Below are 144,179 nucleotides of genomic sequence, written 5' to 3'. Positions count from 1 at the left end.
TAATTCCTGCAGGTTTTCAAGTTAAAGCTCTACTTTGCTCAGTCACAGCCTAAATTATGATCATCAGGTTGACAAAGAAAACCTACATATGTCACCCATGAGATACTCTTGGGATTAAACCGGTAGTAGTAAGATGATCACATAAGGCCACAAAGCTGATGCTGATAGTGGAGCCACCTGACCCTTATTTGTGCTCCTTCTGTCAATGGATACTCCAGGAAAAATGGGCCACCTTTTAGGCTGTTTTTGTTTGGTTGGTTGGTTGGTTGGTTTGGTTTGGTTTGATTTGGTGTTTTTTTTTGGTTGTTTGTTTGTTTGTTTGTTTTTCCCCAACAAATGTTCCACCCTGATTTAAACTTGGAAACGGTGCAACACAAATCATGCACAACACCCTGAAACATTTTGTCACTATAGTTTTAAATTGATAATTAATGGAAAATCTTACATCTAAAATGTGAGTATCTATGCTGTACATTGCTTCCAGGGGAGGTTGGAGGAGGTGCAGGGCTAATATCCTTCAATCATATTAATTACTAGATTAAAAGCTTGAAACCAAAGAAACGAGGATTTAAGATAACTAAAAGAGGGATTTCCTGACCTTGCACTGAGTGGTATGTAGAACAATCTTCAAAGCAAAAGTGGCAGAAACTTCACTGATGGCAATGCTAAAATGAGACCATACACAGGCATGTACGAGCCGTAATAACTTAGCAGGAAGACATGTAGACCAAGTTCACTATATCTTTCTCATTTCAAAGGTCAAGATCTGAACATAGATTTACTGAGAGCCTACTAATGATGTTCACAAAAAAGAAAGACCATCTCAGGGTCATAGGGGCACCTTGCACAATGCTTACAATTCTCTGCAAATAACACAGCTAGCAGCTAGTGATAACTTCTCAGGGTCTTTCCGCATGATACATCTGCGTATATTATTACATTCTTTGCTATTCCACTTCAAGCATATGGCTGTTAACTCCTCACTGAATTCCTTAAATTCTTCTTGTATACATTAGCAAATCAAAGGATAAAAGCTTGTTTAACTTGCTATTTATAGAAATAGAGGAGGTAAGTGTTTGCACAGCCAGATTTGACGATAGGGATTCTCCAGGTTATAGTTAATTTGGTTTTCCAGCCAACAGATTCCACAAAAAGCTTGGTCTTCGTCTCTGGCCACACAGACACACAAGTTATTTATACATCAGGAATTCTCATGTCTCAGAGACCTTCTCATGTGTTTTAGCAAGGAAAAGAATATCACTGTGATTATCATGCCTTTGGACTGCTCTCCCACCCAGGGCCTCAAATAACCTCATTGACCTTTGAACAAAGCTACCAGCTCCATCTGTTCTGGCAAACATTAAGGAAGGTCCGACACAGAAGATGTGTTTTTTTTTTTTTTTTTTTTTTTTTTTTTGCTTAGGAGAACAGGCTGTGAAGGGGGAATTTTCATCCTTATTAGGGCAACCTAGCAGTGATTAATGTGACATCATGTCACAGGAGAAGCACTGTTTCTGGGAGTGATTGTTGTTTGTAACTCTTTGAAATGTGTTGGTTTAGATTTCTGTCAAGTGTTTCAGAGAGCTTCACCACTTTCCTCTTTAAAGTTTTCAAATTGACTTGCATGGGGATGCAGTGGCAGAGAAAGGCTGGTACATGCCAGTGTGCCATCTGGCAGGGTAGTTAAAGTGAGGCTTCTTTTTCTTCCCTCATCAGGATTTCCAGGCATTTCATATTGGCACTTCAGAAATGTCATTTTGAGTATTAAACAGGGGAAATAAACAGTAGTGTAATATGTGCACATATAACTGTGCAAGCACACGCATGCAAAGACCATTTATGTTTTATTCCTGACCTTTTTTTGTGAAAAAGTAAGAGTTGTTTTAGTAGAAACATATTTCAAACTCCCTTTGAGAAAATTGTGTGTAGTAATTTGGTGCATGAAATCATGAAGAAGCTGTGGCAGTTCAACATGGGGAAATTGCCTTACTCATGGACCCATCCACCCAACAGCTAAGTGATGGTGCACACACACACACAAAAGAAGGTACAAATAGACATTCCAAGGGGTCACATATTTATTAACAAAGATATGGTAGGCTAACCAAAAGATTTCTTTCAAAGGTCTGAACTTTTTAAGGTTAACGCTCAATGCCAGTACATGCTCATGGCACCAGGGAGGTCCACTAGTGCAGATGATGGTGTACGGGAAGATGCATACAATGTGCAAGACATGTTCTTCCAGTCATGAAAAGGAATGGTGACCACACAGTTACGTGCCTAACCATTCACATCAGGCAGGGACTCACTTCCAACTTGGTTGCATGCCATGACCATGCAAACATCACAGCAATGGCGAGGATCAGCCCCAGATCTTCCAGCTCTCTAAACCAGATGTGCCCAATGTCCCCCAAGGAAGACTCTCTCTGAGCTGCCAGAAGCAGTTCAAAAGACTGTGAAAGACAAATCAGAGTCCCGATTCCCTTCCACAGCTTTTGCTTTTACTCTTGCTAAACAATTGTTTGTTGCATAGAAGGGTTTCGCACACACTGAACCAGAATATTGCTTTGTGCCTTCTGGCTGACCTTGATTCTCTGTACTAAACTGTGGACAATGAATGCTGATCCAGTTCCTAGCATGCTGCTATGGTTAATCAGCTAAATAAAAGTCTGCTGGGCAAAAGAAGCAAAAAAGTCAAGAAAAGTAGGACAAACCATCCTTCAGCACACATGGAGTATTATACAGAAAGAAATTCAGGGCAAGGTGGAGCCTGAGGATAACAGAGATTAAACTACTGTGTCAGACTTGAAGGAAGACATCATCTACAGGAGGATGGCTCCTCCAGGGATCCAGGCTAATGTGGAAATGTACCAAAGAAGTCAAGGTATGGCTGGCTTTTAAGGAAAGCGTAAGTGAATGTCAGCTGTTCACAGTTTTAAAAGCATTTATTGCTAAATGTCTTATTTTTTTGGTAATGTAAAAGTGATTTTGATTTCAGATACAACTGATTAAAAACTTCTGAAAGGGAGATCTGCAGGTGATGGATTCCAGCTGCTGTGCTGGGTAGGGAATGATAACACATGGGTACCTAATAAAGTATGGCCTATAGAGTACTATCTGATAACATGAGTAAATGTGAACATTATTAAAACACCAAGGCAAGGATACTGTTACCTAGTGAGACAGAAACACCTCTGCACTGTTGAAATCCTGAGCAGTTCAGTGATCTCTACATGCTTGCTTTAAGTTCTCTCTAATTTAGGAGGTACCTCAGTGAAGCCTCTGAAGTTAAATACATGCTTAAGTGCCCAGAGTCCAGGCAGGAGGAGTACTTAGTATGAAAAGTGACAGGGTCTCCAGAGCATAACTCTGCCTAGATGGGGCCTTTTCCTAATCCTGATTCAGACCTTCCCAGGCAGCGTGGGTGTGTGCTTTCCAGCCCCAGGGAGTTATTTAACCCTCAACTTACATAAAAACACAAGCATATTGGTTTAGACATCTCGGCACAATCTCTGCAGGAAACGAAAATGGCAGGAAGGTTCCTGTTGTCCTTTCTGCACGAATGCACTGTGCGCTTGTTTCATACTTAGGCACATTAAGAAAGAATTTTGTCTTCATTGTTATTATGACATTATGTTAATTTCCAGAGCTATGGGCTGCTCCAACCCTTCCATATACAAAGCACATTCATAACATCTTGGTAATAAAAACTATAATCTCAGTTCATAGCCTTGTAGAGTTAGAGATAAAATACTGTATAGTTCAGATGAACTTTCTTCGATTAAATTGTTAGGCTAGGTAGGAACAGTCTGTGGGATCCATCTCTGTCTGGAGAAAACTGTCTCTGGCCTTTGCTATAACATAAGGAGCAGCTATATCCATTATGATATTCCAAACTGACAGAAAGAGAAGGGATTTCATGAAAAAAAATAAAAATAAAAAAATAGAAAGGTACAGAAAAATCAGCTGCGGTGAGCTTTCAAGTAGATTGTGACCAAGGACTGTGTTCTTTCAGCAGTACTTTTAGAATTTATTTATTTTTTTTTTAATTAAAAAAGGAAGATTATGCAGCATTGAAGAAGAAGAAGAAGGAGAAGGAGAAGGAGAAGGAGAAGGAGAAGGAGAAGGAGAAGGAGAAGGAGAAGGAGAAGGAGAAGGAGAAGGAGAAGGAGAAGGAGAAGATAATTAATAACTTTGAATGAAATCCAACTAACTAAAACCAGAAATTCTTAATTCCATAATTCCATTTAATAATGTTCAAAACATTCATGTCAGAAAGAAGGACTTCACAAAGTAGTGATATTAAAAATACTTTAAATGATGCAATTTCTCTGAAATTATACAGGTTGGAGATTTTTCATGCAGAGTTCATTTATTTATTTTTTTAATTGTTCTTTTATTAAACTCTTTTTAAATGCACAGTTTTTGATTACTTTAACACTTAGCTTGTCTGAAATAATTTGACTATGATCAAAACTTACCATTAGTGTCTATCTGCCATATCTTGAAACTGATATTAATAGAGCCTTTTACCGCATTTTGCTGAATATATACCTACAGGAACCATTACTGAGTGGAAGTATTGCAAGTGCCGTCAGCTCTAGTCATCACCTGCATGATGTATGCTTTGCCTCACAGAAACCTGACAAGAAGCATCAAGAGAGGTGTTAACAACCACACCCATTCTGGCTTTACATCAGCAAAACCTCTCAGAATATGAATGTGAAGAGTTACTGTAAAGCTGTACAATGAAAATAAATTTAGGTACACGGTTTGGATTACCTGTGTGCATTTATTAACTTTGCCCTTCATGTGAGTCTCCAAAAAGCCTTCAAAATGCTATGATTGCTGGCAGTTCATAACAGAAAACAGTATCAGGCAGAAAACAGATGTCCCAATTAGCTAAAATTTATAATTAGTTCAGCCATAATCTGAAATTCTGCTTCTAATCCTAACTCCTAATTGGCACAATGTGGTTTTCCAGATGCAGTCCCTGCCTATTTTGCAAGCATTATTCACACTAACTATGCCACATTTCTAGAAGATAGGACAAATATGTGTTTTAATTTTATAAACAAAGCAGAGTTTGTTTCTGGTTCAATGACATAATGTGCACACCAAAGCTACAACTGGCACAATCATCACTGGCCCCTTATGCCAAGGATGCTTCCCTGGTTTGCACTCAGGTCTGTAGGCTCTGGCCCCCCAAATTCCCCATGAGAGAATGTATGACAGCAAGCATGGACAACAGCCCAGTACTAACTGGAATTTCCAGACATCCTTGCAATACCTGCTACCAAAACATAGCTGAAGCTACCCAATCCAGTCTTCCTCAATAGGCACCAGGAGGACAAATCCATGTATATTTACTATTATAAGCCAGTTTAGCCTGAAGTATAAAGGAAAGAGCCCTGCAATTACATAATTACATGTACTACTTGACGTCAGGGAAAGAAAAATTATTTCTCTCATCTGAGCAAAGGCCCAGTAATCACTTGAAAAACAAAATGTCAAAAAAGAAGCATCTCCAGGGTACTGAGCATTCCCAGAGGAGACACACTGCTCCTTGGGATAATTTCCCACCAGCAGAAAGCAAGGCCATCATGCAGATTACATAACAAAAAATTGAACTGATCCTGGTATAATAGATCAGTTAAACTTTTTTTGGGGGTGGTTTTGTTTTGTTTTGTTTTGTTTTGTTTTTTAATCATGAAGTGAATTATCTACAACCATTATTTTATATTATTTTCAGGGTGATGTGACTTCCTACTTGTCATTTAAAACAGAAGGGCCCAGTCTCAGGATTGAAATACAAAATTCCACTGGTATCAAAACAAGACCATGGTTCACACATGACCTTCTAACATACACTATTCTATTCTATGAAAAGAATTGAAAACATTACAAGGTTTTAATAACTGAAATCATAGGAGTTAGTTTACTGTTGAATTCTATAGAATATGTCTCAGAGAATAGGAAAGGGAGGATCTGTCCAGTCCTCTGTGCATCAGACAAAGTTGGATTTGTCTCAAAAATGGAGAAACACCTAGACACCCAAAAGAGGTGCCCTATTCTGATATAACTGTTTCTTACTCACTATACCCCTCACATGCTAAGGAGAAGGATAGTTCTTGCTTTCCCTGTATAATAAAATAAAGTTCTGGAAAATGACTGAATTCTTAAATGTATTTTTTTCTTTCCACAGCCTAGTGCTCAGTTTTGGTTACCTCAGATGCATAAGCACATCCCTTCTTTTCCTCTGACTATAGTTGGCTCTGTCCTCTCTCACTTCTTGTCCCTAAGCAGACAACTTAGGAACCACAGCCCTGTTCAGGCCACCCCTTCTCCTGGGGGCAACGTGACTGTGGTACCACATGGTGAACCTGTAGCACTGGCAATCTCCTCTGAAGATCAGCTAAAAATATTCAGAGATGTAACTGAATTCCAAGAAACAGTTAAAAAAAAAATATATTGAAAACCCAGAGACTGTGAGAAGATAGGCGAGGTAAAGTTTAAATTTCATGCCTAATCTCTTTTACTGTTCAGGTTTCCAAGGTCAGGATTTTTTGAGTTTATTTCTTTCTGGGATAGGAATGTCTAACCACACTCAGAACACATGCATTCTTAAACTTTTATGGCCTCAAATTTGACTGAAGAAGGCAGATATTTTTTATTTATTGTTTTTTAAATCTGAAGACTTAATGCAGATCACAATGTCATGGTAAGACAATACTGTGGTATTTGTCATACTTTTGTATGACATCAAGGAATAACAGAGGTTGAGACAGATATTTTAGATGTGACTTTTTCCTAATGGTGTTTTTCATTGGATTCATAACAAATCCTGCTATAAATATATTTATCATACCAACTGAAACAGTCAAATTATTGCCGACAGAATATAAAAAGATATGAAATTTTAGGAATAGGAATCTATTCTTGTTACTGATCAAGGCTGGAGGCTGCTTATCAGACTGGCTTTACAAGAAACAAAACCATATAAATCCACAGACATTCATTCCTGTCCACAAAATACAAAACTCCAGGAGAATGGAAAATTAGAATAAACATTCTTTACTCAGTGTGTATATATCTATACAAACACATGCATATATGTAGCTAAGCAACAATTTAAGCAGTGAAGATTAACAGATATGCTACATTAGTCCTGAATGTTGATCTTCTAAAAACTACAGTTTATTTCTTCTGAAAGCCTTTAAAGGTTTTTAAAAGATGTATCCTGATCTCTGCTGCACTGTTGCCTGGATGGAAGAGGATGCATAGCAGATCAAGATTCATGTCAGATATACGGCATTCTCTCTTCCCTAGGACAATATTAAGAAATAAGCCACTGAGACAGTATGTCATCCTTCAATGATAAAGAGCTATTAGATCATGCTTCATTCAGATGAGAAGGCATATTACAGCGTATTTCTTGCTGTATTCATCAGTAAGAAGGGACAATTACTCACCAAATATTTTTTGGAATCCATTCTCTGAATTTCCAGCAAATGTACTGTTCCGTAAGTTAGTAATGTCCTATACCTACAGTCATTTCTCTTACTGAAAGAGAAATGACTGTAGGTATATGTATTGGGCTGGGGCAGACAAATAAAAATGAGTCAGGGGCAAATAAAAATATTCATTAAACATGCCCATCATTCTGTTTGATGAAGAGGAAAACAATGGATAGATGAACAAACTTCCCCAGCTATTACGTGAGGCTGGGAGCACTGCATTCTTCAGTGTCACTGGTCTGTCACTTTGGGGAGTACATTTCCACATAAATCAAATGTTAACCAGACAGGGTAAAACTGTTCTCACTGTTACAAAGGAGGCAGCTGGCCAGCTCAAAAGGACTAAAACTCTGTTCCTCTGGGACATATGGAAATGGTCATTACAAGACAATATTTATTTATAAACACACTTGGCCCCATCAACTGGGCTTGAATATATAGAGGAATGGAGCTTATTAGTAAGATAAAGCTTTCCCATGACCTATAGAGGACACTGCATAGGGACCACAGATGTTCCATATTAGAAAAGCTGGAAAATTTATGTCAATGGCCATGAAAAGCTCAGTTTGAAAATAAGTAAATAAATAAATAAGGAGGTCACCAGCAAAGACAAGGTTAAGGACACTGGAAAATGAATCTTCCAGGATATTTAACCTTTATTTATTTATTTAAGTGGAGCCAATCCTGGCCTTGACTACACATGTCTCTCCTGACGAACTCTGCTGAAGTTACCAGATTGCTGAAGTCCATTTGATTTGCAGAGCACAACATCTGTGGTGGCTGTGTTTGTCATGCGGGTGAACATACACACACACACTGATTTGCCTTTGCAATGGGATTCACATAAGTAATGAAAAGAGCCAGGGAAGAACAGTACTTCAGAAGACAATCCATACCACCTTCTATATGCAAGTACAAAGAACTGTATCTATCAGTTAAGCACATAAGGACTCAGCTTCTGCTGTACATGTTAGGTAATGGAGCAAACAACATGTAACACAAAATTTGTAGCCTAATCTCAAAATTGAAGGCCAGAAAAAGCTAAATGAAAATGTCACAAGAGGTAATTAAATTCTTATTTACAAGGGACTAGTTATTCAGAAGTTGAAATCTAGACTGTCTAAGCCAAGGATTACCTCCTTACACCAGCTCTAAATCTGGCCCTGACTAAATGTGAACTGTATCACGTCCTGTGTGGGTCTGAAGCCTTGAATAAAAGGTTTTGTGTATCTATGACTTAAGTCTGATATCGTTTGCACAGCTGCAGATTCACTGTACACCTTTGGTCTGGCTCACAGCCTCCTTCTGCCACCCAGCTGCTTCTTCCTTCACCATGACATGGAGCAAACAGTCCAGCATTTCCTCACCTACCCATGTGGCATGAGACCTTTCTGTCACACACTAGCTCCTTGGTCAGTCTTGGGCCTCCTGTTGTCTAGAGGGTGCTGGTTAGCTGCCTTCTAGTAGAGCCCTCTGAGAGACAATCAACGTGGACTACTGACTTTTCCAACTATCTAAAGGGCCTTCCTGCATCCAGGTGTGCCAGGCCAGGCACTGATGTGGCAGAACCAGGAAAAAAAAAAAGAAAGTTTTGTTGTTGTTGTTGTTTTGTTTTGTTTTGTTTTGTTTGTTTTGTTTTGTTTTGCTTTTCTATCTAGGACTGAAAAAAAGTCACATTAACTGAGAGGAACAGGAGTGAGGCCACAAAATGCCTGAGGTCCTAAGAAATGCTCCCTACCACAGTTTTGCAATAAAAATGCTACAGCAGTCCTATGCCTGAGAGCACCACAGGTGTGGCACCAGGTGATCCCAATCAGGTAACAGAAGGCTAATTTTTTCTAAACCACTATGATGCTACAGGAGGTTTCCAGCTTTTCATGACTTCAGAAGGCCAGATAAGCATTCCTACAACTACAGAAGTACAGCTGCACCTGTTTGTCTCAGTTTGTTTCACTTCATATGTTTCCACAGGCATCTGGTCTCACTGATACCCTCACCTTTTAGTTCACTATTGTCTGGAGCTACCCAGCTTTCTGCCAGGCACAGAAAAGGGAACACTTCTTCAGCCAGCCACCTACAGAGGCATGGGCCCAGAACAACATGCTCCCCTTTTGCTTTTTTTTAAGAGTAGTTAACAAACAAAACAGTTGAAGTATGTACAACTCTCTAGCTTATAAGAATGGAGACACTTTCCACTACTTTTCAGCATCAAGGAGAAAGATTTCATCTGGAATATATTCGTATCTGTAATATGGTCTTTGTTGGATATCACGTTTGGTTCACTCTTTGATTCTTTGAATCTGCATAGGGATTTTTACGAGTGAAAGTAAATCAGGATCCATGATCTTTTATTACTTCCAATAAGAATATAAGAAAGAAAGAAAATGATCAGCAGTCTTATAGCACTTTACACCTGAGGATTACCATGTGTGTCTGAAACAGGAACTGAATGTTTCTGTAAACAAATGATACTTTCATCAGTCCTTTGACTCTCCTTTGCTATCCTTCCTCCCCTCAAATTTATTTGGCATTTTTTCACTGGTTAACAGAAACAGAACACTTGAAGTGTATCATGGCCCTCTCAAAATCCTTCAGTATAAGGCTACAGAATCACAGAAGGCACCTCTGGTCCAAACCAACCCCCTTTTTAAAGCAAGGTTAACTACAACAGGTCTTTCAAAGCCAATTCCAACTGTATTTTCACTTACACTTGTTAGAGCCTGTTTGAGCCTGAGCTGTATTTCATCAGCTTGTCTATGAGGATATTATGGGAGACTGTCAAATCTTTTGCTGAAGTCAAGATAAATAAGATCCACCGATCTTCCCTCAACTATCAAGATGATCATTTCATCACAAAAGGTTATCTAGTTCATCAGACGTGATTTCCCCATCATAAATCCATGTTGACTAGTACTAATCACCTCCTTTTTCTTATTATGTTTGGAACTGTTTTCCAGGATTAGTTGCTTCATCACCTCCCCAGGGATCAAGGTGAGATGGGCTGGCCTGTAGTTTCTTTGTTGTCTTTCCTGAAGATAGTGGTGACATTTGTTGTCTTCCGGACCTCAAGAACCTCCCCCATACACAAATCTTGACATTACATTTCAAAGACGGGCAAGAGTGGTCTTGAAATAACATTGGCTAGCTTCCCCAGCTCTCGTGGGAGAAACCCATCAGGTCCTGTGAACTTCTGTACATCCAGTTTGTTTAAATGCATTTCTCCTTAGGGAAGGAACATAATGACAATTACCCATTTGCTTTCATTGTTTTTGTTATTGTTATTATCCTCACTATTTTGCTTCTAGCAACACTGGTGCTGAATTTGTCATCCCACAGTTTGCAAGTTTTTAATTCCACCCATCGTCCCATCAATGGAGAGAGAAGTTAAAGACTTCAGTTCTTCCTCACTGCAGTCTTCACTCACTGTTTCATACCTTAAGGTACTCTAGTTTCTAGAACAAGAAGAGCAAGAAATTGAAAAGTTTTTTGGCTTTTATTTGTAACAAGAGCCCTGAGACTGTCTGTATGTGTGCAATATTTACTCTCACTCTCCTTGAAATGACCAGCTATGTTTCTACCACAAGCACTTGCTCTTTTGATCTGAACCTCTCCAGTTCTCACAGAGGCTATTCTGTGTAGAATTAGAGACTGATTCATTCCAAGTAGTCTATGCTCAGAACTGTTCCTCATCTTCCCATGCAAGATTCTGAGTAACCCACAAAGGGAAAAATACCACCACAATACAACTTTTCTTTCCAAATCCTCTTCTGTCCCTGGATACCACAAGAATACATTTCAGCTGCAGTAGGGACAAAGATATTTATTTTGATTTATGGTTTTCTATCTGCTTCCCCTTAGCCACAATGCTGATCTCCAAGCAGACACATCATCTCTGCATATCTCTGCTCCCCAGCCAGACAGTGACCTATTTCAGAAGTCAAACTGAGATCAAATGTTACTTTCTGGTTCATGGGTTTAAAAAAAAATGAATCACAAGAGGTCTAGAGGAAAGACATGTTCATCCTGCACACTGCTGTGTCCACAGTGAGTACGGTTGGTTCCTTTCCCACACATCTTTATTGTTTATTTGTTTTGTTGTGTTTGTTTTTTTGTTGTTGTTGTTGTTGTTGTTTTCTTTTTTGGTTTTTTCTGATTAAGCTAGCATGCATTTCATCAGATGGATCCTTGAGAGTTTTAAAACATACTGAGGAGCAGGCTAACCCATTAATGAGAAAATAGTACTGAGAGAAAGAAGAATTGTAACCTGGCAGATACTGAGCTTGTTTTTCTCCTAGTGGCTCCATGTATTCAAGGAAGTGCTGAGATAATAGTGTGTGGGAAGATTTTTCAAAGCACACAAATGACAACATCAGTGTGAAGGGTCGGGTTAAAAAAAAAATACCATTAGGTTGAAAAAGAAAAAGGAAACGGAAAAGAAAATGAAAAGGAAAAAGAAAGGGAAAAGGGAAAAAGAAAAGGAAAAGGGGAAAGGAAAAAGAAAAAAGGAAAATAAAAGAAGAAAAAAGAGACAAAAATCCGCAGCCAATAGTCCTTATATCAGGAAATTAAAGCTGGATCTATTGACCATGCACAAGCCAGTTATACTGTTGGATCTGAGTCCCAGAGTTTATTTCTTAAAGGTGTCTCATGGTCAGACTGAGGCTCTTAAACCAAGGTAATGAAATAACACAGCATTAGAGCTTCCCTGTATTTAAAGGTATTTAGACTTGAACTCTATAAATTCAGCTTCTTGCCACATCTCCCTTTCTCTTTCTGGTTGCCCAATAAAGCTTCAAGTCTTTTATGGGTTTTGCTGTGTACAACATGTATGAAGAAAAATGATTCACTGCACTCTAAAGCTACTGGCTGAAGTGATCAAGCTGTAAATTTGGCTTAGTTCAATATGTCATCAAAGCACGAAATTAAATAAATTTTCTGTTTCTTTTTAAGATTCTTATAGAAATAATGCAGAACTTTGCCTTAACAAGGACAGTTTAAATGCATCATGCCTGTAGTTTGCTGTTTGGATCACTTGTCATTCTAAACCAGGTCCTCCAGTTACTTTGTTTTAGATGAAAAGCAGAGAAATTTTAAAAAATGGGTAAAAAGAAGGAAGAATCAGGATGAGAATAAAGCAACTTCTTAGTATCTGCCCTAAGCTTGATCAGTGCAAATCTGGGTTATTTTATATGACTATCCACATTCCTGGTACTGGAGGTATGAAGTCACTTGGTAATAGGGGCTCAATCTGATTCCAACAGAAATAAAATGAGAGGAATGATTTCTCACATGTATTGCCCTAGAAATAGCCAACACCATGTGAAAGGTTCTACTTTGTTATGAAACACTGCACTAGCACAATCATTTGGCCACAGTTTGTTTAAAGAGCAGTGGAGACAGAGAACTTAAAAGAAAACATGGCTTTACATCTATTTGGGATGGAGGGACAGTTTTTTCCAAACAACAAAAAAGATAACGTTGCTAAGTACAGTTTCAAAAATTGACTTGCTTTTTAAATACATCCAGGTTAAGAAAGAAAGAGAGAGAGAAAGAGAGAGCAAAAGAAAGAGAGAAAGAGAAAAAAAAAAAGAGAGAGAGAGAGAAAGAGAGATGGAAGGAAGGAAGGAAGGAAGGAAGGAAGGAAGGAAGGAAGGAAGGAAGGAAGGAAGGAAGGAAGGAAGGAAGGAAGGAAGAAAGAAAGAAAGAAAGAAAGAAAGAAAGAAAGAAAGAAAGAAAGAAAGAAAGAAAGAAAGAAAGAAAGAAAGAAAGAAAGAAAGAAAGAAAGAGAAAGAGAGAAAGAGTAAGGAAGGAAGGTTTAATAATTTAGAAAGCAACAGTAGTCACAAGCTAATATTTCAAAAGCAATTCATGTGCCAACTTCATTTTATATACACACACAAATATAGTATTATTACAGGATGTACCGAGTTAGAGGAGTGTCTCTGAAAATGGGATCTGCTGAGTACGTGGTGGATGGGGCCAAGGGAGGAGGCACTCTGAGCTGTCCTGAGGGACCAGCTCTTGTATGTTCTATAATCCCAGGAAAACAGAGGTTGGAGGGGGAAAAAACACTCAGTCAAAACCGATGGCATTGGTGGGACAGATATTGGTGGACAGTCTGCAGTGGAGCAGCCCAGGGTAGGAGAGAAACTTGCTTAAAGAAATAATCATTCAGCCTGATAATGAGAGGTTGTTGTGGCATGTTTCAACTGCCTCATTCAGATCCTATAAAAAGGACTAAGACTGCATAGCCAAGTCCATTTCTTCTGCCTTGTAAATGCAGATTTCCTTATGAAGAAAAAAACACTCAGTTTATCCTAAACTGTGCAAGGGCACAGTATCTGCACTTCTCATAGACACAGGGTGCTGAGCTGGTTCAACTGGCAAGCCATACACAATGTAAGAGTCTGTTATCCATGCCTCCTGCACCAAATAAAACCCAGCACAGCTTGATGTGGGGCTTTGAGAATATTTTCACATTGCTCAAGTCCTGTTCCACAATGAAAAAGGACTGGAAAGTCTATTCTTCTGGTTGAGTAGCAGAAAACATAATAGAGGATCTGTTAAACAACTCCTTATAAAAGCTTAGAGTTTAGAATAAAGTATGCAAAATTTCACTCAATCAGAAAGCCATTATCTCTACCATTTCACAAAACAGCTATTTTGTTACATACATCAAACAAAAATAAGGACATAAAAAGAGACTTCTTGACATGATCAGAGTTTGTAATAATAATCTAGATTATTGGTATCTTTGAGAGACAAGATTCCAAAGAGAAACATGCTCTGAGCTGCTGAACTAGTGACACCTCCTTTTATACAGATTTTCTATTTTCAGTTGTCTAGCTTTGGTTCCCAATGATGTAAAAATTCCAAGTGATATTGCACATAACTGAGCATTTATTTATAAAGACACTCTCTTACACAGATTCTCTAATGACTAATAAGATGTGGTCTTTTCTCTCTCTTCTACGTCCACATTTATTGTGGTTGATGGTAGCCAAAGTATTTAAAGATTACTAACGAGAGAGGAGGAACACATAAACACATTGGGTGCATACATTTTGTTTCCAAGTGTAACATAATTTCAGGGCATGAAGAACAATAAAATTTGGACTATATTAGGGTCTTAGAAGAATGGCAATGTAAAGGATAACAATCGGTCTTATCTTTGCGAAGATCCAGTTGTCTTGGTCTAAGGTAACACAAAAAAAAAAAAGTACAAGCTACAAGTAATAGATACAATATACCTAGGAAGAGGTGAATGTGTCAGACCATAGTAAGGCAGAGGGTTTCTTTAGCCTGTTTCCCCAAGCCTAGAAAGAAAGAATACAGATAGTGACAAGGTGGACGAATATTTGAACCTAATCCCCCTGCCTGTGTCTCCAGTATACAAGCGTGAATACCATGACTATTGAGGCAGTTTTCTTCTGCAGGTAATCACATTCAAGCATCCATCCCAGTTTTATTTCTCAATTGAATGTGTGTTTCTTTAATGGTAACTGTTGTCCTGACTCTCTCTGTCAGATTAAGGATCACTTTAATGTAATGTTTGGCTATTTTTCTCTAGGAAGTTACTTGTACATGTTGCAAAGTCACACACCAATAAAATGAACAGATTAAGTTTTCTTTAGGGTTCCCATTTTTTTTAGCACTGCATCAGCTTCGGTGTCATTTGTTTAATTTACCCCAATTTTTCAGCTTTCTTTTTAAAGGGCAAACAGTACAAATCTCTTATTCCCATGTTGGGCTCCCAACTGTCACATATCAATACAATCATCTCACTGCTACTTACTGTACCCATACTCACACATCTGTGGGTAATGATTGTCCTTTTACCATGGTATCAAATGGCATTCAGGCTTGGTCCCAACTCACCTCAGGGTTTGGTAAGGGCTTGCAGTGTCTCTTCAATCTGCTTTTCTGTTTATTCTTTTATGACATAAATTTTGGTGTAGCTTTAGCATTCACGAGTTTTGAGTAAGACACAAGGATGCCATGTAAGAATATAAGGGCAGACACAGTTGGAAAGACCAAATGTTCCCCTTACATGGCATAGTCTCTTGAGGTTAGTTATTAAATGTGATAGCTCCTCTTAATGGCTTAATATGGCAGTTGCTCACTATGATGACTCGCAATTTAATGGCTTTGTTCAGCTAGAAGATGGATCCGTACTCTTTGCATATTTATTACCCAGTAGTACACTGGCCATTTTCCACAGAAAAATTCCCCCAAGTGGCCAATAAAGCATTACAAGAGCAGATGGTGGCACCTTCTCCCAGGAACCTCTCCCAGCATCTGCATTATGCTGCCCAACAGCATTCTGAGGCAGAGCTGTGGTCTCACAACAAACAACCCTTGTGGATTTTTGTTCCCTGAAGATGTAAGGTCATTTTTTGAAGATGTGCATACATTGATAACACCCAGCAGCTGCTGCACCAAAGAATGACAGATTAAATGTATTTGGGGTTAAGGATCACATCTTTATATATGTTCTGTACCTTTTCTGGCAATTTGAAGTGATTCCCATTAGCTTGCATTACAGAGACAGTGAGGAACAGTTTCTTATATATCTTCCCCAGGCAGCACGTATCTTCTAAATGTCTGTCACAAGCTACTTCTTGTGTCATCAGGGGTCCTACCTAATTTAGTCCTTCCACTTTATTCATCATCCTTGCTGTGTTCCTGACACTTTCTGTTCTACCATGCTTTTTCTGAAGGGAGAGAAATGTATACAGCACTCAGGATACGCCACGGACCCATTATCAGTTATTTGAGTGGCAGCTGTCTGTGTTGATTAACACTAATTTCAAGCTCTCTTTTATCTTTAAAAACTCAAGTTCAGTTTCAGATTCCCTGTAAATCAATGACACATTTGGGGTTTTCAAACCCTTTCTACTTGCCTACCAACTTTGTTACACACTCCAAGAGTTAAAGCCTGGATCTGCAAATTTGGAATAAGATCTACAGAGATGAGATAATTAAGACACAATTTTTACTTCACACTTGCTAATTGGAGGCAAGGCAAAACTACACTTGATGGTTTCAGCTGAGTGATCCACTTTCTGCACGATTTGTCCAGCAGCACAATGAGCTGGGGTGAGTGGCTAATGCAGTGGCAGAAAGGGGGACTTTTCTGGCTGGTTTATCAGGCAGTAAACCATGAGAAGCCCCACAACAGCCACAGCAGAGAAGAATCAGCATGGGCAAGCTGGCACCAGCCCTGCTGCACAGTCTGACTTCACCGCTAAGGAGGCTTTGGGTCTCCAAGGGTTGTAGGGACTCTGCTGAGGGGTCGCAGGCTGCCCGGCCATAGCCAGGTGCTGTGTCCGAACAACTGCTTGTCTCTAGCAGATTTGCAGCACAGGGATGGCCCTACACTGTTGTTGAACCCACAAACACTCTGGCAGATTGTAGAGCTGCTGTTGTTGAGCAGAATTCTAATTAACATGGCAAATGCAATGACAAATGATAAAGCTTCACTGTCCTCTGGCTTATTTGCTACTAGCTGTGTTGTAAATGCTCTAGGAAACCAATGTTTAATGCTGCCATCAGCTAATAAAATGGCTTTTTCAGTGGCATTTATGGGAAGGTCTTGTTTCCTTTGAGTATCCTTGCTTTGACGTTATTGGGAGAACTTTTGTGGCAGATATTTACACTCAGCTGAATTCCTGTGGCATCCTCCAAATGCGTTTGACAAAGGGTTGGGGCCCAGTCTGCCAGAAGATGAAAGAGCACTTTGCACAGCACCTTATCAATTTGTTGTGCTGACTGAGTAGCCTGATGACTTTTCCATGGCTGGGAAGGCTGGCTAACCCTCCTGGAACCATTAATCTCAGGACAGCTTGAACTAAAGGGCTGCTTCAGAGGTTTCTGTAAAAATAGAGCACGAAGAATGCATCTGAGAGGAGAGACTGTGTTGCTTTTTTTGCAGCTTCTTGACCTCTTCTGTGTGGATTTTATACAAATGGGAAGGATTAGATGTAATGTCCTGGTGCCTCAGTGCAACACGGTGACCAACTTGCACAGCTGTTCTTAGTCATGTCTCCAAACACATTGCAACTTGGGCTGTGCTGTCGAGCACATGAAATAAGGGCCTGACTCACTGCTACTTCAACTTGTTTTTGAAGCTTGGTTCCACTGCAACCAGACTGGAGGAAAAAAAATGGAGGAAAAGAGCAGGAGGAAGTCACCTAAGAAAACTTCTATTTCCCTAGCATTAACTTTTGTTTAGTTGGTGATAAATTGTGGTGGCGGGACACCTGGGTCAAATAAACAACGCAGTAATCATTGCACATACAGTAATATGAGATTCATGTTATTAAGATGTCTGAATGCTAATACAACATGTTCTATGATTAAAAAAAAAAAGGGGGGGGGGGGGCAGGAGGAATGCCTGAGGCATGGAACAATTTGACTCAAAGCTTTTGAGTCAAAGTTTGACATAAGCAAATTTTTTGGAAAAAACAAAATCTCCTCATTTTAAAAATTGTATTCAGTGTATAAGGCTATTTCTTTTGTCAGATATTTTACCTGATACCATAATAGAATATAGCTTTTATTCTGTGGGAGAAGTACACTCACTTTACCAGCTGAATCTCAAAATGCACTATAAACGTAAGAACTAGAGTGATAGTTGTGTATTAGGATTCCAGAACATGGAAGTGGTTCTATAAGTAGGATTCGTTATGTAAAAACGATAATCAAGTAACTCTTCTTTGCAGATTACAATTAAACATATCTCAGTGTAATGCCCTTTATTTTCCTGCTACAACATCAAATTCATTAAATAAAATGATCATGTAAGTACTTACACTGCTGAAGTGCTTATGCCAGCAGATATATATGCTAATCTAGATGCAGAAGGAATTGAACTTTTACATGCTAGTGTAAGTTTTTTGTACATTATAACCTCAGTTACACTGTGTACAAAACATGTACCTATGCAAGGACTTTGCTGCAAGGGTTAAGGAAATAAATCTGCAGTGCAATGTTTGGACAGTGGTCCAATGAACACAGAATCATTTTCTTGATTGGATGAAAATTCTATTTGAGCAACTTTAACTACTGAAGAATAAAAGAACAGGGGATTGGCCAAGACACATTTGAACAATAATTAGTTTAAATTTGGTTCCACTGTAACCAAATCAATGCCTAGCAGCAGTCATATGGCCCAAAGCTGCAGACAAAGACATACACAAGCAAAGAGTAAGAGAAATTCCCACCTTATCCTTCATTTAATAAATAAATTCATTAAGAAAAAAAGAAAAAAGTTTGTTTTTTTGTTTGTTTGTTTGTTTGTTTTCAGGCTTTAAATCATACACCACGCAAAGTTGATGCACTGTGAATCTTACAGCATAGAAACCCACTATTAATGCAAATGTGGGTACTAGTTGCAGAAGTGGGAATTTAATGATGGATCCAAATATTACAGCATATAAATACAGAAGGCATTTAAAAGCAAATCTATAGAGAGTAAGGAAAATAAGCCCCTCCCTTTGCACTCAGTGACTCCATAATTAGCATTATCAACTTTATCTCTAGTTTTTACAATCATGCTGTCTTTAGCTCCAATTCTGGGGGAGCCCATGTTCTTTCCCACTGTTGCACTATGAGCCTGTGGTTTCCATTTGACATCTGACGTTTGCTGGGTATTTCATCATAATCTAACAAACTTTTCACTCAGAGTCATGAACAGGAAAAAAAAAAATCAAACTTAAATATATATATATATATCAAGAAATTGCGTTGTTACTACCACCTAGTGGTGGCTGTAACAAATTTGCAGAGAGCACTTTTATTGTACACACACAAAAAAATACTTCATAAAAAGGCTATGTGCACATGATTTATTTAATGTTATTTCACTTATCTTATTTTTTCCATTTAAGATACTCCTAACTTGTTCTTAATACTGAAAATTCCTCAGTAAATAATGGGCAAGCATCTTCTGAACAATTTGAAGTGGAAGTTAACAAATTGACAGATGCCCAAGATTCCCCAGCTCTCAGCACCTATTTTAATGCTTGTGCTTTCATGGTGGTGTAAAGCAGACAGTGCACCCTTAATGAAATGGATCAGATCTCAAAGACTGAGAGCTGGATCATTCATAAGCCCCAGCAAACAACAATCTTTTCCTCTATATGGAGGAAACTGGCCACTGTCATGACTCTTCTAGAAACTGTCCTGACCTCATTTACCATCAGCCTCCTCCCAATATTTCCAGTAACTCCTTGGAGAGCAAACACAGCTGAACATAGGCTGAACTATCTGCCAGACTGGGATGCAGTGGAACTCCAGAAAAAGAGTAAAAGACCAGTGAATAGGTTTATAGGAAATGTTTATTTGTTGGTTTTCCAACAGCCTCCTCAGATCCTTTCCAGGCAGATGGTCAGTCTATACTTTCCTCACACAGTTTCTAACACAGTGCAATGAATAACACAGGGAGGTAAAGCTGCAAACAGCTTCACTGAAGGTTAATGGGAATTTTGAGAAAAAGGTATAACAAATAACAAAGTCCATTAAATAAGCATGGTCAGTGGTCATAACATCATGGTCAGCTTTCAGCAGCACAGAAACTACCATCCTTCCTAGGCTCCAAGATCTTAAGACCTGTAGGAACAACACTGGCACATGTCTCACCAGCATAACTAAAGCCAACAGGAGCAAGCTACTAGAGGAACCATCAGAGGAACAACAATACCAATGGACAGTGGCTTTAAGAAGTGCCTGTGGACTGAAACGTCTTCCCATCATTTGCATCAAGGAACAGGTGAGGCCACTCTACTGCCTGGAAGCAGGAAAATCCCATGGCACTGACAACATCTTACAGGAAGTGTTGTGACCTTAGCAAGAAATTTGTAAGAGCTGATGTATCTGTGGACTGAATGGATAGACTATGGCTAATATATACACGCCAGACAATGATTCACCTCATTAAATGCTATTCAGGATCATTCTGGAGCTGAATTAGCCATTCTGAAGTAATCGTTTCTGCACAGACTTGCGCAGATTTGTGGCAGAGCAGGCACTGATCATCGACTGAAGCAGACCAGACCTAACAGGACTGCTGCTGCAGAAGCTCCCACACCTCTGCCCAGAAAGTGAGGGGCTATTGTGTCCAGTGCAGAAAAGTGATCTTGTGTCAAGGGCTCCAAATTGATGGCATTTGATACTACTGTCACATACTGGTAAAATCTGGTCACAGTTGTCACCTAGACCACAGCTGGGACAGACAGCCCACCTAGTCCCTGGTTTAGACAGTCTATTGACTCTGACCCCTACGTGTGGGCTCAGCCTGTCCAACACAGTTGTACTGTAATGTTGTTGATATCATAATACATTGCTACCGCCATAAGGACAAGAAAATTAAAGGTTTGGTAAAAGAATTACTAAATATAGAAACGTTCATTCCATTTTTCTCAATACTTGCTGGCCAGCTTTCCACAAAAACAAACAAACAAACAAACAAACAAAAACAAACAAACAAACAAAAGCTGGTCCATTTTTTAGCTATTATTTGGATTAAAAAAAAAAAAAATCTTCCCTCTGTTTCCTGTCCTGCCAGTTTGTGGTCACCTGTGTGTAAGAGAAAAACTTAGGTTTCTTACTTTTAGTGAAGTATATGTGGGATTACGTTGGTTGGTGTTGGTTGTTTTGTTTTGCCACCAGATGTCAGTCTACTCTTCATTAAATAGCAGCTATTCCTAGCTACTAAATTCTAAATCAAGTGGAAAGTTCTGTGTGTACCCAGACCCCAATCAGCCACCCCTCAAGGTAGCAAGCAAATCAGTCATGGTGAGCACAGACAGAGCTGAAATCCTTTCCCTGAAATCCTATTCCCTTTCCCACTGACAGAATGGCATGGAGAATGCAAACTATATTGTACAATTTAAATGAGAAACAGAGATCCGCACTTTAAGATTGGTCTGTGTCTTCTAAGAAAGCATAACAAACACCATTGATCTGGACTTCACTGGAACAGGAGGGTTTCTCATCCTTGCCTGGACACATTTTCATAGAAACAGTACTCTTGTCCCTGGAAACCATGTTCAAAATGATATCACCTGTCCTTCAATCCTTTCCACCTCTTCCACAAGAAGACCTGAAACCCAGCTTCAAGCCACTGTGCAATAACATTCATAACAAGCAGAATAAATGGATAAATGGTATCACTTAAAAAGACTGTGACTGGAAATAGTTTTGAAAATATGATGCCTAATAATGGCACAAGCCATGTCCTCATCTTTCCAGATGTTTGTGGTCTGACGATCTTATATTAACTATTAAAGGTAGTCAGTGTGATTGGAGTTGTTCTTTCATTGGGGTAGTCTGACAGTGTAGAATGGAGTGTTTGTTCTTTGACATACATGTAAACTTATCATTTGAAAATAGGTATATGAAAGTCTCTTTATTCTATATTGAGGAATATCTCCCATATCAATTCCAAGCTTAAGGCCCAAGGGCTTTTTTTATGTGCATGGCTGTTACACCGTGCTTCACCAGGGCTTCACCAGCACAAGCTGCAGAGCAGCCCCACACCTTAGTAGCAGAGAAATCCCACAGCAAACAGGACTTGGTTCTTCTGAGCTGTACACCTTGGGATGGGTCTTTATTGCTTGCAGCCTTTGTGCTTTGGAAGGTGCCTTGACTGAACCTGGCATAAACATCTCCACCCATTGATTTTGACAAGGACTGATTCCTTTTTTCTATTGTTTTTGGCTCCAGGACTCACCTTGAAGGAAATAGAAGTAATAAATGAACAGTGAGTGTTCTGAATGGAGAAGGGTCTTACAAATTTGACAAAGATTTATCAGAGGAACCCATCTATTCAAAATAATAAGTGATATACCAGAAGTGGGTTGGATGCTTTTTCTTTTTTTTTTTCTTTTTCTTTTTTTTCTTTTTTTTTTTTTTTTTCTTAAAGCACAATTAAATGAGAGTCAGTAGACTTCAAAAAGGAAAAAGGTGCTCACTCAGCAGATAGTTAAACAAGGTATTAGACATCTGTGGGAACATTCACAGAAAGGCAAAAGCTGAGATTTTTGCTTTGGAACAGATGAGAATTATTAACTGGTGGACACAGAGAGGAGCTATAGGTCCACCAGTTTGCTACAGGATTTCTTTTCTGCTGAAATATTTGGTACATTCTACAGTCAGAGAAGGGTTAATGGGCTTTGATGAACAATGTAGCGATATTATTGATGTTCACAGGTCACTAACCAGGGAAATTAGGAGAGTTTTGTTTGAACTTCCTCCACAACCTATGTATTTACCAGCACACAAGACTAGGAGAAGTGTATCTGGCTAAAACTGGATCAGCTAGTTAACCCACTGACAGCAGCTTGTGCAAGGTTTGCTCATGCAGTCTTTGCCAGTGAGACCTTGGGACTGAGTGCCCTCTCAGGTCATACTTGCTTGAGTGCAGCTCCACAAGGGTATATCACAGCTTTTCATGCAATCCTTGGCCCTGTGGGCAGGCACCCTGCAGAGACCTTTAGCCAGAGGGGTCTGGAAAATAAAGTGGTGCAGATGCAAATTAAAACATTCCTCACCAGCCATTCACAGGGACAGTCACACCTATAGCAGTGATAGGTATAGCAGTGTTACTGAGGGAACTGGCAGAGGAGCTGGCCCAGCCACTGTCCATCATTTATCAACAGTCCTGGCTATCGGGGGAGGTCCCAATCTACTGGCGGCTAGCAAACGTGACGCCCATCTACAAGAAGGGCCGGAGGGCAGACCCGGGAAACTACAGGCCTGTCAGTTTGACCTCAGTGCCAGGAAAGCTCATGGAGCAGATCCTCCTGAGAGTCATCATGCAGCACTTGCAGGGGAAGCAGGCGATCAGGCCCAGTCAGCATGGCTTTATGAAAGGCAGGTCATGCCTGACGAACCTGATCTCCTTCTATGACAGAGTGACGCGCTGGGTGGATGAGGGAAAGGCTGTGGATGTGGTCTACCTTGACTTCAGCAAGGCTTTTGACACCGTCTCCCACAGCATTCTCCTCAAGAAACTGGCTGCTCTTGGCTTGGACTGGCGCACGCTTCGTTGGGTTAGAAACTGGCTGGATAGCCGGGCCCAAAGAGTCGTGGTGAATGGAGCCAAGTCCAGTTGGAGGCCAGTCACTAGTGGCGTCCCCCAGGGCTCGGTGCTGGGGCCAGTCCTCTTTAATATCTTCATCGATGATCTGGACGAGGGCATCGAGTGCACCCTCAGTAAGTTCGCAGATGACACCAAGTTAGGTGCGTGTGTCGATCTGCTTGAGGGTAGGAAAGCTCTGCAGGAGGATCTGGATAGGCTGCACCGATGGGCTGAGGTCAACTGCATGAAGTTCAACAAGGCCAAGTGCCCGGTCCTGCACCTGGGGCACAATAACCTCAAGCAGAGCTACAGGCTGGGAGAGGAATGGTTGGAAAGCTGCCAGGCAGAGAAGGACCTGGGAGTGATGGTGGATAGTCGGCTGAATATGAGCCAGCAGTGTGCTCAGGTGGCCAAGAAGGCCAACGGCATCCTGGCTTGTATCAGGAACAGCGTGACCAGCAGGGCTAGGGAGGTGATCGTCCCCCTGTACTCAGCTCTGGTGAGGCCGCACCTCGAGTACTGTGTTGAGTTTTGGGCCCCTCGCTACAAGAAGGACATCGAGGTGCTTGAGCGGGTGCAGAGAAGGGCGACAAAGCTGGTGAGGGGCCTGGAGAACAAGTCCTACGAGGAGCGGCTGAGGGAGCTGGGCTTGTTCAGCCTGGAGAAGAGGAGGCTCAGGGGTGACCTTATCGCTCTTTTTAGGTACCTCAAGGGAGGCTGTAGCGAGGTGGGGGTTGGCCTGTTCTCCCACGTGCCTGGTGACAGGACGAGGGGGAATGGGCTTAAGTTGCGCCAGGGGAGTTTTAGGTTAGATGTTAGGAAGAACTTCTTCACTGAAAGGGTTGTGAGGCATTGGAACAGGCTGCCCAGGGAAGTGGTGGAGTCACCATCCCTGGAAGTCTTCAAAAGACGCTTAGATGTAGAGCTTAGTGATATGGTTTAGTGGAGGGCTGTTAGCGTTAGGTTGGAGGTTGGACTCGATGACCTTGAGGTCTCTTCCAACCTAGAAAATTCTGTGATTCTGTGATTCTGTGATAATTTTACTATCAACTGTTGTGTGTAGCATTCTAACATACAACTCAACGCAGTCCCCATCTGGCAAAGCTGTGTTTTTTTAACTTGGTCAGTAGATGTCAGTGACACACGACTTCTCACACAGGGACATATTGTTGAAAAAAAAAAAAAGAAAAAAGAAAAAAGAAAAAAGAAAAAATAAAAAAAAAAAAAAAAGGAAAAAAAAAAGCATTCTGTTTCCTCTTTGGTGTCAATTTGCAGTGGGTGGAAAAGGGGAGAAGTTAATGTGTTTCAGAGGAAAAATGTTCTCAAGATACTTGAGATTCCTGTGTTCCAGTGGCAAATATCATGAAACAGCAAAACTGGGCAATGCCAATTTGGGGACTGACATACCTCATTCCAGTCCAAATTCTGGAAAACTTTCATTCATTCTTTATGAAAACATGCATTATCACTATCCCTTTTCAGAATAGTGTCTCACACACTGCTATAGCAGTTAAATGTATTTAACGTTTAAGCTGTTAGGCTAATACTAACCTTTTTTCTAATGAAAACTCTTCAAGAGGACTGATTCATTACATTTCAGACCAGTTTATAGTAGAGTTTATTAACTGTGTGGTTTGTTTTGCTAGCATATAAACCAAGCAGGCAAAACTGAACATCTCTTTCAGGCATAAAAACACCATGAGTTTTTAACAGACTCTTCATAGCTTCGTAGCTTGCTGAATTGTTACACAGTACTTCAAAACTTTCCAGAAATCATCAGGCAAGCCCAGAGAGTCCTAGATGAATCATTGCACATCCTCTTTTTTTTGCAGAGCTAAGTCCCAGATACCAATGAATGTGCCAAATGCTAAAACATAACATCTTGACAAACTGCTGAGAACATTTACCTACTTCCCTTCTGACCATGGCTACAAGTCCATCAGCTCTGAATGCCTCCCTTCACCCAAATGTTCTTCTCTCTTGAACATCCAAAAATGCTAGTAGAAGCATTTTGAGCTAAAACTGTGAGATGCACGAGTCCAAGATTGGGAACTCTTGGGCAAGGGTTTCCAATAAAGATAAGAGAGAAGTATGTATTACAAAAAAAGTATAAGAGTATAGACCAAAGAGGGACTTACAGAGATATATATATATATTTTAATTAAGTCAACACAATGGAAATTTCTGAGACAATCACCATATAAATCATCTGTGGCCTAAAACTCTGTTGTAGGTTCCCAATTTTAGATGAGGACATGAATACCACACTTCTAACCACACTGTATGTGGTGCACATAACAGAGGCATAAATTAAAATCAGTTTAGACCTTGTGCCCTGAAGTGACCATACAACTCTCTTAGCAGGTCTGTGTGAATGCAGTGAGATGGGTACAGCACCTCAACAGCTGTTGCAGGGAATGACACTCTATGAATTGTTGCAGGGAAGTGAGAAGTGCTTAGTCCTGCACCATAATGCCTCCTTCCTTGGCTGCATTTCATTATGTGTTAGGCTGTCCGTATGTAGCCTGCATGTATTTTTTTTTAATGTAATACCTCAATCTGTGGCCAGGTTTGCACTCCTCCTGTTTGACATGAATGGATTAGAAGCCATTGACTTTGGATTGACATTGACATTGGATAAAGACTAGTGGAGGAATGCTGAGGTGGTTAGGGGGCCTGTAGTACACCATACAGGAGAACAAGCTGGGGGAGCTGGGTTTATTCAGCCTGGAGACATATCTTCATGGGAGAGGATGCAGGGTCCAGACTATTAGAAGTCCACAGTGAAGAGACAAAAGGCAACTACCACAACCTCTAGCAGAGAATTTTAATCAGATTTAAGAAAAAAATCTCCATTATGAGGGCCAGTCAAGCCACTGCCGTGAACAGATACCCAAAGAGGCTGTGAAATCTCTGTCCTTGGAGCTGCTCAAAATTTAGCTGAACATGGCCATAAGCAACCCACTTTAACTCCAAAAGTCACTCTGTGTTAGGCAGGAGGCTGGAGTAGAGGAACTCCAGGAGTCCCTTCCAACACAAAGTACTCTTTGAATCTATATTTCACAGAAACCTTTGGGGAATAGCTGCTGCTTCTAAAAAACACTGTCGTTCACACTCAGCTATAGCTGTATAAAGCAAAGGAACTTAGCATTGCTTGTTTATTATTTCTCACTTGCTTTTGTTATTCATAGCCTCCTTGGGCAAAGCCAGTAATTCAAAGAGGAAAAACGTTCCTCGTAACACCAGCTGCCACTCATCTCCCATGAATATCAAGCAGTGGAAATGAATATTTTACTATTAGCAATTGTAATTAATATTTACTTTTAGTAACTGCTTTACATCTTTTCTCCATGCATGTTCATATGACCACAATGTCCACCTGTGTTCCAAGTAACCACACTTGCCAATTATATAAAACACACAAACCCCAAAGGATACACATTTATACCTGCAATTGTTGAAGCCTTTGTGCTTGAAAACTATTCCTTTTTTTTTTTTTTTTTTTTTTTTTCCCAAAAAATAATTTAATAAAAGAGAGTAACACTGCAGACCTCATGTATAAAATGGTGTTCCACAGAGTAATTTTCAGTGTCGGTATTAAATTATACAAAAGGCCTCCCATTGTACTCAGGGGATTGATTCCCCTTATTGATTCATATGCATAGTTTGTGCACTGAATACTTCCAAGCTCTGAATACACTGTTCAAGAAGAATGAAAATGTTAGTGCAAAGTTTTTCTATAAGTGCAGTACTCTTTTGTTGCCCTTCCCTTCCCTTCCCTTCCCTTCCCTTCCCTTCCCTTCCCTTCCCTTCCCTTCCCTTCCCTTCCCTTCCCTTCCCTTCCCTTCCCTTCCTCCTTCCCTTCCCTTCCCTTCCCTTCCCTTCCCTTCCTTCTGTTGTTGTTGTTGTTTGTTTGTTTGTTTTATCCTTGCCTTTCACACATGCTTCTTCCTGAAGTTCCTCAACAGTCTGAGTAACCCTTGTGGGAAAAATGTGTGACTATGTACTAGCACCATGGAAGAAATTGGCATCAGATGAAAACTTGATCATGAATTGGCATCATGCCCTCCTCAGATGCCTGGCTAGGAATAAAGGGTACTTTAAAACCCTTGAGCTCAGCACTGAACATCTGACAATTGTCTGATAGGCAGAATATGAAGGCACTCTGTGGCCAGTTATCTGTATACATCTCCATTAGCTTTTCCTGCCCTGGCTGTATTCCTAGGGGACCTTTCCCACAAATGAATTGTCTTTCTGATTTTTTAAAACCCTGGTCCACCTGAAAACACTAAGGGAAGATTAGATGTCTTACAGCATTTGCAACTTCCAGAATTTTTCAATATGCAAGCCAGTAAAAGAGTCAGTGAAAATACTGACTTTTTAAAAAATGAATAAACCAACAAAACCTCCTTCCTTTGTTTGCTTATGGTTGTTGTTGACATACCCACATACATATGTGCACAGCCAGATTCTGATCCACTGATCAGTTTGAAAACTGATTTTCCTGAAAGCGTGCTCTGATAGCCATCCTTGCCAAACATCTCAAAAGTACTACAAAAAAAAAAAAAAAAGTTAATTTGAAGATAAACATGATAAACATCAATCAATTTCTTAATAATCTGAGGCAGTCAGAAAAAGACTTGTTCTTATGAATAATAGCATGTATTTCTCATAAATCTTTATCCCATGTCATGCATGTTAGATACCATCAGCCATGTATGTCAAGTGCTTTTCAACCTCCTTTTGCATCCTGACTTGTTTAAGGTTGCAGTACCAAAAAACAGCATCCCAGAGGCTGACTGTGCACAGCACAGAAGGGTATTCCTTCTTCTGTGTTTTTGTTTTCCTGCTTCTTCATTTGTGCACCTGATGTGGAAACACCTTGGAAATTGTTGTATTATTATTATTATTGTTTAGAAGAAGGAAAAATAAACCTTTTCAACAGTGAAAGGAGTTATACAGAGATAGACAATATGTGAGATCTTAGAAGAAAGATTTGGCAGTCCTTGCCACATTCATGCTGCAAGCTCTTGACAGTGGTGTTCTGAAAAATAGTGTTCACACCTCCTCTTCATGCTATTTTTAAGAGCCAGCAGCTCTAAAACCCTTTTACTTCTTTTCTCACTATAGCACAGACCAATAAGGTGAAGTGCATATGAGTCAGACATTTATACCCACCCTTGCATTTTTTCTAACAACCTTCTTTGTGGGAATGTTTTCTTTTTAAAGAAATGGCACCCATGTTTAACCAGCAGTCTTGCAGGGCTGCAGACAGCTGAGTCATCCTGGAGGATGCACAAGCTTGATATAAGAGGAGAGTAGCAGAGCTCAGGTTTTGCTTTTAAGGAAAATATGTTTGGGGAGTTTTTTTCAGTAAGGTTATGGAACAACTAGTATATGAGCTGGGAAATGCTCTAAATCAGGGTATAGCAACCCAGCAGGACACTTCGTTTTTAATCTTCTTGATAGTGTTATCATCTCCTGGTATTTGAAGTCACTAAGAAGTCTGAAAAAAGTGCAATTTTGCTAAACCTACTTGTTTTCTCGTCTCCCCTGGTTTGACTCCCAATACGATTTATCTGGGCATTTGTTAATTTTGTTTCCTTTCCTCTGCAGAGGGAGGGAGTCACTCTGAGATTAGAAACTGCCTCTTCAAAATGAGAGCTGGGCTGTCTTGTGTATTTAAATAATTCAAAAGAAAAAAAAAAAGAAAAAAAAAAAAAAGGTTCTGTAATAATCTTTACTATCTTGTGTATTGGCAATGGCTTCATTCTAAGTGGATTCCTTTTTTTCCTCCTTATCTATCATTTTATAACTACAAGACAGTAACCTGACTTTCTTGTCAGCAGTATATTTTTTCTATGCAGGTGTTGTTTTTTGGGGTTCTTCTGGCCAAAATGATTGCTTGCTGTTTTCTATTTAAAATACAGGATTGAATTACTGCTGCTCTTTCCCTTCAGTATATTACATGATAAGTTGAAGTGTTCAGAGAGCATTTTCACATTGTTGTTTCTGAGTAACTCCTATGCAACTGAGGATGCAAAAAGAATGCAAAGCAGAAAAACAAACAACAAATAGAACTAGAAACCTCTTCTGAAATTGCTTATTCCACTACTGTACATTTTCTGCCTCTTGGATGTTTTTTGCAAATTTTGCATATCAATTGTATACTGCTGAACAGAAGATCCATAAGGGATCAAGATCTTTGCTGCTTGTAAAGTATGTCCATCAATTTGAAAGGCCTGGCTTTTTTTTTTTTTTTTTTTTTTTTGATTCCTGCAGTACTTTACCTTTATGATAAATGTTGTATTTGCCTGATGCAGCTAATTGTAGCTGCAATTAATCCAAACCTTTTGTCCCTAATGCTGTTTGTAAGCTACCTAACTTTGTAAGGATTTCTGTGCTGATAGTACCATACCCATGGTATATATACTTCAGCATTTTTTTTTACAACATTTGCCCTTTGTTATTTATGCTGTGCAATCAGCCATGTGAGTAATTAATTTTGTTTTCTTTCTACACATGGGTGACTGGATTGTTATAAAGCATGTGCGCTCCTCAGGCTTGAGCAGCTAAATTTGCTGAGAATGCCCCAGTCCATTTGTGATTATGGCATTCAGACGAAGCAGAGCTGTTCCCCATGTTCACAAGAACAGTTTGTTACCCGATTTTGCAAAGGGCTGACACAAGGGGGACTGAACATAGGCCAACCCAAAGCAGTTTAGAAACACTATGTTATCTGCTGTGTTTTTTCCCAAAATGCAGGATGAGTAAGCAGAGACAAAAATCTGCATTTATCTATCTTTTCAGTAGGTAAAGATCTTGCCACCTGGGAGATGGATGGATTGTGACAGTGAGAACAGTGCTTTGCCAAACCATCATCTGAATATTGTATAGCAAAGCTTTATGCCTTCTTCCAAAATAACTACCATTTAAGTCAACTTGTAGCAGTCTCAACTAATGATTGTTTTTTTTTTTTTTTTTTTTCTTGTGTTTGCTACAGAGGTGATAGGGCTGCAAAGTGCTTTTCTGAACCACCCCTCCACTCTCCAGCACACAGCAGGACATCCTTCAGGCACTGTTGTGAGCTAAAAGCATCTAGGGGCTGGGTGAGGCCAAACCGGTTCCAGCCTTTCTAGGGAACGGGTATTGCTCAACAGGGTTGCTGAACCCTTCTTGCAATGTGTGCATAGCTGTAGGAGGAAGGATACTACCTGATAGGGCATGGAGAGGAGGATGCTGAAGGGAGAGGAGCCTCCAGCATGACCATGGGTGAGGTTATCCTCCCTGGGGGAGTATGTTTTCCTGCTCCATCCAGGCCCACAAAACCTCCTTGAAACATGGCTCTTCCAGACACTAACCCAAATATCAAATAGTATCAAGGGATAGTGACCCTGCTGGAGCCCAGGTAGATGGAAGCATCAGGTCCTGCTGCAAATATCATGAGAAGAAGACTGTCCAAATTTGGTTTACACATAGTTCTCTGTGTAAGTACAGAAATAATCTTCTGTTCACTCACCTCATTGTTCATACAATTTTCTGAACAAATTTACAGCCCATTTTCTTTCTCACCTGAAATGACCCATTACCTTTCTGTCAACTGAAATCTTAACACCAATTTTCCTGTAAAAGGATGTAACTGAATATTTTATTCTCTTTTGACTGTCATCCTAAAAGTTTAAACAAGAGATTTATTGCCCCCTTTTGCTTGTTTGCTGGAAATTGCCCTAGCTTTGTTGCTACAGAAATAAATTGTAACAGATGTCTCAGCACCCTCATGGAGCTACGAGAACATCGCATCCAGGCACAATCCATGAGCTTGGTGGAGGCTTGGAGCTGAGAGAGGGCCTGAGAATCAGCAGCTTTGGGCTCTTTTTTTTCAGTGGATGGTCAGGTTTAGTTGAACAAGGTGAGATCCCTAGCTCTTGCTGAAAGTGCTGCTCATTTGTGGTGCCTTGGTTTGGGGACACCATGGATGTAGTGAGCAGGCCCCAGTCCAAACAAATTCAGTGCAGTAGAGAAAACAGACTTTCCCTACTCTGAGCTGGGCAGCTACAGCTAAGAGCACCAGGTAATTTTTTTTCCTGTTTGTGTCATTGCTTATCTGACCATCAGTAATATGAGGTGATTCAAGAAGTGCTGTGAGGCACAAGTAATCTCTGTTTGTAAAGCACCTGAAGGTACTCAGCTGAAAGTGTAACCCATGGCCACCAGTGTGGGCCTACACAACAGCTTGCCTCTGGAAGTGGCAATATCTGTCTAATGACACAGCAATAGTCACCTATTGTGTCTGAGAGCAACCAACTCCATAAGGAACATGCTCCAATAGTAGCAACATGACACGTATTTGAGCACTCTGGCCTTATCGGTGTTAATAGGCCATACATAGCTGCAGTTGTCTAAATGAAACAGCAACCTTCCAGCTGAACCATCAACCTTTCTGATGGCTCACCTGACCCTGAGCAGATCTTAAACATCTCTGCTGTTATTTTCAGGTGTGCCCAGAGCACCTATAGGCTCCTATAGGACCCTCTTGCATCAGGAACCAATCGATGGCACAGCAAAGAAGCCCAGGCAGCTTGTTATCTCTGACAGGAGGCAACTGACGGGTGCAGGTCAGGTGGAAAGCTGAAGGAATTAACTGTGACAGCATCAGGCAGTGTAAGGCATGTCACCCTGTGGTCTTAACCATTTTCCAAGGTTTGGCTGGCATCACTGAAAATAACTACTGCTGAGGCAAACTACAACAGGAGAATGGGGAAAGGGGAAAGATTTGTTTCCCTGGATGCTATTCAGTGAGTTCAGCATCTTGCATTGAAGCTGGGGACTGTAAAACATTACCCATCCAGGGTGAAGGAAGATACAAGCAGCTGGATGGTATTTGAACAGCAGAGGGAAAACATCAGAAATGCCACAAAAAACAGCAAAAATACTAGGCAGACACCTGTTGGATGACCCTGAGAGACTTAAAGTTCAAAACTGAGGGGGAAAATAGTATCTTTCTGCCCAGTTTCTCCTGCGCCCAAGGCAAAAAGCACTTTGCTGTACAGTCTCTGTAAATGAACTGAACTAGAGAAATGAGAAATACATATCATCTATTTTTTTTCCTCAAAAGGAGATAGCTTGCAGCTCCTGAATACTGTCTGCTGTTTGAGCCACAGCTGGGCAGAGCAGTTCTGGTGTTAAGTTTTACTTGTGCTTGACGCTTTCTGTGAGGATTTAAAAGATCTGCTTTCTTACTCTTAGTCTGAGCTCCTGTCCTCTCCTCTCCTCTCCTCTCCTCTCCTCTCCTCTCCTCTCCTCTCCTCTCCTCTCCTCTCCTCTCCTCTTTTCTTTTTTAAGCAGATGCAAAATTAAGTTTGTTTAAGTTTTGAATGAAAATGTCATTGCATCTTGTTGAGTAGTCCCTGGGAACAGCAGCATCCTTTTAAATATTACTATATATTGCATCAGAATTACTAATCAGAATGAGCTCTTCAGGCTATTCCAGCACTGAGAGACTCTCTTATTTTTCTTCAGACCCACAAATGAGCTCTTAAAGTAGGCACAAAGTCCACTCAAACCCACATCAAGGCTCTTCAAGTAAGCAAACTTGCTGCTCTTGGCCTTACTTTGAGTGCCCAGCCAACTGGCTCACCCCTGCCCTGTGTGGGCCTAATGACAGAAATCAGGACTGTGCCTCATAGGGTAGCTGGCAAACTCTGAATCAGAATTATACTTTCTTTGTGTGATAAAATTCATGAGGTCTGTGTGTCTACAGTGGAGTAAACCGCAAAATGAGTTAATATGCCACATTCCTGTATATACACCGCTCTCTGTACTCTGTAAATTGTTTTAAGTGTATAAACATTTAGTAATTTGAAAGGAAATATATATATAGTGATGTGTGGGGGAAGTAAACTCTTCAAATTTCACAAAACACTCTTTTTATGTAATTATGCAAAGCTCTTCACTGTTTAGTAGGATGGTTTCATAACAGGCCAGCTCTACTTTAGTGGGTTAGAACATGCCAAATAAGAAGACAAAGAAACATAATTCTGCTTCATAAATTGGCTAATTACCATGAATACTTTGCAATTTGGAAAGTACTGAAAGTTTCTCAACTGTTTTGCAATGGACAGTACATAAGAAAAGCAGGATTTTGATTTAAAAGTTGAAGCCTCCTACACCCCTGGCAGGAAAGTTTCTATGTTAACTGCTTTGAGGTTGTTGCAAATGCCAGCAATAAATTTACCAATGTTTTTGAAGTAGTAAGCACAAGTTTGTGTTCAGAGAGTTTGAAAGAAATTCAAATCATGCTGTGTCTCTTGAATTTTAGAGGGATAAAGAATGGAGAGAAGGACACAGACCAGTCTCCTTGAATGTTTACTTGAGCACAAACTGCATATGGAAGGAGGCAAGAGTCTGGTGTCTGCACCAACACACATGCAAGCATTGTACCTTAAAATTTCACTGGAAAAATATTTGGCATCTTTGTATTCCACAATCTACAGAGGAATTTTAACTCTCGTACTGGCTTTTGGAAGACAAAAATTTGCAGGACAGCTGAGAGCCCTGGATGAAAGCACAGGTTGCTAATGAGGGGCAGGGGGATTTGGAACATGTTTCTGAAAATGTCACACTCTTGTCTTTAACCACATTCCTCTCTATCTAGCTTGTAATATTTCTCCTGCAGCCTGCAACTCTTCTGCAATGTTACCCTCCCTCATTTCCCATCTTATCCACAAATTCAGGCAGAGCTGAATTTACTCAACATGATGAAGACACCCAAAGACCCAAGAGGCAGAGCTGGAAATCCCCTACTGTGTAAACAAGAGCTCCTTGAGGACCGAAAATATACTGCTGTAGCATTTTCTTTTCATTATGTCATGCCTGCACATGAAGAAGATGTAGTTTCCATTTTGGCAAGCAGGAGAGAACCGCTGCAAGGTACACAGCGCAAGGTGTTTCTGCCAGCCTAAGGGACACATGGGGCAAATTGGAGCTAAAGCAGCAGCTCCCTTACAGGAGTGGCAACTACTTCCACTATTTCTTCCCGAGATTAAAGTTTGGGTGGGATGCTCCATTCTCATTCTGTCATGAAAATATCTTCACAAGTCTTTGCCCCTCAATTTTAAACATTTAAACATTCACCCTTCAGCTTAGTTTCTTTAAAGAACAGTTGGATTGTTTTCTTTCCTTAAGCTAAGTTAGAAGAGGTTATTTTCTTATGCAGTCAATCCTAGGTGCCATGGACTTTAAGAAAAAATCTATGTATACATATTTTTCTTTAAATCCTGAAACTCACGGTAAAATTACAGAAGTTTACATCTTTGTCTTGCAGTACTTGGACTATTTTTTATGTAAGGAAAAAGCTGCATACACATTGTCTTTGATTTCACTCCAAAAACAATTAATCATTTGTTGCTTATGGAGGTGAATAATCATTGCTCTGCCGAGCTTAGCATGTCCTTTATTTTTATTGAATGGATCTGAGCCAGTTAATAAATGAGATCTCAGCTCCTAAAAGCATTTCACCAAAAGCTTGAGCTTATAAATGCAGTCTGTGCCATGGGGAAAAACAAAAAAAAAAAAACAAAAAACAAAAAAAAAAAAAAAAAAAAACAAACAAAAAAAAAAAAAACAAAAAAAAACAAAACAAAAAAAAACAAAACAAAACAAAAAAAAAAAAAAAAAAAAAAAACAGAAAAGATTGGAGACCTCTGCTCTGGTGATATCTAGACACCTGCTGTCAGATTTCATCAGCCTTGGGATACCAGCAAAACAGGAAGGCTAAGCATCTGTTTTCCACCACAAATACCATTAGAAGCATGAGAACAGAGCCTTTGATAAGAAACTCGATAGCAATAGCTCACAAGTCACAAACCAGCCAAAAAGAAAAAAACTACTGGAGAAAGTTATTCAGAAGAGCTAAAAGTGGCTACTGTTCCCTTAGGAGAATCAAAAGCACCTTGCTGGAAGCAGGACATTACAGAAAGCTCACGGTGCATCAAGGATTAGAAGAGAGGTGTTTGTTTGGCACAGAAAGACACAGATTTGTGTCCCCAAACTTGAGGTGCCCAATTAGGAACACAGGCAATGGAGAGAGAAACTTCTTCCAAGGAACAAACCATAACTTGGGTGGGACAAGCTGAGGCCAACATAAGGGAATCTGTGTCCTGCTAGTGTATGAACTTCATGCACGTCCCTGCTAAATTTGTTTTATTAAAGATGCCACTCAGTCTGTCCTTGTAGTCACGCCTGTAAAGTGGTGCTTGGCTGGGTATGTTTCTGTCTTCTTTACATCTTCCAAATGTAAGGCAGTTTTATATTACGTCTGCTCACCCACTTTGAGTAGTACCATTGGAATTTTATATCTATACATACATCGCCTCATTTCACTTTACTGGCATGGACACTGCTGAGCTGATATTTTGATAACAACTCTTGAAGCACATCTTTCGTGGAGTTGATATCATAGCTCACTACTAGAGCTACAGTAGTTTATGGGGAAAAAAATGCTTTGCTGAGTGCTTCTAAAACTCCTGCAAAAGCAACAATGTTCAACAACATCCAAAACAGTTCTCACTGAGTCAGAAAGACAAAGCTTGCACCTGCCCCACTCCAGCAGTTCATGGGAGGAGATGAAGGCATCCCCACACTAGCCAGCAGCTGCAGAAACACGGTCGACGTTTCCCCTGATACTGCTTGCAAAGTGATGATAAAAAAACTCACAGCACCCTGGCAGAAAGCCAAGGCTGGATTAACTTTCAGAGGCACTACAGAGTGACTTCCTTGCAAATTATACCCTCAAGACCCGGAGGAGGAAACACAAAAACAAGTTTCCAAGGACAAGGTCACAGTACTTGCCAGTAGCAAAAGCAGAAATGGGAACAACACTGAACAACACTGGTGGGCAAAAATGATGAAAAAATAAAAATAAAAATTTAAAAGACGTAAACTAGTGGAATATAAAGTGGAGAAATTATGGAACATAGTTTTCAGAAAATGACACAGATATTACAAGGTGATTTAAATGTGGGTGAAACAGAGTCCAGGACAGGAACTGATCATACTTCTGAGATCAGCATCAACATGAAAGCAAAATCTGCAAGAAAGGAAATTTTAAATGAATGACTCATTTGGTACTCATTTCAGGCAGGGGAAATTACGATCTTCAGTGAGCACTGGTCAGTCATGTCTCTGGCTTCACAGCAGCCTGAAACATGGATGCCACAACTTCAGTTCTTAAGGAGAGCTCAGGCTATTGCCCACCAGATGTGGTTGTCCTGAAGTTTTGGAGGTGTAACTCCAGCACTTGGTGGCCCCTGAATGAAGGATTTGCTGCTGCTAGGGTCCAAAACAGTCAGCGTAATCTATGGCATCTTGTCTGGGTACTGTGAAGTGAAAGACAAAGTCAAGAGTGATTAGTGTGCACAGCTGAAACGAGGCAGCCAGTGGCAGTAATTCTGCTGTAAAAAAATGCAACAGACCCAAGAGACAAGGTGAAGGGGTACCCCTCTCCTCCCCCTCCCTCAGTGAGAGGCCAAACGCCAGCCCAAGTCTGTTTGAAGTAAATATAGCAGCAGCTGTGTCACATTAGCGAGCCGCTCTGACTCCTTTATTTCTAATTTAGATCTTAATAAAATAGTACCAGGACAATTTAAGGAAGAACAGAAAGTATTTAAGGAAACCAAAGGAGGACATTTCAGGGGCTGCTTTTTTTTTTTTTTTTTAAAGTTATCTATGATGCTCCCTAGGCTGCTGATATGTATGCAGAAGGCAGACTCTCAAGGAGAATTAAAATGCTAATGACAGCAGAAAGTACCATTTTAAAGAATGCAAAGAATGTGACTGGGAAGCCCTTAAGTGTAAAATAGTTAGCAATTAGTGACAAAAGACAAATAGGCAATAAGAAAAAAAACCTTTTCTGGAGTGTTCAGCTCTCTCCATTCATCATCCTTCACATATTTAAAACTAAATTGGCCTGTTGCTGTTTCATCTGTTAGAAAACTGGGAGTAAGGGAAGAGGCGGGAAAGGGCATAACCCTTCAAGTCAGTGGAAGATAAACCCAGACAGGCACTAGACATCTGATCTTCAACCCGTGTCATGTTACAGACCCTGGGATTTGAAGTCTTACAGAATAAGCTATCAAAAAATAATGTACATGTTTTCTGTTGGAAGAATCCCCTCAATGTACCAGATCAGCTCTCTTCTGACTTACACCCAGCAGTCTCCCCACATAGGAGCAGCTCCAGGTGACAACCCACAAACCTTCCCATGGTTTCTTTCCTTGATGCTAGCCAGGGGGATGGTGGCGCGGAATGCTCACCAGATTTTCCTTGGCTGCCTGGGGAGAGCAGGAAGATTCAAGGAGGACAAGAGATTGGACCAAGGATTGCTGGTCTAGACAGTGATTACTTCCTATCTATAGCTGAGCTAATATTCAACCATTGAATAAACAAAGCCATGCGACTGGTACATATTTTTGTTTAAGGAGAGAATCATTAGCAAGTTTATGTCTTTCCAAGGCCTCCCTTACCTGCAAAGACAGTTTGAGGTAGTGTGAAGGGTGCATTTATGTATCTTGGTGAAGCTCTCATACTTCATGGGTGGTCAAGGTTATTAAACAGGCCTCTGTTTAGCAGTGCTTTAATGATCTGCTTCTGAAGGGCAAAACAATCTACTGCTGGCAGATAAGCAAGATTTTGATAAACAGACTGTTTCCCTTCCTTCTAACCTTTGCAGGAGGACAAACAGAAAGACATTGGATTCCTGTTTGGTGCAGTGATAGAAAAATACAGTCTGTTTTTGTAAGGGCTTCACTCACTGGCATGCTCCCTATTGCTCTGCTAATACCCATTTTGCTTCAAAAAGCAGGAAAGGGAGCTTCACCACCAGTATTGTACAAAAGAGCTGGGGTTAACAGGCATTAATACAGGTCACAAACAACGATTGAATTGCCTTTGTGTGGCATCAGACAGCTTATATGAGATAGAACTCTCTTTATTTTCTTTAAAATCCCCATTATGCCACATGTGCACACAGTATGATCTAAATTCTAGTTCATGAATAACACACAAAACCCATCCTAAATTACAAACAAAACATAAAACTTCCTCCCTGCAGTAATGGGAGATATTGTCCAACAGAATAAAGGACATCTGAGGCTCTTCACCTTCGCAGTTCTTATCTATCCCCTTAATTACTGCTTCTTCTCCTTTCAAATCAAGTTAGTATGTTTGTATGTGGTAGCTGAAAAATAGGTAGGCATGTGGTTTTATGTTCATTGCCATTGCCACTGCCTGCCTCTGTTGAGGTGTGTAGCTCACACCAAAGAAAGAGTTAAGGATGCTAGCCCAGAAAGCAGCACACTCACTGTTAATTGAGAATAGATAGGAGAGGGGTCACTGGGGCAAGAGATCATGCAGATTCCTGCCTGGAGATGCTGACCCCCCAGGAGCAGAGAGTGAGAGACTGCATGAGGCTGTGGGCTAAAAGCATTTCTGACCAGGGCTATCCCACCCTGGAATTGAATTTGCAATTCGATGGCCATAGGCTGGCAAAATTTCCTTTCTTGCTGTTTTCTTGTCTTAGAATATAGAAGCTAAAAACACATTCAGTCTTCACTAAGGTAAAAAAGATCCCCAATAACAGTTGGGTTATTTTGCAGCTTGCAAAGGAAGCAGGAAGTTTTCCAGGAACACTAAGTTAAACACAGGGGCATGTTTATCACTCCCTAATGGCATGTAAGCTGTTCAAGGCGACACAGCACTATATAGAAGTCAGCAAATGTTGCTAATGTCTTCTGTGGGACTTTAAGCAGGAGGTTCCCATGGATTTTCTCTCACTTCAGAGAATTCCTAGTAGTTCCACCAAAAAACACTGACTATTAAAATCACCAGAGAAATAACTTAGTCTGCATTTCACTGCCTGCACTTTGAGTAAAGGTCCTGTGTAGTCTATAACCAAAATAAGCTTCATCCTCTATTTAATACTTATGATCAGAAGCAGAATTTTCAGGAATATTTGCTAAGAAGATATCTTTAAAGGAGAGTAAAATAGATGGTCATTATACAGATAACCAATTTATAATGGCGCAATTAGAAATTTATAACAATGGGAATCAAAATACACTACAAACACAAATGCTAAGAATCTTCAACAGGAGGAGGTGTGAAAATAGTTATGCTATAAGCAAGGACTGTCTTTATAGTTTACTTTCCACTTGGGTCCTTGAACCATTACATCACAGCACATTACCCACATTCAATTTTATAAATAATCTTCCCAATTAGAAAATAGAAATAGTATGCTAATGTGTTCCTGTGATAGGAAACTAATTCTGCGCTGTATGCTCAGTGTACAAATATTCCAAGAACATAGTCCAAAACCCACTTAAATCAAAATACAGGATTTCCATGGTCATTTATCAAGGTCTTAGTGTAAGATGCTACATGGTGTGAACAACAATGACAGAGTAAGATCTTAAATTAAGGCTATAGAAATACAAGACTTTTTTGATGTGAAAGAATAAAAAGGTCTTTGTTTTTGGAACCTGAAAGTTTAAAAAGACTCCAAAAAGATTAAAAACAGATGGAAAAAACACTAGCACTATGCACCATGCTCTAACATGCAGTTTTTTCCTGAAATAACAAAGTAAATGGAGTGTTTTCAGTAAAGAGTAAAAACCACTCATGATCTCCTACAATTCCTTTTTGTACCATCTGTGGTTACAGCCTTTATAATGCATGAATAGGAAACACATTGAAGTGCTAAACTAATTCTTTACCGAGAAAAAAGAAGCATGTTATCATAAACAAGGCTCTTTCCCTATTGAATATATACATCCCAATTATCACTAAAATTGGACTTTCACTCAGTTAATTACATGTTCAATGCAATGTTCAGATTATTGACATGAAAGAGGATATAACAATCGCATACTAAACACAAGTCATGCTTTCCCTAATCTTCTCCCTAAAAAGTTACGGATTTCTAAACTTTACACACCTCTGTTGTGAGAGGTAATGTTTCCATTACAAACAGATGTCTGCATTTTTCCATTTTGCTTGCCTGGTGTGTGCACCTCAGCACAGAAACATTACATTTCTCAGACAATCTTGCAAAATGCAAGCACTGCTTCTGCCTCTCAGAACAGCCTGCTTTTGTTCCCAGATAATGGTGCTGCCCTTTCTTAGCCCAGATCCTAGCTGTCGGAGGGTGAGAGAAGAACTTCCCAGGCATCTTACAAAAGATGCTACAATGCTTTGATTCGGCATAGTACCAGAGCACGAAAACATGTAGGAGAATGAGCACCCCAAGGTTCAGCCAACTCGTGATTTGCAGATTTTTCTAGCCAGAACTCACATTCACAAAGCTCAAGTGGAAGCTGCAGAAGATAAATCTTTCCTATGGGATTTCTACCACATCTTTTTTTAGCATCGGAATGCCCTTTTTCAGAGCCTAAGGGGGACAATGAGACCATTAAGCAGTTTGTTTTTTTTTGTTGTTGGTGGTGGTGGTGGTTTTTTGTTTGTTTGTTTGTTTGCAAGCTATGCAAACTAATTCCCTCTTGGGAGAGGACCTCTGTAAGAGGAGAAGCTGCTATTTAGCATCTGTAATCCAGCAGCGCAGCTAGGGATACAAGGCTCCCCTTGAAGGCAGAGCCAGGGATACTAGGCTCCCCTTGAAGGCAGAGCCCTGTATCCTGTGCTTTACACGCTGCAGCCCCTTCAGCACACCCTGCTGGCCCTAGTAATGCTGGGGAAGCTGGAGTCCTTAAATTCAGCCTGGCTGAGCTAAATAGAGCAAAGCCCACACTACCTGCAGGCACAGAAAATATTTTACCTACTAACAGAACCAGTCACTCTTTCTGTTTTCTTTCTGTCTCTGTTTTTCCCTTCCTTCCTTCCCTCACATTGTTAAATCTAACAACAACAACAACAACAACTAAAAAGCAGACAAACAAACAAAAACACTCATTTTCAGTGAAACACAAATCAAATAGGCTAGAATATGAAAACCCTTCCCTGCCGTGAAATCAGAGGACATTTCTTGCAGAGTGTACAGCAACCGTGATGAAAAGCACTGAGTCAGATTCTGTGGCCAAATGTAAGCAGGGTGCAGGTGGTACTTCCAGTGTCTTCTACATTGTCTAATGAGGAATGCTGAACAGCATCCCAGCTGCAATAACATGATTTACAGCGCCAGATCCTTCTGCCATTTCAGAGAAGGGTCTCTGCACTGTTGCACAAGCATGGGAAAGCCCACAGGCAGATCACAGAGGCTCAGAAGTGGGTCAGTCCTGCCAACTAGCACACATGCCCACACAAGTGCTCACCACCATGAAAATAGGCCCCAAAGCTCCCACCTCACTGCAGGATTTTCCGTTCAGTACCATGTGTGATTGCATCTCTGGTGCTCATCTTGAACAGCCTTGTTTATAGTCTCCTGATCTGGAGAAAGCTGGCTCCCAACCCCATTCTCTTTCCCCTCTGCAAAATACAGGGGTCCTATGTCTGATGGTGTAACCACTCACACCATGAGGTGTTCTGGCCCTGACCCATAAACCACTCTGTGAGATCACAGGCATAGGCAGGCCCCTGTGGGAGCCCCAATGGTTTGTGAAGCTGTTCGAATGTGGCATCACCCCACAGACCAAAGCCCATATGCCTCACAGGCAGACAGATGGGCATCCTAGATCTACAGTTTCCTTAGCACTGCCCACACCCAAAGTTAAAGCTTTGTCATTCATCTCAGCTCACGCCTGCCAGAAAAATAGGTTTTCACTCATTCCCCCAGCCACAGAGTGCAACCAGTGTGTTACTCAGCTGGTGTCTACAATCAGCTCCCCTAACTTAAGACAAGTCTATAATTCCCAAGGATGCTAAGTGGGTTACTCAGAAGGTATTATCTGTTGATGCTGTGATGCAAGTTGGGTCACTATGGTGTTGATCCTCCCAATTATTCTTACACTTGTCATGGTCAACCATCTACCTGGAATTGGCACACTAACATCAAAATCAAAGGGAGAAAAGATAAAATCATTAAGGGACAAATATAAATTACTAATCCCTTAGCAATGCCAGCACATTGCAGTCAGACATATTATAAAAAGCTTAGATTTCTTCCATTTTAAACCAGTGGGGTGATTTCTTTTGGTCCGTTTTCTGTTGTTTGTTTGTTTGTTTGTTTGTTCTGGGGCTTTTCAGCTTGCTTCCTCAGGAAAGGAAGGCTAAGGAGGATCATGATGTCTATTCCCACTGTCTTAATCTTCTCCTTCCTCCTCCTCCTACAAATGCTGAACTGCATGACTACCTTCAACAAAACCTGACAATAGAGAGATGGGGTTCCCAGAAGTTTTATGAGACAGGGACTGGGTAGAGGACAGAGACCGTGCAACTCCCCAAGTGATGGAAAGGCTGGTTAGCTAACACTGTACTAGACCTCAGAGAATCTACAAATAACAGAGGTGTTAGATGTGAAACTTAATATTTCTCCCATTCCTGGAACAACTTGCTTTTTCTTGAAGCACAGTGCCCACCACTGAGACCTTGATAAATACTTTTATTAAGACATTTTATCCAGGGCTGTCAGCTGGCTACAGATAGGCTGTGCATCCCTGTGCAGTACAGCCATCTCACTATGCAATAGTCTGCCCCTAAGCCTCATTGCAGAAACCACTTTAAATTTATTTTTCTAGGCCTTTATCACTACAAAAGAGAAACATATGTTTCTGAGTGGTGGAATTAATTCTGTCTCTTGCTACTTGGATTTTATTCTACTTTCATATGTTGGCTTATCACCTCTGCACATTGTACAAATCAGGACAAGCCCCTGACAGCTGAACACTGAACTCTAGGGTAGTAACATAGGCAGGGGACACCTATTCTTACTGAGAAAGCTAGCCATGGTTTTGGGATAGTAAATAACTGTATTCAGCCATTTGCAACAAAATAGGGTTGAGGCTGATTTAAAGATAAAATACTATTTCATTTACCAGTCTTTTCAGGCCATCTGGCTTTCTGATCAGGAACAGAGCCACAGAGATGAACAACTAATTAAAAAAAAAAAAAAGAAAAAAGAAAAAAAAAAAGAGCTCACTATTAGCTCTTTCATTTCAGTTGCATTAAGATAAAGAAGAATTCATTTTGAATATCCATAATGCCAAAACTCAAGCAGTATTTCCTTGTGAGGTATAGATGTCTGAAAAATCAACTTTCTAATTAAAATACTCAAATAACAAAACATCCTTTACATTTGGTTTGTACATCTGTCATAGAGGCACACTTACTGAACATGAAGGTAATGAGTGGAAAATTGTGTCCACCAATGACTTGTATTTGCAAACTATCAGAAATTTTGCAGTCTCCATCATGACATGCAGAGCCACTGGAATTCACGTGCTCCAAGGAAAGACACAGATTTTGCAGAATGGTGTTACTACAGCCAGAAGACCAGTCTTGGCTGGCTACCTCTCTGGTTCTCCTGGTACCCAGTACCCTGTACATCCCTCACTAAGCAGCAGAAGTCCTGCCCCTTACACTGGCCAGCTGGTGGTTCCTTATACCAGACCAGATCCTTTTTTTTTCCTCCCAGCTACCAGCAGAATGCCCACTCTCAGTAGTATGCCCAAGAACAGAAGCTTTTTTTTTCAGTTTACTACTGGAAGCCAATACACCTTTGAGCTGAACAAGGAAGAGCAAATCTGTTTATCCACTGCATGCAGAAGGATGGTATATAAGTGTAAATACATGAACTATGGTTGCCGATTGGGATTTACATCCTGCTGTGTGACAACTTGCACCCACGAGTGCAACAGACTGCGTGGAGAAGATCTACTGAAAAGAGTCGGGCTGCAAGGGATGTGATCCTGGCTCCAGCTGGCAGATGTGCGCCCCAGTGCCTCCCTCAAAGAATCCCCCAAAGTATTCCACGGCCTCCTCTCCCTCCCATGTTGAGAAAGAAGATGCTTGAGAAGCCTCAGTGAAATGCAAATGTAGCTGGGTCAAAAAGAAAATGAAAGTCTGAGGGTTTGCAACAGGAAACGGCCTGGGGGCGGGGAGAGGAGCCTGAATGCCTTTCATTGAAATGCAAAGAGCAAATTTTCCTTCTCAGGGGGAGCAGAAACCTCCTCAGAGGATTATTTAAGGGAGCAAGAGAGTAGTCGGTAGCAAAACCTACACTAGTTTGGTCCTGAGAAACAGTGTGAGTTAAATCATCCCAAGCGTATTCTTGCAAAGGCACGACACTTTCTGGTTTTTGTTTGTTTGTTTGTTTTCCATGACACTCCTCCCTGCCGTTTTTGAATACATGGGGGGAAAGAAAAAGCCTTTCAAGATTTAATGAGTAGAAATGATGCAAATGGGAATCTACTCAAGCTGATACCAGCATGTCCCAAACACATCTAGTAACTGCCATCTGCCCAAATTCCCCACTTGCTTTAGTCATTCATCTATTCAGCTCCCTGTGCTGTGATGCTTCTTGGGTACTGAACCTTTTGCATACAAAAGTGACGAAGGCAGAGCCATTACCGTAAAGCACGTGGGTGGCTGTTTCACAGCCAACCATTTTGCAATCCTTAGAAGCTTTTTCGGCTTTGTCCAGGTGTGTTTGAGTCGATTCCTATCATCCAGCAGACGGGGGAGGAGGGGAGGGGGAGGAATGGGTTTGATAGGCAGAAGTTAAAGAGCTCAAGATAACTTGGCTCAGTCAGAAAGAAAGATGCAGTGGCTCAACCAGCAGAATGGAGGAAGGTGTCTCAGAGGGAGCACTGCATTCAGCAGGACCTGAGCCATACAATGGTCCATACCTGCACGTGTCAGCACCACAACCACTACTGCCAGCTCTTTCAGAGTCTTTTCTCACTGAGCACTTGTACTTCTCTTTCAAACTCACTGGGTCACCAGCCACCACTGCTGGTGCACTAATTGGTTATACATCTTCAAAAACCAGCTTTACCTCTGGTTCTTGTCCTCAAGACTGTTTTACCGTTTCCCCAGCCACCCTTCTGTGTAGTATGGACATCACACAATTGCCTGTACTGTTCCACCAGAGCCCCCCCCCACGGCTAACAAACAAAGAGAACAAGCTGTGTGGGCAATGCTTTTTTGACTAATTAACGAACTTTTTTTTTTTTTTTTTTCCCCCACAGTCTCCTTTGTATTTCCCAACCACAGTTTCTGCTTCTACTGCATGCTTTGTGTGTGCGTGCTGGCCCACACTTACTCATCCCCATCCCATCTCTGTGATGGCGCTACTGCTGTCCTGTGGTGACATGAGTGGCAAAATCTGCTGATTCTTTCATTCCAGCTTGTATTGATGACTGTGCATGTTAAACAATGCTACAAGTGGCAGAAATAATGAAGTTTGGTTTCCAAAATGTCTCTCATCATATGGATTATTTAATGTCTATGAAAAAAAATAAGTTTATTAACTCGTAAATTAGCAAGAAAGCGGGGGGGGGGGGGGGGGGGGGGGGGGGGAAGTTTCCTCTCCTGGCCTTCTTTCACTGAACTTATAAGAAGTGAGTCTTTTTGAGAAGCCAGCTTCTCTCCCATGTGTTACTGAAGTGCCTAGGACGCATTTGGTAGCTCTCTGAGGGGAGAATGGAACAGCAGTGTACAGTGGGAGGCTGTAAAAATGCACAGGGTTGGTTGGGGTTGTGTTACCTTTCAGGCATTTTAGGAGAGTAGGAAAAAAGTTCTGGAGTTTTGTGTCTCCCCAGCTCAGGTCCTGTGGGCTGGCAGCATTGTTTTTTTCTGTTACAGCCATCCTCTGAAGTTCTGGAGATAAAGCTTATCTCCAGTATAACTGGAGCCAACAAGCATGAAGAGCACTGATGTTTCTAGGCAAGAGCCCTCTTTCACAAAGCAGAGAGGAATAGCTAAGCAAACTCACTACAGACTTTGGGGATTTTATGTGGTGACATGGTTAAATTTTAACCTAATTTTCACCAACTGTTTGCTTTATATCAAGGGGAAAAAAAAAGTGTGTATCTTATGTGAAGAAGGAAATAGAAATTTCAAGAAGAAAGTTTTAAAAAATATGTAGTTATTTTACCCAACTTATACTTTCTAAAGAGGAAGAAACAAGTTCAACAGGTTTAACTAGAAGATGGTTTATCTATACAGGGAAATTAAAAGCTGATCAAGATCCATGCTTTATCTTTTTCCTTCTAATACTTTCTTTCTAATACTTTATTTTAGGCTCTCAGTCTGTCCTGAAAAAGATGCAGTTACAACAGACTGAATCTGTAAGTTTCCTGTACGTGGAACAACCTATTGAAAAGAAATCTGAATTGTAAACAGTGAATAATTAATAATAAATATGTAACATATTTCTGGATTACTAATATTCGGGGATAATCTGTTTTACTAACAAAATGCATGAATAGACAGTGCTGTCTTCTAAGCACTGTTGCTTATTTCTGTTCCTTCATGGGATGCTGCTTTGAAATCCTTTCATTGCATTCAGTGAATCCAGACTCTGAAGAGGAAGAGCACTGCTTTGAGTGCTTGAGTGCTTGAGTGCTTTTGCATTCCCTTGCTTAAATGCAAAGCAGCTTATTTCTGCGTGACTGGCAGAAGATCTAAATGAATGGCCCTTGGTAAAATGTAAATATCTGACTTTCTGCTTGGCTGGCAAGTTAACATTATCAATGAAAACAAGGAAATACCTGTCTAAACAATAATGTAATTGCTTTAAAGAAGTAAATGTGGGTGACAAGATATAAAATGTCTTCTATCTGTTAAAGAAATATGTACGAATTTTAAGGAAAAAAAACTAATAAACACTGCTAATATTAATATTTCCTCTCCACACTGTCAGCCTCCACAGGACTCTCTTGTTTTGGCTAGATTAAAATGTGTATATCAGCACTGGTTGCTTTCCAAGTAATCCCACTGAGGTAAATGGAAGTAAATACAGAGCAAAACACTACCCAAGGTAAAGAAGTTGACAAGCCCCTGGAACAGCGAGGTTGCACAAAGGGGCCCTTTGTCCCTGAAAGGACTCATGTGAGCAGAGGAAGATGGATTTACCTCCCAGAAGGGTTAGGCTAAGCAGGCTGTGGTAGTGCTTGCTTGCATTAATGGGCAGTTTAAAGTGCCTGAGATGATCACCTCCTCTCTTTCACATCACCACAGTGTGAGTTTTGGCTTTGCCTGGGAGTTATTTCCAAGTGTGCATGACTGGCAATGTCTTGTTAAGAAAAAATAAAATAAGCCTTAAAATAAGCATTATGCTTTATACAATTCTGTTTACCTGTAATAAAAAATTACTACAAAGCAGACATATCCATGAGCTGAAGATTTGAATTTGGAATACTAAGAAATGACAGATTTAGTAGCAAACCCCATCGCTAAACCACTAATTGTGGGGAGTCAGGAGCAAATACCCAAAGCAAAATCTCTCAACTCTTGTCTTGCTTCTTATATTCTTATTTTCCTGCAGTGAGGATCAGGATACTGGAATAAATGACCTATTGGCCTGACCCAATGTGGCAGTCCATAAAAGTCCACTTGGTGCAGCTGCCTGCTTTCTTCAAGTCTCAAAGTGCTTTGCAAGGAGCGCAGGCACGGAAGTGTGTCTCAGAGAAGTGAAGGGATTTGTCATCAATCTCTGGGCAGGCAGATTCCTAGCACCCAGAAACAGATCTCTTTAGTTGATTTGTGCTGTTCCTTTCTCTTTCTCTTGTTTGACTATTCCTAATTTAGCTGCTATAAATTCAATTGTTTGGGATTTTTTTTTCTTCCTTATTTTTTGGCGGGGATGGGGTGGGGCTGGAGTAGGAAGGTAGGGGGATGGATGGTGTTTGTAAACTGCTGTCTTAATCACTCTGGTAAGTTAGACAATCTCTAGCATGTTATTTTAGCTTTATCTGTGCTGATTCTATGATTACCACCCTTCATTTTACTCATGTATTTGTATGTCTTGCTATAACATGAAATACAGCAGAAATAATAACTGAGGCACTCATGGCGCTAATTTACACGTTAAGTTCTTAAGAGATCCTGATTTTCTGCTGCATAATACTACTCTTGCTTTCTTCCTCATTTGACAGCAAATCCAGTTACAAATAGATTATAAAGCCCTGAGTCTTGACATGTTTACAGCCCCTTTTAGATTGTTGATACTGCTGTCTCCCAGGTGGCTAATCCTATCTGGAGCTGTCCATTAGCTGTTGGCTTACAGGTTTGCTGTAAAATGCTGTATTCCCTCCATAAAAGATCTCAAGCTCCATCTATAAGCTTGAGTATTTGGACCACAGAGTCTATAAAACAGCTTATTTCTGCATTTATGTTCTTCTGCACCTAGCAGATGGACACAATTTGAAACAAACAAAGAAACATTTTCAAATATTACCTAATGAATGAATAATGAATAATACGCTAAGAGAAATTTTTGGAGCCCAGAGCAAAATGAAAGATCAGTCAGTTCTTGGGTAAGGTTTCCTAAAGTTCCTCAGGCTGAGTTGCAATGTCCTTGAAGGCAGGACGCTACAGGTATCATTAAAGACAGTGGAATTTACTATAGATAACTGACACCATGACTGAAAGAAAAACCTACTCCATGGTCAGAATAGTAACTAGATAATAGAAAAGACCACAACAACAACAACAACAACAAAATCAGCTGAGATGTAGCCATTACAAATACTTTGGAGTTGAATGTATTCTGCAGACAAATATTACCTAGATACAGAACTCATGATGGAGAAGATTTTACTGAGAATAACATTGAAACATAACTTTGAAGGAGGCAAATGTGCTGAAGCAAACAGGCAGTCAACGTAGCCAGGGTAGAGATGCAACATACTGTGACACCAAGACATAATGCTGCTTGTGCTATGATTGAATCTGGAAATCTGAATCAGATTGTGTGATTCCACAGCATAAAATGTCGTATCAACAAATACCTCAGACATTCCCCCTTCCAAGCCTTTAAACCTCCATAAAAGCAGTAATAATTTTTCTTCCAGTTGGAGTTTCCACTGACCTTTAGGCTGGAGCTCCAAGCAAAGCACAGAGCAGAAGACACCAATTACATGAATAACAATTACCATAGTACCTCCTAAATTGGCTAGCTTACAAACTTACCCCTCCAAAGCACAAACCAATCAAAGACAAGTGCCAAAAAAGCCATCCAAATGCAGGTCTTTGATCTTCTTTTCCCAGCTGAAGAAAACTGTAAATTAGTGCAAACTAGGCCATCTCCACAATGATTTTCAATCTTCAGACCAGTTTGAAAGGTATCAGAATAACCTGGAGCCTCTACACACTCAGTGGGGGTAACAGCAATGAAGGATTTATACAAAACTCAGTAAGAAATCACCTTTCATTGCCTGAACCAGATACCTGAAATAGATAAGGGTTATGCTAGCATCAGCAAGGGCAGTGTAATATAAACATCAGAGATACAAAGATAATTAGCTACCTAATCAGACAACCTCAGTGGCTCCTGACACATGTACTTCACAACTGCTTATTTCAGCCATGTTGCTGTTACCTTGCTGTTTGAGGCAGACATATCCACAACCTTTTGCAATATCAAATGCTACCTTAAAATACTTTTTATCAGTGACGAAGCACAAGGGTCTAAATGGCACCAAAACTCCAAGAATCATTGCCTCTGAGACCTTTAACAGCCAGAAGCACTTATTTTTTATTGTTTTCAATTTCTGTGATGATAGCACTAGTGTCTTTTTGTATCCTAAAGTGCCATTGGTTCCCTAGGGACTCACCAACCCCAGCTTTACATGTACACAGCACTGCAGTTCACAGGCTGTGTCTCATTCATACAGTAACCCAATACGATTTCTTTTTTCAACTTCAGCTAACAACAGCATGACAGAAGTCATCCCAACTGTAAAGCAGACCTCCAGTGCATGAGCAGCAGAGGGAAGCTGAGCTGTGATAGCACACAGGGAGGAGACGGCATTCCTACAGATGGGCTCATTTTCCTTTGTTAGAATGGGCACTTCATGCTGCTTAATGGCGCTGCCCTGCTGCTATTAATACACAGGCAGTCACTTGACCTTGGCAGTTGCTTTGGCTAAAATAATTCTCCTTTGAAGCTGGCAGGGGCACAATAGGAGCACATGCCTGCTGCCCGCTGCAGCAGGGTGCTCGGCTGGAATGAATGACCTTCGCATGCCTCTGAAGGTGCAACTTCACAACCCAGCAGCTTCTGCTGAACCTTCCTTCTTCTGCCAACCCCATCTTCTCCCTCTCCCCAGCTGCATGTCCCCGCCCTTTTTTCTTGTGTCACTGGTGTTACTAAAAGTTATTTTTTTTTTCCCAGCAATGATTCAGCTTGCTTTTAGAGTGAAGGGAAAGAAAAATGCAGTTCTAGGATTCAATGCCATTGTCCCCATAACAGACATCTAGATTAGAAAAGATGAATGAAAATTACTTCCCTTTTTTCCTTTTATTTTAAGGTGACAAGACAACTAGAATTCTATGCTCTATTTATTTAAAGGCAGATAAGACAAATCCCATCATTAAAGTGTGCAATCATCTCATCTACAGTTCCCCACTGTGAAGTTTTCTAAGCCAGTAGACTATAACCCTTCACAGTTATAGCAAAAGGTGGACATCCCTAAAGGCAATTCATCCTCTTAGCCTGTATTCTAGGATTAGTCAAATTGGTCTCAAGATCAGGTGTCAGGTGCTGATATTCTGACATTAATGTCTGTAAGGGTCTGTTTGTTTTCCAATTAAATTCCTTGGGTATCAGGGGTTCACTACTGACCAAGCCCAGAATAACCTCTGTCATGTCTGAATCGCAGTGTCGGCTTCATTCTGGTCAGATCCTTAAAAAAGATGTTTTCCTCTGCCTAGAAGCCAGCCATGGAAGCAAAGATTACCCAAGTGTACTGCCCACAGCCATTTTCATGGCAAGGACAGGTGGAAGAGGGCTTGATCTGAACATTTTTATTCATTCCTTTAATAAATAACATTATAATTGATATTTAGATAATATTATAGTTCACAAATAGTATAGTATAAAGCAACTGAGAAGTTGCTCAGAAGCCACAGCTGTGGTTGTGAGTTGGTTTTTGGTTTTGTTTTTGCTTTTATCACTTACTGCAACAGAAATAAAGAAGAGCCCTGGTCTGTTCTTAGAGTACTGCTGCTGCTACAGTAACACCAGTCTGAAGCTTGTTGGAATACTACTCTGTACCACTGGAATTGTCATATTTAACAATGTAACTATGCTATAGTATAACAATCCTGTAACTACACATACCCATGCACACACTAGGTATCAAAGGTGTTTTGGTTGATAGAGCATGTTTCGTATGGAAAGGTAACATAAAATATCTCAGGAACAGGGTCTTTCTCTATAAGATGAACCTCCACCAAGAACTGACTCCTATACTTTTATAGTCTAACTACATTGTCAAATCCTTTCTAGTGCAGATGAAGTCTTAGCATTGGCAGAAACAGAAGAACAGAGTTAGTGCAAAAAGTAACATCAATAAGCAATAGACGGAGATAATCATCCATGCTCGCTCAGCTCACTCAGTTACTATTTAGAATTCATGAGAGCAAACAATTACCTTGTGCAAATGAGAACAGGTGTCAAGCTCCTTTATCGACTCCTTGATCGTGAACATGGGGCTGCAAATGTAGTATACTCTTAGTGTATATACATATGTATATATATATACTCATTATATACTTCCTATCATAGAATCACAGAATCACAGAATGGTTTGGGTTGGAAGGGACCTTAAGGATCATCTAATTCCAAGCCCCCTTTCATGGGTAGGGACACCTCCCACTAGACCACTTTGCTCAAATTAATTATGTTTTGTAAAATGAAGAAACAAAAGAAAATGGAATGAATCACCGTTGCGTATGTATTGGATTTGAAAGTCAAGCACTACATCCCCAAGTACATACAACAGCTGCAATTATATTGACCATCATTTGTGAAATAATATGAGAAGATAAAATGCAAGTTGAAATGCATTAAGCAACATCATATATCCAATAAATTAAAATTAAATTAGACTGCCAAAGTGAGCTACTACAAGGTACATCTGTAACATCAGAGGAAAAGTAAACAATAAGTTTAGGACATCACATAGTCTTAAGGGCTTTTAATCTACTAACTGCTCACACTTTTATTTCTATTATTTTAATTACTGTTCCAAGTCCTGATCAGTGCAACCAAAAGCCAGACAGGGTAAATTTCTACTTACCTTTCTTGCAGGACTAAAAAGCAAACCAACAAAATATTACAGGGTACTTGTGACTTTCCAAAACTACCAGATCTGTAGCTGCCCATATGCATGTCTCAGTGTTAGCTAATAAGTTCACAATGACACAGAGATTTCAAGAATACAAACTAATGCACATGATCAATCGCTGGCACATGCCAAGGAAAAAAAATGTTGTACTTATCCAGACAGTGTTAGCTGATGTCACTGGTCATGTTGATAATGCTATTCAAGACAACTTACTGTTTGTTAAACAACTCAGTTTATGTGCATGAGTTATTATTTATAAGAAGCGTTGGAATTACAACACCAGATACAGGAAGAGGTATTCATGTAGACTAAATTTAGCTTAGTGGAGCTAATCCCCATCCCCAGCTCCTTCTGTTCTCTGTGAAAGTGTAAGCTTCTCTAGAAGGGACTTCAGAGCATGAGCTTAATTTAGGCTGAAGTTGCAGAAGAGGTAGTGAGCTGATCTACTATTTCTCAGCCACAATAAAAGCAAGGGATTCCTTGTGCCTGCTCATTTGGAGCCTTCTTGAGCTGCCTCTGGTGTTTGTTGGGCACTTCCCTGAACCAAGTCAGTTGGATAATGAACAGAAAACTGTTTAAAGGAAAGGAAAAAAAAAATCTTCAGCTGATTTAATGAGCTGAACTGGCTCAGGAGGAGATCAGAGGAGCATCAAAACTGGTGGGTATGAGGGATGAGCAGGGGTGGAGGGCAGCACTTTGACACTTGCCCTGTCCTACAGTGCTGAGCTGACCATTTGACTCAGCTTTGCTGAGTAACTTTACCCTTAGCCACCCTGTAAATGGAGAGCTTTAGTAGTGGAATTGGTTACAGAAGTTCCTGCACCCACACTGTGATTTCCAGTCCCATTCTCAGGCTGCTGTCATTGCTGTGGGGCAGATAACAAATGATCTCCCTGAAAACAGGGATTTGCTTTAGACTGCTGTAATTGCAGCAATACAGATGAGGCAGCAGCAGCAAACAGCAATGCAGAACTGGAAACCGCCAACATGGGGCAAAAGCTCTGAAGCTGGCTTAACCTCTGAAACGTTTCTGCTGACAGTGATGGGGGGATGGAATTACCTTCCCCAGCATTTGTGAATACTGCCCCAGAAGGCTCCATTTATTCACTTGCTTTGCCAAATGGGGTTCAAGTCCCCTCTTCTGCAGGCATCTAGCTTAGGTGTAAGTCAGAAGGTTGAGGCTGGGAGTCTGTGCTGCATGCAGACAGCAACTGCAGTCTGCAGTGGGTGAGGGGTGTCTGGAGGAGGTGGTGTGAGCAACGAGAAGAGGAGCATTTCCTCCTACATCTTAAACTTGCTTTGGGGATGACTTGGAGAACCAAGGAACCATTTCTATGTCTTAGCTGTCTTCTTTGCTTAGAAGAGATAGATGTTGGTATCTATCTGAGTATAAAGAATGAGATGAAGCCAGATAGTCACACACACATAGCAGTTGTTTTGGATCTCTGCTGTTTTGACCCAGCAGAACAATGAGTTTGCATTGTAATCCTCCAGGTCACATTACCAATCCCAGCCATGAAGTATGTCACTGCCTCTTCTTTCAGTGTATTGTAATGTATTTACTGCAGGAAACAACAGTTCCTCACAATAATTCAAAGGAATCAAGGAAGTTCTAAGTGGGTGCCTGTTAAAATCAAATGAAAGGTATTTGTTACAATCATCCTAAAGCTCATGGCTCACTTTCTTTTGCCTACAGCTTTACAAACCAAAGTGGAAACTTGGGTTTGCTGAACTGCTTGTGATCTATTGTAAAGTTTAAAAGAGAAGATTCAAATTGTGTCCATGGACATCTTGGCTGACCTCTGGTATACCACTCTCAAGGATCACTACTGCAAATATAGCCCAATTCACTTAGTATGGGACATTCATCTGTCCTTTACTTTCGGCAGTGTATTTTTTTTTCTTCTGCAAAACCATCTGTCCAGAAGAACAGACTAGCTTTCAAGGACAGTCAGGACTCACAGCATAGTCTTTCTTCTCAGCATGCCACTTTGAATGATTGTAAAGGCAATGAGTGGTTTTAAAGGCAGAGTTTTATTTCAAATTTTGAAAAGTACCTAGTTTGAAATACATTACAAAAAGTGTTCCACGAAGTCACCTGGAATAGATGCTTGCTACCTCTATGCCCAACTTCACCTAGGATGCCATACTTTCTCTGAGAAGCAGCCCTGTGGGGCTGCCACTTGTCACCTCTTATTTCACTGGTCAGTTGAAATAAGCCATGTCTGAGGGTGCTCCAGGAATCTCCTCAGCACTCAGATAATACTGACTCATCACATCTGTCAGCAGTTGTCTTCCCAGTGATGCCAACAACATTAAGGGTTGGATGCTCCCCCACATTGCCTGGCTGTTTTCTACCAACTTCCATCAACAAATCTCTACCACCATGAGTCCCCAGTGGGTTCAGAGCAAAGTGTGTCCTTCCTAGCCTTCACACAGGACTTGGCTGCAGTGTGATGGAGCCAAACATTCCTCAGTACTGGGAAACTTGTTAAATAATGCTCTCTGGAAACTCAGTTGTGTTCACTGTATTTCCACCAAAACAAAACAAAACAAAACAAAACAAAACAAACACAAAAAAAAAAACAAAACAAAAAAAAAAAAAAACACTTGCTCTATGAACTATGGAGCAGTATGGGTCCAGAGTGCAATATGGCAAAGGTTAGCTAAGATATCCATTGGTACTTCCCACAAAGGAGGACAGTCGATTCAACCTCGACCCTTAACATCAACAATCTACTTCAAAGGCAGTGGCTGGAGCCTGTGACTGTACTAGTGAGTAAGAGCAGAAGCGTGTTTCTGTAAAGACAGGTAAAAATGCATTCTGTTTTCAAATTATGATCACTTGTAACAGGATAAACATGGGATCATTTAGGTGAATGTCTAGTTGGATGGGAGTGTGGGAGAAGAACCTGGTCTTTAGTAAAATACAGTGTAAACAGCATCCAGACTTGTGGGACTCATGAGGCATAGTACCTTCTCAATGTATCTGAAGCAGTTCCCCAAAACTGGTATGAATTTGCGCTGTTTGACCAGGAACTTCACCGAGTTCATTCCAAAGATCCTGTGAGGCCTTCTAAACAGTGACAAAGGCACAATGAGGAGACAATGGAATCATAGCACAAGGACATGGAAAGCCAATGAGGTCACTGGAGTAAGGGAAGATACTTCCCAAGCAACGTCCTTTGCCAGAGCTGGATGTGTGTATCATGTAATGATACTTAACATTGCTTGGATCACAATCAGTCAGTCAAAGTAATGTAAATCATGGCATTCTTTATGGTGCTGAACATCTGCTTATTGTGGCATTGTGATGAAGAATCCCAGAACTCATTTCATAATAAGCAATGTGAGTGCTTTTAGATGATAATGTAACTTAGTTTCCATTGACCAAAGCTGGTTTTCATTCTCATTTTGAATATCAAAACTAACTTAAACCTAAACTTAATTTCCACATTAGGTTAAATGCAGCTGAAAATAACATGTGGCAAAATGAGCAAAACTCTTGGGCAGAAAGAGTATTATGAAGAAATATGAAAGAAAAATTTGTCTACTGGGAGACATGAATTATGAAAAATGAAATATCTTTTCCAGGTACTCTATCAATATCCCCCATATGGTAACACAGGTTTGACAGTGTCAAATTAATGACAGCGTCATTAACAGTGCTATGATCTGTGTTAATAAAAAAAAGTTTAATTTAACGAGGGTTTAGCTCTTCCACTAGCACTAGGACCTTCAGTTGCTGGTGATCACTGTACAAACTTGTGCACACGTGCATGTGATGTATATTGTTTTTTGATTAACTACATTATAAAGGATTTAGCTATTATGAGTGTGTTATCTGTTGTACTGTATAATATTTAAACAAAAATTAAACAAAACCTAGGCCCAATGCCAAAAATAAGGAATCATTCTCTCAAATAAAACTGAGGTAAAGAAGGTTGCAGAACTGCCACTCCAAGATTATTTTTCTTTATTGTGTGATGTATTTTCCCTCCTAATGGAAAAGTCAGATGAATAAGCAGTGAATTAAACTTAGGTGCACCAGAATTTCAGTTCAGCATCTGCAAATATTGTGTGTACACTGGCACTTTGTGATTTCCGGCACATGAATCTATCTCTCTCTATTTTGCAAAAGTGGACCAATAATTCATGTTTCTCCATTCTCCTTAGGACTATGGCCATCTTCAGACCATGGCCATCAGACCACTGACATTTTGCTGTGGGAAAGAGTTCCATTAATACAGATTTTCAAGTGAGCACTCTGTTTCTAATCAGGTCTAACAGTAGTTTTGGAAAAAAAAGGAACATCAGGGAAATCATATCTACTTTCATGTGTTTTGGGAAGATGATGGCACAGATGCAGACCTACCTAATTAAAGACCTTGTATACAGCCACGAGTTAAATGTGATTAAAATGTACATACACACACACGCACACACACAAATAATGTTGTAATTGTATGAAGGTTACTAGGCAAATTTATTTAGACTGTGTCCCTTAACACTAGGGTTTGTTTTTCTGAAAAACTCTGCTTCATCAAAATGCCAACATTGCCAAACTTGAGCTGAACTTTGAAATTGTGACCTGTCACCACTAGGCCTCCTGTTTGACCCTGTCTCTTCACTTCCCAGTGCCTCAGTTCTCCATCGTCTGAGAAAATAATTAAGCAAGTAACTGGAAGCAGAAAGGGGGAATAATCTTCTTTCTTCTTTTGACCTGCACCTGCCCTATCTATTTATATTGCAAGAGCTTCAAAGAAAGGATTAAATACCCTCTGCTTTTAATACTGCCAGCAGGACAAGGCCTTATCAGAGCCTTTAAGGTCTTTCAAACAGGAAAGTGGCCTTTCCCTCTTAGCTTAATTACAAATGCTACTGTCATAACTAATTGTTGAATGCTTGTAATGCAAGAGAAAGATCCAGTCCAAAGAGCATGTGATGCAGTGGTGAGCGCTCCTCAGCAGGGATGCTGGCAGGAGGCATACGGACCCGTGCTCCAATTCAGGAATGAGTGAATCTTGCTCTCAGATGCCCCTGGCCTCTCCTCCCTCACTTACCTTTTTTTCTTCCTTCCCCCTTATTTTATTAAAGTCCAGCTGTACATGTTCCAGTTCCGATTATACAAGATAAACTGTCTTACCCTGACTTTTCACTGTATGATTTTAATTTCTGTCCAGCTCCCACTTCATCTGCAATTAGGAAGTCTTGAATGCATTTTCTCAGCCACTACCTGAAGTGCCATGCAGATGACTTAACTCATTCCTGTCTCTCCATGCACCCTTTGCAATGCCAAACAACATAATGAAGTAAAGTAGGTCACAGCTAGATAGTAAATTTAAAGCCAGCACGGATCTGTACTGCTGCCCAGAAAAGCAGGTTTCACCCTTTCGTCACCGCTCATTCTCACCAACTCTCCCAGGCTGGCACCAGCATTTGTTTGGCTGCTTGGTGAGCCAGAGGGAATTAATCCAGTGAGTGCTAACCTGGCAAAATAATTGGCAAAAAGATCAACAAAACTTTTAGCTGGGAACAACAACAAAAGGGCAACCACGGTCTTAGACAGCAAGGGCTTAGCCTCTGTGCCTAGTCACTTATTTAGGAGGACTCTGGAATCTACCCTTCTGTTTTCCTTCTCATAAGAGAGAGAAATTAATGATGTGTGATGAGGCATCTACAGCATTTTTTTTTTCCTGGTGAAATTGGAAATGTATGCAATTCAGTGTTCTACCTCTACTTTCTCTCTTGACTGCTACAGAGAAGTCATGTTACAAGCATCAGGAGAAAATACTTTTTGCTATTCTTTCCTTCTGATTCCCATGCATTGGCCCTGCAGGAATTTCAGCAAACCACTTCCTTCTTTCCTGTTCAGCAACAATGGCAAACTGTATACCCAAAATTGTATGCCCAAAATATCGCAATGGAAAGCAAGAGAATGGTCAGAGGAAAAGCATGTCATATCTTATTTACTGTTCTTTAGAGTGGTTGATGTGCTTATTACTTTAAAAAGGAACAAAACTCCATTCACACTCTGGGGACTCAGGCTCATTCATTCCATGGCCCCTACATATTAAAATTTTAAAGTGATTACTGGGATATGGCACAATAGTCCAAGATACTATGATGTGGGTTGGGCCTTCTGTTGGAGGAGGAGAAGGAGTTAGAGGAGGAGCAGAAGAAAGTAGTAGGAGGAGGAACCATTGTGGCACAGCATTGTTACATTCCTTGTTCTTGCCAAAGCCTGTGTGACTTCAGGCATGCCATTGTCCCATTAGGATTTATTCAACCACAAAAAAAAATAGCTGAAGTCAGCTGCAGGGCAAAACTCAGAGCACAAAAAATCAGATACTGTAACTTCAGTAACTTTGCCCCAGAATAAGACAACGTAAAATGCTTTATTTGTGCACGACTCTTTCTTTGCAGTTATTCCTCTTAACATTCCTCCTGGCAAAGTTAGTAGCTCTGTGAAACAGAGAACACTTTCTCTACGTGACTGTGAAGGTAAACTCAGAGATGTGAGGGCCTCCATGTACATGACAAGAACAAGCAGTGTCCTTTATGTGTACAGAAGTCAAAAGCAGGACAACAGCCAGCTCACAGCCTGGGGCGTAAAGTAGGGTCTATTTCCAACACGGTGCTGCCTGAGGCTTTGCGCTATACTGCACAGCCTGTTTCCAGCTCACATAGGGCTCTGCTGCAGGTGACCTTGGGCTGGCTTCCGACAAACTCACTCCAGCCATCTGCGTGCCCTCCCTTGATCAGCAAAAATAACCCAGAGAGGGACAGCGTTTCCCTTTTTTCTGTGAGGCCGCCATGCAGTTGTACAGGCCAAACTAAGCAGGCTCCAGCTTTCCTTGTGCTGCGGCAATGCCTGGCTGCTGTGGGCCAATGCTACAATAATCCTTTGTTGCAATACCCTTTGGTGCAGTGACACCCCATTGCAATAAATCCTTGATGCAGTGACACCCCATTGCAATAAATCTTTGGTGCAGTGGCACCCCATTGCAATAACCCTTCGTGGCAGTGAACCTTTGTTGCAGGGACCTCATTGCAGGGACCCCCTGTTAAAGAAACCCCCATCGCAGGGACCCCCGGTTGCAAGGATCCCCCCCATTGCAGGACAAGCACCCCCACAAGCCCTGTGGCGGCGGGCCGGCGGAGATCCCTCCCCGCTTCCTCCAAAGCGCCCCAAACACGAGAGAGAGAGAGACGAGGGCCAAGAGCTGCCCCCGTGCCCCCGCAGCGCCCACCCTCCGCGGGGCCCACCGCCCCTGATGGCACTGGGGCCCGCCCCGGGGGCGGCGGGGGGCGGTGCGGCCCGGCTGGTTGGGGGCCGCCCCTTCCGCTGCGGATCCCTCATTGCTGGGCCCCGAGCGGAGCGGCGGCACGGCTCTGCATCCCCCTGCTCGCAGCACAGCCGGTGCGTGCGGGCCCAACGGGGCCGCCGGGGATCGGGCGCCCCGGGTCTGGGAGGGGGTGGAGGGAGGGCGGCCGTTAACGGGTGGGGGCTTGGTACTGAGTGGGGTGGTTGTGGGGTCGTATCCCGCCGTGCTGACCCCAGCCTTCCTCCCCAGGACGCCATGGCGACCCTGAAGGAGAAGCTGATGACTCCCGTGGCCGCCGCCAGCGCGGTGCCCAGCAGCAAGATAACGGTGGTGGGCGTCGGGCAGGTGGGCATGGCCTGCGCCATCAGCATCCTCGGAAAGGTACGGTGCCCTGCCGCCTTCAGCCATAACCCTAGCCGCACCTGGCCTGTTCCGAGCCCTCCTTTCTCCTTTTTTTTTTTTTTTTTTTTTTTTTTTTTTTTTTTTTTTTTTGTTTTGCTTTTTAATATACGCACCTTTATTTCTTTTGTAACAAAGCCGGAGGCTGCCCAGTGGAGCTCCGCCACTGAATAACGAGCGTGGGCGCTCCCTCCAGAAGTCGGTGCAGAGCATGGGAGGACTGTGCGCCCTTGCAGCGTGCTCTTAATGCATCTGTGCCCTAATCAAAGGAGCTAAAACATTACTGCTGCCTTCAGTGGGCTTCTTTATTTCTCTTTAGCTGGTATTGCCTGGTTACAGAGGTGTTATCTGTAGTCTTCAAAAATTAAATCTGAACCTAGAGATTACTCTAATTTCTGTTTACCTTTTACTAGGTAAATCCCAAGTTGTGGTCTTAGACCAAAGCTTAAACACGTAACAAGGATCTTTGTCCATTGCCTTTTGTTTTTCTGTGAATACTGTGACCAAGTTAAATTTGATTCCTTATGTTCTTCTTTAAGAAGATGAGTGGGAGCCACAGACCTTATCTTTCTTCCTAAGAAGACGCTTATGCCCTACCCCCTTGAAGTGGTAGATCTTGCATCAAGTAGCTCACAACATTGGGATCGAAAGTCTTGCATGTGCTACTGAAACGGTTGTCTCTTATTTGGAGATGATCTGTTCTCTATTATCCTGAGGATGCATATTTTGAAGTAGTGATTTTAACTGTGAAAAAATGTTCAAGGACTTTGACTTGCTAATATTTAAGCCTTGGCAGGAAGAAAAGATGGCAGTAAGTAAAGGCCATTGTGAAACTAAGTACTGAATAGAATTTAAACTTTTTAAAAGTATGTAACTTGTAACTAAAGCTGAAAGGTAATGGGGGGAGAGGACTGTTGCTTAAAAACTACAGATATAGATATGAAAAGAAAATGCTTTCCTCAAACTTGTTTGTTTTTGAAGCAGTGCTGTAGCCTTTAAGGGTAACAGACCAGAAATCAGGTAAGTTACTGTGAATTTGATTACAATCCATCATCTGCGTGCACTGTTGTGCACTATGCAGGATCAAATTGTGCTCTCAGAAGTCTAGTTTTACAGTTGCTGAGATATATGGACCGAACCCAGAATAAAAGCCAGTCTGAAATCTTTCAGTCTTGATTATGGCATAATGGAGTTCATTACCTCTGAGCTTCTGCTATTCTTATTCTTTTGCAAGTGTCAGTTGTAATATAAAATGCTTTTATAAACAGAAATGTGACTCTTGTCACTGAACTAGATGTGACTAACTTCTGCAAGGTGGTTGGCTGCCCAAAATGTCTTCTGATTTGTTAAACCATAGCATTAAACTTTGTACCTAGCTTCCTGTGTGTTAATATTTGGACACAGTTGGATTTTAGATGGCTTTGGATTTTATGTAACTTAATGTGCTAATACTAAGTTAAGTTTACTCCTGTAGTATTAGTATGTACATTTCAATGACACTAAAATTCCATGTTAGTTATTTTTAGCTCTATTAGAAACAAGTCACTGTTGCTGTACCATTTTAGAAATGGAAAGACCTACAGTCTCAAGGCAACTGTTCTTAATGAGAATATTTTAAGGTGTTTCTGATGGTGATTATGTAGACTTCAGTTCTGTGTGTGCTAATGGCAAGCTGAATTCCCTAGGCAACGTTGATGCAAATTCCTGAAGTCAGTTGCTGGAGTTATTCCAGGTACTTCTCCAGTTCAGTGAGCAAACTGGCTCCTTAGCCTGCAGAGTCTGATGCAAGATCTATGCTCAGGACAATATCACTAGGCAGTGTGTGTAAAAATGTATATATAATCACACTTCTGCATGCATTCTTTTTTGAGATTCAGATTACGTATAGTTTAATGCTGGTGACTTCTGTTAAGGATACTTTTGATAACACGTAAATAACAGACTTTTACACTCCTTTCAAATAGTCTGCAGGGTAAACTAGTGAGTATACAATCACAGAATGGTTTGGGTTGGAAGGGACCTTTAAAATCATCTAATTCCACACACCCTCCCCCTGCTGTGAGCAGGGGCACCTTCCCTTAGACTTTGAGGTTTTCCTCCAGTACTTAGTCAACTTAGTTGTGAAAGCTAATTGTGCAAAAAAAAAAAAAAAAGCAATGGACTCCAGTGTGATTTTTTAAATCTGAAGTGAAAGACTTGAATAAGTGAAATATACCTGCTGTTGAACACTTTTCTAGATGAAAACAGTAAATACTGTTACATGTTCAAAGTGTGTGGTTGATGCTAATAACTAATTTTGATGTGAAATTAGTATTGCCCTTTTTATATGAAACCAAAGAGAAGCTTGTTTGATGTGACACTTTCAACAAAGAAAAATGTCCTAACAACTACCTTCAGATGGGATACTGACAGATATCTAGGAAAACAGAGCTACTAATCTGATTCTCAGTATAATTTACTGAAAAAAAAACTTCAAAGTATAGTGGAATTTACAGAGTTAGCTAACACCTACCTCAGAAGGTGGTAAAACTCTGTAATAGAAGAAAATCTTTATTCCACCCCTGTGTTTCACTGTTGTCCTGTTCTGAGACTACATAATGTTGTTGTCCAGCCCAGTTAAGTTGGGAAACAAGCATATATGACTAAATCTGTTTTGCAAAGCAACAGCATTGTAATAGATTTAATGGAAGAAAAATTAAAGTTTGTTTTCCCTGATACTGTTTCCTAATATTGAGGAAAATCAGTCTGTTTCCGTTCTATTTCTTGTTCAATAAGTTGAGAGATTTTTTTTTATAAGAAAACACATTATTTGTGAAGTAGTATGGTGTTAGGTGTCTAAACATTAAAACGGGCTTTCTTTTTTCTGCTGAATGGGTTTATAGGGCTTCTTATAACTCAAAGGTGCAGCCATTTTTTTTTTTCTTTCTAAAAAGGAAAAGTCATGAAGTGTGTACTGGTAAAGGGGTAGCAGCACACTAAAAGCAACCTGCAAGTAACACTTCAGAAAGTCTGAACAAGGATGCTAAATTTGTTCTGAAGTAGCATGTGACTTTGTTCTGGTGTATCTTGTAGTAGCACCAAGGTAGTTCTGTCCTACTGGTTTGTCTTTATAGAGTGGATGCTTCCAGATGTGTATCATATTCACTTAAACGGTTATATTGCTCAACTCGGAAGTAACTATGGCTAATAATATATTGGTTCCTTTTAAATTTTATTTCTTCAGGGTCTTTGCGATGAGCTTGCTCTGGTTGATGTTTTGGAAGACAAACTAAAAGGAGAAATGATGGATCTACAGCATGGGAGCTTGTTCCTTCAAACTCATAAGATTGTGGCAGACAAAGGTGAGCCTCAGAACCTTAAATTATTTTATTAATGCTAGTATTATGTAAATCTAATAGTGGAGCATTACTGATATTATCAGGACTCAGGATTGGGCACCAAAATGATTAAATTTATGAATCGGGGTCAGGTTCCAGACTAATGTAACAATGGGAATGGTTCTCAATTCAAGCTTTCTTAAATCTCTAATGGTCAACTTACTATTTTAGGTGGTAGTTATGTAAAATAGTTTTTTTTTTTTTTTTTACTAGTGAAACACTAGTACTTTGTAGAAGAAATAATGTTCATTTATGTGAATAGTGGAACTGAGATTCAGAGGGGTTGAATGTATTCTCCTGACCTGTGTGCTGATCTGTTGAGATGTCTCATGTTTAGGTTTGAGTATTGGCATAGTGGAGAGACTACCCAGAATACCTGTGTGAACATGATGCTGCTGAAATTAGTGATAAGTCTAAGTATTTTTCCATGCTTGATTGCAGATTATGCTGTCACAGCCAACTCCAAGATTGTGGTGGTAACTGCAGGTGTTCGTCAGCAAGAAGGGGAGAGTCGTCTCAACCTGGTTCAGAGGAATGTGAATGTATTCAAATTCATCATTCCTCAGATTGTTAAATACAGCCCCAATTGCACCATTCTTGTGGTTTCCAACCCAGGTAAAACAGCTCTCTAAAGTACTTATGAACTAATTCTGGTTTTGGAAGACTAGTGTTGTTTCCATAATCTTTTCAAATAGAAGTCTCATGTCAGAAATAACTGTGGATGTCTGCTATATAGTTGTTAACTAATATAAAGAGCACAAAGTGTAGAACACTTATTCAGAATTACTCATAGTCTGCATTTTAAGAGTGTATCTAATGGTAGATATTTCAGTTCTTTACTTGCATTGGCTTAAGAAGTAGGTAGCTTTAAGTTTCTCATTCTGAAGGTTTGAATGAGCAGGAGACATTCACTTAACTCTTAAGCTGTTTGCAAATAACTTTATCTTTGGATATACTACGGCCATTCTTCAGATTGAAGAATTTACCCTTTTAAGATATAAACCATGCTTGTTAAACAATTGCAATAATACTGAAGTAAGAAAATACAGCTACATCTGTATTTTCAGGGAAGAGTTTCTTTGTGCTGAACAAAAATCGTGGGCTAAATATAATAAGTTATGAAAGATAATAATTATGCATGCTCACTTGTAAGTAATAACTACTAATTGCACAGGGAAAGCTTGGACATCTGGATGCGTAAAGCTGCTTATAAACATCAGTATGCTCTGTAGGAAGTCTCTGTAGGACTGTCTTTGCTTGATTCAGCTTGATTCAGCTTGATTCAACTTGATTCAACATCAGAGTAAAGCCATTACTATAGAGCCCTGGCAATGAAGTGAGACTGCTTTTAAGGCTGATCTGACAGAGCAGTGCATGTAAAACTACCAACTCATGGTGTTTAAAAATTAGCTAGTGTACAAGCAGTACTAAATACTGGTGTACCAAGCAAGTAGTTACTATGCAAGTACAATAACATGGCAATTTTAAACTTACCTAAAAATCAAGTCACAAATCAAATCGTTCCTGTTCTAGCAAGGCTGAATTCAAACTAAAGACCTGTCCTATAGCGTAGCTGCAGGGGGAGAACTGCACACTGCTTTTCTGGAATTGTTTTGCTTTGCTTTCTCTCAGAATGTGTGGAATTGTCTTGTACAACTAGTGGGTGTAGTGGAAACTACTGTGAGCCCATTAGAAAGGACTTCAGGAGCACTGGAATATGACAGATCTGTCTGGGCTGTAACTCTTAACACTGTCCATATCCTGTCCCAGGTGGAAAGCCCTACTGTTGATGAACAGTAAGATGACAAAGCTGTGACCAGAACTGTAATGCATCTTGGCATCTGGAAGCCAGAGTGAATGTACTTATTTGAAAGGGAGGAGCTCCATAGTCTATACATAGATTGCTCTGGCCCTGGCAGGAACTGTGCCAGTTGTGGCTCTAGGGAAGCAATGCCTAGTGGGTATGCCACTTGTAGTCTCAGTGCAGTTTGCACCTTCCTGTTATGTGCTTTCAGTGCCTGAGTAAATGATCTATATATAAATACATTCCTCCTGAGAACTGGCTTCTCCTTGAGTTTTGGAGTCAGAATTTATTGTTGTCTGATCATTATTGCTGCTTTGAGCTACAGAGATAGGTTGCAGCAGACAAGAAAAACCTTAATTGGTTTGTTTTTCTAAAACTATTTTTAGAGCCACATGCAGCCAAAGCATAGAGCTCATTTGGCTTTCCATACTAAAGAGGTATTCAGTGCGGAAACTGTTTAATGAAGATGTGTTCAATGAATGAATCTCATAGTATATAATTTTCGAATTTTTATTGTAAATTGTTCTTGCCTGTTATTGTGAAGTGGAAGGTGGCATTACTTCAGGAAATCACTTGACTGTCTTTAGATGAAGAATTCTGTCTCAATTCCAGATGCCCTAGGGGTCTAGCTGTGACCAAAAAAAAGCTCCTGCAGTTTTGGCTGGTAGGATATTTTATATCCAAAGGCCTTCCTTAATATGTTTTGAGTGGTAGCTAGATGGGTCCTGAACTTAGGTGATATATTCATCTTAATCCTGCAAATAGGATAGGTCTAAAATGTGAACAATGAGCCTGTCTGTGTTTTGTGTCCTCTTGATTGCCCTACTGCTTATAGTAAAGTGCTTGCTGGAACATTCTTTGTGGTATATGTGAACAGTTTCATTTACTATGCATGCTCTTCTTTTTAGTTGATATATTAACCTATGTCACATGGAAGCTAAGTGGCCTGCCAAAACACCGTGTGATTGGAAGTGGCTGCAATCTAGACACAGCTAGATTCCGCTACCTGATGGCTGAGAGACTTGGTATCCACCCAACCAGCTGCCATGGCTGGATTCTAGGAGAACATGGTGATTCCAGTGGTAAGGAGCAGTTTTTGCCACTTTGGGATTAAAAAACAGTGTTACAGACTGAGGCTGAATGTGTTATAAAAATCTGAAAACAGATGTGGCTGATCTTGAGTGACTGGCACTATACTGTCACCTAATTAAGATCATAGGACAACAAAGTCCAGGAACGTTCAGGAAATCTAGCTATGCCTCTTTCTTGAAAGTGATTCAGGAGGTATAATTAAATCCTGAATTGAAAAGACCAGTGTTCACCAATCTTGTCCTGTGTCCTAAGGACTGTAGTTTACCACCTCATCCTTAGTTTTTGTAGAATATATGGTCTGCAACATGATTCTCTTCTGAAAGCAGTATTAGTTTGTACTAGGTGAGTGGCAGAGATTGTTGTAAATAATAGAAAAGGCTTACAATCCAGATTCAAGCTAACAACTATTCCTTCCCTTATTTTGTGATTCTCTTCCATGCTATTTAAAGAGGTTTTCAAAAGATAACTTTGGAAAATCATGAAATCAAAAGAAGCTTATTCATCTTGGTTTTCATGTTTATTTCAAGCCTGAAAAGATGCAGCAGAACTTCTGTCCAGAAGATGGGTGCTGCTTTAAATTGTAGTACTGTTTTTGTAAGGGAGCCATATCTTCAATGGCACATTGCATTTGATTAAAGTAGTGTCTGATCAACTACAGTACTAACTGAAGCCAGACCTGTGCTGTCACGAAAGCAGAACTTGGTTGAGTATACACAGAGCTTGTTCTGCTTCACTTTCATCTGCTTTTGCTTTGAAGTAACTAGAAAATTTCCTGGTTACTGTGCAGGAACAGGGGAGAGTCTGATGTGAAGAGAATTGCAAATTCTTCTCTTGGTATTCTAAGTTTGCATATTGCTATCCCGTTATTCAGGGAAATAGAGTACAGTTCTTGGAGAATATCTTCATATTGATTTGTGGGACAGCAATTACATACTTTTGTAATTCTTGAATAAAGCTAGTGTTAAAGGGCTGAACAACTAAGATGTGCCTGTTTGCTCAAATTTGAGGTTTCTGACTTGAAAAGTACTTGTCCAGAGGACTCAAAGTTCTGTAGTTTAATCTGTACCAGTACTAAAATCTCAAACTTGATGCCCAGAGTCTTCAGAAGTAACCATAGCTAAATTAAAATAGAAAACCTTCTTTTCAAACTATTGTGGTTCTAGCTGCTATGACTTTATTTCAAGTTTATATTAGTAAGTAATCCTCTGCTTTGCTCAGTGAAGTGCTGTGAAAACTTATGTCCTCTCTCTGTGTTGTAGTGGCTGTTTGGAGTGGAGTTAATGTGGCAGGCGTTTCTCTCCAAGGAGCTGAATCCTGCCATGGGAACTGACAAGACAGTGAGAACTGGAAGGAAGTCCACAAAGCAAGTGGTTGAAAAGGTACAGTAACTTAAGGAATTCTATGGATGCATTTGATACTACAAATAGCATTTCTGCATGCTGCATCTCCATTCTGTTGCAGCTTTAATGCCCCTCATATTAGGAGGGGTTGCATAATTGAAAGTACTAGTTTAAGCACAATGCAGGATTTCAGTTGGTAAGCTTTATTTTCCTGCAGTGCTTACAACTCTTGTGCAATGTACCTACTTGAGTAGTGCAGGGCTTACAGAACCAGTATACACTTGCATTTGTGCAAGTAGCTTCTTACATGGCTATCCTTGTACAAAGGGAGCAAGACAGTAGGAAAAGGTGATACGTTTTTGTGAGCAGAGCATTGGAGTGAGTCTTAGGAAAACTTTTGACAAATCACAAAAAAAGCTGATACTTACGTCCCTAATTTACCTGTCTCACTAAGCTTGTGTAAAGCTTTCAGACACTAGGGTAAAACAATTAAGATGGCGGGGTGGTATGCAGCTCTATGTCTACTTCATCATTCTGAATACATTTGGAAATATCTAAGCATTGTCCTACTCATTTGAATAAGGAATCTGTTTTCTTTTGTTTTTCTACCTTAACTAAATAATATTCGCACATGGAATCTAAGAATCTTTTCTTCAGCTAAGAGAACAATAGGGTTTTGTAAATATACATATGGGGTAATGTAGACTTTATCTGTTATACTGTAATGCTGAAATGACTTAAATGTTTTAATTCTAAAACTTAGCATATCAGGGAGTTCTTCAAATGGGAAACCTTTGTTTATCTTAAGGTGTCTTCAATATACTTTTTGGAATACTAAATCTTAATGTGACTATTTCAATGTTTCCTTAGTGCCTATGAGGTAATCAGGCTGAAGGGGTACACAAACTGGGCCATTGGCCTTAGTGTTGCGGAGCTCTGTGAGACCATGCTGAAGAACTTGTGCCGAGTTCATTCAGTGTCAACACTGGTAAAGGTAAGAAATGGTGGCTAATTGGATCTTCTAGTTCATGTTTTCATTGTGGGAGAAACTAGACTATGAAAAGACTAAAACCGTTGGCAAGGTGATGTGCAAAGGAAGCTTTGTTTAAAAAGTATTGAGCTTGAAATGTTATACAGGGAACTTACTGTTGTAACTTTTTTCTCTTCTTAGCTTATCCTTAGTTTGGCTCCAGACTTGTTCTAAGTGCTCTGTACTGTCTAGTATTGTATTACTCTTGTGTAAAGTTTGCTATGCATGGTATGCAGCTTCATTAAAAAAATCTCCATGCAAAAATAGTAAACTTCAAAGAGGTCCAGCTGTGATTCCTCAAAACACCCCCTAGCAAAGGTGGTAGGGAAGAGCATGTCCTGTATAGCTGATATATAGTTGCCTGCATTTAGTCTGCACTAGTTGCATAATCCCACATGGAGGAAGGAATGTAAGCAAACTGAATTTACAGCTCCCTCTATAGTCAGGAAACAGAGTTGTCACTGCAACATACCGTAATCCTGTATCTCTGAGACTTGTCAACTGCTTGTTGGATATAAACAAAATCGAGGCTTTTAGAGGTGGAATTCCTGAAGTCATCTATTTCAGTATTGCTATTTGGTTTTAAATAATAGCTTTTTGTACCTTCAAATACATTGACTGAACTTTCTGCAGGCTGTAAAATAAGCCTGCTTTCTGCAGGTTTTAAGACCTTCTGTCAGAAAGATTCTTGACATGCAAATCTGGGGTTATGGGTTTCTGTCAGTAATGTACTATTTTGTTTGTGACAGGGCATGTATGGCATTGAGAATGATGTCTTCCTGAGCCTGCCTTGTGTCCTAAGTGCCTCTGGATTGACCAGTGTCATCAACCAAAAGCTGAAGGATGATGAGGTGGCTCAGCTGAAGAAGAGTGCAGATACATTGTGGAGCATCCAGAAAGATCTCAAAGATATGTAATTCACAAGTGTTAAATTCCAGCAATAGAAAAACAGCGTGTTGTGTGCAAATGTGGGCGCTCTACTCACTATACATCTCCATGGTTAACATTTAATGCTCTTCCAGACTGAGCTTTTGTCCACAGTAGCTAAACTTATGCTTGCTGTAACGCACAGACCTTATGAACAAATAAAGTAACTTTCAGGCATGTTTTGTCCTAGTGACTTATTTCTGGTATTTCTAGTTTCTTCTAAATAAAGCATTCTACTTTCATGTAGTCTGTGGCAGACATTAAAGGATAGATGTGTGGTTATAAGGTTAAAAACAATGTAGTCACCTGTGGTGAGATTTCACTAATACAGTCTTACTGTAAGCTGTTTCTGTATGATAGTTTCAGTCCATATAATGATTTAAGTGTAGCTTATGCCCAAATTCTTATATCTTTACTGCTGAGTAGAAATTGAATAGGGGGTTTCCCTGTGGGCCACCCATCAAAAGTATGCCAACATTAAGGTTTTGTTTACCACTACCTACGGAAACCTAGAGAAAGGGTCCTATAGATCTAGAAACCTGCTGTGGGAAAAACACTGTTTACATTTCTCTTACGTTAGATTCACTTACTTGCCTGTTACTGGTGTCTGTTTTTCAGTGATGTTTTGTATCAGTAAGCTTCTCTTGATTACTGAAGTCCCAGTGTTTAGTTGGGCTGGAGTCTTATGGTCATAGATTTGGGCCTTAAACTGCTGTGTCCAATTTTGGAAGCTATACAAGTGTTATAGAAGAGAACAGATTCCTGAAATATCCTTAAGTTTTGTTTTCTAATTGTTTCTGTGCACTTACAGAATTGACAATAACCATAAAATAAATAAAAGGCTGAGATAAAAGGGTGATAAAAGCAAGTTGCTGAAAATTAAACTCCTTTATTTGTGACACTTGCTCTGAACAACATTCATGAAATATGAAAAAGATCTGGGGGTGGGGGAGCAGAGACTTGGAATAATGAAGGGTGTCAGTGGAGGACACTCACACAGCTTCATGCTGTTCCCTTGGGTCCTACTGCTGGTCACTAGAGAGAAGAGACCAGTGTCTCCTGCTTTTGACAAAGCTCTTGACCACAATGAGGCTGCCTACCAGCCTTCTGTAAACCAAGCTTGTACCACAGGGTCTGGCTGGCCCTTTCAGCTGCCAGGGCAACTTGGCTCAGATAAAAGATGAAACTTATTCTCACTGCTAAGCCAGTTGTCTGAGGTTTGGGCAGTTGTGAGTGTTCAGTGCTCATGTTTATTATGTGACTTTTTGGCCTCTGTCCTCTGGAAATTGCTGACTTCATGAATTTATCAGCAGGAAGGTCCTTTTGCTACTTAATTTTTTAAGCGGAAGTCAAAACGACACTTTCATTTTGTTTGCTTAGTGATTCTTTAATACCTAAACAGAAAATAAAAAACAGTGAATGCCTTCTAGTATGCGACAATACTATCAAAACCAGGTAAACATGGATCTGATAATACAGCCTTATGATACATTAAGGACCTAATGTCAGGTATAAAATATTTCAGTTGAATCTTTTCCCTTTTCCAAATTACTGTGGAAGACAATCCTGGTGTGGACACTAGCAATGTCAGAGCCTTTTTTAGCTCTATCATAACACTGAGTAGTGGATGGAAGCACTTCCAGAAGTATGTAGGTAGCTTTTGTAGTTTCTCTTTAAATAGAACACCCAGCAAGCTTTTCTGTAGTGTGTAATAACTGATACCCTGTGATATATCAAGTATTACACAGCCAGTGAGATACCATGTATTGGGATGCTAGTGACAGTGTTATTTACAAAGGGTATCACAAGAAGATCTTATGAGAGATTCTGTTCTCAATCACAAGCTAAATGCCAGACTATTGGTAGGATGGGGGGGAGTCAGTCTCTGCTGTCAGAACTCAGTGTGAAGATCTCACTGGAAGTCTCTCCACACCTGGATAGATTGACTAGCTCAAGTTCCTACTAAAAAAAAAGTTCATGATCAATTGGTGTGGTGTTAGCAATGACTGCATGATATATCCACCGGCAACTCTCACCTGAGCACATTTAGCTGGTTACCTCTGTGTAGTTCTTTTCCTGCTTTGATCTTCCTTGTGCTGTACTCAGTTAATGCATTAATTCAAAACTGTGTTGTGGCATGTTACTTTCATGGGATTCTTGAGACAGAGGCATCAGCTCTCTTAGAGAACAAGGAGTGGGTCCTTTTTCTTTCCAACAAGGAATTTTTTTAAAAAGTTCACTCAGCTGCAGTAAACTGTCATTTGACTCTGATTATATCAGCATGCATTCCTTACCCATTAAAGAGTAGTGTCATACCTTCCTTGCTCTGTGATCAGCAAGCTGAGACCTGAAGTTGATTGTGATATCTTGAAATTAACATGGGAATCACTGTTTAGCTGGGAAGCTAATTGTCACCTAGTGTCTGTTAACTGCTCCTTAAACCCCTCAGAGTCCACAGAGGTTTGTTTGCTAGTGATCGTAAAATCAACAGTATTGCAAGATCTTTTGTGCCTTGACATTAAGCAGGTGAAGAGCTAACAGCTGTTCCTATCACAAGAAAGCACAGCATGTGATGAAAAAAAATATCAGAGTATACAGATGAAACAGGTAATTGAAAGAATGAGGAAATCACATTGATCTGTGTGCCAAGCAGTTTTCTTAGTACATCAGCAGCCTAACTGTACCAATTTCTACTTCTAGGGAGATGATGATATGAAGGAAATAAGCTGAGAAATTTGAACAATAGAGTGGCCTTGTATGCGTTACGGGAGGGATTGGTTCAAAACTTCAGTATCAACAAGCATCTCCATGAAGGTGATTTTGAGATTTTTATTAATAAACTCTTCAGATTATTTTTGGTGTTCACTGATTTTTTTTAAGCCATCTGCATTAATTATTACTGTAATTATTTGTTATTAGGGGTCTTATCATATAATCTTGCATCTTCATTGCAGTTGCATGGCTGTCAAATAGCTTCCCTACATATGTTTAAACAACAGCAACCTCTCACCTTCTGTTACTTGGATTTCATCCGTAATATAAACTTGTATCAAACATATACATTCCTTAATGACTATATTGCTGTAGTACTTTTCATTTACTTTTGGGTTTTGAACATAATAATTATCCTGTCTGTTTTGCTGATAGGATAGCTTGCTGATACGTGAATTTTGTTCTTGTTTCATCCTGTGAAGGGTGATGCACATTTTTAACCACATTCCTATGTGTCAAGTGGTACCTTGGTCTGAAAGAAAATACTGTAGTGCTGTTGGACAGTATGACAAAGTAAGCAGGAGATGCAGTAGAACACTTCAGAAAGCACTGAGGACAACTTGCTTGACTCTTATGATCGAAGACTGGTAATTTTATTTTGATTGCTGTAAGGACCTAGATCCCTTGAACTTTCACATATATAGACACAGAGTACAGAATAGAAAGGCAGTCTGACTACTCTGCAAGTGTCAGGCAAGAGACAAGCAAATATTGAACAATAGAAAGAGGAGGGATGTTACAGTCAGGGTTGTAACAGGACCAGAATGTAGTCCTCTGTGTTACGCTTAGCCTTGAGTGTATGCTATTACCACTATATTTGTATCATGGCTTTACAAAGAAAACAAACACTAAGGAGATAGAGCTCAAATTTTCTACCATCCACACTTCGAGACAAATGAGTATGTAAGCATATCTATTATACCTAAATATTTTTTCTTATGAGTCCTATCCTATAATCTTGTACCTTAACTTCATTGCGGTTGGATAGCTGTGGAATAGCTCTCCCATGTATGTTTAAACAGAAATCTATCACCTTCAGTTACTTGGATATCCTTTGCATCCTTTGTTTTATTACTAGTCTGCATAACAAGAAACTGTAAGCTTAGTAAAACATCAGTGCTCTTTCTGGTAATCAGACTTCACCCAAGCAAGAGGTGGGCTTGTTCGGCGCTCATCTGTAGTGTTGTACCAGCTCCTCCTTTAGTAGTCAGAGGACAAAAATGGGTCAGGGAGTTGGAGGCAGGATTAAATAGTGAAATAGTGTTAAACAGAACATACAGGTGTAGAGTGATGGAGATGTTTTACATACTCATTTTGCTAGACTGGTAGCGCTTATAGGACTTTCATAGCACCTAACTTAGAACTGTGTTTTGTGATAAGTAGGTGACTTGTGAGCTAAGCTGACCACAGAATTGCTGTTGCTGTGTTTACATACTTCACACTGGCATTGTGCTGCAAATAAATGCTGTTTTCCTCAGTTTACAAATATAAATCAGACAATTAAGCTGCACATTCACAGTGGTCTGTAGATGCTGAACTCTCAACTAGTGTCAGTGTGATAAGGAGCCCCAAAACATTTAGGTCAGATCCTTATACTGTGGTCCAGGACACAATACACTAGCATAACTAGGCATCTCAGGGCAGTATTTAATTTTTGGTATTTCTTTCTTCCACGAGCAGTTCTCCTTTCATTCATGTCTCTGGATCCAACCTTTTATAATTCAAAACTTTCAAAGCTTTTCAGATATAGTAGACAGGGACTTCCTAAAATCCACACCAATCACTGTGGTGAACTACATTTGTATAAACCATTTCCTGAGATACCATTGCTTTCTGCGTCATTACACTGTGCAAGCAAAGGAGTCATGCAAGTAATTAACTTAGATGGTCTATTGGAGATTTGACTTATGAGGCCTGGATTTGCTCAGTGTCTGAAATGAGTAATTCACCTGCAAACATAAGTAACAACTCACAATCTGGCACATCAATGGATGTGCAAACTAAGGTTTCTAAGTAAATATTTTCTCTCTTACACTCTCCTCTTCCAGAGCTCTTCAAACCCTATTTAATTGTGTTTACACATTCAACATCTGAGCTAAAAAAAATCAATAAATTTGTCAAAACAGAATGAAGGTGGATCCCAATCAGCAGAAAATTCTGGAAGGTAATATTCATAATTCTTGCTCTGTAGGATGTGCTAAATGAAAATGTAAAGGGAAGAAAAAAGACTTTTATATGATACAGGTTCTCTCTGTGCTACCAAATCTTTATTTCAGACAATGAGATAGAAATGCTATCATATCAAGTCTCTGTTCATTTATCCATCTCCAGTGCTATCACTGTGAATGAGTAGGCATGAACGGCATCTGTTAGAATCACATCAAACTTACTTTCCTACCCCTATATAACAGTTGAGTAGTCCCTGATACTCTCGGCATGAAGATCAGTCTAGAATAGTATTTGTTGACATTCTGTTCATTTTACTAAGTTGTTTTTTCCCATGGTAAACTGTCATGCAGTAGAAGGAAATATTTTTATTTTTTTAAATTACTGGGCTCGTTCTGAATGCTCTCGTATTTTTTGAAAAGATACAAGAAGACGAATAAACAGAAACATGTTTTTGGACATGCATAGAGAACATTCAAAAGCAATAGAGAGGTTCTTAAAGAGACAGAAAAGATGTTAAGACCATACCCACCTTACAGGAAGTCCTTATATTCCACTGAGTAGGATTTATGTTCATGTGGATTGTTGAATGGGGTTACATTTCAGCATGTATCTTAATGCTGATCATGATCATAGATAGCTTTTTTTTTTATTATTATTCCTGATTAAGCTCTTACTATACTATAACAGAGCAAATGGAAATGTCTCTTTCAGTACTACACTTAGGAGTTTGCAGAACAGTCTTTCAAAGCACAGAAACCTGGGAAAGCCTTTGCAGCCACAGAAGTAAAGTGATGCAGTCCTGCCTGCTTGGGGAGATGAAGATAAGCTCTGTGAAACTGAACTGCCAGCGCTCCAAGGTCACACAAGATAAAAGACATGTATTAAGAACTTGCAACTAGCCTGAGCTTTTTAACATTTCTACCAAAAACACTCACTCACTAAAAGAATGTCCTTTGTTTTTTTTCCTTCATGTTTTACAAAAAGAAAGGACCATGATTATGAGAAGAGGTATGAGTAAAAAGCAAACTCCCTGTATGTTAGGCAAGTGAGGCTTCAGTCTCAAGTGTGATTAGCACTTACAATGAAGAAAAAAACCACCACAAATTACGCCAACATACTAACAAATCCCAAAGCTAGATAAATACGACACAATCTGTGCTGACCACAGAAAACAAGCGTGAAAGCTATGCACGTGTGTGTACATCTGTGAAAGTGTTTGTGTCTTTGTCCATGGGTCTGTGTTCTAGATGGGAGGACGGCACCATGTACAGTAGAGAGGACAGGCTAAACAGTGTTAGTCTTGCATTTTAGTGCTAAGTTAGAGACACATCATAAATCACATGAAAAATGTTGGTGTTTCTCAGAAATTGTGTTTACATGTGCCTATGTGCTCTTACACGTTTATCTCACAAAAGAACTTGGTGATTTTTTTTCAGTCTAATACCCAGCACCAGTCTGGAGACTCCCTCTCACAGAATGTGGGCTGAATGTCCGTCCTTCGTGAAGAGATCATTTCAGATATCTGAGGTGAACTAAAAAGGGAAACAATCCCAAATCTCTACTCACATGGGAAAATGACATATGCAATTCGTAGCACAGCTTTTATGCATTTAACAGTTCTTGGTCACTGCTGCATTTATTTCAAACTTTAAATGGGATGGCAACATTTTGATTTGCTTATCCAAGTTGCAGGATCCAGCTTACTTTCTGGCCAAGCTACCCTGGCATCTTTTTCCAAAGCCAAGTCCAAAAGGATTAAAAATAAAATTGCCTGTGGTGAACTGATGTCTGCAGGATGACTCTCATTCTCTCTCCTGGATGAAGCAGCAGAAGTCACAATGCTCTGCAGAGCTGTGAATGTCAGCCTCGCAGATCACTCAGTATGAACTCTTTTTTGGGGTGTCATGGAGTCCATGCACTACTTGCCTATTTGGGACAAAACTATACCATAGTTTTACTGAGAAAATTCCAATGTTGTCATATGACTTGCTGTAACTTAAGGTGCTTCACCACCTTGTCCCCCTGCTGGCCATTTCACAGGGTTGCTGCACTCCAAGGGTCAGCCACCCTCCAACAGGAGGGGAAAATTCCCCACTCATGAGATGTGGAACATAGGATGTGGGAGGTGTGGAACATTTTTTGGACTTGTACAAAGCAGTGGCGAATGTTGTTCCCTTGCAGCTGAAGATGCTGAGTTCAGATAGGTAATTAGGGCTGTCCCTAAGGCATTTCTGAACTCCCTGATCTTTCCTAAACTCTGTAATGACCCTAAATCTGCTAGAAAATGAGCTAATCAGAGAGATCAGCAAAGAGCTTTGTCCTCCAACATCTCTCTTCTGCTAACAAAGTCAGGGAACACTCAGCTGAGGGCTTAGTAAGCCTCACTTCTCATGATATTTGCAGAGCTCAGGAGAGCACATGTAGTACAGGTAAATGGTATCATATCGGAACAGACCAGCTGAAGGGTTCCAATTCCTCAACAGTTAAGGCCCTGATGATCTGATCTAAAATGGCAGTCATTGCAAGAAAAGCAGTTGGCAACACTGAGAAGCATTCCTATGCTGTTCTGAATAACAAGTTCCTTTTACTTTAATAGATATTCTGCTGTGGTAGGAAAACAAAATTGTTTAGCTCTTTGTTATGCCACATGACTGTTACTATCCTCTCATCAGTAATTACGATTTTTCTCTAAAACTAAATTATTCCTTTCATAGCAACCTAAATGTCATGAAGACCTGATTTTTTTTTTTTTTTTTTTTGAGTATTTTAACAGATACATAGGAAACATTTTGTAGTGCTGTTATAAAATAGTATCTATCAGTCTGTGCCTTCAAGGGGCTTATAACCATAAATATACAATTATTATTAATATGTTTGAGATTGAGGATTGAGTACAATTTGAGAGTATCAAAAACAAATGTTGGTAGTATATCACTTTTAAAGAGTGGATCTTATTTGTAGGGGCATAAAACAAAACTCAGCCACTCTCTTTCTCATTTCCTTGTTTCTTTATAAGAAACTTTCTTTATAAGAAACTTTCCTTAAGTTTCTTTATAATGGTTTGTCTAGCCTTGGCAGCCCACACTAGTGAGCTCCAAGAGCTCACTTTATTAAATATCCTGTCATTGCTCTTCATTTCCTCTCTTTCCTGCGTTTCTCAGCTTGAAGTAGGGGCTTTTCTTCCTGACAAAAATCCTCCACTTTGCTGATTGTCTTTTGATTCTCTTTCCATGCTCTTCATAAAACTAAGGTTTATAAACCAGGATTTAGTAAGAAGCACTAAACAGCCTTTTGGACAAAACATAACAAAACAACACAGCACAGATGTTGGATAATCATGTTAATACCATCAGTGCCACCTACTGCTCTATTTCTAAAGTACAGTGTGTGTACATAATTGCTACAAACCATTGTAACTTCCTCTTTATAAAACTTAACTAGATGTTTATGAATATTTTAAAAATCTATGTCTGATTTTTTCCTACATTTGACCTAGACACAGTTCTCATTACAAACTCCCACATATTGAGAGTGTTTCTTCTCCAGAGTGTACTTTCTCACTTGCAGTCAGGGGGGTTGAAGTTGATTTTCCAACAACAAACAATGTCCAAAGTGGTTCTTCACAAGGGACTGCGTGGTCTTTGGTCTGAAGCCAACATCCATAACTCACTTGCTGGGGTGATGTGCTGAGTTAGCTTTTGCAGAAAATTTTAATCTACCCAAATAGAAGGAATTAGATCAAAGCGAGTGGAGATGACAACAACACGGGAGGTAATGGTTTCAAAAAGAGCCTTATATAGGGCAGAGTGCATGTCATTGTCCCTGTCTATATCCACAAAACTGTAAAAGATTTAAAAAACAACAACAATACACATATTGTACAATTTCTCTTCAAAGACCTTTATGCAGCCTTCTTGTCTAGGATCCTTGCAAGCAATAATACTTCACTTCTGTGGGTTGAAAGAGAATTTGGTGGAATAACAAATGATGCCTATCTGAACTGAGTCATCTTACATAATGCATTACCAGAGAGCCTTTGTGTACTTAAGATAAGAGTAATAAGGGAACTGAAAGACTGGACTCAAAACCAGTTTCACTGGTTTCTAGATTTCTGGAAATATTTTCAAAATTGTTATATTTTATAAACTACTATTCTGGGTATGTTTCCATCTTTCAGCAGTTGTCCTTTCTGATACGTTAAAAAGGAAAAAAAAAAAAAAAAAAAAAAAAAAAAAAGTGTAGTCACACCCTGTCTCTATGACAAAAAATGGCACATTGCTTTATTGTTAACTGTGTCCCCTTTTTACCAATTGTACCTCAATGCACTTGGCATGGAAGGTGACTATTCTGTTCCTTTCTGCTCTTGGTGACTGTCCCTCCACTGAACATACTAAAAGTTTGCCCATTCTTACTGCCAGAATATAGCTTTTCTCCTAGAGAGCTCACTTTGCTATAGGATCACAGGCACAGGCATTACCTCATTAAGGACAGTAAATGTAAAAAATTTCAGATGCATCATAGAGACGCCAAACTTAATCATAGCAGGCCATAAATATAATGAACAGAGCCTTTTGCCCTCTAGCAATTAAGACCATTTGCAAGGATGAAAGTTTTTGAATGGGCTGTTGATCTAACCTTTCCTATGCACTTCATTTGCTTTTCCTTCACTAATAATAAAAAGCAGGTATCTGGGATGGCACTATATGATAAAAAGCTTCATTAAGACAAACAGATCAGATGTACTCAGAATATGAAGGAAAACTAACGTTCATAGTGCTATTGAGCACTTTTGGTCAGAAGAGCTGAAACGCTTAGAAGCTTGAGTATCATCTCCAACTCCAGAAAGGTAAAAACAAAGTTCAGAAGAGTTTCATGAGTTGCCCAGGCTTACACAATGACAGTGTTGCCAGTGGTTGTGAATTTTCTCATGATGTCTGATGATTCTTGCAAACCCATTCTCCAAGGCCTAAGGAGTTACATCACGTTTTTCCAACTCCAAAAAGTAAAAGTATCCCCCAACTAGAAACAAAAGCTAGAGAGGCATGATGCTTAGGAACCTGAGAATCACAGACTACATAAAGAGCTTAAAAAATGTATTACTACAACTTCAGTTCACTGTTCTAAAATTATTCACATGTTTTCTAGGCTCATCACAGCTTTTGAATGCTTGGGGACAATGGTATGTTAGTGAGCCAGTGTCACTGTTCATCTGGCATCACTGCTAAAGGTTTGCTTGCCATCTGTGGAGAGGTAACTGATGTGGGCAGGATAACTTCAACATCCTGACTGTGGCTCTATAAAGGACAACAGGACTCTGCCAGCAGTGATAATGGGGCTCATGCACCTGGAAACACAACCATTTTTCCTCTGGAAAGCTGGAGCTTGTGGTAGTTACTCATAACGAGAGCCATCAGGCACAAGTTCCTTGGGCATGGATCTCATTTTTGCTCTACAGAAGTAGGTATGTGCCACCTAGCACCATAAACTGAGCCACTGACGGTTTTGCTGGTGGATGGCTCTGCCTGGCATCCCTTCACCGGCTGGCGGTGTGGCCTAACATGGCTGCCTCAGCTGCTCGGCAGCCCACGGGCTGGATGGCAGCAACAGGGCCCAGTGAGCCAGTGACCCTGACTTGGAGTCAGGCTGTGGGCTAACCCTTTAAGATGCCCAGTTTTGCAGTGTGTCCGTTGACACTGGACTGATGAAACCCTGTGGGATTAGGATGGGCTTGTGTGATAGTTTGTTCTTGCCCTCTCAGCTAGGATGGCATTTTTGAGGCTTGCAGCCTTGCCCTCAGGGTTTCCAGATAAAAGTGTGACTCAGCAAAGTTGATGGTTCAGAAATGAGGGGACCCTTAAAATATAACGTCTTTTTCTTCAAATAACATGAGTTTTAAGCTATAGGATGATCTGCTTTCCTACTTATTCCACATAGTAAAAAACACAGCTTCTCCAAAAGTAATGATTCTCAGCTGGGCTTTTTTTCATAAAGTGATAAATAGCACAACTCCAACCACTGAGACAAAAAGACACGCAGCCCTGAATCTTGCCGTAGGCCAGCAGTAATGTCTTCCAGTTAGCCTAGAAAGAAAATCTTTTTATTCTCCCAAAGTCCAGCTGGGCCTGTGGGTGAAGTGGCACAGCATAGCTGAGCCCTTCTGGCAGCTCCTCTGACTGGAAAGGCAAGGCACGATTTGTTTTCACCTTCCTATCTCTCCTTATTCACCAGCAGTGCTGCTCTGTCTCTTTGGACGCTTACCAGGCTCTTTGCTGAGCCAGCTCTATTTCCTAACTTGTTAGAAAGGTTTTCTGTAACCTTAGGTTAGTTCTGAGAGCTGCTGTGAATGCCGTCTAAGTGCAGAGACAGCATGAGCAGTGTCAGTGGAAGAGTAAGTCTTTTGGTGATAATTAGCTGTTAAGATTGGCTCAGCTGTGTTATTGTATTACATTATATTATATTTGTATTGTATTGTATTATATTGTATTATATTATATTGATTGTATTGAGTGATTGTCTTCCAACAGACATGCATGCAGTCCCCTCTGCTCATTCTGGGCTGAAATTTGCTGCCTGGGAAACACTCCTGGGTTGTTTTCCAGCACCTTTTGCTGCTGGTAATGTCAGCTTCTCTCAAGTACTGCGACTACTGATTCACTATCATGTAAACCACCATTCTTGCAGTCTGGCAGCACAGTGAGAATATAAAGGGAAAAGTAAATGGTTATGCTGTGACAGAAACATTGGCCTAAGCCATAAGTTCACCCACAGCTCACGGAACTGTTTGTTTACAGTGTTCCCTAAATTTCTGTCCTTATTTCACAGAAAGCTGACCTCTATATGCAATTATGGGTATTGCAGTATTTATTACTGGTTCTTATATTGTAAAGAGTAGGAAGTCATGCTTTTCTTACACAGGTGAGCCACCTGTCTTCTAAACCAATCACTTTGGACTTGTTTTGTCTATCTGTGCTACTATAAAGTCCACACTTAACAGTGCAACATTATTCTCCACAATGGTAGTGATGCCCTGGATCTCACGTGGAGATTTGATCCATGCTGAATTCCAGATTTTGGTCAGGTTGTGGTCTAAGCTCAGAATCGGATTCGATCTACACAGCTGTCCCAGAAACACTGGGCTCTCAGCATAAGCACATAAGTATCTTCCCAGCAGGCAGCTGCTCTGTGGGGCTTTGAGGTTCTTAGGTTGCAAGTTGGAACTACAGCTCTGCAGGTGTGTGTACACAGCTTACAGTATCCCAGCTCTGTGCTGGAGCAAGACAGGGCTGTACTCTTTCCTGGGCAGAGAACCTGGGCCCAGAGGCCAGAGAAGAGCTGTGGCATAGAAAAAGAGAAACCAGCTGGAAAATAGGGGACCAGACCTGCAGAGAGGGCCATCAAAAATGTGTGCCAAAGTAGGGACAGAGCATTTGTGGTTCTGTAAAAGCTCTCGAGGCTGCAGGTTTGTTCTAGAGCAGAATGAAATCAACAGCTTGCACGGAGCAATAGGGACACAGCTGGAATTAACTGTGGAAAAAGGGTGTGAGGTAAAATAGTGCTTTGGGACTGATGAACTGAACAAGAATTAGGTAACAGTGCCTTACTTGGCAAGTCATCTAAGAGATATCTTGTAGAAAAAGTCTACTTACCCAGCTAGTGAGTGGCCAGCGGACAGAGAAGGTCCATGAGTGCTAACAGGCAGGGTGTATGTCAAGGGGAGGACTTGGGGGGCTGGACTCTAATCAGGTGGTGAACTCAAAGTGTCCTCCCTACTGGAGTTTGCTCAGGGCAGTGCTGAATTTACAGCTGTTGAGTTTCAGTCATTCCTGAGGTGGTAGCTAGTGAATGCTGTGGCTGGGAAGCTCAAAACTATTTTTTATGTCCCTCTAAGGAAAGAAGGAAGAGGCCTGGTCCCAAAACAGTCAAGACCTTTCTCAGGTCAGTCTTAAATTCTTACCTCTGCCCGCAGCTGCTTCTCAAGCCTTGAGGATTTCACTGAGCCAATTTAATGCTGGTGGTCAGACAGTTTAAACCCATTAGCTGCCAGCTATCTGAGTAAATTTTCTCCTCCCAGCCCAGTGCACTAGAAGACTACTCCAACCAAAACTGCAGAGAATTGCCACATTAACCGAACATTTGATAATAACTCTTGTGGCCTGTGTGGTGAGTATTTAAGGGCTGAAGAAAATGCCACTGGCTAGATCACTCTCCATGACCTCTCTTAATGGGCTTCCTCAGTGGGAGGATGAAGACCTACCAGTGGAAGATTTGTTGCTCTTTGAAGTTTCTTGGGAAGTTACCAACAAAGGTTTGTACAACACTCTGAGGAGTCAGCATGGCTCTTTTTATGGAATTTGGGGGAGGCACGAAGGACTTGGGCATTAAGGGCATTAAGGGGATATTGGGGAAGAGCTGGCTGCATGGTTGTATTGGAAGGAACAAATGTGGCATCCGTATGTGACTATGCTTGCTGTGTGTGGGCTGCATCTGTGTGTAGTTGTATGGAATGAGCGTGGTAGAGTCAGGATTTCTCTGTGTTTGTGTGTGCACATGATTCACCACCAGGGCTGCATAGTTTAAACAAACATCCAAGTGTTATGCCTGGGTGTGCATGCATATAGATATATAGACATTGATTAGTAAATATTTATCTTTTATCTTCCATGCAAATTCACTTGGGAATGTAATGTATGAGAAGTAGCTGTAAAACAGACACCAAATTCAGAGAAGTTTAGGAGTCTCTCAACCTTCTGCAGCAGTGTGGAGGAGAGGGAAGAGGACAAATTTGAAAGAAGCATAAATAAACATAGCTGCATAGAAGCCAGCGAACAAAAAGCAGATGTCAATGACCAGCAGCCTTTATGCCAACTGAAACCTTTTTGGACTGGTCTTTGCAAACACGGGTAGTGCCAGATATGGACTTCATGTTTTGTGCATGTGTACAGATTCAAAATCTGCGCAGTGCATACAGTTTTGCACACAAAGTCCACATTACTCATTATGCAAAGATCTTTCTGCCTCCATTTCTCATTCCCTCATCAAATCATCCCCCTTTCAGCTAGGTGTGGTTTACCAAGCAGGAACATGTTTCAGCTTTGTCACAAAAGTGAGTTAGTATGAGTAAATGATTGACCTGTGTGTCTTATTGTCCTGACAGATAAATAAAGAGATTAGTCAGAAGAGGGGATCTGTAATCTGTTAAGATTTTAACCCTAAAGGGGAACTGTGTGTGAGAGGAATAGACAGTTCTAGGATTTATCGCTGTAGCGAAACTGAAATTACTGTTCTGTGGTAGCTTCCGGTATTTAATCTGCACTTCAGTGCAATTTTACCTTGCTCTTATTAGTTTAGTGAGGAGTGTCAATACACAGAGGTAGTCCCAAACTTTTGCACTTTGAATCCCTGTGGGCTGATTTTTCATTAGTTTTAGTCACTCTTTTTTTGAGTTAATCTTCTACTGACAGAACTTGGGCCATGCAGCGTTTACTTTTGCATTATGCATGATGAGTAAGCCACTGGCAACCAGATGGCAGCAGAAAGCTAGCAAATTCAGGTGTTCTTGCTCGCATTTCTTAACTCCATGGTATATATATTTTCTGAGTCATCTGGACCCACTGGTTATAGAGATCATACAATATGTTTAAGAAAAAGTAAAACATAATTAGATTTATCTGCCTTTCTGTGTATATACAAAATGCTGAGAATCATTTAATCATTCATATAGCTCATACTGACTTATTAGTAGCTGTGTCATTTGACGCATTTATTATTCTAATATATTATGAGGTAATATTTACAAGTGAATAAACATTTTTTCCAATTAGTTTAAAAATAAGGTGCTGTTCATTACACCACTTATCAAACCCTTGCATTCAAATGAAGCTGACTCAGCTAATCATAGCAAACAATATCTTCATTAGAACTGGATCTCTGTTCAAATATTCCATTAGCCGACCCTGACTGGAAATATTTATGCAAAAATTCTTTAATAAGGCCATTTCAGCTTATTTTTCTGTTAAATTCTTGATACGGAAGGCTATTTCTCTATATGTTCCATGCACTTGAATGTCAAAGTCACATGGTGAAATACTGTTCCCTGGTGACCTAAGTTTTATAAACAGTTCTTGGAAAATGCTAGGGCACTGTGCTTCTTAGGAGAGAGTGTAGCCAACAAAATGCAGGGAGAGTCATCACAAAAGATATACAGGCTTAGAAAATATTAGCTTACACTGTATTTTTCCTGTCTCCTTCGGCATAAGGAATAATTGTTCATTTGTCTAAATAGCCTGCCCCACATAGATTTAATACTGCTACATATTTTAGTGTTTTAGTTTTAATGTTGCTAATATTGAGGGAAATGTAAGCATTAGCTGGGCTTATCGTCTGACAAGTTTGATCATTTAACATGACGGTTTATTACTTCTTTTATGGCAATGAAAAGTTGTATCAGGGTAGTTCAGTGTGAAGTTTCTTCACACTGCTAAAGTGGTGTAACGTTGCTGCTGCCTCCAGGAGGGAGTTCAAGGCTTTTTATCAACTTTGGCTATGGGTTCATTTCCTTCATGACTGCTTCATATTAGTTCCTCCTTTTCTTTGTGGCAGTGACAGTTAGACTGAATATCTTCTTCCCTATTACTCCTCAGGGAGGAACATGCTACCAGAGCTTACAGATGGGTATCTGTTCACACTCTTGTAAGCAGTACCCTTTACAGCTAGCTCTGCTCAGCTGTTTTTTCAACCTCACAAATATATTCAGAGCTTGAGGATGATGAAGGGTCCTGCAGATTGGAGTATATCCGATTGTGTAGTGTGGGAAGGTCTTCATGTGCCAGGGTGCTGATGGGGAGAGAGGGTTTACTGTGATTTCCTTGAGCAGGAGATGAGGCTGATCGATGCTGTGGCACTTGATGCAGCTCTAGGGAGGGATGAGTCAGCTGTATGGATTAAATACTCGGAGATCTACAGGTATCTATTATTTCCAGAGTCTCATAACTTCTTTCTCAGCAGCTGGCACAGTGAAAGTGTCTCTGTTTTTTAAGTCTAATTCATATAACACATGCTCTATCTAGGCAAAGTTTTCTTCTTCATCATGCTTACTTTTTATATGGTGTTATGGTGCTGCCTGTGCTAAGTGACATCTGACGTGTTGGAAAGCACAGGCATTTTGGTTACTCTTCTTTCTTCTTTGTTTACATCCTCTGGCTGGTGCAAGCAAAGACAAGGTAACTGAAGAAGATAGTGAAAAATAAATTAAAAAAACTAATTTGCAAGTGTGACTCTCCCTCCACCTTCCCCCAAGTCATGTGAAAAGGAATTTTCCACTTAAAACATGAGCACAATGTTGAAATAATCTTGCATTTAAAGTCCACTGCCAGAGATGTGACAAAAGTGCAGTTTGTGATGCAAGATTTTCTCACTTTATTTGACTTTCTACTGATGGGCAAGTCCCACAATGTGAAGTGAATCTACTGTGTTTCTGTGGCAGAAAGGGAAAAAAGATGAGCCCCAGTGCACTGCCATGCCACGTGGTCTGGTAGTAATCATGGGGAAGCTCTGCTTCTTTCACCTTTCCTTTCCCTTTTCTCCTGGACAACATGCTTCAGTAAAACTAGGTGTGATCATATCTCCGTGCATGTTGCACTGGAGGACTGGTTTTCTTTCCTCTGTAACATGAAGACGGATAAAACTGTAAGGACAGGAGCGCAGACCAAGTGGCTACAAGCTTTGTAGATCTTGTGTCCAAAGTTCCAGAGATTGAAGTTGTCAGCAGGGAGCCAGAGGCCATTACTTGCTGCAGCAGTCCTGGAAATTTTCCACAGTGATCTTTTATCTTTGCTCCCTCCTCTTCAACCTCTTTTAAATGTTTTCCCCACTGATAATTGAAGTATTTAATCTGGATAGAGGAGAAGTCTAATCTGTAAATTGCCATAACAATTAGTTATGTAGGGTAGTGGGTTTTCTGATACATTAATGGGAAGGGGCTGCAAACTTTCAAAATTTGGTCTGTGCCTTTAAAGTGACTCCATGGATACTCAGATCAGTATCTCCTTCTGCTGTACTTCTTAACAGCTTTTAGATAGAAAGTAGAACAGTGCTTAAAAATGCTGGGCAGGTGGCCAGTTTGTATCATCATTCAGCTGTGGACAGATTAACTCAAGAGTCACTGGTAGATGAATTAAGTATTTTTTTCCATCCCTACTGGAATGAAGACTCTACTAAAAACAAACCTTGTTTCAGGTCCCCACGGAGCAGAGCTCTGTATATAGTTTCTCTGGTGAAAATCTGTCCCTTAGAAATTAAATCCTGTATTCTCTGAAGTCAGTAAGACCAGAACTTCATCCCCTCTGTGTTAAATATCTTTCCATGATGAAAGTTGCTTGGGAGATGGTGAACTCTGGAGTCTGTGACACACGAGAGCTAGCACACTTTAGGGATTGAGAATATGTTACCATCTCTCTTATATAATTTTATAAGATACTCCTGTTATATCTATGTATCTATCATATGTATAGATAGACTGGTATGTATATATGTATGGATATATATATATATATAAAAAAAAGAAAAAACATATTCTTATAGGAAACTTAACATAAGCACCGCATCAAAGCCCTTTGCATTTTTACAGTCTGGTGGCATGCCAGCTTCAAAGCAACCTCAAATGCAGTCCTTTTTATTCAGGGTGATGCACATAGGAATAGCTTCTGTATTGTGGCCACCTGTCATAAATTTCAGTGTTTCAGGGTTATTACAAAATATATTTGGAGTGCCAGAATTTCAAAGAATATGGAGAACTTTTATCTTCTGATGAGTCCTAGCCACAAAAAGTAGCCAAAAATACATGAAAAGCATCTGCTATCTGAAGAGGCAGTGTATTTTTCACTTGACATATTGTACTCTAAAAATAGTGCCCAGATACACAAATAAATAAATAAATAAATAAATAAATAAATAAATATCCAACCAAACATTAGAAGAAATGAGTTCATGCCTAATTTTATCACGTTTGTAGATCAGAGATACATTAGGATGGGAAGGGGGGTGGGGTGGGGTGAAAGAATAGCTGATATAACTAGTAATTGCAGCAGTAAAGTCAGTTTGAATCATGAGCCTGGGATCCACTTCCCTCTTGGGTTGCACCCAGGAAAGTATCTTCAGAGTGGCCTGGTGAGGCTGTGGGAAAGCAGCTGAAGTGCCCTGGGAACAGCTTGATCCTCTGCCTCTGTAGCATAGGTGTGTGGGGAAGAGCTCCTGCATGGTCCTGGAGGTGGTCCTGGAGGTCGCCACTTATCTCCATCTCAGTTGCATAGCTTCTCTTTCTGCCTCTCTACTTCCTTTTTGGTTTCTGTGGCTGCTTGCCTCTCTCCCTCCACAATGTGGGGTGGGTGGGAGAGCAAGTAAAATGAATGGTGGGTATTTCTGGCAGCTTTGAGAAGTTTTGGCAATTCATGCTCAAAGGGTCCTACCTCCAGAAGCCATTTTTTAGTAATGCAGTTCCTGTGTATTCCTGCAAGTTGCGGCCACATCTCATCAGGTGACACAAAGCATTTGCAATGAGTCTTTGCATATAATAGCTTGCAACAGAAAGAGCATGTCTTCTGCAGGGTTAGATCTTGCACAAAGATCTCCAGTTGCACAATGACGTTTCCACTTCTGCCTATGCTGTCCTCAGTAGTGATACAGTATGGGGAGACTGTTCTTGACTCATAGGCCTTTTATTTATTTAGATAGATCTGATGTCTGTCTTTGAAGGCTCTAACTACTGCTTGGATTTTAAATATGCAGCAGAAGTAATGCACCAGGACTGAAAGAAGTAAATGCCTAGTGAAATGCAGATAAATTTTCAGATAAATTTATAGTAATGGCAAAGTATATGAAAATATTCAAACTTTAAAAAATAATTGTATGAAATATTTTCTGAGCAGATATTTTGTTCTCATCTACTTTCTAGAGAGGTCACCAAAAAAAAAAAAAAAAAGTAAGACTGTTAAATAGACAAAGTCCTTATTTCCCAAACATTTTAGTTCTCCTGTCCATGCCAGTTTATTTTTCCCTGGGAAAAAAAAAAAAAAAAAAAAAAAAAAAAAAGAGTGGATGGAAATAAATGGGGAGAAAGATTTGTTGTTAATTTCTTTTTTAACTTGATTCCATTTTTCTGGCAGAAAAGTTAAAAATAAATTTTAAAAAGAAATAATAGAAATATGTTTATTTCAAGGACATTTTAAAACTATCAGAACTTAAAATATTGAATAAAACATTTTGATGGAGATCAAAACACTATATTAGCCCTTTATCGACATTTTACTGGTAATGCTCCATGTTTACAATGTTTATTTATGATCTGAACCAGTTCTGTGGATCTGATGTCTCCTGATACTGCATCTCTTTTTTATTTTGTCTTTCATTGTTTTAAAACCCGTTTCAGATAATAAAACTTCAGAGACTGAATACAGAAACTTAAAATGTTATGAGATTTTCATATATTCTTGTTGTTTGGAAAGGTTTTCTTTCTACAATATGAACTTAAAACATCTGATTGAGTAAGAATCAGGAGGTTTACTAAATTGTTGGAAATAATTTGAGAATTCTGTTACGGTTTGCATATTTACTTTCAGCTTAAGTCTTACTTGGTAGAATGTGTAATAGGTGGCTTCCTAACAGGGGTATTTCCAGTGAATTCTAAATAACCTCACAGATGTAAGACATCTCTTCACGATATATAATATATTCCTTGAATTTGTTTTGGGAAAGAGTAATTTCTAAAGTCAATACGTTATTTTAGACATTGTTCTTTTCTTCTCAAGATGTCTTTTTTAAGTTCTGCCTAACCCTTTCAATATATATAGTTTTACTTGCCCACTTCTCCCTGTGAATTAAAGCTTACACAAAGATGTCCCTTGTAAGCCATATTGCTACAGTAAGTAAAGACAAAAGCAAGTTTGGGGACCAGGTAAACCAGAGATTCTATTGCAGCTATCTTCTGAAGAGTTTTCACAGTTTATAAAATTTATTCTTTTGGTTTATCCTAAGTACTTTTTGTTGCATTTCAGGCAAAACAGTGCCCTGAAATGTTTTTTACAGTGTTGTGCAATAAATTACAGTGTTAGACCACAACATACTCTCCACTTTTTTTGCTCAGAATAGGCCTTCCATACATCTTCGGCAGGACATGCTTCAGGACAGAGAGTGATGCTAAGCAAAACCTTATGAAAAGGAACCCTCAGCTGTTGGCTTTACCTAATGAAGTCCCAGACTCTGTTCAGCTCCTGCACCGTAGCTTTATCGTTACTCTTTCAAAAGCAGTATCTGTGGAAACTCAGCTGCCTTGCTGATTGCGGTGTTGAATGCCTTGCAGTGTGGAAGAGGCTGCTCTTCACTCTTGTGCTGGTGGGGAAAGAGCCCTGCACCACTCTTGTCATACATGGCTTTATCATGTTATCTAGGATCTTTCTTTGTGCAAATAGATATATCCTCTTTTCCTTGGGGTCACCAGGCACAAAAATCTTCCCTTATTATAAGCCTAGTATTTCTGCCAGTTAAAACCAACTAGTTTCATGACTGAGATTTCTACCAACACCATTATTTATCTGCATTAAAGCATCCTGTGTTCATGTAATGCATTTACCATCCCGTAAGGAGAGCATTTGTGTCATTATAACTGCATCACATTGTGAGTTGAAACTTATGATTTGTCTCATATCATTAGAAGTGTGTTTACATGAATATAAGGTATTCAAGTAGTCTCTCAGCCTGTGAGCAGAGGAATTTGGAGGGAATATATGGTGTCACTTTCCTAAAATTTCTCTAAATCCCTGTCCAGAGCAGTCATGGTAGAGCGTGATGATTGTGAGTTAGTTTCTTAGATTTCTGGTCCTAATGAAGTGTAGAAGAATCTGATGCATAGATTTCCTTCTGAAGTTCCACATGTCTATCATGTGAAACTCCTCAGCTATGGGATAGATTTAAGAACATATACCTATGACAGTCACATCTTCTTAGATCTTGAGTTACTATGTAGGGTAATAATTTATAGTTCTTTATAGTTCTACTTAGCAAGCTGGTAGATCGGGACTATTTGTTTTCATTTGTAAAGTAGCTAGAACTCTGAGACACCTTGGCATATAAAAAAAAAAAAAAAAAAGTAAGACTAGGGACACTTCAAGCATTTCAAGCATTCAGAACAAATGGAATACTTGTAAAGAAAAAGATTGTAAGTGCAAAATTTCTTTTATAGGAGCAAAATTAAAAAACAAAACAACAACAACAACAAACAAAACAAACAAACAAACAAAACCACACCATATCTCTGGTTGCTGAGTTTCTTAGAGCTAAAAGATACCAAGCTTGACAGGCTTTCTGCAATTCTCAGATGATACAGTGTAATTAGTCTGGGAACTAATCTCCCAAAGTGCTGAGCAACTTCATCTGCTCTGCTGTAAATGGTGGTTATATGGGTCAGATTTTTAAGGAGACTCGGGTAACCTGTGAAGATTTTATTGCCATGTGCAGTTGGATGTGGTGCATCTGCATCTCTGAATACTCAAGTACCTTTTAAAAGTAATTCTGGAGTGCCTGCTGTTAGTCACTGGCAATTTACAGTGCTGACTCCTTATGTATTTTGATGACTACTGAAAAGCATAACACACTCTTCATGCCTGCAGTATTACTATACATTTCTAGATTCAGTGGAGGATGACATTTTGAAGTAGGAACCCTAATTCTTTTCCTGTCGTTCCTGGGTCTGCAAACTTTGTTTGCTTTCATATACTTGCTGTGTTTCATTTGCCTTACCCTGTTTGAAAATCATCAGAGCTATGCCAAACATTTCTGATATATAGCAGTGGCCTAGCCTCTTCTCTTCTCTTGCTGTCTTCTTGAAGGATCTAAGCAATCACTGTTGTTCTGTATTTGTGGTGGAGGAAAAGGCCTATGCCTGCCACCACAGGTCCTGTGACAAAGGTGGGTTGCAAGGCTGCCCTGTCACTGCATGGCTTACAGGGACAGAGGTGGAAAACAGGGAGGGAAGAGCAGCTAGTTGACTCTTGCATACTGTGTTCAAGACTAGATAGATCTGTATTTACTCATCAGGGGATGTTGCAGTCCCATCCTCTTACATATTTAATACAGCACTTATTTTTAAAATAGACAATACTTTGGTGGAAGGTGCTGCACACATTTATATTGGCAATGTAGGCTACACTTGTTTCAATTTTAACAATTTTAGATTGGTGATAGAACATGAAACCTCTTGCTTTGAGGATTTGGGGTTAAATCTATTTTCATGGCCAGTAGTCAATGAAATTCATCTCTCCTTCTACTTCTCTCAGCGATTTGTGTGTAGTGCCAGCTCAGTTGTTACCACATGTACATGTACTTCCTCGTCACAAAGAATGTGGTTGAAAAGGATAACTTCTGCAATAGAAGAAGCAGCAGGCTGCACTTGGGATGCAGTATAATTAAGATTTGGCATGTGAAAGCGGAAGCAGGTACCTCAGGATTTGAATTCCATAGTCTGAATGTAAAGACTTCAAGACCTGAACGGGGAAGGGGGGCAACATAAAAGAACATATTGGATGAATATTTGTGGTGTGACTACATGTATTAACACATGAAAGAAATTTAAAAAATAAAAAGACCACAGACTTAGATAAAAGTAGTGGTTAAGACTAGAAAGCATCCGTTTATGATTAGAGGAGGATTTGAGGGAACCCATATGCCGTCACCCAGAATTTAGCAAAGTGTTAGAATGCCATTCAGGAATTACTTGTGGTCTGCAATGAGTGCATACTCCTGAACTGAGTGGTGAAGTTCTGGTCCCAACAGACTGAATTCTGATTTATTTGAGTCTAGGTTTCAGTTAAACTCTGAATGTGTGAACTGGCTTAACTAGTGGAATATCTGACCCCCAGGTTGGTTGGTGCTTATTCCAGAGCTTCGTGGCCCATGCCCATTTCTAATTTTTGTTCTTTGTCATCTTCTTTTGCAGTGGGAGGCATTTACACTGTGATCCAGACAAAAGCCAAAATTACAGCAGATGAATGGGGTGAAAACTATTTTCTGATTGGTCCCTATTTTGAGCACAATGTGAAGACTCAGGTGGAAGCATGTGAGCCTCCAAACCCAGCAGTTAAGAAGGCAATGGACATCATGAAAAGCCAAGGGTGTCAGGTAAATCAGATGTGCTACTGCTTCCCAGGGCAACTAAGCTGACTCTGAGTAGATTACAGTTTTGGTTAATGCTCTCGTTATTCCACTTGACACAGCAGTCCTGGTCAATGTCACAATGGGAAAGGCTCAGATTCTACTATTAGAACAGCAAAGTCAATTCATTAAAGGTTATTTTTGAGGAGGAACTGGTTTATCCAATTACAGGTTTTAACAGTCATTTATCTGGAAGACTACTTAACTGGATTAATGACTTACTTCTCCAGCCTCTAAATGCAGTGAGATTTTACTAGATATAATACGACCTTACTTTGACTGAACCCTTATATTACCTTTGGCGTTCTTGTGCTGTTGCAGAAACTTAGAGAAAAGCATTTCATCATCTCACAATTTTTCTTAGGTAGCACTATTCTGAGTTGAAAGAGAGACGTGGACAAAACACAGGCAGACTTGAGAAAAGCACCCAACTGATAATATTGGGGTTAGATCTATTGCATGTTGCCTCTGATACTTACAGAGGGATGACTCTGCAAGCTGTGTAATAGTCCTTTGCTTGGAAAATAGCAAAAGGCTTGTGGGGCAGATTAATTGCAATGTTATATATATGCTTCATGCTGCTCCAGCATACATTCAGTTTAATCAGCCAACTCTGCCAGTCTAACATGTACATTGTGCTGCTGGAGTATTCATATATAGCAGCAGATCTGTCCCAGGTACGTCAAGTATAGCTTTGATCTCTAATAATGACGCTTTAGTTTCCAGGAGCTGCGCTTATCCTATTAACATTTGTGACTGGATTTTGCTTATGTATCACAATGGATCCCTTTAAACGAGGGGACCTAAGAATGCTTCCAAACTTTTCTGGTCAGGTGTGTTCCTTGCTGCAACCTGACTCCATATTTAGATAAAGCCAGGGTTCAAAAAGTCTCCCTACACCTTTGACCTCATTTTCCTGAGTAAGAAACCTGAATAGCCTGTAATAAGTATACAGGGAGCTGAGCATCCTTCACACACTTGTCTTTGTTACAGCCTGTAGTTTTTGTGCAAATGGATCTAAGAATTTTCATCTAATTGTTTTTAAGACCTGTCCTCTATCCAGCCTGTTCTGCATCAGGGCTGGGTTCCCTGGAGGTCGCAGAGGTTGGTGAATGAAAAGAGATTGAACAGCAGCATAAAAGAGTCATCTGTGTGGGGTACAGAGTATAAACTGCACTAGCCTACCTATAGTACCTCATTCTCTGCAGATAATATGCCTCTGCTGCTGTAGCCATTTTGGTTCAGAAGAATTAAGGTAAAATAATTTGACTGTACAGACTGTAGTGTGTATCCAGCTGTGTATTGTGGCCTTGTGACAGTTCAGTCTATTCTCCTTGTTGGGCAGGTAGGTTATATCACTGGAGTTAAAATTCTGTTAGAGATACTTAACTGTACTGATGCAGATAGTGCAGGAAAGCTGTTCTTTGGGGGGCTGACATGTATTTACGTATTCTGACGCTTTCTGATTGTTCCTTCCACTCTGCCAAAGGGCACCAACTGCACCATGTGGGCAGAATGAGGAAATGTAATGTAGTTTCCTTTTACCCCTGCCTTTGGTAACATATAACTCCATGTATTTTGCAAAGAAAACCACAAATCTTGTGTATGTAGGACTATGATCATATTCCTTATGTAAAATATTTAAGATTTGATGGATAAAAACACTTACGGAAATTGTTTTTTACATTCACTTTAACATTTAATTCTTATATCCTTGCCTCTTTCCTGTAGGTCTTTTTTGGAAGATGGCTGATAGAAGGCAGTCCATATGTCTTGTTGTTTGATATAGGATCAGCAGCCTGGAATTTGGATAGATGGAAAGGCAAATTTTGGGATGTTAGCAACATTGGGATCCCTTTTCATGACCGAGAAGCCAATGATGCTGTGATTTTTGGATCATTAACAGCCTGGTTTTTAAAAGAGGTACATTTTTTAAATCTAGAGTTTTTAAATCCTTTGGTTTTGTCAGCAAGGCAGAAGAACTTTGGGATGTAATTTCTATTCTTCCTCCAGTTTGAAAATTATGATTTTTAAAAAGTCAATGCATGATCTAGATCAAGTTTGGATTTATAACTTAACACTTTATTTTTCCATGGGGATCCCAATATGAAATGTGCTGTGTCTTTACTGTCACTTCTCCCTCTGTTTCTTCTCAACTCCTTTGTCACTGGATGCTCTTACAGGTAAGACCTCAAACTCTCTTTTCCTCTCCTACCATAGCCAAGTTGTCACATTCACAAACTGTCCTTGAAGCCAGTAAGCAATGTATCTCTCAGCTGCTAGATTCTACCTTGCAGAAGTGATACAGACAGAATGACAGCACTGTGACTTCACGTTACTCTGCCACAGCCCACCCGAAGACAGGAAACTGTCAGTCTGCAGAATCATCTCTGTCACAGGTGCTCATGATTTCCTTATCCAATGAGAGATTAAACAGCAGAAAAGTAAGTCAAAAGAATAGAGAGTGACTGTCCTTGCCTGAGAGCTGCCCAACACTCAAGGAAGGATACTGTTCTGAGGCACATGTGCTTTGTGGTCTAAGGATTAGGGATGATTGGAATCAAGACACATGACCATTTAAAATACTGTACTATTTTGTCATATGAAAGAAAGAAAGCACACAGAAGAAGGCATGAAAGAACATTTCTGAGGTTGTGATGATGAGCAGGATAATGTGTGTTTAATATGTGTTCTTTCTAATTGTTTTCAGCTTTCCTCTCAGTTTGATGACAAGCCCAACATAATAGCTCACTTCCATGAATGGCAGGCAGGAGTGGGTTTAATACTGTCTCGATCTCAGAAACTTCCTGTTGCCACAATTTTTACTACCCATGCCACTCTTCTTGGGAGATACCTGTGTGCAGCCAGTATAGATTTTTACAACAACCTTGACCAGGTAAGAGATATTTTACTCATTCCTTCTTTTTTCAGCTAATCAGTTCCTGATTCCTTTTCTGTTTACTGCATTACACTATGTATTGTACATTTTTGTCTTGTGTTATCACTTATGATTGAACAAATTTAGGATTGCACAGCAGAGTGAGAGATAGATCATCAGTTCCAGGGCAAAAGAAATGTACAGGCTGCCCAGAGAACTTGTGGATGCCCCACCCTGCAGGTGTTCAAGGCCAGGTTGGATGGGACTTTGGGCAACCTGGTCTGGTGGGAGTTGTCCCTGCCCTTCCAACCCAAGACACTCTATGATTCCATGAATCTATGAAATGGTAAGACCCTGTGGTGTCTAGGTCCAAGTACCTTTGTCTCTGTGCCATCTGTCAAGTCCTAAAGCTCAGTGAAGCCTGGAATACTTGTGCGCCCTTCAGTTAACTTTGGTTACCAGACTTGCACTGCTGAGTACTGAAACTCACTCAGCCTTCAGACAAGTCAGTGGCTTGGTTCATTCTGCTAATATATGAAGTAATATTGTAAGAGTATGGGTTTGCCAACAGAGATTCTTAACCTTCTTTTCAATGATTTGAGGTATTTTCAAAAGCCAGGGAAGAGTTACAGGGCCAGATATCACCACAAGTCAAGTGCCATTGAGAATCTTCCCCTTCTTGTTCAGGGAAGGCAATCAACTCAAGTAATGTATGCTACCTTTTGTGAGTTAGTTAGCACAGTGAGTAACCAGTAAATGTAAAACCCAATCAGCTGTACTCAGGTGCAGCCTAACAGCACTCTAATGAAAATAGTGAGTACCTCTCCTCATGCTGAAATTACCCTGGAATAGCATTAAATGTTTTTGTTTGTTTGTTTCCTTTCCCTAGCCTACTTCTTAATTCTCCCAAGTCATTAGAAGTCCTTCTACTTTCAAACTTTCCATGTTAGGCTTTGTTTGTAACTGACAAATGTAGGAAGCATTTTCTGAGTTCAAAAGACCCACATCTGCTTCTGGGAATTCTTGCATGTTGTCTAGTGGTTTTGGTTTTCGCTGTTCTCTTTCCACTAAAAGCATAACATAAACAAACATTTCAAGGACTCAGATGTCTTTAGTACTGCCTTCAGAAGAGTTACATTACATGATCTGAGATTTTTGATGTGGTTACAGACAAATTGAGTACAAGAGATATTTTTTTCATTCTACCGTGAATTGAGGTAGAATTTACTACGTAGCAGTAGTTAAAAGGCTAAATCAACTGCCTTATTTACTGTCAATGCATTTCTTTGGCTAGAATCAGTGAAGAAAATGAATTTATGAATGTATTGGTAACACATTTAATGTTCATTCCACAGTGTGTCAAGCTTCAGTGTCTCCCAAAGACAAAGCCCAAGCAGTAGTGTGCTACTGTCCTTATTCAGGAGCGCAGAGTACACTGCCATTCCCTTGTACTGCAAGGAAGCAGGCACTCACCTTACTCGTCTTCCCACCTTCCTAAAGGCAACTACTAAATCACACAAGGAGTGAAACTGTCTCTACTCATTTACAGATATGCATGCAGGGGTGCAGCATGGTAGTATGTTAGGGGAATTCTCTCTGCCCGGTCAGTGCAAGGCAAATATCCTCATATTACCATCTGTCTCCTTCTATCACGTAAGAAAACTAGTCCCATAAATTAGATATTATTGCTAGGTGCGTTAATGAGGCAGCATGAATAACCCAGTCATGCTGTCATATGCAGATTTCAGGAGTCTAGATGTTCCTACTCCCTTGTATTCCCACTTTATGTATACATGCAAAATCTAGCTTTCAATCTCATTACATTATTTTTCTCTGGACAGCAAGATTGAAATAACTAAGATCATGTAGTTTCAGGTTTAACACTTGAGAAATTGGGGACTGTTTTGCAGAAACGTTATTAATTCACCCTTGTATTCTTAAATGTAATTTGTTAGTGAGGAAGTCACAGTTTAAAAAAAATAAAAAGGTATTTAAAATGAAAATTAGAATTTTAAAAAAAAGAATGCTAATAGTTTAACGAACTGAAGCTAAATATACTGTGTCAGAAAATTCTCTTCCTTTTGTAGAGGATGTTCTAAAAAAGTTTATGCTTTGTTTTGTATTCTGTTCTATCTGGTGATCTACAAGAAGCCTCACAAAATAGTCTGCTTTTCAAAAAAACAACTTTTTTTTCTTCATGATGACTTTGGGGGCCTTAACCTTGTCTGTGTACTTGAAAGAAAGTCATGAACTTGCATCTGAGCAGATGTACAGATTTTAGTATATTTATATACCAGTCCCAGTATTAGGATTTTTTTTTTTTTACTGTTCACACATGACATGATTGACTTTATGTGGTAAGTTACTGTGCATTCTGCTGCAAATCTTCACAAATCTCACTGGTAACTATCAGCTATGTGATAATGTTATGCTCTCTGTGTAGAGATTGACATTTAAATATATTATTAATACAAGAAATGATGCAAAGCTGTTACACTACTGTTTCACACACTTAAAAGGTGCTAAAGCTCTTCCTGACAAAGTTAACATTTAGTAAGAGATCAGATATCTTAATGAGGGTTCCTTTGTCTGTAAAAAGGTCAACCTGGCCCAAAAGCTTGTTGAGAAACATTAGAGGTTGATCTAGAGTGCAGCAATTAAATGGTACAGATAGGCAATTCTTCAGAGGCTGTTCTTGCTGCTGTCTTCTAGTAGTGAACTATTAAGGTAAAACAAGTGATTTGTCCAATGATGAAGATTCTCCAGGGCTTCCTAATGTTTAACCTTTGGATGAGACAATATGCTTTTAGCTCATGGGAACTTACCCAAGAATTATAATAGCTTTTTTTTTTTTTTTTTTTTTTTTTTCTGTTTTGGTGCCATTGCATAATTTTCTTTAAGGCATAACAATAAACTTTAAGTTCTCATTTTTGTTCAGCTTTTCATGTTTAGAATATATTTTCCACCAGCTTTAAGCACAGCAGCTGAGAGAGGTGGGAAAGAAACAACTGTGGTATGTGCTGTGCCACATATCACAGAGAAGTCATTGCATCATTGCAGCACTGAAGGAAAAGGTATGGCCTAGCTGTGCTTGGAGAGAATTGAGCATAAATAGCCCCTGCAAAGAAAAGAGGAAACCTCATGTTCCCTTTTCTAGTCCTCAACAGAAAAGCTGGGTTTGAATGCATGCTAGAGAGAGCTGTACTTTGGTCGGTGAGGCTGCTCTGCTGCAATGTTCAAGAAGAATTTAACAGTGGAGATTTTTCATGATACCGTGGTGGTTAGATGCATGAGTAAAGATACTTACCCAGCAACTTCAAAATTTTCACTCTCCCTCTCCCTCCACTTTTACAGTGCCCTAGATGTGTGTGATCAGCGTGTTCTTTGTCACTATAGTATCTCCTGCTAGCCCTGACACTAGCTGACTCCCTGCCTTTCCTCCACTGTCCGCCAGCCTTGCGGTCTTTGTGCACATGCATGCAAACACATGTGCACACATATGCATTCAGCACTCTTTCACTTCAGTGATATTACACCCCCGTAATATCCTGTAATATCCCTGTAATATCCCTGTAATATCCAGTGATATTACACCCCTGTAATATCTTCTGGCACTGCCAGAAGATACAAGCTGAGTTGAAAAATCTCTTTTAAAAATGTGGAGGATTACTGATATTTATTTTCCTTTTCCAGATTCTACAGTGGAAAAAATACCTCTTTGATTCACCTTTCTAAGCTCAGTATGTGCCAATTAGCACAAGTATAGAAGGCACAATTGTATTCTCTGAAGTAAGCCAGCAAGGTCAGTAGCTTTAGACCAGAGAATTCTTTGGCCCAAGACCCAGCTTGCTTGGAGTAAACATCGGTATCAACAATCATTCAAAGGGCTGTACAATGCGGGCTGGCTGACATTTTCTCTAGCATTCCTACAAACAAACAATTCAAATCACCAGCCCCTGCCAGATGATAAAAGTGGAAGGGAAGGCTCCATGTGATCTTCTGATAGCCCTTACAAACACTAGATCCATAAAAACTTGGCCTTCATTCTTACTGGTCTTTTGGTGAAAAATTAAGCATCAATTAGTGAAGGGTTGCCATGCTGTGATGCATGATTCTTTAGAGACTCCTGAAATCACAAAGGGGCCTTAGGTGTCATAGGGCCACCAAAACTGTGTGGTTAAGGGATTGTGTTGTCAGTCTGAGCTGTACTAAGCCACTTTCAGGTTTTGGGAACTTGAGTGAGTTTACCAATTGGTTCAAATACTGTTTGCACTGATGTTATGAATTGATGTTAGGGATAGCAACTGGACCTGACTGGGTCTAAGGAGAGAGAAAGCTGTTCAGCCTCATGGCTGTCACATATCTCAGAAGTGTACCGCAAAATGGCTGGAACAAACAGGGAGCTGAAAATCTATTCAACCTAGTAAATTAGAACTGCAGGTTGCTGGAAGCTAGGAGAGTGCACTATAGAAGTAAGACAATAATGTCTGACTTCTGACCTCTTCCTGAGCCATCTGCTATTTACCTCAGTCAGAGACAGGATCCTGGTTCTCATACAGCATCACTGTATGACAGTGTACAGTTCTTCTATTCTTACAGACTTAGTTCATCTAGACTGGGAGAAATTCAGCTGATCCTGCTCCAGTGGAAAACTGGGTGTTAAACCCTCAACTGTGTGCACAGGAGCATAGTGTATACTAGAAGGAACACTGTTGTGTCTTCAGCAGCATTTAACAAGAAACAGTTTGTCTGAGCCAGGGACCCCTGAGGCATTAACCCTACCTATATCAGCTAATCAGTGTATGTTTTAGTTCCTTGACTCACATTTAAGTCACTGTGATTCTGAAGGAAGGGAGGGAGGGAAAGCAGAAAGAACAAAACAGAAACTGACTTGCATGGTAACTGGTAGTGTGTGATATTTCTATTTACCTTTAAGCATCTGAAGAACCCTGGATAAACAGATGGGTAAGGGACTGCCACCTGCAGGTTACTGCCTTGAACTCTTCCAAAGTCAACACTTCCTAATTTCAACAACAGAGCATATTATGAGCCTCATTCCGAATGAGGTCTCTTCCAACCTAGAAATTCTGTGATTCTGTGATTCTGTGAGATAGTATCATAGATTTAGCTAGCTTGAAAAGTTTTGCAGATCTAAGTAGTCCAACCAGGAATGCATGGAATTTTTTCCCTTTGTCCCATGTCAAGTGTAGCTTTTACACTAGTGAAAGTAAAGATTTGTTTGTTGCTAGGATAAAAGTTTTGTGATAAACTTCTGAGCCTATAAAGCCTTTTTTCTCTTCCGGAGCAACTGACTTCTCAGCTGAAGATCAAGCATGTAAATCTTTTATTGCTTTCCACACTAAGGGATCTCTTCTCACCTCTCTCCTTTCCCTTCTCTTCTCTCTCCTCTCCTCTTTAAATGGACCAACACCTTTTATAAATTGACTGAGAGACAATGATGGTCCAGGCTAGTTCCTAGGTGAATTAGGAACAATCTTTTGGGCAAATGTTCTAACCTCGAGTTTCATCTGAGAGGCAACTAAAATGGTTTTGTAAACGACTGGCCTGGCATAGCTGAGAGGTTTGTGGACTTCAGCCTCTGCTGCTTCTTACTAAAAAATCACCCTGAGTTCTAACGGGAAAAGTGCTCTAAGGAAAATAAAATAAAAAAATAAAAAAAATAGTTTCATTCCTTATAGCTTTTTTCCTTATATAACAGTGCCCTGCCAATATGTAACACTTCTGTTCAGACCTAGCAATGTGATTGAATCTAGTTTGCAAAGTAGTGGAGAATTCTGTCCCAAGATGTCTAAAAGGAACAGTAGTAAAAATCCCAATGGAAATGAACATTGGAAAGCTTCTATGCTGACAACATATGAGCACAAGCTCTTGTTCATCTTAGTACAGAACTGTTGTAGCTGTCACTGAGCTCACTGTTAAGCAAAGCTGACCCACTTTGGTAGTAGAGCAGCTAATGGAAATCTGACTTAAGCCAGAAAGTGTAATTTTCAGTCTTATTTGGCATGGCTGAGCTATACCAGAATGAAAGTTCTATTTGCACAAGATAACAATCAATGAGAGTTAAATCTGATGTAAGCTGGATTTAAAAAAAAAAAAAAAAAAGTAATTCTTACACACTTTGGACAATGGCAGCTGATGTGATTATGTTAGAATTGAAGATTTTTCAATTCCAACTGTCCATAAATAAGGAATTTGAACTCCACACTGATCTCTCTGAAAGTTCTTGATTGCACTGCAGAATCACCTTGTGAACTTGAGTATGCCACCAACTTTAGAAACCAGAAAAAAACAATTTTATTCTCTGCCTAAAAATTCCTCAGCTACCAATTCATATATCAAACCTATAGTTTTCATTTGAGATACAAACTGCATACAAAAATGTTATCCACTCCTGAGGTAAGGCTGAAGTGATGAGGGGAATCCACATTATTTATGCAAAGTTTTTCCTTCTTTTCCACTCTCAAATCATTCTTCTTGTGCATTTCTAAATCTTTTGCAAATTGTCATTCTCAGTTCAATGAATGTCTAATTTGAATTTATTACTTCTGTAACTGCTCTTTGTTTCCAAAAGAAACATAATACCAGTGTTCCATAACCACTTGATATTCTCTTCTTTTTACATTCAAAGATTGTCTTAGCTCTCTGAACCGGAATGTCATGCTGGCAGGTTCAGTAATTACCTACTGTGCTCCCTAACATGCTAAATTTTAAGACGTGAATGAATGTTATGCTCATCACCTGGATTCTAGAAAGGATTTAAATGGGTTGGAATTACTCCTCAGAACTACATTTAAACAAATACAAGTTTCAGTCAAAAATATTATGCCTGTGGAACATCTTCCTGTTTTGCTTTGGAGTTAGAGTGGCTTTATAAGGGAAGTGTTTTCTCATCTAATCCTTGCTATCATGTGAATTCTAATAATTTGCTTGGTTTTCAACAGTCATGGTAGGAGGATATCCTCACTGAGGGCAATGGAGTATTTACAGTAAAGATGTTAGTCCTTAAAAGCCACTGAGGGAAAAAAACAGTGAAGCTGGCTCAGATCTGTTTTTCTCTGGATGTAGCTTTCATCTGTGGCTTTGCTAGTGTTCCAATTTGCTGATAACAGCAAACAAACATAAGTAAGCATGACGCACTTCACAGATATTTTGCTTTGGCCTTGCTGAAAGTGAACATTATGGAACATAGTTCACAGATACCTGAGCTGGGTCTGACAAGCAGTGCGTCCAGACTGCTGAGAGGTTGCTGAGCAAAAATGCTGGCCTGGAGCTGAAAATCAGTCTTGCTGTGCTGGTGTTCTGCTTCATTTTGGCACACTAGCTCAATACAGAGCTATGCCTCATGTTACCCCTAGTTCTCAAGCTGTCTTTGCAGAGTACTCCACTGTTTGGACTAAATTTGTCTCCTGCACTGTCCCATCTGTTAAGTTCCATTTAACCTGTCCTTCAACTTGTTTAAGACGTATTTTCTGAACTCACTAGTCTAGCCTGCTCAGAAGTACACAATGAGATTTCATATTTCACACTACAGATTAGGTTAAATGTGAGGGTCTGGCAATATGGTTCAATGGAGGAAACTTCTGGAAAATAAGAACAGATGAAATGTGAGGACTCTGTGACCTCAGTTTATACCTGCTAACAAAGAGCAAATTCTTGCTAATGGAAATGCACATCCTTTGAAAATGCACGACAAAAGTCATGTAAGAATGTGCAAAATAAAATATTTCTCATTTTCAGAAGATTAAAAAATGAATATTTTTTCATGTGGAGAGATGTCAGTGTGTTTATGTGTTAAATATGTTAAGTGTTTCCATGCAACAAAAGAAACAAAAGCTAGCAAGAAATAAGCCATAGTGTTTGTAAAAATCCCTTTAAGAACCATTCTCCCAATAGAGTTGGAGGGACTGCATATTTACAGTTAGTGAACATGTCCCAGATGTAGTTTGAATTACATTTTGTAAAGAATACATTCTTGGTGAGAAAGGAGACGAGAACAACAAACTTTTAGAGTTTAGCCAGGTTTGGTTGGTTGGTTGGATGGTTGGTTGTTTTTGTTTGTTTGTTTGTTTGTTTGTTTGTTTTGTTAGCAGTTTAAAACCATTTTAAATATGAAGCCAAGCATACTTGATAAAAGTTTTGCATAGTTTTGACTATGCAATGGTATTTCATCCCCTTTATGTGTTTACCCAACGTGCTAAAGAATTGCCCCACTTTGCATCTTTTATACACAATAGTTGAACAATCCAATTTATTTATTTAGTTATTTTGTACAGTCTGCTATCTTTCTTCCTACATGTAATTAAGATTTCTTCTCTGAAGAGGGCAAATCTGCGGTACTCTTAAGAGCTGTTTTGCAGAGTCATCAGTGGTATCTAAATGCTCCAGAAACATTAATTAATTTGTTTACCACACACATATTAAGGAGGGTAGTTACATTATTGATATTCTTTTAGGAAAGTTTTATTTTTATTTTTTTTTTTTTAAAGCTTTTATTAACCTCAGAGCACAAGTTCCCATGGAATTCCAATACAGATGTAAATGCTCAGCATTTCAGCAGATCAGACTCAAAAATATCAAGGTAGTCTCTCAGAAAAGGAAGAACACAGTTAGGGACTGAATGTAAAAGATTTGTGTTAGAATAAGCCAAGCATCATACTGGAGCTCTGTGTCACTCTCAGTAGTTTAATTCAGCTTTATTTTCTTTTCCTTTTCTCCACCTTTAAGATAAGTTCTTAAGCATGTACTCAGCATGGAAAGTCACAGTCTAAATAGCTTTACATCTGGCCAAGTTCTGAAGCATGGAAAGCAGCTAACAAAGGTCAGAAAGTCATAACTATAGATAGTATTTTCTGCTCAGCCTATAATAATGGTTAAATCTATTACAGTCACTGAAGTTATGGAGTCAAATGCAATCAGAATCAGACTGTGCATCTAGCATTAGCAGTGATAATGACAGAGCTCATTGAGAGTCAGTCACGTTCTGTATAGCTCACGCAGTCTACATGGTGCCCGTGCTGTTGACCTTGGCGAGGGTAACCTTCATGTTCCCAGAAGTGAAACATCATGTAAGACTAAGAGGATTGCCATTTAATTGTAATCATTGGCACCTCATTAGCATTATTCTTTTTTAGACTACTTTGTAGTGACTTTGCAGTGGACACCAGTGATAAACATTTGAACTTTTTAGCATGGGTTAAATAAGTATTGTGGATTTTCTTCCCATTGTGATAAGGTTTTCACTACATAGCTCTTGCCAGTTTCTGTTTCACTAACTTATTTGTGAGCCAGAAACTCTATATCAGAGGGACAGAAAAGCCTGCTTTCCTTTAATGTCCTTACTCCTATTCCTGGAATACTTTTGTGAATGTAAAAATCTAATATGCAGTTATTCACAAAGATCTCAGCATCCATCAGTAAAATGCAGTCACCTCTAGCTAGAACAACACCAGGTACTGTCAATGCACAGGAACATTGTGACAGTAATAGGGACATGTGGCAAGGAATTTGCTTGGTAAATGCAGCCATAGTGGAGAATTTCAGTGTGGAGCAGTAATTAATAGATACTGAGAGAAGGTGAATCCTTTGCACCTGCCTTTGCAGTTAAAACTTAGTGATTGCAAACCTGAGCTTTCTTTGTCTGTTTTGTTTAGTTTTCATTTATCTCAATAAAGAGACAGCTGCAAAATTTAGAAGTGACTTCAAAATAATTTGGGGTGGTTTGTCTAGGGGTTTAACTTACATCTGCCTCTAGAATTTAACTGAGTTAAAACTGAACTAAAAAGAGCAGCAAATAGTAGTGGTGGACTTAGAGGAAGAACAGCTCTGAGTATCAGAAAATATCTCATTTTCTATTTTCTTTGTTCCATTGGAATTTGTGGCTGAGTTGTAATATCCCACCTCTCCATAACTATAATAACTCCATTTCTCTCTTGCCTACCTATGATTCCCAGCAGACTACCCAGCCACCAGATCTCTTTTGTTCCATTCCATTTCTCTTCTCTCCCCCCTATACCTTCAGTTAACAGCAACTTCCCTGTTCTACCAAGTTTTCCAACAAGTCCAGGAAAGAGGCAATATAATGTGGCCAGTCAGCAGGCCAGACAGCACAGATCCTTATGTATCATAGGATCATTAACCTGTGCCTCCTTCCAATGCTCAGCTGCCATTTTTTTTCACAAACATGCAGGAACCGGGACTTGTCTTTTGCCATCAGTCTCTTTGAAGTTGATTAAATGGTTAAAAAAAGAGGCAGAGAGACCACATTCACAAGTAATTCCCTGGGGAAATCAAGCTTAACTTGAGAAACTTTCTTTATGGTGCTAAGTCTGATGGGCACATCACTTAAGTGTCTTGTTTGTTTATTTTGTTATTTAACAGTTTGACATTGACAAAGAAGCAGGAGAAAGACAGATTTACCATCGGTATTGTATGGAACGGGCATCTGTACATTGTGCCCATGTGTTCACCACAGTCTCACAGATAACGGCTATAGAAGCAGAACACATGCTTAAAAGAAATCCTGGTAAGACCTGAATTGTTTTCTTCTTATATTTCCTCTCAGTATCTACATTTTCTCACATTGAATTAAAATAATAGACAGGCATACAAACATGAAGTGCAAGGCACTTCGTGTCCATACATGTGACTACACTACAGAGAATAACTAGTTTACAAAAGAAATGTGCAGACGGTATCACTTGAAACACATTCTAGTAGCATATGTAATGTGGAAGAAATTGAGTTCAGCACCATTCAATAGCTACATTCTGTACTGTTTCGGGAGAGCATTAGTTTACCTCTATGGATAATATGTTTTCTTTGCAGGGATAGCTAAGCTTCAGGAGTATTGTCTACTGAGGTAGACATATATTATCACTGTCTTCCAGTTGACCAGAGGTTAACTGATGAAAGCAGAAGGTGGAATATTTGTAATACATTTCACCAGCTTTTACAGAGTGTGAGATTGGTTGCTTTGCTAGTACGAAGCAATATGCTCTTTTAAAACTATAGCAAAAATTTTCATGTGTGAACCAGTGTTAGATGTGTTGTACTTTCCAGTGTTAACCCTGTTTTTCTCTAGTTAATATTGCAAATGATGAGAAAGCAAAAATAAATAAATAAATCACAAATGAATGCAGTTCATTTGCCCATATTTCTCACAGCTAGAAACAGCAGTGTGGTTATAACCATCATGATTTTAGAACCTAACCATGATAATCATGGCCAATGATTTTGGACAAATCATGAACCATGATTTTCCACTTGACCAATCAGTACAGTTTAAAAAAATAGTTGATATGCATGCCCAAAACTTTGTCCAATTTTCCCCTTTGCACTTGTCTTAAAAAATATGGAATTTATCTTCAAACCTTACTGTATTCCATGCATGGAGTTTGAGGAAGGTAATAATCCGAGCTTGGTGTGTCATTGAAATACCATTTAAAACAGCACAGTGCTCTAGAAAGATAAGCCACAATAATCCATCCACAAGAATGCATCATAGGGGAAAAACTGCAAAACAGTTTTGAGACTATTTAGTAGGTGTGCTTATATCTTAGTTGATTATTTTAAGTATAGCAATGCTCAAAGAACTTTTGTTTTGGTTTAATTTTGGTTTGCTTATTCTTTATAGATTTATTTTAGGTGAATTGCAGTGCTAATTATAGCTCTGAGACTGCTATCCCTATTAACTTCAATGCTTGAAGCCACATCACAGTTTATGCATTAGTATAAAGGTGAGGTTATCCATTGGATCCTCTGTCTCATTACTGACCAACTGACAATAGCATGATGAAATTAGAAGAAATTTCCTTTTTAAACATGACAGCCACATCCTAAAAGTAATTTGTGTCTGGTCACCTAACCGGGGATCTTTCTGAAAGGCCTTGTTTCTTGTCAAGGGCAGAGAACTCAACCTCTGAAAATCAGACTTTTGAAGCTGTTTTATATTGGCGTGAGGCTTCTCCACACAATAGCTTTAATTAAAAATCATAGTTTATGTTTAGGTATTTTAGGAGATTGAAATCAGTCTGAATCCAGTTTAATTTGGGAGGGGAAATCTGCATATTGCAGATAGAACTTCAGGTGAAGCTGAAGGGAATTCCATGCCCAGAGATTTACAGGCCTGAGTTTTTTGTGTATTTTTGAAACTTTGAAGAAAGCAAGTAAATATATTTAATGCTTGGGTTAAAAAATGTTGACAAATACCATACTTCATGTTGATAGAGCTACCAAGAAATTCCATAGGAGTTGGTATCACAAATCCTAGGGGACAATTATAAGTGGAAAATATGTTCTGATGAGAATAACTACTTCATTGTTACTTTAAATCTTAGACCACAAATAAACTGTGTAGGGGGTCTATTCTCACACTATTTATTCTTTCTATAGTTGTGAAATCAACATAGATGTTGGCTGTTCAGAAACGTCAGCAAACTCTCAGTAGATCATTAAGCTTGAGTTCTGCAAAGGAACATGAATAGTGAAAGAATTTTTAAAATCAACTTCATGATCACTTTAGAAAACAAGCTTTTAAAAGGGGAGTGTGGAATTGGCACAAAATTGTTATCTTTTGTTTGCACTTGAATTTATTGAGAGGTAAGCTGCTTCACAACAAAGTTGTTAACTAAAACCAATTGAGTAAATGTGATAAGTACAGCAGTCTCTGATATTTCTCATTCATATTAAACTTGGATTATAATTTACATTACAAATGTCATCACATAGAAAAGCCTCTTTAAAACTATAGAGGGCTTTTGCATCAGGACAAAGGGCACTTTGCCATGTGTATAGAGTGTACATAATAAGATAAAGTGTGTAGTCTAAACCTGGCAGAATGACTGCTTACATCAGACAGATTTCACATGCTGCCATAGTGCTTCAGTTTTAGGAGTACTAAATTTGATCAGTAATTTATCAATTTGTTTGTCAAAAGCTGGAGTGTCTGATGTTAAACCTATTTTTTTTGATCATGCAAGATTCTGTCAGTGATCATAAGTTATATTGCCATGATTTGAAAACTGATATTGTGGGATTTCTAATATTTACATTCAGTTATGAAACATATTTTTCGTTACCAGTAGAGAAGACTTTGAATCAAAATTCCAACATATTTAGGTATCAGTTAAGATCTAAATCTAGACTTTGAATCTGCATATATTTGATCAAAGCCACAGGAGTAAATGCTGAAAAAGTGAGTCAACCCTGAAACTGCAATTTATCAAATGAAAACATCATACTGTACTGTTATTACTTAAATCAATGCCAGTTTCTTTCCTGTGAATACTGAAGATGAATCATTCTGATTTCATCTACTTGGGATGATTTTAAAACAAAAATATCATTAATACATTAAAGAAACAAAAGAACCCCACACTTAAAACAGGAACAAAGCCCTCTTTCATCACTTTTTCCACAAAGGCAAGGGTACATTTCTTCACACATATTCAAAATATTATTGTATGTTGAGCAGAAATAGTGAAATGGATGCTTTGAGAAACCATGCTTATTTTGTACTGCAAAGGCTTGAGAGACAGATCAAGCCCCATTACTGATGAAAGGGTAAATGGAGCTGCATTTGAATCAAAGAACATTTGAGTGGGTGATATACAGGCTGCTGCTGCTGGGTGAGAATGTCCAAAACGCACTGATAATAATATAATAAATACCAGACAGTGGACGGAAACTGGCCAGCAATACCCCCATCAAGGATTCTTATTTTGTTGGGAAGAGCTTAAAAGTAGTTACAGTATCAAAGCTAAGTCCTGCATGAGCCAGTTCTCCCATGCTGAGTAAGTAGTTCAGAGGAAGGAGAAGATACACTGTTGGCAAACACAAGGAGAAATGGAGGGTGTTTCAGCTCTTTTGATGAAATACTTGTATCAGCCCACAAAGGGCTTTGGTCAGAGTAGCTCCACTGTAGTTCTCTGGTTATGGGCAGCAGAAAGCAAGAAGGACTCAAGATTTCTTGTTAGTGTCACCAAAACTCTCCTTTCTTGTCACGGAGAATCAGATCTCTGGAGCTTAACAAGCAAAAATTTCTGGTAAATGCTGGTCTTCAGTTTGAAATATGCTATTTCAAGAGAAATCCATCAATTTTTTTGGTGTTCCATGGTTACTAATAAAGGTTGTATTTTTATCTACTGCCATTTAACATAAAGAGTCCCAGAACACTTCATAAGGTAAAGAGTTATCAGAGATCATTTACTTGGATGGGAAATACAAATACTGGTAAAGTAGAATAAATTTCAAGGAAGTCATTAAAAATGGCCATGACATTTGCCTGAAAAAGGTCAGGCAAGTATATTGAACAGAATATGGAGAACTGATTGAACTTATTTTAAATGACCATGATAAGAAAAGGGACCTGGGGTTATTGTTTGATAGCCAGTTGAACATGAGCCGGCAGCGTGCCCAGCTGGCCAAGAAGGCCAATGGCATCCTGGCTTGTATCAGGAATAGTGTAGCCAGCAGAACCAGGGAGGTGATCGTCCCCCTGTGCTATGCTCTGGTGAGGCTGCACCTTGAGTACTATATTCAGTTTTGGGCCCCTCAGTAAAGAAAAAACATCACGGCCCTGGAGTGTGTCCAGAGAAGGGCTATGAAGCTGGTGAAGGGCCCGGAGCACAAGTCCTGTGAGGAGCGGCTGAGGGAACTGGGGTTGTTTAGTCTGGGGAAGAGGAGGCTCAGGGGAGACCTTATTGCTCTCTGAAACTACCTGAAAGGAAGGTGTGGGGAGCTGGGGGTCGGCCTCTTTTCACGTATAGCTAGTGACAGGACTAGAGGGAATGGCTTCAGGTTGTGCCAGGGGAGTATTAAGTCGGATATTAAGAGAAATTTCTTTACCAAAAGGGTTGTGCTGCATTGTAATAGACTGCCCAGGGAAGTGGTTGAGTCCCTGTCCCTAGAGGTCTTCAAGAAATGTGTAGATGTAGAACTTAGTAACATGGTTTAGTGGTGGACTTGTCTGTACTAGGTTAAAGGTTGGACTAGATGATCTTAGAGGTATTTTCCAACCTAAGTGATTCTGTGATTCTATGTATTCAGCTGAAGGAGCCTTGGATGTTTTAAAGATGTCATGTTGAGTCATGTTGTCCCCAGAAATAAGAGACAGTTTGTATTAGGTCAGATGCTTAATGTTATAGCAAACCTCTGCTTTTGAGGGGAAGGAACAGAAAAAAAAATGAATGTCAGACATCATTGACTGAAAAACCACAATGGCAATAACTTCAAGCCCTGTATTAAGTGGCAAGCAAGAGCCGGTGCTCCTAATAGTAATCTTGATGTGAATGGGGACAGTTAACTATATGTACTGAGATCAAAGGAAATGCTGGTTTTTTTTTGCACAAAGAAGTGGTAGGGAATGGTATTTTTCCTGAAGGTCATTTGGATGTTACATAAAGCTTTAACAATGACTACAGCTGATGATTGTGGTTACTAGACATCTGATGACGCTTACCAGGAGTACAAGTATGAAATCAATGCTGATGCATTGTCTAATAATTAGAGTTTCTTCCTTCTTTGAAGATTCTTTGAATTTGAAGAATCTCTGGTGTAATCTAGTGTCAGTCTACTGAAGTCAGCTGTGTTACTGTGAAGGTACTGGCCCAACTTTCTTTTCCATACACAGCTTTAATAAATGAACTCAAAGGGAAGAAAATGACATTCTTTCCATTTACTTTAAGTAGATTTAGGGCAAGCCTTTAAATAGCTGCTGTGCTGTGCCAGAAAGGTGAAGGGTGACGGAATTTCAGTGTTGGCTGGAACAAGCTGCACCTATCCATAACTCTAACTTAGAAGGTAGTGTATATGAGCAAATTTTAACTGCAATATGCTTTGGTATTTTTGAGAAGAGCTGCTATAAAAGTGTAAAACTTAATATTCTGTGGGTATTTGAAGGAGAAATCCAACAGCTTAATGAAAGATGGTCCCTTCAGAAAGGTTTCTGATACACTCTTTTCTGGTAAATCCTCGTAAGTCTGGATAGAACAGACTGTTTTGCCATGCAGTGAGCAAGTGCATAGTATGGCACAATTTCTGCTTTCAAGAGCTTTCAATGTACAGTAATAAAGCAGGCAACAGTGATGTCAAGATTAAAGTGGTGAAGGTTGTATTGAACAAAAAATGACCAAATGGAAGCATAATTTCTGTCCTGATAGGGCAAAAGGGACCTTTCTATCCATCAGGGTCTATGCTAATGCTGAGTACAGGTCAAAATGATACAAAGCCATTTCAATACTGTAGACAGTGGAATACCACATGCAATAGCTCTGAGGAGAAAACTGGTGGAAAGCATTGTGTTAAGGCAGTGCTGTTCTCTAGCTATGAGTAATAAGACTATATTAACTGTTCACATGCTGACACTGAAAGACACACTGGTTCTTTCCTTAAAGATTTCTCTGACTTTGAAGTTGTCTACCTCTGCCTTTTCTCTGCTTTTCCAGATGTTGTCACCCCAAATGGCTTGAACATTAAGAAATTTTCAGCAATGCATGAGTTTCAGAATTTGCATTCCATGTACAAGGCTAGGATCCAAGAGTTCATTCGAGGTCATTTCTATGGGTAAGCTTTTACTTTTCAAAATTCAGCAATGGTTGTCCACTATTTAAAAAAAAAAAAAAAAAAAAACTACAAAAACAAACAAAAACAAACAAAAAACAAACAAACAAACAAACAAAAAAAAAAGAAAACACAGGAAGAACAACAAATACTTCATAATGGAGGTGAAATATTACCAACTTAGTCAAATATCCATCTGGGATTTCTCAATCAGAAGCTGAAGGAATTTCAGACACCAGCTCTAGCCCTGCTTAACATCTTATGGAATCAGGCAGATGGTCAGAAGAAGGTCAGAAGGTCTTTTTTTTTTTTTTTTTTCCAATTATTTACCCAAGATAGAGTTTATCAGATTAAGATATCACCATAATTCAAAGAAAAGCCTCTTTGTCATTATTTTCTTGAGACAGTAAATTCCTCCAGAATAGAAAGCTGGTGTGTGTTTTGTATGATTACATCTTGAAAAACATTTTGTGCTTGTCTGTTTTTTTGCTTGGTTTCAGCCACCTTGACTTCAGTCTTGAAAAGACATTATTTTTCTTCATTGCTGGGAGATATGAATTTTCCAACAAGGGAGCTGATATGTTTCTAGAAGCCTTATCAAGATTAAACTTTTTGCTGAGGGTAAGAAAGCTTCTGGAAATGTAGAAAAAGTAGATCTTACACTCAAACTTACCTTACTATGGAAGTGACATGCAAGAATTTCCATGCAATACTCTTGGTTTACAGGAAAATAATTATGGAATATTCAAAGTTTTCATAAAGCTTTCTCCCTGAATCATCAGAACATACAACACTCTCAGGTTGCTTAAAAATAATTAATTACATAGTTCAAGAAGTTAATCTGTGGTTATGACCCTTGTTTTTAAAGAAAAGTACTAAAAATATGCTTAAAGAATTAGCTCTGAAGGTATACTTATCAGAAGGCAAATAAAAAATCATCCTGTAATGATGCAACTTTAAAACATCTTTTTAATGCAATCACATAATTGATTAGAACCTGACCGTGATTTTTTTTGACTACTATTATCATATTGGATGGGAATCTTGCATTAAAATTCCAAGTACAACAGTGTCCTGATGAGTGAGCATGGGGAGGCCAGTCACTGCACAATGCTTCTGTTTTCTCAGATAAAAATGAATGCAATGTTTCTTAGTTTGTTTATGGAGTACTTTAGTGGAGAAAAGACCTAGACCTTGTCATGACCAAAGAGCAGAGAGAGTGACCTCTGCAACTGAGGTCACTGAAAACATCTCCAGATATGTCACAAGGACTATATTAACAATAAATAAATAAATATATATGTATATATATATTTTTTTTAGAAAAAGGCTGATCAGTTTTCAGTCATCTCACAAGTTGTCCCAGTCTCTCTTTTGTACTTTGTCACTTAAATGATGTGGAAAATCTGAATAAAAACCTTGATACAGTATTGTCAGCAGGGCTGACAAAATACTGGTGTTCAAGGCCCTAAGTACACTTGTTCTACTGCTGTCTTCTATTAGAATGTCATTAGAGCCTGTGGATTTCCTGGAAATGCTAATCCACTCACTCATACAACAGATCACCTCATATAACTTAAGGATATCCTCCACAACTTTGCCAAATACCTGTGTTTTGTTGTTTGGCAATGCTGTGCAAAAATAGCTACCTTTTATTGGCATTTACACATCTATGAACTATAAATGCTGATAACATACATGCAGAAGGTCTTGCATGGTAAGAAGGAAAGAACTGCTTAAGCAATTATTGCAGCATTCTATTATTTTATCTGATGACTGATGCAAAACAAATGACAAGCAGCTAGGTTGATGGAAAATCAACAGAAACTGAGGTTAGTTTTCCAGAGTACTCTAGAAGTGTACTGGGGCTTGCTTTTACCGTTAGCTGAACATGGCTTTATTGTGTTACTGTTCCAAAGAACACTTGCTCTGTCATTAATTCCGGAGAGGTGATTTGGCTGGGAACAGCACAATAACCTGGACTATCTGTGAATCTGAGAATTATAGTGCTTCTTGAACAAGTCTCCAGCAGTGTGCCTGAGCCTCAAAAATACATAGCATTGGATAGAATTATTTTACAGTATAAAATCATTTTCCTTTACTACTAAAACACTTGACTGATATGTCAAGGATAAAGTATGTATATTACGGCAGATTGTTAATATACGCTGAGATAATAGCATAATGGATTTTGGACCTGCCTTGAAGAAAAGGAAGGGAGGAATCTTAAAATGATAGATTAATCTTATTATTTTGTACTGCACGTTTTCCCATACTCCATTCTGAGAGAAGGTGTGATAACAGCGTGTTTGTGTGTCTAAAGTTTAGAGGAGAGGCAATTAAAAATAATGTAGTTTTTACAGCTCTGAACATAGTTTACTCTTAGTTTTCTTTAAAGAGCTGCTGACATGAGTAAACCTCTTTCTGCTCCCTGTGAGGAGTTTCCCTATAACCAAATTGTCATTTTTTTTTGTCATGTAGTTTTTGTCTTTGGAGTGAGATGGATGTGAGAGATGATCAAGAAGTTACTAGCAGTTCTTTGTGTATCTGGCAGATTTTGTGCTAGGAGTTCAGGTGCACAGTGGTTGCTGATAACATCTCTTTCAGAACATTCATCTGAGGCAGTGTTACTATGGAAGATAGTTCTGCTGGCTATAGAGAATCCCTTGCCCTGTGGCTGACTATACCCCAGCTAGTAAACTAATTTCTCACCTCTTTGAGCCAACCACATTTATGTCACATGAGAAAATCTGTGTTGTATTTTTAACTCTTTCTGTTTATTTTCACATCCTAAGCCATGGTCCTTAAGCCATGAGAAGTCAGGGAGATCCATATTGCCCAAATTGGAACTCGGCAATTGACATCTGTTTACCTGTATCTGTTTTCAGCTATACTTCTGACTTGACAAAAACTTCACAGCTGAAAGGAAAGTAATAAGATCAGAGCCTTCTTGGATAACTAATCAAAGTGTGTTTAGTTTTGCTGTGGCTAATGCTTAGTGTTAAAGTGGGCAATGATACCGTGTGGTGAGATTCTCTTTTCCTCTCTGTCTCATGTCCATGCAGGTACATAAGAGTGATGTTACGGTTGTTGTGTTCTTCATTATGCCAGCAAAGACAAACAATTTCAATGTGGAAACCCTGAAAGGACAAGCAGTCCGGAAGCAGCTCTGGTAATTACCATTGTCACTGAAGGTCTTGTGTAGTCAATTAAGGAGACATGCAAATGTTTCTGATGAATAATAATGCTTTCTTTTTGCTCTGCTAAAATCAAGGATTGTGAGTAACATTTTGATTGTGAGAATGTATTTGTGGGGATGAAAGAGATGGGAATGATAAATAAGGGTAAATTATATATTTTTTGTTCTAGGTTATTTTTAGTGAAGTTTTCTTGTCATGTTTTGTAACAAGGTAGCAGCCAGTACTTGGTTTGTAGTGACAAAATCAAATGCTCCAGAAAACCTAGTCTTCTGGATTTGTTCTGTTTCCTCCTTTGGACTTGACACTGAGCTGCCACAAAATAAGGACTGCTTGCTAATCTACTAGAGTAAGCTTCTCTGCCATAAGTGGGGAAAAAACCCTATCTAATTACATCTGCTCTCTTATTAAGAAATATGGAAAGTGTTCTGTCTAATCCAGCAGAAAAATAGCAGTTGATATCAATTGTGTGTAATTTTCTATATAGTTTACAATGAGCGATGGCTAGACCCAAGTGGTGAAACTTGCAATTACAAAGCGAAAACTCTCACAGTCCTCATTTTAACAGTTTTTCATTTTACAGCTTTGAACAAAAAAGCAAATCAGGGGCAGAACTCAACATGCAGCTCTAAACTCACCTCCCTTTAATGGCTAAGTGATTCTGCACAGGAGGGGACATACTAAAACTGCACAGGAGCAGTGACAGAAATAGTTCAACATGGGTGATTGAACTTATTTAGCTCTTGCTATATCTGAAAAGATGACAAATAGGAAAGATCTATTTACTCTCTAGATTATCTCCAGAGTCATCTCTCAGCAATTCTGGGGGACTTGCAGGAATGATTCTACCTGGTTACCACTCTGGAAATGGGTGCCAAAAAGGTAGAGGGTGAAATTAATTGCTTTTCAATGGCTTCCTAAAAGCAATGCATCTGAGCTGTTTTCACTGCTAGTAGAGAGTGGTGGTTCTCTTTAGATAATGATTCATCCTATACCACCTCAGGAAGAGTCTCAGATAAGTGAAGGGAATCATCCTCTGAAATTGATTGTCACCATTGATTGATATGCAGAGGATTTACACAACTGGTTTTAACTGTAGATGGCTAAAGTGAGGTAACATAGCCAGAGTTTTTAATAAGACCTCTATATGCAGGAACTGGCTATTCAGATGGAAATACTGTTAAATCCTGAAATGAATTCAAGTGAAGTCACTGCTGTCATAGGGCCAGGATCTGGCTCTGAATCAGCTGCAGGAAGATAATGTAAGCACAGTGAGAAACAGCCATGCTTGCAACAAGCCATTTTTTGCTTCTACTGTGTTTTTGATATGAAGTATGTAATGTTTGAATGCAATGCAACAGGTTTATATTAAATAAATAATATATGATATATTAGTAAAGTTTATTTAAATAAAATATGAAAAGGTTTTTCCCTGTTTTATCTCTACTACATGGTTGTTTCTCTGGTACTCAGTAATGCAGGTGCAATGGTAACAGTAAAGGTAACTTTAAAGATGTGAAATCACACAAAAAAAATGCTGTTTCCAGCTATTATTCCCACTATGCTCTGTGAAAAGCAAAAGAGTCTTTGTGTCCTCACATGAAGAACTGTCATGGTCAGCATCTGGAGCTGGTGGATAAAACCACCTGATATAAGTGTTAATAATAATTTTAGTTGATTTTAAGGATGTCACAGAACTTAAATGCTAGAAGACATTGGCAGTTATTGAGGAATACATGAACAGCAGCATATCCTATCTGAGTTAAGTTTTGGAGATTGCTCATGTCATGAGTCAATGAAAATACAGTTACGAGGGGACTAGCTTACTGAGATTTGGATCAATTTGTTTTGACCTTTAGTTGCTTTACGTCTCATCCACAATTAACTCATCCACTACTGTATCTTTGTGAGCTGGGAGAGAGCAACTAAAAATTAGTATGTCAATTTTCAGCTTGGTGAAGTTTAGGATTTCACTTCACAAGTTTTGTCTTAGCCCAAAATCTAATTCTTAGAAAGTAGGAAAGAAGGAAAAGTTCCATGAAAGAGAGCATTTTAGTCAAATTGAGCATGTGTGCGCTATATTTTAAACAGCACTTTCATCTGTATTTTCAAGTTATTTATTATAGAGATAGGATAATATAAATGGCTCTTTATATTTAGAATAGCTGTTTGCTGGTGTTCTTTCTCAACTAAAATATAACACTTCTGGGTTTTATTATTGGCTTAAAACATAGCCCATGATTTTCAGGAAGTTTTTTGTGTGTTTGTTTGCAAACTATTTTTTGTCAAACTACTTGTTAGTCTAACTCTTATTTTCAAAAGTCTTTAAGTTAAGAAACAGGTCTGAAATGGAAGGAAAAAGCTTGCTTTAAAATCCTTATTTATTTACCTCTCATATCCTACATCTTTCATAAAGTCATGTTAAGTTGGGAACCTCCGAGTCTTGATTAGTGTCCAATGTCAATTATTATGTTTCTTTACTTAAGAGTCATGTAAATGCTCTCTTTTTCATCGCTGAGATATAGTGTGGTTTTCTGATCGAAGTATTGAAAGTAATCACTGTTGAGTTCTGCTTCTGGCTTTGGCAGTTTGTCCATCATTGAAGGCAGATCATATCCTCAGTTGCAATGAAATCTGTCGGTATGGCTGTTGGTCAGGTAAAAGACCTTTGAGAATGAGACCTCTGTCTCAATGTTTCTGCATTCTTGGTTCCATCAGTATACAAGCACAATTTGATTTCCAGCCGCAGGAATCTCTTTTTTTCTTTGTCCTGGAGCTCGTGTTTATACATAAATCTATTTATTTTCCTAGGGACACTGCACAATCTGTGAAAGAAAAGTTTGGAAAGAAACTCTACAATGCCTTGCTAAAGTGAGTGTGTAGGTTGTTTTGCCCTGCCTTGCAAACGCACATATTCAGCTGGTTTACCTGTGATATACTTGTGCTTCTACTCTTTGTGTAAGAAATTTTGGAATCCACAGAAAGGACGTAGGTGAAGGATATGGGATGTTCTATTCTGTAAACACGATACAGGATCAGCAAATTACAGAGAAAAAAAAAAAACAAAAAACAAAAAACAAAACAAACAAAAAAAACATACTAGCATACTACTGTGGAGTCTTAAGAGACATGAGGATGTTTAAGTAGCACTGAGGCTTACTCACTGACAAAAGCAATCTACCTCAGCTTAAAAAATCACCAGGGACAAGTATGGATTAGCGAATTGTTCATACCCTTTCAAAAGACAGATTATGTGAGCTGGAAATGAATGACTCACAGCACAGCTGGGAGGACTGGAACTTCAGCAAAAATAAGGTGTGACTGAAAAACAGAAAAAATAATAATTCTAGCTTTTTTGGAAGCTAATTGGAAGGACAGCAAGTGTATGAGAGAATAAAATGTAGGAAATATAGGAGGGCCATGAAAACTAAGGAAAGATTCATGTTGACATCAGCAGACTTCAGAACAGACCGCATTTTCTGTTTCTTCATTTTTTTAATGCAACTTTAATTCTCATTATTAAGCTCATAATTAAGCTCATTATTAGGAAAGCATGTAGTTCTAGTTGTCAGAAAGACTAATAGTAAGTCATTTGGTAAAGTAGGCTCTGTGTTGCCTCTGCAGAGGAGAAATTCCAGACTTGAACAAGATTCTTGACCGGGATGATATAACCATTATGAAAAGAGCCATCTTTTCAACTCAGGTCAGAAAACATACTGTTTACACAAACATCTGTTGTGGATGGTAAGCATGACTACATACAAGGATTGTACGTGACACATAGTCATATGTGTACTTTGAAGAACTATTCAGCAAATACTCTTCCTACTGGTAACATTTAAAGGTCTTCTGTGATTGTTTTTAATGACAGTACAACCCAAAATAATTATTTTGGTAATTCCATATATCTTCCTCCAGTCATGTGCAAGTTTCCAAATTCTTCTGTTCTGCATAAAGTGCAAAGTCTTTGCATTGTTCCTAAAGCATGGATTCTTCCAATTTTATAAAATATGTAAAATCAATCTCTTAAGCAGAGATAGTAAAGTCGATCGCCTACCACTAAAAACAATTAAAACTAAATGGTAGGCCTTTCTGAAAGTCAGTACAAATACATGAATTTTGAGGTAAATGAAGCTCTGACAGCTTTTATGGTCTCATTTGTAGCCTGGCTTATACAGGAGCACATTATATGATTGCAACTTTCTCTTTTTATCTTAAAATGAAACGGTAAAAACCTATCCACATCAATGGCAAAATCTCCCAGTGTCTTCCACTAACCTTAGACAATGATAGCAGGATGTGTTGCCAGCAGTTTTGCCCCTCATAGGTTGCCTTTTCTCTTTTTAGCGACATTGTCTGCCTCCAGTGACCACCCACAACATGATTGACGATGGCAATGATCCAATCCTCAATACCATTCGACGCATTGGCCTTTTCAATAACCGGACAGACAGAGTAAAGGTATGTTCTCTGATTTCCATTTTAGATACAAAATGGATTTTTTTTTTAAAACAGTCAGTCTGGATCATTAGAATGGGAAGCACAGTCAGATTCTTGATAGAGGGGCAATAATACACTACTGGAGTACTTCTCCCTCTTCCTCCCTTTCCAGGAATAACTAGTTACTTTACAGATACCCCCGTTGCTGTTTAATTAAGTTAATTTCAAATTAGAAATCTAATGCTAGGGATTTGACTGTTTTCATTGCTGCATCCTGTGCTGAACAAGGAACTACTGACATCCAGAAAGTACCATAGGTTATTTGCACCTGGATGTTAAACTCTTTAACAGATTAATTTGCTTAAAACTGGAGGTCTAGAGTTTCAGCACAGCCATTTCTGAGTATTGGTTCTCGTATTAAGAACAGCGGCCTGACGCTCAGCGTTTGCTGTAAAAGCTAACCAGGATTCTGATCCTGAACAGAAATATTTCCTATTCATGCTGCCCTCGTGTTTAATTCAATTGCTGAATCTAAAATTATGTAAATAAATTATTTCCTATACTTCCATGTATGTTTTACCAGACCACAGAAATGATCATCTCCATCTTCCACAGGTCTGTCAAAGTTTTTTTAGTCTGGCAGTCTGTGACATTTTCTCTGTTAACTATGGCTCTCTCTTCTTGCATTCTTTTCCTCTTCCAAACATCCTTTTGGTGGTCAGGTGTATAGTATCTCTGACAATGATATATCTCTTTGTCGTGGTTCCGCTTGAGTGGGCAGCCGAGCTCCACCACAGCCGCTCTCTCACTCCCCCTCCTCAAAGAGGAATGGGGAGAAAATATGTGAAAAGGGCTCAAGGATTGAGATAAGGACGAGAAAATCACGCAGTAATTATTGTAACGGGCAAAACAGACTCGGCATAAGGAGATAGTAAGATTTATTGCCTATTACTAACAAGCGAGAGAAGTGAGAAAACAAAGGAAAAAGCAAACCAAAAGCACCTTCCCCCCCATCCACCCTCTTCCACCTCCTCCCCCCGAGCGGCGCAGGGGAACGGGGGAATGGGGTTATGGTCAGTCTACAGCACTTCTTCTCTGCCGCTCCTTCTCGGTCACTCTTGTCCCCTGTGTTGTGGGGTCCCACCCACGGGATGCAGTCCTTGATGAACTGATCCGGCGTGGGCTTCCCACAGGCAGCAGCTCTTCCAGAACTGCTCCAGATATGGGTCCGTACCACGGGGTCCATCCCTCAGGAGAAAACTGCTCCAACCTGGCTCCCCTACGGGCAGCAGCTCCTGCCGGGTCACCTGCTCCTGCGTGGGCTCCTCTCCACGGGCTACAGGTCTGGCACGGAATCTGCTCCGGCAGGGGTCTTCCACAGGTGGCAGCCTCCGTCGGTGCAGGGCCACCTGCTCCACCGTGGTCTCCTCCACAGGCTGCAGCGTGGAACCCTGCTCCACCGTGGTACTCCATGGGCTGCAGGGGGACATCCTGCTTCACCATGGTCCTCACCACAGGCCACAGGGGACTTCTGCTCCGGCGCCTGGAGCACCTCTCCCCCTCCCTCTACACTGACCTTGGCATGTGCAAGGCTGTTCTCTCACTCCCTTGACTCTCCCGGCTGCTGTGTGGTGCAGCGTTTTTTCCCTGTCTTAAATATGCTCTCACAGAGGCGCAAAACAACATCGCTTATTGGCTCGGATCTGGAAAACAATGGGGCCCTTCCCAAACATGGGGCAGCTTCTAGATCTTTCTCACAGAAATCACCCCTATGGCTCCCTGCTACCAAAACCTTGCCACGTAAACCCACTACACTCTTGTTCTCAGTATGCTGGCTGTTAAACTCATGAGGATTACTGCATAACCATTTTCCTCAACTTCCTAGTATGCTTCTTCATGGCTTAACTGTATATCTACTAAGCACGTGTCTCCAATGAGCTCTGAGAATGTAATATGATAGTAATATACCAGATGTAATAAATGTAGGGTAGAAGGAGGCACTGTATATAAATGTATTAAAAATTACTCAGAACTAATAGCTTGAAGTCATTAGAAAGCAGATTGTGTATAACACTGCAGATACCTCCTCCTAATTCTCAGCAAACTTCACTGAAAAGGTTGTACAAAACTGGCATTACCACTGGAAAATTACCTACTACTTGAACAGAATGTATACTAAATGAGCTGATTGTATCAATAAAAGTTCTCTAAACTTGAAAGAGAAAGTCATCTTGAGACACGTATGACATGTCCACACAATTGTCATGTGAAAAAAACAGTGATGCCAATGGGAAATCTTACTTGAATCAGTGGGTTCAAGTAAGCTTGCATATGAGAAGTTTACAGGCAATTTACTGGTTGAATACACTCATGTGTTGATTTATGCAAGTGAGTAGCATGACTCTGTTATTAAGAATAAATAAAGGCATCTCCCTGATGAGGAATGATGGTTGAAGTATGATAATTTGGGGAAGAAAGGCCCAGAGGTTAAACCCTTCCCTCATACTTCTTTCTACCAGAGCTGACTGGACAACCTACACAAGGTTCTTTACCTGTCAGTGGAATATGGGGCAGTAACACCAAGCTGAACAGAGTCATACAAATAAATTAGCTTGGGTCCTGGAAGAGGGACGTTAACCTAAACTAATAAGCTTTGTCCTTCAGCAAGATTAGTTAGCCCAGGCACAGGATTGTGATGATCGGGTTATAATATGTCTGGTTTCAAAATTCTTTCAGTTCTTAAAAGACCCTCTGAACACCATAAGCATTCCTATATTTCAATTGGAAGCTCAGGAGTGCTGTGTCCTCATGAGGTCTCCTCTAGAACAAGACGTCCCTGTACTGTCTGTACCTTGGTACAGCCAACCAAAAGAACCAATTTAGAGTTGATAATTGTCACAGCCTTAGCCATAATTCACAACGTGCATGGTCTTTTCTGATCAGGAAGGATAAAGCCAAAGACTTTTCCAGAAAGTACCGTTTATTATCAGTATTATTTCCAGGACAAGACCCATGCATGTGGCTTCATTACAAGATCATGTATTTTAGTGTGGGAATTGAATTAGGTAATTGAATTAGGATGGGCAAAGGAGGTATTGTCCAAGTACTTAGGAAAAGACCAGAGTGAAGGAACTGATGAAGTATATTGATAATTAAAATGTATTAGTAGTTTCCTTTCACCTCTAATGTAACTTTTGAATATCCAGGTGATCCTACATCCAGAATTTCTTTCTTCAACCAGCCCATTGCTGCCCTTGGACTATGAGGAGTTTGTTAGAGGCTGTCACCTGGGTGTGTTTCCATCATACTATGAACCCTGGGGTTACACTCCAGGTAGGCAATCTGTACATTTAACTAAGTATCAAAGATGAATACACATTCTGTTGATGCAGAATAGCTTTACAGCCAGTTTCTTCTGGAGTGCTGAAAAAACTCTTTTGACTCTGTTTCCTCTGCAGTGCAAAGGTCTTACTGCTGGCAAAATTTGGGGGCCAGGTGGTATAAAATGGCATCTACTGACTGACAACTACTCAAATTTGTCCCTGCGCTGGACCCTTTCCCATACTAACATGTAATCTTTTGATTTTCTGTGGCTTTAGAAAAAAAAAATGCATATTGAAAAACTTAAAGCAACAACTCTGTTGCTACCAGCAGACATACTTCAGTGGATTTAATTCAAGATAGCAATTAGGTTTGATAGACATATATAATACCATATCTAAGATATTTACCACAAACACTTACATAAAGCGATGGTGAATATCACAGACTTAAAGGGAAGTTTCTAAAGATAGAGAAAACTTGTAGTTTCTGACATTAAAAAAAAAAAAAGTTAACAATCCAAAATTTAAAAAAGGCACTTAGCACCTAATGAGATCAGTGCAAACTATAAACATGAATACTTGTGAAGATCAAATACCAGGTGTCTTTTATGTCCTCCAAAATATCTTCTGTAATCTCGATACACATCTAAAAGTTTAGATGCTCCTCTGAAGTGCATTTGCTGCAAGCCAATGAATCAGAATAAAAATTTTGCAAAGTTGATCATTCTCCAGAGCTATTTCTCTCCAAGTAAGAGACCTATCTAATTCCAACTAAGACAACGGTCTTGCATTCCGGCAATTTCTCTTCCTGATCAAGTTTCAGGTAAAGTATAAAGAAAATGTGACAACCAGGTAACTTCGAAGTAACCCAGCCAGAAAAGTTAGACTGTTAACAGTTTTGAGGAAAGCTGTGATTTATGCTAGTTAAAAGAATAGCTTCTCTTTCTTTTATTAATGCAAAAATTTATTTCTTTGTTGATATACCCACTTAATTCTCCAAGAAACAAAAAGTGGTGGTTTTTAGGTGGATTTGTAGCTCTGTTTTATAGACACAATCTTTGTTATCATATGAATGAAGGGCGTGTAGACGGCTTTCAGCATTTCAAAGACTAGAGTATTCTATTTTATCTGCCTGCTAGCATAGGATAGGCTTAATTTCATCAGCAAAAAACTCTTTAAACCTGACTAAATAGTTATTCTTGCTCACAGCAATGACAGAAATAACTACAAAAGATGTGTACATTTTATAATTTTATGATACTGGTTCCACATCTACGTTGAAAACAATCCTAAATTAATGATGCTTTCTTTGTTGTTGCTATATGGACCAGTTTACAAACAATGAATATCAAAATAAAAAGTTTAACCTGCTCAAGCAACTAAGTGATTCAATTTTCCAAATAGTCATGAACACCTAATGAACATTTGTGTATAACAGGCTTCAATTTAAACTCCAAACAAACAGTCCAGACCATATGTTGGGATTCTCTGTTTCAACACTGGATTCCCAGAAAGTTTTCAATTTAGCTGCTGGGAAACATGAGGCTAATTTCACAGTGCAAAATTTTCTCTTTAAAATTCCATTTTTTCTTTCTTCTTTTTTTCTTTTCCTCAAAATCCACAAAAAAAGCATAATAGTTTTCCCTTGTCATTTTCAGAGCAGCTCTAGTTTTATGGGACCTCTGTCAGCCTGTTTCTTTTTCTTTTTTTTTCTCTCAGGGTAAAATCATTCAAAACATACTGCCCTGAAACACTTTTTGTCTGTTTCTTTTGGCAGCTGAATGTACTGTGATGGGCATTCCAAGTGTGACCACAAACCTTTCTGGATTCGGCTGTTTTATGCAGGAACATGTTGCTGACCCAGCTGCTTATGGTAATTTTGTTTGTTTGTTTTTTAACACTGTATCAAAATAATGCCCCTGCATTAGGAAATCAAAAAGCACAGCAATAGTGCTTCAACTTCTCACTTTCATGCTTTCACTATTGCCATGTGGTTCACTGGGGGAATACATTCAGAGCTCCAAAAACCAGTTAGAATCATAGAAACATAGTCTCCTAGCACTTCATAAAGTCACAGAATGGCTCGAGTTGGAAGGGACATCAAAGATCATCTAGTTCCAACCCCACCTGCCATAGGCAGGGATGCCACCCACTAGATGAGGTTGCTCAAGGCCTCATCTAACCCGGCCTTGAATTAAGCATTAATACAGTCTTACTTAACCCTTAAAGCATACTTTCCATAACTGGAAATTCTTGAGGTAACACTGTTTTTTAGAAAACAAGCTACAAACACCTTCCCCCCATCCACTCTCTTCTACCTCCTCCCCCCAAAGTGGTGCAGGGGACTGTGGGCTGTGGTCAGTCCCTGATGCTTCATCTCTGCCACTCCTTCATAGTCACTCTCTTGGATGCAGTCCTTTCTAAACTGATCCTGTGTGGGCTTCCCACGCAAGTAGTTCTTCAAGAACTGCTCAAACATGGGTCTGTGCCACGGGGTCCATCTATCAGGAGCAAACTGCTCCAGCACAGATCCCCAACAGGCGGCAGCTCCCCCCAGGCCCCCTGCTCCTGCGTGGGCTCCTCTCCAGGGCTGCAGCTCCAGCCCGGAGCCTGCTCCTGCAGAGGCTCTCCAAGGGCCGCAGCCCCCTGCTCCACCGGGGGCTCCTCCGTGGGCTGCAGCATGGAGATATGCTCCATGTGGGACCCATGGGCTTCAGGGGACAGCCTGCTCCACCAGGGGCCTCTCCACAGGCCGCAGGGAGCTTCTGCTCCATGCCTGAAGCACCTCTTGCCTTCCTTCTGCACTGACCTTGGGGGATGCAAGGCTGCTTCTCACTCCTCTCTCTCCCAGCTGCTGTTGTGCAGCAGTTTTTTTGAACAACCCCGCCCCTTTCTTAAATCTGCTCTCACAGAGGCACAAATAACACCACTTATTGGCTTGACTCTGGCCAGCAGCAAGTCCCTTTGGAGCTGGCTGATAAGTTCAGCAGCTGCCCCTTATCTAACATGGGGCTGCTGCTGAACTCTTTTCACAGAGGCCACCCCTGCAGCCCCCCACTACCAAAACCTTGCCACATAAACCCAATATGCTTCCCCAGGCCAGGGCCTGGGGGCTTCTCTCTGGTCACCCCTGCAAGGGCTGCCAGCAGAGAATCTATGGGTAAATACCCTGCAACACACGCTGCCTTGCCTGCCACTGGCAAGAGGACAGGGGTGCACAGGGGCCTCTATCTGCTCAGCATTGCTGCTGGGATCTTCTAATTAGTGCCTCAAGTAGTGGCTTGGACCCTCTCTTCACACACCACCCCTGCTAGAATCCCGCAGTTAGCATCAGAGCCCCTCTTTCCGCCCAGTACCCATTCTGGGATCCCTTAATAAGCAGAACAGACTCTCAGTCCACCCAGCAGCTATGCTCTGATCCCTCCAGTAGCAGTAGAGCCCCTCTGTCTTTCCACCACCCCCTTATCAGATCCTTTAATTAGCAGTAGAGCCCATCTCCACCAAGCACCCCAGCCACAGTGAGACAGACACACAACCTCCCCTTCCTCCCAACACCCTGACCGGATCCCTCAAGTAGCTGCCCTGAGCCCATCACCACCCACTATTGTTGCTGGGATCCTTCAAGTAGTGGCAGAGCCCCATCCTGCTGGGATCCCTTAATTAGCAGCACAGACCCTCTGCCCTCCCATCTCACCTGCCTAGATCCCTCAAGTAGTGGCAGAGGTCCTCTCTGCACACAGAGGGGGTCTATAGGGTAGACCCTATGTCCACCCATCACCCCAGCCAGGGTCCCTCAACTAGTGAGAGTCCGTGAGTCCCCTACCACCTCAGCCCAGATCCCTCGGGTAGTAGAACAGCCCCTCTCTCCACCCACACCACTACCAGCATTGCTTAAGTAGTGGCTTGGTTCTTCTGTCCTCCCGTCTCCACTGTCCTGATTCCCTGAGTAGTGGCTCAGTCCCTATTTCTGTCTACGTTAAGACAACCACTGGCATTCATGAGATTACTAACACCTCCTTTGGCACAGATATGTAGTGTAATGCCAGCTGGTGTTGCATTGCCATTTGCCATGTGGCCTCGAGCCCTCTGTAGAGCTTTCATGCTATCCACCATAACGTTTGTAATACTTTGTATTTCCCTGGATAGATTTACTATTGCCTTTTTCTCACATTGTTATGACCAACCATGGCACGAGAACTGTGGCAAATCTGGGAGAGGTGGTTGACCAGATGGGCCATTGCTGTTTGCACTTGTATTTCTTACCTTTGCTCTACCTGGATGGATGCTGGCCTTTAACTTTGCCTATCGAGGGTGGCACATGCCAAAGAAAGGGGTGTGTTGTCCTGTTCCTCGCTCATCACGTGTCTTCCGTCTGTGGCCCATGGTCTCCCCCATTCCCAGCACTGTTTCATCAAGTGTACAATCCCACATGGAGACTGTCCAGACATGGGGCCTAGGTCACCATGAGCCACACAGACCCCAAGGCTGCTCCTGTAGACTGGACAGGGCAGAGCCAGGCAGGAGCTCCAGCAGGACATTATTATACATATATATATATACATATATATATATATATATATACATATATATATATGTGTATTGTATTAATTAATTAATATTGTATTATACCGTGTATATATACATATATACATATATATACACACACACATATATATATATATATATATATATATATATATATATATATATATATATATATATATATATATATACAGAGAGCATGGGTCACTTGCTGTTCTCTGCCAAAACATGGGTGTGGGCATTGACGTAACTTATACATTCCTAGGGAACACCAAGCAGTTCACTTAAGGTAGTTGTGTGTCTGTCTTACCTATTGAGATAGCTGAAGTCTATCCTCCTTTTCTTTCCAACTCCCTGGGGACAATAATAATGTATTGATCTTGGCAAACTACACAGAGGCAAAGTTTACCTCTGCCCTTTCTCAGCCAGAGTTGTACATTGATTAATGTGTGTGAGTTAGCTGTCTCTGTGCAAGTCACTAGTATTTGTACTGAAAACACAGCCCATGTCCTACAGACTGATTGACATTTATAAATTCTAGTGCAAACTTGGAAAGCATTAGATATTTTTTAAGCAAACAGTATTTTAAAATGGTGGGAGATAAAAGTGGTATGTCTTTAGCGAGAAAATCTTGAATCCTTTTGGATATATTTATACAAGAAAAACAACAACAAGAAAGTCTCTAAGTTTTGAGTAATCTGCTGTATTTCAGCTTGAAAGGTAAAGAAAATTGAAGTAAAAAAATACATATTTCCCTACATCTTTGAATGCCATCAAAATAGTAGCAAATGTTCCAGTTATAAACAACTGCCTTCCAACATTAAAAAAGGACATCTAACACGTAATGTTTGTAAGTCTATGTGACAGGAAGTAGAATGGAAATGTAAGAGGTCACCTTCAATTCAACTCATCTCCTTTTTTGTGTCTTTTAGGGATCTACATAGTAGACAGGAGGTTCCGCTCACCTGATGAATCATGCAACCAGCTGACTCAGTTCCTATATGGATTTTGTCAGCAGTCCCGTCGCCAGAGGATCATCCAAAGAAACCGAACTGAGAGGCTTTCAGATCTGTTGGACTGGAGATACCTAGGCAGGGTGTGTGAAACTATTAATAGAGGTATTAAAAACAGACACAGTGTCTAACTGTCTTCAGCATCATGCTACTTTGCAAGGAGGCATCCCTGTTCTGAAAGGCACCCATCAAAGGTGCTAAAGATAAAGCCTGCCTTTACATTTCAGTGTAATGCTTCCATTCTCCAGTGGTATGGAGGGACTTAACTGAATAGGTTAGAGCAGGAGCCAATCACGCTTAGTTTTTTGTACCCCTCATGCTAGTCAATGCAAAAAGCTTTTGGGAGCTTTCTCTGAGGACAATAGCACCCCTACACTAACTAAGATTTGTGCTCCAAAGTCATCTGGACTCTTTTCAAGGATCCTATTTCGTCACGGAAAGAGTAGTCGGGCATTGGAACGAGTTGCCCAGAGAAGTGGTGGCATCACCATCCCTGGGGGTGTTCGTGGAAAAGTTGGACCTGATGCTTAGGGACATGGCTTAGTGGGTGACATTGGTAGTAGGCTGATGATTGGACCAGATGATCTAGGAGGTCTTTTCCAACCTTAATGATCCTATGATTCTATCAATTCTTCCTGAAAGGCTGTTGGGCCTTGTGGATAGTCAGAACTCCTAAACTAAATCTGTACCTTAAAGGCAAAACAGTGTTTTTGATTTGACATAGAAAACACCACAGTACCACCTACTAAGAAATAGCAAAGCAATATTAAGTCCACAGGAGCAAAGGAGTGGAAGGATCCATACATATCAGTTTTGTAATGATTTCGGACCTTGCTCTGCTTTGGTATCTGTGTGAGATCCTTTCTGTTGATATTACTCCTGACACAATATAAGACTGACACAAGCTATTTTTTTTTAATACAGGTGATGGAGGCTGGTGAATATAATGGATCCATCAAATATTGTTACCAAATTCTTAAATGCCAAGCCTCAGAAATTCATAAATGTTTCTTCTTTGTAACTGTTACACATACTCTATATGCAAGAATGAGCCTAAAGTTTATACACATACGTATTTAGAGATGTAAAATTTCCTGGTTTTAAAAAGACACAGTTCTGTCTTGAGGGATAAATAATGCCTGTCACTCTACACCAAACTACACCGACTGAGATGAGTGCTATTTACCAAATTGGTACACCTTAGACTTAAAAGAACCTTATTCAGCTTCTGTTCCAGCTTCAGCTCTACTTTGGAGCTCATTACTTCACAGTGATATGTTTGTTACAGGTAGAAAAACCATTTGGGTTCTCTTTAGCTAAACACATGGTCAGGCTTTGTTAAGCATCACCTTTGAGAAGATATTCATGTTACATTCCTTTTTTTTCTGTGTAAATCCGCTGTCCTCCTTGACTTGTAAAGGTTTCTCTTTTATTTTGCAGTATTACATGCATGCCAGACACTTGGCCCTCAGCAGAACATTCCCTGATAAATTTGAGATGGAACCAAGTGCTCCACCAAAGGTACAGTCTGCTTTTGGAGATGAGTTCATCTGCATTTTGGCTGTTTTACACAGAGAAAGAGAGAGAATGTGTGTGTGCTTGAGAGAGAGAGTCAGTCAGCAAGTTTTGTTCTAACTGCAGATAAATTAGCTCACAGTTAAAATCTTAAGTTGTAGACCCAAGCTCCAGTCTAAGTTGTAATGATATCAAATGCAAACAGTAAGGATACCATGTGCAATACAGGGACAGTTCTTCCAGCAATTTAGAGTGATCTGGATGGGACTACGCCACTTTAGACCAGCTGAAGAACTGGTCCTTGGAATTTCTTTTAGAAAAGCGTCAACTTCTAGTTTTGCTCCTGGTAAACTCCATGAAGATGTTCTGCACTAATCCAATAATAAAAAGGAAGCTGGGAAAAGATACCAAGGGAAAACGAAGCAAAACACAGTATTCATCTAAACAGAGTATGTGAGGAGAAGGCTGTGGCTGGAACTGCAAGGGGTCCAGTTTAAAGGCATACTTTCAATCACTACACTTCTTGTGTAGTGCACATTAGCACCAATGTTAGAAGGGATGCTGCTCAAATTCAGTCCAGACACCCCCAGAGCAACTCAGGTTTTCAAATAGTAAGAAGAAAGGAATCACAGAATCACAGAATCACCTAGGTTGGAAGGCTCAGGCCAAGACTCCTTGTTTGGCTCTGGTTTTGCAGAAATTGATGTATAACTAGAAAATTGTTCAAAACTTCAGGCTAATTCTGAATTTCAGTCAGAGCATTCTGACTAGAGAGTTCAGGAGGATTTCATGTAGCATTGAGGGTTTTAATGCTCAATAAGTCAAAGAAACAATGCTGGAAAGGAAGCGTATTGTTTATGATACAAGCTAAAGATTACTGCCATACAGGCACATACTTCCTATCAGAGAAGGACTGAGAGGACCTGTATTTAAGGGAGTTTAATTTTGGAGTGGTCTAGCTTACATGCCATCACCAATAGTTTGCCTTGACGTGCTGACTGCCTTGAATTGCTGTACACAACCAACTGAGGAACACTGTGATAACATGTACAACTTGCTTCTCTCTCTGCCAGACGGAAGGTTTCAGGTACCCCAGGCCTTCATCAGTGCCACCATCACCTTCTGTCTCTCAGCATTCCAGCCCTCACCACAGTGAAGGCGAAGATGAAGATGAGGATGAAAGATATGATGAAGATGAAGAGGCTGAAAGGGATAGGCAAAACATCAAATCTCCCTTTTCCCTTGGAGTATTACCTCAAGGGAAGACAAAGCAGCATGGAGAGTACAGGAACTGAATGTGTTGCTCTCACTGTATCAGGGTCTCTTCATCCATTCAAGAGCTTCTCCTGTAGGCTTGGCAAGCTTTGTGTTAAGGACAGGGTGTTGTGATTAGGAGAATCTTAAATGTTACTTGAGTTACACTGTTGGGAAGCCTAATATTATTTCACCTTGAAAGTAGTTTAAATGACAATTCTGTGCCCAGTGAAGGTAGAAGAAATTTTTCAAGCTTAGTAAACCTAGACAATGTGACAGTCCCCTCAGGAGCTTATACAAACTGTAGATCATACCTTTGTTTGCATAATTGTCTATATTAATCATGGCCCATGCTGATAGCTCTATTATGGTTGTTCCAAATGAACTCTTGCTTCATTTATGCCCTCCATTTTCCCCTCCCAAACTGAAATGATCTTTAAATCAGAGCTCAGAAAATGTAGAGAAAAAGTGGTACACTGAGGAAACCTTATCAGGGTTAAAAAAGATTTACTGAAAACACAATGATCTTCATTTTTCCTCATGCTGTTTATCTTATTGTAAGCTTACATCATTTAAAACATTTTTTTACAGCACATAGAAGTGTCTTGATTCAGTGGTAAAATATACTGTGGAACAATATAAAGTCTTATGCAGTGGGCATTTGAATTTTAGAGATAAATGAAAGTCATCTTCCTGAAGTCATTTAGACCCACAATAAACAGCAGATCATTTATTTTATCATTTCTCTGTTATGTTTCTTTAATTGTTTTCACTATGTCGTACATTAAGTTTGTTAACCAAGTTCAGGGAAGAAATGAATGTTATTTGGTTAAAGAAAATGACAAAAATTGCTTAATTAACACCTTCTCATGCAGGCAAACCTACATGCCACAGAGCAATGTGAAAACATTCAAAGTTGTGCATTTAAATTCTTCCAATTGCCCCATAAGTTCATGCTCTCTTTCACTTCTGTGGAAGAAACCTCATCTTAAAAAATAATTCTAAAACAATTCCATCTTTTATTTAGAAGTTTGAAAATCAAGAATTTCTCAAGCTGTTTAAGAAAAGACATTTCTAGCAATTGATTCAGGCTGTTCCTCAGCAGGTAGGATGATCTGACCTCTGGAGGTATTTACCTTCACTGTCTTTTCTGGGGAGAGCTTACATGACCAGTTTTGATTAGATACCTACCTTTCAAACACTTAACCAACACTTGAAGACATGGTTCTTACTATAGATCATATAAAATAAAAGTGATTAAGTGCCTATCTGTATTTTTGGTCACCTAAAATCAGTTTTAAAATTGGACTTTCATTCTCAAGCTGATTTGGATAACTGAAAAAATACCTATTCTCAGAAGATATGTTCAAGTTTTATGGCAAAAACTTGACTGGATTTAAAAGGAGTCACTATTGTTTAGCCACTTATAAAGTAATTAAAAATGGTTAATAAGTATTTTTCATATGAAAGCAGTGAAAACAAAGATACCACATATGTATTTTCTTCATACCTTTTACTAAGTGGAAAACTGCATTCTGTGAGCTCAAAAATGTATGTTCTTTGTTGAAGTGGATTTAATCAGTTACCTTGCTGAGTCAATGAATATGATGTTTAAGGGTGCAACACTTCCCCACAGCATTCTCCTGGAAAAACTGACTGCTCATGGCTTGTATGGGTGTACTCTTTGCTGGGTAAAAAATTGGCTGGGTGGCCATGCCCAAAGAATCGTGGTGAATGGAGTTAAATCCAGTTGGCAGCTGATCACAAATGTTGTTCCTCAGGGCTCAGTATTGGGGCCAGTTCTCCTCAGTATCTTTATCAATGATCTTGACAAGGGAATTGAGTGCACCCTCAGTAACTTTGCAGACCACACCAAGCTGGGTACAAGTGTTAATCTGCTCAAGGGTAGGTAGGCTCTACAGAGGGATCTGGATAGGCTGGATTGACAGGCCAAGGACAAATGTATGAAGTTCAACAAGGTTAAGTGCCTGGTCCTGCACTTGTGGTATAACGCTATGCAACGCTACAGGCTGGGGGAAGAGTGTTTGGAAAGCTGCCCAGTGGAAAGAGACCTGGGGGTATTGGTCGATAGCAAGTTGAATATGAGCCAGCAGTGTGCTCAGGTGGGCAAGAAGGCCAACCACAGCCTGGATTGTATCAGAACCAGCGTGGCCAGCAGCACTAGGGAAGTGATCATCTCCCTGTACTCAGCTCTGGTGAGGTAGTAGAGGTCTTTTCCAGACTAAATGATTCTGTGATTCTAAAAGAACATTTAAAGGTCATATTGAATGAAAATTAACTTTCTCTTAAAAAAAAAAAGAAAAAAAAAAAAGAAAAAAAAAAGAAAAAAAAAGAAAAAAAAAAGGATTTCAGGAAGCCTAGCATTATTGCTTGTATATCAACACACTGTTATAGTGAAGAAAAGCATTTAACCCCATGTTCCCTGTAATTTGCATTAACATCATCTGAGAATGATCCATCACTTCCTTTGTTGCTTACAAATGTTCTAGTAGTGACAAGCTGTTTATTATCATTCCAGACCCAGCATCATTTCAGTGCTGGAAGATATGATCACTACACACATAACTGTAAATCTTGCTAAATGATGGAGACAGCCCTGACAGTATTGAATCTGGAAGGGTTTTGCTGGGGTTACATTAAGACAGCTATGCTTTTTCTTTCTGGATAAGGAGAAAAATAAGCAACGTGTATTATCATGACTGCAGGTTCACTTAGATGTACTGAAGGTATTTGAGTTTCCTAGCAGAAACAGAGAGTTGGCATGACATCTTCTACAAAGCCAGCTATGTTTTTTTCATCATGCTCACGCGTTGTGAGCACCAGCCCAGTGACAGAAAGTGTACAATTTTTGATACATAACTAAAGTGAATACCATGCTCAGTCTTCTCAGAAATACTCCTGCAGGGGACAAAGTGATCTCTGCCTCCCACTTCCAGGCTTATTGTAGTTCTGCCTTGTACATGTATGTTAGGACCAGATATCAGTAGCAAGGCAGTTTTAAGTATGGCAAAACATTTCTGCCTTTTGAAATGTTAGGGGGAATGGCTTCTCATTCAGTCAAGGCAACAGACTGTCTAACTTAAATGCCCCAGATTTCTAACTGATACTGTCATCTGACAAGGTTAGTAGCAGCTTTATGTTACATAACCAATTATCTGCCATATTGCAAATACTGGGGTTTCACAGACAGCTCTACCTATGACAGAATTGCTGTTCTGGTTCATGATACTTAGGAAAAGGAAAAGGAAAAGGAAAAAGAAAAAGAAAAAGAAAAAGAAAAAGAAAAAGAAAAAGAAAAAGAAAAAGAAAAAGAAAAAGAAAAAGAAAAAGAAAAAGAAAAAGAAAAAAAAGAAAAAGAAAAAGAAAAAGAAAAAGAAAAAAAAGAAAAAGAAAAAGAAAAAGAAAAAGAAAAAGAAAAAGAAAAAGAAAAAGAAAAAGAAAAAGAAAAAGAAAAAGAAAAAAGAAAGTTTGAACTAGTGAGCTCAGATCCACAGGAATACATACAAGGTCAATGGAGAATGAGATTAGTACAATTTTTGTATTTCTAGGACATTTAGAGGAACATGAATTTCAGAATACTAAATCAGATGTCCTAATTTTTTCTTAATACTGATTGATCATACTGCAAATTTTGGTGAAAATTAACTTAATGCACTTTCAGAACATGCTTGAAACAAAGAGTTACTAAATGAATGAAAAGATTGTGGTGTCTTTAGATGAAATTCATCATGAATTCATTCTGTCATATAGTATACACTGCTATTGATAGATATATTACTGCTTAAAAATAAACAAACAAGGAGATTTTGATTTCTTCTATGTTTCGTCATGAAGTGACATAAACAATTACTGAAAATGCCTATGGCCCAATGATAGAAATTAATTACTCTTCAGATGCATTTTTTGTGTTGAGGAGAAGCATTATAGTTAGTGTGAGTTAACAAAATTAATTAGCAGTATCATGAGAAAGATCTGAGGAAAGTAGTATTAAATGATGAAGAGCAGGACCAGGGCTAAAGGTTAAAAAAAAAAACATAGTTGCTTGGACACAAGAATCATGTGGCTATTTTTTAATTACATGAGAACTACAGAGGGCTTTCCAGTAAGACCACAAAGCTGCATGAATAATGTTCAATATGTCTTTATCAGCATGGAATAATTAACCATTTTATATATAATTTCAGTTTGAAAACTTAAAAAACAACAAAAATGTACAAGAATGATGCAACTAATATTCTGTGTGCCAGTTGTCATGTATGACACTAGATTTGTAACTAGTGTGCCACCACCAGCTCCAGCAGACCTGTACCACCTGCAGCAGTAGTGACTGTATGCCATGGACCCTATTGAGGCCCTGATTCTGTACTAACCTTCATCAACATACAGGGACAGAAATGAAAGAATCCACCTTAATTGGAAGTAAAAATGGCTCCGATATACAGCTGGGTAGAAGGTGGCAGAAGGTTTTCCACTCACTATTGAAAATTTGATTTTAATGAAGTAATTGTGCAAAAGGACAGCTTTAATCATCCTTTCAGCTAAGATGGAACAGCGTATTTTAAACTTTGGATTAGAAATACAAAATGATCTAAACAAGGCAAGAACTTTACAAATATCTTTAGCTGAATTGGTAATTTTTAATCAGTTTGTATTCAAACCATTGCTATGAATAATATGTGAAAAATACGTGACCCTTTTGGAACTTAAGTGAGGACAAATTAAATGCTCTGTTTACACAAATCATGGTTTCAGGGTATACAGAATACAAATGTTAAAGAAATTTGAAATATTTCACCAATTTGATAAATTATCCGTCAAGTAGCCAGGGTGATCACCATTTTCTTCTTCAACTGTAAGACAAGACACAATGGGAGAAAATAAGATGTAGATAAAGGAAAGTTCAGCCACCCATAGTTTTCAGGATATGAATATACCTCAGGGACAGCCCTAGTGTAATCTGACTGCTTAGCTAAATGATGAAAATAGAAATAATCATGCCTTCTGTCATTTTAAATGTAGGAATTTTTCTGTTTGTTGAGGAACAAGGATATAAGCCATGTCCAGAGAAATATTTTGGTAAAAGGAACAATTTTTTCATGAAAAAAAAATATATTTGTTCTGTATTTGCACATTTCTCTCAGTCAAGAGGATTCTAAAATCAACTGAACATGATCTTCTGAAAATGTGTGACTTATCCATGTTTGATTGTTTTGTTAGTCTAGTACTACAATGATGTCAATGTTATTTCAGAGAGTATTTTTCAAGCAAGCTGGCAGTTTTGCTTAGCTTTCTCAGATGTGTCACCTTTTTTCTTAATGGGTGTTGCCAGACACTATCTCCTTTTGAACAGCAACAGCAGGCAGGAAAACACCACTAAAATTTATGAATCATGAACTTCACAAGATTTTCTCTTTTTGTTAGCTCACAAGAAACAGACGCTTTCACTGATTTATCTTTAGAATTGCCCATATAGTTTGTCCAAAGACTTATGCTCATTGTTAATTCTGCCTCTTTCACCCAAAGCACCACTGAAATATTTGGTTTTCAGACTTCTGCCATGGCAGGGAGGAGAGAGTTAAGCATAGAGCCCCAGAATTATGTGAGGTACAGTGGGAGATGCTAGGAGTTGGAAAAGTCAGTAATGGTTCAAGGATATCTGCACATACACCAGGTAAATTCTGTTTTCATTTCAGGAAAGCTGTATACTTTAGATAAACAAGGTGAGGTGGTATGGCAGCAATGGCAAGTTATTTATTGCACGCTAGTGATCACGTCAAAGGTAACGAGGCAGTAATAGGCCTGTTTTACCATGTATCTATGCAAAAGGTACAAAACACCTCATATTTCACTTGGGTTTTTCTTTACATTTCATAATTCAAATAAAGCTCTTCTTCCTATTGTGACAACTGTAATTAAGAGGCTGCATAAAAATCTCACAACTGAGACCAAAAATGCCACAAAGATAGCTTCTAGTCACCTTATATTCCTCCCTGGCCTGGACCAAAGAGGCAAGGAACATAGCTTGGACAAGCTCCTGATCTTGCATAAGCTCTTCCAACCTCCCCAGCACCAGGGACTGGAGTACAGCACAGAGTCACTGGTGCTTGTATCCTTCCCTTTTCAACTTCCCTGTTCCCAACTCCATTTCCAAATGGAGCAGGCCATTGACAAAAAAATAGTCTGTTTAACTGAAGAGGTGAAGGGTACCTGTACTCAGCTCTGGTGAGGCCACACCTCCAGTACCGTGTTCGCTTTTGGGCCTCTCAGTACAAGACATATCAAGGGCCTGGGGTGTGTCCACAGAAGGGCTACGAAGCTGGTGAAGGGCCTGGAGCACAAGTCCTGTGAGGAGCGGCTGAGGGAACTGGGGTTGTTTAGTCTGGAGAAGAGGAGGCTCAGGGGAGACCTTATTGCTCTCTACAACTACCTGAAAGGAAGGTGTGGGGAGCTGGAGGTCGGCCTCTTCTCACAGATAACTAGTGATAGGACTAGAGGGAATGGCCTCAAGTTGTGCCAGGGGAGGTTCAGGTTGGAAATGAGGAGACATTTCTTCTAAGAAGGAGCAGTCAGGCATTGGAATGGGTTGCCCAGGGAGGTGGTGGAGTCACCATCCCCGAGGATGTTCAAGGAAAAGTTGGACCTAGCACTCAGGGACATGGTTTAGTGGGTGATATTGGTAGTAGGGTGATGGTTGGACCAGATAATCTTGAAGGTCTTTTCCAACCTTAATGATTCTATGATTCTATGACAGGCGACAGAGTGCATAGATTTAGGGTCTCAGCATGGTGAACTGTATGTATGCAACAGAAGATGAGGGGTTTGGGATAACAGCTTTGCAGGAAGGCTGGTCTAGGGAGGAAAGGTGAACTATTGCAGGGTGAGGGAGCTGGGTGACAGGAGACAGGGCTCTTCATCTAAGGGGGTGCAATATGTGTGAAGGAGATGGGGGAACACAAGTTATTTAAGACTGACTCAGTAACTGGTTTCTGCTGTAGGAGGCTGTGAAAGACAGGCACAGGTTTTCAGGTTTTGCTTTGAGAAGCAGAAGTATGCAGCAGCAGTGTGAGAAAGCAGGTGATGAGGAGAGAGAGATGGGATGGCTGGACAAGCTCTATGGCAGGCTGGGAATACATGAATGATTACTGGATTTTTCAGGATATTTCAGGGCTCTGCCTCTAAATCTCCTTGGGACCCTTTGTCAACTGTGCCAGTGAGCTCTCAGAAGCCAAATGTTAATCCCACAGCTCCTGTTCTGAAGCTTTTTAGAATTCTTTTTAAGCATTTCTACCAGGGCAGAAAAGCCAATGGAGTAATGAAAATTTCACAAGCAATATTTTGTAGAAAAAGGAGTCCCATTAGAGAAGTTTTGTTTTAGAAAATTCAAATCAAAATAGCCATTCCCTTGAATCTAAACCAATAAAAATCTGAAAAGCAAATGAAAAGCAGACAAAAGTTTACCAACTATGACTTCTCAGATTCATGCTATAGCTTGTGTAAATGTACACCCTGATAAAATATACCCTGTGGAACACCTTATTTCAAGACTGACTTTTTAGATTAACATGTTAGTATTTATAAACCCCTTATTAGTACTTATAAACCCCTTTTTAAAAGCTCTGGGAAAAACAAAACATGCACTTACCTTGTTCTTGGGCTTTCTGTAAGGAACTAAGGAACAGTGCTGCAGCTTCAGAAAGAGATAAAGGATTTGTATTTTGGCTGCGTGTTTCTAGAATTACAAAATCAGAGATGCCCAGTTTGTCAGTGTTTTATGCGATTTCTTTATTTCACTCTGCTTTTATATCTACAAATAGAGATATAAATAGAAAAAAATACTGCTCTTTCCTTCACTCTGTAACATTATGTACTCAAAACCAGCCTGATAAATGTCTAACACAGAAGAGGTTACCTATTTCTTGCAAAGGGGGTTCCTTAGAAAGTAAAGAGAACATTTTTTTTCACGTGTTATTATTTTGCTAGGTTATTTCCTCTGGGCACATTGTCTAGCATGAAAAAATGTTGTTGACTTTTGTCACTTGTCAGTTCAGCAGAATTAATAATTTCATTTGATTTTTTTCCACTGGGAAAAGAAAGTCAAAGGGCCTGATGATAATGTGAAACATTATCATGTGAATACTAATAATGTGAAACATCAATGCTAATGGAAGTGAAGTCACAGGTACACAAGAAAAGAAAATCAGATACATGGTCTTTATAATGTGCTTTTTGGAATGAAGGATATAACAAAACAAAGTTATATTTAAAAAGTGCTTCCTTAAATATGATTACAGGAAAACAACCCCTCTCCTGTTTCTATAGATTTCTTTCCTAATCTGAGAAAAGACTGTGGGCACTTACCAAGCTGCATTCTGTCATACAGATCCTTTCGCTGGCTCTCATCTGAGATGAATCGCCGTCCCTCTAGAAGAACAGTGGGAAAAGCTGAAAACAACCTCGCAAATCTGTTGTAATTTGTACCTTACAACCCCTAAAGTAGTCTTTTCAAAACTCAAAGTTACAGCATTAATTCTACAAACATAAAATTGGATGCATTTATCCCCTGGGGGATTTTTGAAATCAGCAATAGTCCATCCTTAACTGGAACACTCCCAAACATACTTTATTCTAAAAAGATGTTGTTCCAGCACTTTTCATTCATATGTTAATCTACTGTAGGAGCTGTATGTAGTATGGAGGAATTTACTGAATTTTCCTCAGTTTTTCCTTGACTCCTATATGGTCAAGAGCCTTCAATCGCTTTGCTGGTCTATAAAGTATTGTTTTTTAAAGGGATTTTGCTCTATAAAATGAAAAAACTAAAATAACTAAGTTATAATAAAAAATAATAATAACAGTTCATTATTCAGTTGGAAGAAGTAAATAAAAAGGTGGGGGAGAATCTCTTGTTTTGGTTTGTTTTTTTTAAGGAACTTTGCTCCCTCAATACACGCCTTGCCTGGTACTTTTTGATTTTGAAACAATTCAGAATAGAATTGTTAAAAACACAAATATTTATGTTAAATGTGGGTCTGCATCAGAGGACAAGATCATCTCTCCTTGACTCTAAATTTTATATTTAATGCTCCTTTAACTCTGTACTAATACCAGAAATTCAAAATAATTTTTTGCAAGAGTTAATTACAACAGTATTGATAACCCTGACATTCAAGTTCTTAGAAGAGGTTGCTTGTGGTTTGAATTCCAACTGTAATGCAAGATGCTTGTTATATGAATGTGTTTTATCCTATTGCTTGGGAAGATGCTTTAATTAAAGCCTGAGTGAGAATAAGGGATAATGACTATATCCAGTATGTCTTAACCCCCCTTTAAGATTATTTCAGTTAAGAGAATTGCTTTTCCAATAGGTTTCACAATCAAGCTTCCAACTCTATACATTTCCAGTACTTTCTGGAAGTAACTGTGCTTTTCTTCTTCCAGAAGTTGCTTTCTTCAATTTGATTTCTTTAAAAATTAGTAATAATACTGGCAATGCCACTGTTTCAAAGACAAGGAGAAATAATTATAATCATATCCAGGTAGGCTTCAGAATTTCTACCTACACAGTATCCTTACATTACTGCTTGTGTGGAGCCAAGCAGATCAGGAATAATCCGGTGGTATAGAAAGTCATCTCCTCAAAACTTAAAGAGCTTAGGACTTACGTGCACCCTTCAAATACAGCATAGCCTGGGGAGTCCAGTTTCTCCTTTGGAAATGAGCCTTTATGCCGAAAAAGAGAAAGAGACATGTCAGCACCATACGCCATTACAAACAAGTACAAGTACTTATACAGCACAAACCTGCGAGATGCAAGGATGCTGTGCATTCAGCCTGAGTGAGCTGTTTACCTGAGGAGCACTCCAGGAGAAAGATATGAAGGACACTGCAAGGAACAGTGCCACTGAAGATGCTGTCAATTTACGGAGTCCCTGTGCACAAGAACCACAAGACACAAGAAAAGGGTTTCAGGTCTGTAGATCTTCTCAATTTCAAATCTAAATGTGAAAGTATTTCCAGTCCCTCCTTTCTCCCTGTCTTGCTGCCCAACCTCCTCATGCTCTGTGGCTATTTCAGCTTCAAAACACAGTGATCCAACAAGAGGATGAATGTTAAATCAAACACTTTATTCTCTTTACTCATATTTATTATAAAGGTTCCATACAGGTGAGAACTGTCATTGAAGTGAACGCCTTTTGTGCTTCTATTTACAAGGACACTAGATCCTGCAGGAATGAGAATAATGTGCAAACTAAGGAGAAATATGATATAAAATGCATCTTGATTATACTACACCTGAAGACAGAAACTAGACAATAAGCAAAAGTAGGGGACTTGTTATTCCAAACAAACGAACAGGGAAAGTAGATCACTAGTTCCTCAGGAAAGGAAGTTTTTAAACTTAACATCTTATTTGCATCAACCATGATTACATACTTGTCATGAGATAGGCTTACTTGATTCTTGGAGTTTGTTTGCTGATGCAGCACATGCAAATGAAAGCATTCAGCATAAATCCTCTGCAAACAAATTGAATATCTGCTTGTTTGCACAGATCATGTTACTATTCATGCATTGGTAACCATGATGGGTAAAAGAGAGGATCTAGCATTATGATTCACAGTGTTTTATTTCAGTCTGTTTTTGAGAGCGCATTTTGCTTATTTATTTCTAATGCAGTGGTTTCAAGCACACTGAACATAATGACATGTATATTTATCTTAAGTTATTTTTTAATGTTAAATTTGTTAACCCCCACTGCAGTTCCTAAAATATTATGTTGAAATGAAAAATCTTGAATTGCAAACTAAATGTTTCCCACATACCAAAAAGTCTCACTCACCTTCATACTTATTACAGTGGTGAATCTTCAGTCTTCGTTTCTTGGGATAACGTGTCACAAGATCTCCTAAACGTTTGTGGGTACCTTTTTAAATCTTCAGAGTGAATGTCCCCTCCCCTTCTGTGGCAGGGTGGAGGAGTCTAAAGGGATCTCTTGTCAGCCCTGTAGATGGAGAAGTAGAAGGTCTGATGACTCCTGAGGGAAACCTGTAGTCTTGCAGGAAGTCAGTGAAGTGATTGAAAGATAGACACACTTGGAGATGCACCCCATTAGCCAGGTGAATACTTTCTGAATACATCAGCATCAGCCTTGTGCATTTGCAATACAATGTCACCTTCTTGCCAGATGATCGATAACAACGGCCAGAAGCAAATATTAATATGGATGATGAGTATTTACCTAGGATAATCTAACTTCAGGTTGTTAGTCATTTTGGACACTGGAAAAGGTAGTAAATAGCTCCCCAGTCATAACATGCCAACATTGAGAAAAGGGTGACTTATCCAAGGGTCACTTGAGATTGTTCCTAGCATACGCTTAGAGGGGGCAGTCTCTTGTTTGCTTCTCTAACAATCTCTTGCGTATGGTTTTCTTACACATGAATAAAAATACTAAGCTGAATTAAAAAAAAATAAAAATAAAAAAAATATCCTTAGTAGCCAGAAACACTTTACTGTCTCCTGGATTGATTGGAATAAAAGCCCAGGTTGTGGGCTTGAATTGGTCAAGCAGTGGAGCAGTTAACAGAAGAAAGGCAGGAAGAGGGAATCAGAGAAGCCACTTGCATAAGCTACTTCTAAGTGATTGTTGTCTCATCACAGTCATGGATGGTCGTTTTGGTCCTCAGGCAAAGAGTGAAACATGCTTGATTCCTAGCTTTGCTTGTTTTGCAGCTAGTGTTTTTATCTCTGCTTCTTCATTTTTTCCTTTGTAAAATGAGAGAGGATCAGAAGGGGAAGGGAAGCAAACAGGGAGTCAGAAATTTGCTGATTGGAAGACTGAACAACAACAAAAAAACCTACTCTGGGACCCTCACAAACCAAACCACCTTGTTATGTAACAAAAATACAAGTCATCCTATAGGTGTGACAAGCACATGCTCGTGTATGTGGAGTCTGAATTAAGAGTGTACAGGCAATGTTAAGGCTTTGTAGAAGCCTTTTCCTGAGATCAGGTGTCTTTGGAGACTGCTCTGAACCACACTGATACTGAAGATGCAATTACTCTCCTGCTTTTGGGGGAAATTTCTCTCTGTTCTGTGCTGATGCCAGACAGAGAGAGTTCTCTAAGTCATGCAA

The 144,179-nt window shown here is 39.7% G+C and overlaps 3 protein-coding genes across 3 annotated transcripts; 2 read left to right on the top strand and 1 right to left on the bottom strand.

Moving 5' to 3' along the window:
• The first annotated feature begins 60,188 nt into the window (after positions 1–60,188).
• Positions 60,189–70,318, top strand: LDHB (lactate dehydrogenase B). The gene is given in 9 exon segments (XM_032207495.1): positions 60,189–60,267; positions 60,422–60,553; positions 63,795–63,912; positions 64,390–64,563; positions 66,661–66,834; positions 68,104–68,214; positions 68,533–68,539; positions 69,055–69,178; positions 69,964–70,318. Coding segments are annotated over 8 exon segments (1,002 nt in total). The 5' UTR covers positions 60,189–60,267; positions 60,422–60,427; the 3' UTR covers positions 70,132–70,318.
• Positions 70,319–83,266: 12,948 nt separating this feature from the next.
• On the top strand, positions 83,267–132,061 carry GYS2 (glycogen synthase 2). Its single transcript, XM_032204737.1, has 16 exons — positions 83,267–83,387; positions 93,066–93,247; positions 95,012–95,203; positions 95,991–96,176; positions 106,557–106,701; positions 112,622–112,739; positions 113,237–113,357; positions 115,802–115,908; positions 118,745–118,804; positions 119,558–119,636; positions 120,281–120,394; positions 123,580–123,706; positions 125,474–125,569; positions 129,171–129,334; positions 130,692–130,772; positions 131,840–132,061. Exons 1-16 carry the CDS (start codon positions 83,267–83,269, stop codon positions 132,059–132,061), a joined length of 2,115 nt encoding a protein of 704 aa, XP_032060628.1.
• Positions 132,062–136,832: 4,771 nt separating this feature from the next.
• Positions 136,833–142,887, bottom strand: SPX (spexin hormone). The gene is made up of 6 exons (XM_032186960.1): positions 142,882–142,887; positions 141,890–141,970; positions 141,704–141,761; positions 140,400–140,462; positions 139,684–139,770; positions 136,833–136,891 (listed from the first exon to the last, which is right to left on the bottom strand). Exons 1-6 carry the CDS (start codon positions 142,885–142,887, stop codon positions 136,833–136,835), a joined length of 354 nt encoding a protein of 117 aa, XP_032042851.1.
• Positions 142,888–144,179: the final 1,292 nt, after the last annotated feature.

This window comes from Aythya fuligula, chromosome 1 (genome assembly GCF_009819795.1).
Source record: "Aythya fuligula isolate bAytFul2 chromosome 1, bAytFul2.pri, whole genome shotgun sequence".
Lineage (NCBI taxonomy): Eukaryota > Metazoa > Chordata > Aves > Anseriformes > Anatidae > Aythya > Aythya fuligula.
This window is presented reverse-complemented; position numbering and strand designations above follow the sequence as displayed.

What these genes read in the sequence shown, in the direction of transcription:
- GYS2 (XM_032204737.1), top strand. Translation starts at nt 83,267, where the DNA reads ATGCCACTGGCTAGATCACTCTCCATGACCTCTCTTAATGGGCTTCCT. An exon ending in TTGGGAAGTTACCAACAAAG is followed by an intron (nt 83,388 to 93,065) that starts GTTTGTACAACA and finishes CTTCTTTTGCAG; the next exon opens with TGGGAGGCATTTACACTGTG. An exon ending in AACCAAGTGCTCCACCAAAG is followed by an intron (nt 130,773 to 131,839) that starts GTACAGTCTGCT and finishes TCTCTCTGCCAG; the next exon opens with ACGGAAGGTTTCAGGTACCC.
- SPX (XM_032186960.1), bottom strand. An exon ending in GTATGACAGAATGCAGCTTG is followed by an intron (nt 139,771 to 140,399) that starts GTAAGTGCCCAC and finishes TTGTAATTCTAG; the next exon opens with AAACACGCAGCCAAAATACA. An exon ending in ACAGAAAGCCCAAGAACAAG is followed by an intron (nt 136,892 to 139,683) that starts GTAAGTGCATGT and finishes CTTGTCTTACAG; the next exon opens with TTGAAGAAGAAAATGGTGAT.